Source organism: Oenanthe melanoleuca, chromosome 3 (genome assembly GCF_029582105.1).
Source record: "Oenanthe melanoleuca isolate GR-GAL-2019-014 chromosome 3, OMel1.0, whole genome shotgun sequence".
Classification (NCBI taxonomy): Eukaryota; Metazoa; Chordata; class Aves; order Passeriformes; family Muscicapidae; genus Oenanthe; species Oenanthe melanoleuca.
The window spans coordinates 27,894,656-28,035,247 of record NC_079336.1 but is presented as its reverse complement, the minus strand read 5'-3'; the positions used below and the strand labels follow the sequence as shown (position 1 = coordinate 28,035,247).

At 40.3% G+C, this 140,592-nt stretch overlaps 1 protein-coding gene and 1 long non-coding RNA gene across 6 annotated transcripts; one reads left to right on the top strand and one right to left on the bottom strand.

The window, feature by feature from the left end:
- The first annotated feature begins 19,994 nt into the window (after positions 1 to 19,994).
- On the top strand, positions 19,995 to 95,623 carry OGFRL1 (opioid growth factor receptor like 1). Of its 5 annotated transcripts, none has more exons than XM_056487038.1 (7): positions 19,995 to 20,092; positions 84,478 to 84,564; positions 85,077 to 85,158; positions 88,254 to 88,332; positions 88,417 to 88,483; positions 88,626 to 88,771; positions 90,736 to 95,623. In XM_056487038.1, exons 1-7 carry the CDS (start codon positions 20,054 to 20,056, stop codon positions 91,493 to 91,495), a joined length of 1,260 nt encoding a protein of 419 aa, XP_056343013.1. In that variant the 5' UTR covers positions 19,995 to 20,053; the 3' UTR covers positions 91,496 to 95,623. The 5 variants fall into 5 exon arrangements, with proteins under 5 accessions (XP_056343013.1, XP_056343012.1, XP_056343011.1 ...); XM_056487037.1 differs by lacking the exon at positions 19,995 to 20,092 and adding an exon at positions 82,698 to 83,025 and having other exon boundaries at positions 85,080 to 85,158; XM_056487036.1 differs by lacking the exon at positions 19,995 to 20,092 and adding an exon at positions 82,698 to 83,025.
- On the bottom strand, positions 63,886 to 82,590 carry LOC130250903 (uncharacterized). Its single transcript, XR_008840055.1, has 2 exons — positions 82,229 to 82,590; positions 63,886 to 63,986 (listed from the first exon to the last, which is right to left on the bottom strand). It is a non-coding gene; the product is annotated as an uncharacterized LOC130250903 (long non-coding RNA).
- Positions 95,624 to 140,592: the final 44,969 nt, after the last annotated feature.

Below are 140,592 nucleotides of genomic sequence, written 5' to 3'. Positions count from 1 at the left end.
TGGTTCATTTCTTTGTTTGTTTTGTTGATTTTATTTCTTTAAAGCTGAAGAAGGTTATTGTGACTTATCTTTTTTTCACCTCAGCTAACTGTTCTGAGATCCTCAGACACAAGTACAGCTCAGTTAAGCCTCAGTAAGATGATCACTTTGAAATTACTATATTGGGGAAATGAGTAGCAGGTTTTCAAGTATTTTAACCCAGGAGAAATCACAACTGTTTTCTAGTCATAATGCCTAAATAAACAGGCCATAGGTCCTTCTCTCTGTTATTTCTGCATTAAGCAAATAACTTCTGCTGAGGTGTGGTCTACTCTGGCCATGGTCAGAATGAAAATGAGGATGCTCTCTGGTAGAAAAAGTGAAAAAGGAGGGGGGAAAAGATGGTATCATGCCAGATGCGATTGCAGCCTTCTGGGCTGCCACCAGGCTGTGCTTCAAGCATCTATAGGGCAAGGGCATCTGCAAGAAAACAGTCCAAAGATATTTTATCCAAATATACTTGCTATTTTCCCAGTGACAAGCCTCCAGAAGTCCTGCATGTAATGGTAATATTTACATAACAATTCAGTTCTTCAAAGAAGTATACAGAAGCTGTGAACTGATCTGCACAGCAATTCAGTGGAGTTTATTATATTTGAACTGTTTTATCTCTGGCAAGCATGCAGGGAGATTAAGCAACTACTCTGGAGCTACCAAATGCATCTGAGGTAGGGCCAAGATTAGAATATTGATTTCTGGCTTCCTGAGTTCCAGGCTCAGTTCACTACATTATGTTGTCTTTACAGATAACATTTAGACAAATAGATCTTGACATATCAAAAGCTCAGTAGCCTCTCAGTAAATTGAGCAGGGCTTTAGCTGTTCAGTTCCTGTGATTTGTGCATGCCTCACACTTGGTTCCAGTAATGTCAGTAGCTATTGCATATTTACAGTGAAGCCCACTTGTATCCTGAGGCATACTAGACTTTTTTTTTCTCTGAGTAGAAATAAGCCTGATTACATTTTCCTCTTGTCAGATTGAGATTTGCACATAAAATCTCTAAGAAATTTTGCTTCAGCCCTCTTTACAAAATTCCCCCCGCTGGTAGAGATTTTCAGTCCTGACCAATGGTAGCTTGTCACTCTTTCTAATTTATTAAGAAGTCAGAAAAATGGGAAAAGTCCTACATATCCAAAGTTCAAATGCAAGTACTTTTGAAATCACCACATACCAAGGATACTCAGTTCCTGATACACAAATGCCAAAGAAAATGCAAGCATGTACTTGAAAGCTGAAGTAGATTTTACACAGAGAATAAAGGCACAGGTATATAGGCATTAGAAAACTTGCCTCTGGGTATCCACACAGATGTGTAAGAATATTGCCATCGCTACAACCCAGGAAACTTCCAAACTACACCTGAGCTTTTTTTTTTTAATTTCTAAACTCCAGGTATCCCATCTGCAGCTAACAAAGGACCCTGCTTGCTCACACAAAGCCTACTTGAAGTTTGACAGTCCTACAAAAGCTGTACTGGTGTTTCAAACACATCAAGTTGTCTAATAGTCTTCTCCACCCTTCTTTGTTACTTGATGCAGCAGCATGATGTCATTTGTCAGAGCACCAAAACTGGAGACATGCTGAATATGTGAATACCAAGGAAGTGGTTTCCTTAGCAATAACAGGCATGTGAAAGTCAAAACTTCCTTTCCTCCTCATGTGACCTTTTTCAAAGCAATTCAGCCTGGGGACAATAGGAGTGAATTCCAAACACCCGCAGTGTTCCTGCACGACTCGGCAAGGATCCGCTAAATGGCAAATTTATCTTACCTATTTATTATGGTAAAATTATATTCTTTTTGTATGTTCTTCTCTAGGGATTCTGGGTGTTTATATGACAGGAAAGTGCTTCTTGAAAGCAGAATTAACTAATGCCACATTAGCAAATATATAGAATATAAGTCATTTTCTTGCCATTGTGGACCAAAACTTTTGTTATGCATAAAATCCAAAGTCCTTTCAGTTGTAAGGAAATAGGAGCATAAAAATTCTTACCAGCTTGTTTTAATAGCTGGACAGCTTGCCCATTTAATTTAAGGTGAAAATCAACACTTCTAAGGTAAAAAAAAAGAGAAAGGGAAATGCTATATGAAGGTAAATAACAGGAAGATGACATTCATCTCACCCATCCTGCACACAAGAGCAGTATCAGTCCTCTGTTGCTATTCTTATCCTATTTAGTACAGCCTTTTCTCATCCCTAAGGAGACAGCAGTGATAGCCAGAAGTGCTTGCACAAAGCTGCCTGTCCAAGAATTCTGAAGTATTTTCTAAAAGTAGCTACTAAAATTAAACCTGAGCTGTCTACTGAGTTAGGGAACTACTCTCTCATTTTTCTAGCTCGGGAGGTGATACAGCAGGTAGTTGTCAAAAGGTCAGAAAAAATTCCTGTTGGAGCTGGAAATGGTCACTCAGCACACTTTCTGTATAATCTGCATAATCTGTCACAGACTTTCTTGGGTTTCAGAACGCCAAGGTAAGTTCTGGTATTACAGTTCTCCCCAGATCGGTGTTGCTGGACCACCCATCCACATCCTGTTCCTTGCTGCCCACAGATGGGGTCTGTATTCATGTCCCTGGTGATTCACAGACATGGGTTTAGGCCTCAAGGACCACTGACTATCATCTCACTTTTAGTCATGCATGTTGTGATTTTCTTGGGTTTTCCCCACCACTTTCAGCCTATGATTTTAAACTCTAGAGCATAAGTTTTCAGAAATGAACAATGAAATGTGAATAGCTGAGTTGGGAGCTGGTCCCACCAGGCAGGAGAAGAAATTTGACAGGAGACAGTTCCTCTGCAGCTTTCTGTGAATCTGAGAAAGAGATGTGCTGTGGATTTGGAGCCTTGATGTCTGGAGGAAAATAGGCAAGCCATCTGCTCCCACAGGTGCTGGCGCATCGGTGCTTTGTGCCGGTTCCTCCAAGGCAAAATGTATTGTCTAGCCAAGCATTCATGTCCAACAGAGTGTGAAAGTACCTGTGGTGAGTTGTTGTATGAAATCCCAATCCACCCTTGGCAAAATGTCATACCAAGCATGTTCATGTTTAATGCCAAGAGCTATTCAACTGCTCTGCAATATTTCTGTGGGTGGACTGTCATGAGGATGCTTGAGGAAAGATGCAAATGGACTGTTCTCTGTACATGGCAGCAGCCTCTGTCAGTGATTCAGTGCCCAAGGGGGTGACATTCAAACCAATTTTTGATAACACCCTCATAGCCAAAGTCAGACATGATCAGAAGCAGGGGCAGCTGAAGCAAAACAAACACAACTGCAGTGAGCAACTGCAATGAGCCTTTCTGGATATGGGACACCTGTTCCACACAGGGAACAAAGAGCAGGAAAACCAGGCCTTTGCTTCCCATGGGGGAGCACACGAGCAGCAGCTGGGTCGTGGCTCCGATGGCACCACGGAGGTGGTGCAACATGGAGGTGGGCTTTGTGCCATCAGCAGGATTAGCAAGTGATGCCATAAACCCAAAGTAACACATCACTCAGGCTGTGTGAAGTAGGTACTTGGAATAGCAGTGGTGGTGAAACCAAAGACAACTGGCTGCTCCCAGAAAGTGCCTTGACATAAGAAAGGAGTACTGAGAAAAAGGCCCCTGCATTTTTTTTCTGATATGGCAGAAAAGAATTAGAAAAAAAGTGTAAGAAAAGCCCAGCAAATGCTCTCTGGCAGAGGAAAGGTGGCACAGGGCTGGCCACAAGTCCCCCTCCAACAGCAACTACATAGGCTGAGTGGAAGTAGAGCTAGGCAGTACCCTGGTGCCACAGTAACACCCAGTAAACTGCACTACCAAACTGCTGATTTTGTTATATGTTACTGCCAAAATGAGTAATTCAGGACTTATTTGACTGTCTCCATGTTGCTGTTCTGTGTGCTTTCCAATCTGCTGTCACCTTGGCCAGGGGTTAAGGACTGTCCCTGTCTCTGTGACACTGGAAAGGCATGGTGAGATGCTGGGATGAAGGTGGGCACAGTGAGGCTGTGGTGGGCACAGGGTTCCTGGGAGCACTCAGGAAGGGTGCTGCCCTCCCAGCAGAGTCACAGCAGGCAGAGGTCCCTCCAGCCTCCAGCCTGCTCCACACTGGAGGATGTGTCTCTGGCCAGGCTGGGGTTTAGAGGGGTGCAGATCAGCAAGGGCAAAAGGCAGCTTTGGCCAACACTTCACCTCCCTCAGACAGCATCAGCCCACCATTATCCATGTGTCTTGCTGCCAGCACATGAAGAACTCAAATGAAATTCACAGGCTAGAAGTCTGACAGTGGGGAAGCAGCGCTGCACATTAACCACCCCAGATTACAGGAAGGAGAACAGACTGGTGCAAAAACAGAACAGCAGCAAAAAAAAAGTGAAAGACGGTAGAGGTGTGCCTGGGGCTTGGCAGAGACTGGCACCGAGCTGCCTGTGTCCGGTTACAGAGTAACCTGCTGGGGCTCCGGGAAGTTTTCCTGTCAAGGACAAATTTGAACATACAGGCTCAGTGCATTGTAATTACCCAACACACAGCAGACTGCAAGATGTTTGTCTCATGCTGTGGGACCAGGCACTATTTACAGCAATTCCATAGAAATGTCATAGGATGACACTCTCGGCTACATTAATTAATAGGGTTTCCTTTATTCCTTTGTTCATGCTAAGACATGCTCTATTTCTCTCAATGTGTCATTTAGCTCAATAAATTTAGTTGAAAAGTTACTTAATGAATGTTTAAGCAAAGATTCTTTGTTTTTGTCCCTTTTGGAGAAAATCTGGCCAAATACCTTTCTGTTCCTTTGTAGGAGAATAGCACAGTCAGGATATGCCATCTCCTCCTGTGTAATCCAGTTATTTATTTTCACTTAGTTTTTTCTTGCTTCAGTTTTATGATTGCTCCCATGGGTCATAATAAACCAAGATATAAAGAAATATATTCAGCATATTTTGAAAAATAACAAGCAATATCCTTTACAGGAAATGTGGGCTGAGACATATTATTACGAACTTTTGTCATGTCCTTTAATCTCACTTAAGAAGGGCATAGTTCAGCCATGCTGACTTCTTTAGAGCATGTGCTGATAGGATTTAATTAATAAATCAGATTTCAGATTCTGTGACTACTACAAAATGTTTAGCAGCAAAGTCATTTTGACAGAGCTGCTTTTCAACATATTACCCTTCTGCTGAAAGATCTCCCAATGAATCCAGTATTTGTCTCAAACACTGAAGACAGCAATGACCTGCTATAAAAAGCACTGTCTGGCGGTCAGAGCTTACCATCATTAAGTTACTGCTACAGCAGCTCATTTGCAACCTTGCTGAATACAAACATGTATTAAATCATTCAGCTGATGGAAAAAAATGCAGATTTTATTCAAATTATATGTACTACGATGTTACTAGACTTCAGTTTTTGAGTTGTGTGTTTTAACAAAACTGGCTTCTAGGAGAATGGGAATGCAATCTAAGGCAGTGCTATATGCCTTGATACAGAAATTTTCCAGCTATTCCGGCTCAACAGTGCTGTCAGTTTAGTGCACTTTTGAAACTTGTTATGAAACAATTATGGCAATAATGAGACTCAAGCTCATCATTCTGGAGCTGTTCCAGGTGAAATACCCAGTAAAATGGAAAGTTGAGTGGCTGAGAATGAGGGCAGGATGTAGAGGCAAGGCTGGGATGTAGGGACAAAGGTGGGATGCAGAGATGAGGGCAGGATGCAGAAGCATGGTGGAATGTGGAGGGGAGAGTAGGATATGAAGATCAGGGTGGGATGAGCAGGCCTGGACATTGACACAGCTCATGTGCAAGGGATCTTTCACTTAACACCAGGTGTATCCTTTCTCTCAGCACAGACACACAGCTGTGCCTCTTCACAGTGGATCTCTAGGCCCTTTAGAGTTTGAGAGCCATCAGGTATCAGGACTAAATTAAAAAGCGTCTCTGCACGAAATCAACAGTGTGCTCCAGAACTTTCCTGATTAGCTTGAAAACATGCAATCACCCACAAAATCTATTTGCTGTTGCAGACAGATGAAGAACACACAGAAATTTAGCATCTCTACTATTGCAACTACCAAGACCTGAAAAACAGGTTTGTTACCTGTTCTACAGGCGTAATGGGAGGATATGATCTCCTATCTGTGGTTTCACTTGCTCTTGGTGCTTGTCACTTGATCAGGCAGATTTGGCCCTATTTCTGGTTCATTCTTCCTTTGTTCCAATCTGTTTCACAGGCAGTGTTTGGGGAAAGGACCTGCCTCTCCAGCATTGTTTTGCACCAGCAGATCTCCAAGAACTTTACAAAATGAAAATAAATTGAAGGAATGAGGCAGATTTGGGGCAGTTGGCAGGGGCAGATGATTAAGGAAGCACTGTTGATCAATGGATCACCCTTGAGAGGAGCAGATGGAAGAGCTATCACATGAAAACAGTGTATCAGGTTCTGGAGTGGTAGCCAAGCTCCCTGAATCTTCTGTGGCTGCCACTACTGCTCAAACCCACTGAGCAGACCTGTTCTTGTGCTGGTCCTTCTATAAAGAATAAGCTACTGCTAAAACCAAACAAATGCTGCTTCAGGCAGGTGTGGTTTCTATGGGGAGCCTAAACATTTTAGCCCTAATGTGTCATGATGCTTTGAGGGTTTCCTCCTCCAATTTTTAAAGAAACTTAAAAGCTACATTAAAAGAAAGACACAAAATCAAGCGTTCATTTTAATGTAAGAATCACAGTTATGCTCTTTAATTCTTTGCCCCTGCATGATACAATCTTTAACTACACTCCACCAGCTACACTTTTAAGAAAAATGCTGATGTTTACTTTTCCTGGTAATTTACTATAGAAAATAATACTATAATGTAAGATGTGTTTGATGATTTAATATTACCAGGTAACAATGTGATAAAATATTGGGGCATTACTTGTTTGCTCCTTATACTGTAGTTACTGTACAAATGTTTTAGTGAACAGCACTGAAAACCTGAAGCTTGAAAGTATTTTTAGAGGAGAAACAAAAACTTCTAGCCAATGAGAAAAATTATCTCAGAAAAACAGAAAGAATACAGATTAATTGCATTTCTTTCTTGTCCCACATATTCAGTTAGAGAGAAGAAGCCTTACAAAATTCATATGATAGTAGCAGTAGTTTGCTAACCAAAATTGTTTGTTCATGCTGTTTGATGGCATCTCCCCAATGTACACAGGGCCCTGATCCTTACAAGCTCATGCACACTGCATCTGTTCATGTTACACATATTTACCACCACAGAACTGTCCAAAAATGAGTAAATCATAGTTCCTGCAATACAGTATTTCATGCTCTCTCCTCTCTTGTTTCTGCTTTCACCTCAACTCCAAATTTTAATTTGTTAGGGAATTATACATTTCATATTTTCTGGTCTATTCCTGGTGGAAGATGCGAAGAGCTACAGACATTTAATGTCTCTTACAGTATTACAAATATAAATTGCTTTAAATTTAAATAATTACATAATATCTTGTACCAGGAGAACTGCTTTTTTGTCTCCAGAGACATTTATTAGAAATACTCATAATTGCAATTGTTTTCCTCTTACTACTAGATTTTCTTTTTGCTTTTTGCTAATATCAAATGGCGCTAACCAAATAGTCCTGTTGTCTTTAGCAAGACAGCTTAAGGAGAAAATTCCTGTGATACCAGAAGGGCGAAACCAGGCCCTTCGTTCTTTAAACAACGATTCAAAGTCACGTTGCCCTTATTGTTGGCTTCAGTACTAAAGATTTTTCTCATGCCTGGCTTCACTTTGACTTCATGGCTAAGGTTTCAGCTAGTGATGCTATCAGACAACAGCAGAACACAATTCAAAACAGCCAGTGGAAAAATCCCTACCCTCTTCCAAAGCTGCTAGGTTAAGGTAAAAGAAGAGCTGTGACACCACCTACTGTGAAGCAAACACTTGGCATTGAAGCTCTATGGCACATGTCAGTACTTCAACTTGCTCGTTATTCTTTAGGGTTTTGTTGTTTCAAATGTAAGTTGCCAATGGTTTGGTAACTAAATCGAATCCTATCAATCCAGGTTAATATTTCTTTATAGCTGAGATCTAAAGTCTAAGATGTTTAAGTTGTAAAATATTATTTTCTAAGTATTTTCTAAGCTGTGTTCATTTTTAATTTAATTCAAATGCAAGACAGTATTCCATTTACTGATCATGTGTTGAAGGTTAAAGACATACTTCTTCCTAAATGTATCTCACAAGTGCATGATAGAAATACTGAATTGGACATCTGCTGCTGTCCTCTTTACCAGAGGGGCCACTTTAAAAAGCTGTCTGCTGTGCTTTCAAAGAAACTCATTGCTGTGTTCCAGCACTGAAGACAATAGTGGAGGGCAAAGATGTAACCTCTCTGGTCCAAATGTTATATATTCACATTGCATCTCCTGCAGATGAAAAACCATCCTTACAATGAAGAAGAAAATTAATTTTGGAACAGTGTATTTTTCTGAATTATTGTTTCAGTCAGAAATGAAGTGGCAGAACTGCCCTATCTATCCTATTATTCATTAGGCAGATTCATTATGGTTGTATCTATCAGCCAACCCCCATCAGATCCTCTTGTGCTAGACATTATAAAACCAAGAGCTGTTCTGAAAGTTGGACTGTGCAGAAAATCATTTTGTACTGCTGAAATGTGTTGCTTGGAGGGGTGCCTAGCTTCATCACTTTTTTGGTACAAACATTTTTAGAGTAAGAAAAATGGTGTAATATTAATTTCACCCAAAACCTCAGATTATATAGGCCATGCTACATAGAAACAGAACATCAGCCAGAATATGTTGCTTGTTTGTGACTGGGAAAAGCCAGATAAGAGGTAAAGACAAGTGGTCAGAGCTGCAAGGGAGCTGCTTCTAACTCTACCCTTAACTTGGTTTTCTGGTGGAAATAATATGTGATACCATGAGTATTGGCTCAAAAGGGATGTGAGACATATTTTTTGAGTTTGGATCAGAAGAGGCAAGAAGATATTACTGGTTTTGCCCTGAATGTTGCAGTGGGTTTGTCCTTCATTAAAAAATAAAATTAAATGACTGTGCTTTTTCTGCCTTCCAGCCTCCCATCCAGCAGCTCCACTGCAAATCAGATGCCACGTAGGGTCGGTATCTCTTCTTTCCAAATGCCTTGTTTAATCTCCTCCTTCCCTTCTGTTCAGTTTCTCTTACAGGACAATAAACCCTGGGTTTTGTCCACCAGTCTGTGTATATATATTAGGTCCACAACCTTATCTGTATCTATGATGACCTCTGGGGAGAATATATCACCACTTTTTCATCTCACTACAGCAGTGAAAGTGAGTAAAACACAGTTGTTTTTTCTTTGAGCAATGGATTTGAAGAGGTGGTTATCTTGGTAATTAAAAAACCCCAACCCCCTCCACCCCAAGAACTTTGAATGGCTTCTCCATTAATCACTACAAGAGCACTATTGACTTACTATGTTTGTAAGAGACATGTGCCTAACAAAGTAGACACATTTTTTTTCTAACTCAAAGAACATTTTATTAGGTGGTCTAATTGCTTTCACTCACAGATACTACAATAATAAACCATGAGTGAAAAAAGGCAATAAATACAGGCCTGCACATCTTAAATATATGACTGAATTTTAAGTTTACCAATCTACTTTAAGTGTAAACCAGTAATGTTCAGGTCTTCACAGGCCAGCAAGATTGGGCTGACCCAGCTTTCTGATTGATCCATCTGGGTGTTAAAGCCTGGTGAGAGTCACCTCTGATGGGGTTACCAGATGTCAGCCAAGCAGCAGTGCCCATGCCTGCCCTTAGTCCATGGCAGTAGTGAGATATATCACTTACACAACCCTCCTCCCCTGTAAAAGCAGTTCAGGAAAGGTTTTTCTCACATTTGAAACTGTTTATGAGGAAAATGGCCAATTACCCTGGGTCAGCCAGAGGTAGAACATAAAGGCAATGCAAACCACTATATATCTGCTGTGACCAGTGTCTTACTTCACCCACATTTTGTGAAGCTGGGCTTTTGCAGGAGGGATTTGTGCACTATGAGCATGAATAATTAAAAAAATTTTGTCCTGCTCCACTGCTGAGATTTGGTTTAATCCTTAGGTAACTATTCCAGTAAAAATACTAGGTGTCATTGGTCCTTCAGGATCCGTTACACCTTGTCCAACTTGAGCTTGTAGAGTTGTAGAGGGTTGTAGAGGCAGTTTTATCCTTGATGAGACATTTGTAACAGAATGGCATGGAAAGGCTCTGTCCCTGGCTGTGATGGAAATTCAAGCCTTGTAAACAAAAATAATGCCTGAACCTCTGTGCTAAAATCTGCAGACACCAGAAAAGTACAAAATCAGATCAGTAGGTCAGATCTTAATTAAGAAGCAGAAATGCAGCAAAAAAAAGCTAAGCCCAGGCTCTGTTTTGAGATGCACAGGATGAGTGCCTGCACACTGATATTCATCTTTTAACACCAATGGCTGAGAAAAAAGGACTGTCATGCCATGTGCAGGAGAAAAATCCAAGTTAGCCAAATCTATTTTTGTTAATCATAATATTGATGAGTCTTACAAGGCCACAAGACACATACAGAAGTATGTCATATAACCAGGAATTAGATTCTATTATTGTCATATATATGGTGTGGGACTCCTACCATGGCAATTGTCATCAAAGGGAAAGATGTTCTTCCCAGGAGAAGCCCACATGGGGTACCACCAGTGAGCTTTTACTGCCAGCATTCATAATCAGCACCAACAACTGCAGACTAGTTGTCTGCTGCCATTAGTCACTAAGGATTGGGAGCAAATATGTGAGAATAGAATTAAATAGGTCCAAGTGGAAAGTGGGATAAAATGCAACAGGACCTTACCAAAGGTATATTTTGTGAAGCAAACCTAGAACCTTCTGTGAGCAGAGGAAGGTTCCTGAATAAGGAGAAGGCAAGAGATTCAGCATGACTAGACCTGAGTCAGTGTTTGGTAAATGATTTCACAGAAAGCTAGTACAGGGGTTGGTGAGATGCTGCAGCATGGGTAAGAAGCTGGCTAAAAAGAGATGCCACAGAGGAAATGCTCCCTCACGGAAAGAAGCTCCAGAAGGATCACACCTATCTAAAGTGTAACAGGTCCATGCATGCACTAAATTATTGTACCAGTGACATTTCTTGATGGTGTGGCTGGGAGGAACAGCCAGGAGAAAGATCAGGATAGCCTGGAAAAGGGTTTGCCTGAACTTGAGTACTGGAATAATGACAGAAGTTCAAGCACCAAGCAAAAAGAATGTTTTTAATAATAAGAGTATTTTTAGAATAAACAATAAACATATCTAGTTTTGAGGTGCTTTACTGTGACTTACAGGGTAGGACTGAGTGGTGCATACTCATGGAGCACGAAATGAGCATAATGTAGTGAGAGAACTGGAGGAAGTGGCCTTCAGGTGAGATTCAGATTAAAGATTTTTCACTATTAGTGTGGTCAGGCACTGGAAGAGCTGCCCAGGGAGGTAGTGGAGCTGCCCAAGAGGTGTCTGGATGTGCCGCTGGGTGATGTGCTTTAGGGTTACAGTGGCAGTGCCGGGTGGACGGGCAGACTGAGTGATCTCAAACCGCGGTATTCCATGATAGCCTTGGGAAAGACAGCGAGACCCCAAGGTGGCAGTTTTCGCCTCTGAGTTATCATTACTATTCCTTCTGCTCACTTCTTGGAGAGGGACTTGGTGTTCCCTACAGTCCAAAACTGACGTAAGGACGACTCAAGGGAGGCTTTTGGTCTCCACCAGCTCCTCTCTCCGGATCCCCGTGTGACAGGGACGTCACTCAGCTTCTTCGCAAGTCCTTTTTCCCTTCCACTCCTGCCGCCTCTCCGAACGAGCCTGCGGGCGGACAGCACAGGACAGGACAGGACAGGACAGGACAGGACAAGACAGGCTGTGCCATGCCATGCCGAGCCGAGCCGAGCAGCGCCGGGCCGGGCCGGGCCAAACCGAGCCGAGCCGGCCCCTCAGGGACGCGCAGCCCTCACCGAGCCCCGCGCGCCCCGGGCGGCCCCGCGCGCTGCCCCCGCCGGCCGCCCCGTGCCGCGCGCCGCGCGGGGGAGGCGGGCCCGCCCGCCGCGCCGCCCCATTGGCTCGGCGCGGGACTCCCCGCGCTCCCCGGTGCCTCATTGGCCGGGGCGGCCCCTGCCCCGAGCCGATTGGCGGAGCGCGCCGGGATCCCCTCCGGCGGGGGGGCGGCGCTCGGGCGGGGGCGGCCGCTCGGTCACCTGCGGCCGGGGCCGCCCCGCTCCGCTCCTCTCCGCCGGCCCCGCCGGGGCGGCCGCGGCGTCACCGGGAACGGCCGGGATAAGCCGCAGAAACAAAGAACATGGCGAGGGGAGGAGGAGCGTACGCCGCCTCAACCGCTGGGAAGGGCGCTCCGGGGGCGTACAATGCCCGCCGCGGGGCGGGCTCGCTTCCCTCCGCCCCCTTTCCCCGCCCTTGTGGCCGGGCTGGCGGGGGGCTGGGGCGGAACGGGACGGGCTGGACTGGACTGGACTGGAGGTGGCTGTCGGGAGCGGGTCCGCTGTCTGCCGCAAGTTTGGCCCGGAGTGGGAAAGTTGGGCGGGAGCCGTGCAGGTAAGGAGCGGGCGGGGGTCCCGGGCACCTGCGGGCCGGGCCGCGCTCCCGCTCCGCCCGCAGCTCCCGGGCTGCGGCCGGGGCCGCAGGTGCGGCAGCCCCGGGCGGCCGTGCCCGGCGGGGCGGTGGGTCGGGCAGTCCCCGCGTCTGGAAACTTTTTAGGAACTTGGAAGGTTGTCGGCCCTGCTTGTCTCCCTGTCTGGGGAGAGCCGTGCGCTATCCCGCGGCACCTGGCCCAAAACTTGGCGGGACTGTCAGAGCCGGAGCGGGAACCTCCAAAAAGCTCTGCCTAAAATTGCGTGGAGTTCCAGTCCTACCTGTGGAGAGGTGCCGGGACCGCTGCCCTTGTGAAAGGAAAACTCTCCAGCCCGTTTTCTTCTGGCGTTTGCACAGAGTGCGGCTCTCGGCTGGTTTTTCTCAACTCTCAAATTATTCTTTAGCTCTGGTCTTGAATAAATATTGCTCATGTCAGAACGATTATGGTACTGTTGAGAGGCCTTCGTCGGGATTTTGATCCTTTTAGTTTGTACTGAGATGGAGACTTTGTTTTTTGTGGTTTTTTTTAAAACTAACTAATAATTTGAGCATCCGGTTTGAGGAGTAACTTAAATGAATCGTACTGAGCGTTCAGCTTTTCGGCGTTTGATTTAAGATGTCCTGAGCTGGTTAGCTGAAGTTTGGATTTTGAGAAATGTTTAGAAGTGGAGTGATAAATCACTGGGCTGCTTAAAGTCATGATTAATGCATTCATAATTAATTCAGTTACGGTCCCGTCCGCCCCCCCACCCCCCCGCCCAGTCCTCCCCCAGATTCACATCGAGGCAGCTCAATTGCATATCAAAAGCCTCTCCTTATTTTCATTTACTAAGTTATTAGACTTTCAAACTGTTCTTGCTCCTTTTTTTCTCACTCTGCTCACACCTTCAACAATTGAAATGAAATTTTGGGGCAAGTGTCTCAGTGTACTTGCTTAGACACAAGTAATAAAGACGGCTTAGCGATAGAAAAGCCAGGAGTGTAAATAGCCATTATTTTCTATCAAAGGTTAATTAGTTATCATCTTTATATCTGCACATGTAAGTATAAGATGGGTAAAATTTTAAGATGAAAGTGCACAGCGGCCCTGGAAGGTACTGTTACACATTGCCCCAGCTTAAGAAGAATATCTCTTTAAAATGTGTTGACATTTAATTGACCTTTGAAAGTTCATTCTGTTAATCATACTCAAAGCACTAAAGCTATGGTTGACTGATCTGGTGCTCTTACATTCAGCCGTGCTCAGCATATAAATTCTGCAGCATAATTGCTACTTATTGAGCAAGAGTTTCTTTTCTTCTCCGAAAATGAGAAAGTTTTGCTTCGCCTCCGGCTGGGTGCTACGGGTAGAGTTGTGAATCCAAATGCTTTCCTGCCATCAGTTGTTGTGGCGGGTGTGGCCTCCAGCCAGGCAAGAAATTCCTTTGCTGAAACTGTGGTTTTTTCCTTCCTGAGGCCGTGCATAGGGCAAGGTAACCTTGAAGGTTACTTCTGTATCTACGTTGAGTCAAAACACAATAGGTCACTTAACTTTTTATGTTTTAAACTCTTCTATATGCCAGCTGTTTGAATGGAGAAGGCTGAGTTTAAAAAGGTTGATTGCAGAAGATGACTCCCCTCTCCTCCTCAAAAACTTGGTTTTTAAAGTCAAACCTAGTATACCCATGTTAATTTGCATGCTACCTTTTTATGACTGTTGTACATAAACTCATACAGATACAAGGAGTGGAAGCATTACTTATGACCTCACTGTCAAAAGATCTGGATAAAGATTATTTTTTACTTGGTTCACTTTCTGGAGAGATTTCCCAATGAGGTTAATGTAGTTGGTAATAGTTTTTGTGTGTTGAGACCTCTTGTGTCATATCATGGATTGTAAGAATTTTGCCTCATGAGAAATGAGGGAAACACTAAATGTTAAATGCAGTGTCAGTGATTCCTAATACATCATTAGCTCTTTGCTGTTACCATTGAAAACTAATTAATATCTTTTATTCTTAGTCATAAATCTACTTACAAAGTAGAGATCTGGCATTGCTCTTGTAGTTTTGTAAGGTATTTTGTCATTGCTGCTTTTGTGCTGGAATCCCCTAACTGTAAAGACAGATGTGATGTTCAAGGTGCATTTGCAGCCCAGTAACTGCCCTGATACTTTGTTGGGTTAGGAGTTGTTAAAGCCTACAGAGGGAGGGATTGTCATCTGAGCAAGTATTTTCATCAGGGCTGTGTCCACCAGCACACGAGTGCTTTGAATGCTAAAAAGTGATCCTGTAGTTGAGTTTTGTTTATTTTAGTAGGAGAGATACAAGTACCACACATGATTAATTTCACTGATTCTTTAAAAAGCTGAGTGCAGATAAATGTGCCAAGAGTATGTCTGTACTTTCTGTACAGTTGACAGAAGGAGGAGGCAAAACATCTAGGGTAGGTTAAGGGCTGGAGCGTGCAGATGTCTGACCTGCAGCTGCCCTGTTGCCCATAGCCCAGAGGTGGCACCCACTTATCTGTGGGATTTGCAGGAAAAGACCATGCAGGGTGTCCTCTGTCACATCAGAGGACAGCGATCAGAGCCTTTGGGACTAGCAGGTCATATAGAGCGAGATCTGCTCTGCAGCTTAGCTTTTATAGAGGCTTAAGTCTTGGGCCTAGCTAGGTGAAAGTGTCAATCCATTTGTTATTTGCAGTTGCAAACACTACCCTGAGCATGTTCTCCTTTTCCAAAGGGGTCATCTTACTGATTTGGGGGAGTGGTGGCTCTCCTGGGTGGCAGAATGACAGAAGCTCCTGGACTGAGTGTCTCCTGTTGAAAGCAGTGATCAAAGCATGGATGGCATCACCACATATGGGCACAGGCATTCAAGTGGAGCAATGAAAGCCAAGTTTTGAGTTGTGCCTGAGACAGGCCTAGAGGGGGATTGAAACCCAAACTCTTCTTGTCCTAGTGTTTGTATTGTACAAAAAGGTTTCTGGTGCAGCTGGTGTATTCCCAAACTCCTTTTTGTTTTTTATTGTTGGGTTTAAGGACAGATTTGGAAGTTGCACATTCTTGCACTACAGCAGTTGAGGAGTGACAGAGTGAGCAGGGGATTTGAGAGCCATGTGGTGGTTTGGACGTGCAGTGTTGGCTCAGTCAGTGTTATGAAGGCTTCAGTGTTGGTACACGTACCCACTGGCAGGAAGCTGTGTGCTCAGAGGGTAGTAGCAGCCAAGAACGGATGTTTAAAGTTTTAATGATATCTAAAACTTTATCAGGCACCTCAACCCTTCAGGGTTAAAAGGGAGAGTCTTATAAAGGTGATGGTTGATGTTCTTTCTATCTGCATTCCTAGATTACTCTGAGGAGGATAACATGAAGTAATTTTCTGGAGATTATGGCATTGCGTGAAAGGAATGTAGCACTGGGCCATAAATTAACAGGAACAGGAAAAGCTCATTCTCAACTCCAGTTTATTAACTTAGCCATTTGCATATGTAATCCTTTGTACCAAAAACTTGTACTGTATAAATATACCTTTTAGAACAGCAGCCTACCACAGCAAAGAGATTTTTGTGCAGAAAAGTTTTCCCTTCTCTTTCAAGTTCAGGTGTGTAGAAAATAAGTTAAACATTATTCTGTATGACTGCTTCTGTCTATGGCACTGCATGTTGAATGAAGCATATGATAATATATTCTTGATCAGTGTTGGATCCACAGATGCTTTTCCTCTGTAACCATTTAGAGTGCATACGTAGACAGGTTTAGTTGCATTTTAACATACTCACTGGTCAAGGTGAGCCCAAGCCATCCTAATGTGACATGCCTGACATAATCCCAAGGGGATTAGTTGTTAAGACATTTGAAAAATAAAGTCAGGTCTCGCTTCAGTGTTTTCACTAAGTGACACATGTTCTAAATTAAAGCTTTTGCAGCAAGTTGATTATAAACTTTCTATGAGTCTAAGCAACTGAGAGCTGTTCTTGGAGCTGTCAAGAGATGTACTCATAGCTCTAATTTTTAGCTGACTACTAAATCTATATTTATCCACCATGGATTTTCTTCTTTATTGACCATCAGAAAAGTAGGGGGTTTTTTAATAGAAGAAGTCTTCATATGTGTCCTGTTTCTTATTCTGTTCTTTTTCTGTAATCTCTGGGCAGTTATTTCTGCTGTTAGGAATAAAATGCAGTTACATGATCGGTTTGCATCTGTGGAAGGTTGTGTGGGGGCAGCATTTAGAAAAACTCTATACTGAAAATTATAACTTTATACTGAAAACTTTGGGATGAAGGTGAGGAAGAAGGATAATTCTGAGTTCCCAATGTCTGAAGTTAATCAGTAGGGGTTTCTTCTCACTTTGTGCCCTCCTCCTGCCTGTCATTTCTTACATGCAGCTCTATTTTAGCTGTTCCAGAAGGGCTCACTCTGCCGTCTCCTCCTGCAGAACTCTGTAGTGTGGGCATTCTATGGCATGTCTGTGTTGATTGCTGTGTTTTTTGAGCACTTTGGAGCTTCCCCAGTTTCTGAGCTAGGGCATTTATGCTGGTAAGCCCTCTCTTCTCTTGCTTCACTGGTCAGTCTAATGCTTTCTCCTTGCTTTGTATGACTGAATTGTGCCTCTCTTTTAACTTGGTGGGCATTTTTTTGTCATGTGCCTGTTAGTCTCTTGTAACTTCTGCTTCTGAAAAGTTGGAAGGAAAGATCTTTTCACAGTGATGAGGATACAGGTTAACTTTAACAAGATTCAGGTTCATGGCCCTGTCAGTATGATGCCAGCATTTTATTTGATAGGTCAGAATGTTTAATTGCAAACTGTGGGAACAAGCAAGTGTTTAACTACTGATGTTCAGCTTCATTCTGTTCCCTCATTTCATAAGCCTGGTCACACCCAAGAAAAGGGGAGGCTGTTGGAAATAAATGAAGTATGGGACTTGAGTAGGTGTATTGCCCCAGTCGGTATGTGTGCAAAGAGTAGTGCATTTGCTGCACATGAACAACTGCTGTTGTTTCTCTTGTGTAGTGCTATGAACAAACAAGCATTTTCTAAATTACTTTAGAACATACTATTCTTAATGAAGTTGCTTTCTGCACACTTTTAGTGAATGTTTTGCTCCACAATAGTACCCAGTAGTTCTCTTTCATCTAGAGCTAATTTCTGGTATGTTCAAGTACCTTTGGGACAAGAGTAATCAATGCATTGCATAACCTCACGGGTAAGGATTTGTAAGCCTTGCAGACTCTTCTGCATCATCAGGGGCTTGTGCAGTTCACTGTGGAGCATGTTAAGTTGTAGTAAGTGTTGTGGTCAGAGTCTGTATTTGTTCTGATCTGCTTCAGATGAAGGACAAACATTGTGACTGTGCTAATTATTTTGTAAGTCTTTATATCCCTGTTTTGTGTTTGAACTCTAAATGAGGAAAGGAGTGATGGGAAGCAAAGAAATGGCATTTCCTGTATTTGCAGGGAATCTGGGATGGCTGCACCATGCTACCTATTGGCAGGCAGAAATTATTTCTGCATTAACAACCCTGACCCTGAAACTGGAAATATGAGGGTAAACTTGAAGCATATGAGGGGTGAGTCACTGGGCTGGATCGGAGTTAAAGTCCCTGCTATTCTCAGGAGTACAGTAGGGTATAAAATAGTTCCCCAGGGATGTGACTTCCTCACAAATTACATGTACTGAAAAAGGAAATAAGAAATGTGAGTTAGGAGACAGTTTGCAAAATACAGAATGGAAGTGTTCTAAAAGTTCTTGGAGGATGTTGGGACAGAATTTTGTGTTTGAACATGGTTCTGTTCAGCCCAACATATGTCTGCTCCTGTGTGCAGGGGTCTAAGTACGTGCCATAACAGTAATGTGTCCCCTGTGCCAGAGGCTTATCACTGCAGCTGTATTTTGCCTTTGAAATGGACAGTGCAGCTGAATGAGTTGTAAATGCTCTATGTATTTTGTACACTGTTAAAGCTAAGTAAATGTTCTTTGCTAAGCTCGGGATCTGTTATGTTATGCTCCCTTGGACAATGCTTCTCCCATAAAACTATGAGAAGTTACTACCATTGGAGCCTGTTTTCTGGTCTAATATACGATCTTTATTTTTGTGCTGACCCAGTACGTGGTCTTTATATTTATCTGTCATGAGAAGCCACAAACTTAATCCTTCTGCACTGGGAGGTGAGGGGCAATGTACAGTTCAGCACAGTTTCAGGCTGGATGCTGCATCATGGAACAGCAGCTGGCACAGCACTTGGCTCTGCCAACAAGGAGGAAGAAATGCTTCACACCACCTGGGTGTCATCCACTTCTGCCAGCTGATACCAAACAACAGGTGAACCTGTTGCATCTTCCTTTTTGGCCAGTTCTTAAGGTTTGCAGGCTTAACAGTGATTCCCTCATGACTTTGAAATGGACGGGAGTAAACAACACTGTACTGTTCACTGATGCTATAGCAGAGCATAGTGTTCATACTCCTCTTTAGCTTTCACTTGTTGCTGCAGCTGGTTGGTGGAGATGTGTTTACCAAAGGCATCTTTGTTTCATGTGGCACATCCAAAATGAGTTCAAGTACCTTCAAAAGGTGTCAGGAGTGCAAATTGATAAATATTATGTTTTGAGTGTATACATTTCAGTTAATAAGTGTTATATCCCAGACTTCTTTTTCTTTTGTTGTGTGCTCATAACTTAGATTTCAGAACTGTCATGTGTATTCCTTCCTCTACTTTAGGTTGGTTTACTGTAGTTCTCCTTACTTTGTTTTTTCTGTGCTCTTCTCAATCTCTATTTCTTTGGGTTTTGCCTAATATTGTAGTTATTGTGTATCTGTTCATGTGTATCTGTTTGCTCATCTATCTTCATGGGAGCTCTCTATGTCCTTTTTCCTCTAGAATGATCACATGAATAAATTCTTCTCAATCTTAAAGTCTCTGGGGATTTTGCTTTTCTGAAATGATATTAAATCTGAGATTGATTATGTGGTTGCTTTTGAATGTGTAATCTGTACATTTCTTAATATAATAAATGAGGAGTCATTATGCCTATCTCTGGTGGCAAATTTAAATTTTTCAGTGTTGTTTCTGAATGCTTATGCTGCCTTAGCAGCTGACCTTTATCTACACGAATTGAGAGACAGCTGAATTCAGCAGCAATGTGTCACTTTAAACACATTCTAAGTTTTAAATGACGGTACCAGAAAAGAACACAGTTGTAATCACGGTTGTTAAAAGCTATCTGACTTCTTGCAGACAGTCCTAATAATGAGAACTATGTGATCTGAACTGCTGAACTTCTGGAATTACAATAACTTCTGTTCATGTATGTGATACAGATTCCTGGAAATCTGAGGAGCAGTCTTTGGCGGAGGAAGAATGTAATTCTCCCCGGAGGTGTGGGTATCTCTTATGAAGGGGACTGAAGTAGGATCAGCTGATATCCAGGAAGTAAGTTCTTGGGCTTTTTTCACCAGGTATATTGCTAGTGAGGTGCACTATAGTATTCATTCACTTAGGTGGATTAGAAGCTGACTGAAGTCTTTAATAATTATACATTGAGAAGAGAATTTTGGGAAGAGACCCGAGAAAACTAGGCACTACATGTTGTTCATGACTTTACCAAGAGTTTTGACATCTCCTTCCCAAATATTTGGATGTTTTGTGTCTCATTTGGTGCATAATTTCAACTGCTTGTCTGCAACTGCCTGCTTAATGCAGGGGGAGCCTGTTGCTTCAGGCATTTTAGAGCTCAAATGCAGTTGGGAGAATTGGATTCATCTGTAACAGTTGGAGATACTCATGCTGTATCATAACAGCTGTGAACTTGAGTTCATATAACTAATGTGTGCTTAATCTTCACTACTGTCAGTGACAGGAAGAGGAGGAATAATACTTTCCCGTATTTAATGATGATCTTAAAGTTTTTGACAAGCAAATTTGAAAATGTAAACTATAAAGCAACTTAGGAAATAATTGCCACAAGTTAAGCTACATAGAATTTGCAAAACTTTTTAATTTGCATTTTCATATGTTGATATTCCAGTGTTAATGTGATATGATTAAAAACTAATTTACCTGTCTGAGTTACCCTATCACCTTGTCTGTATGGAAGATAACAGAAAAGGTAGAGACCCTGTTTTTGAATTCTAAGAGCACTTGGCAAGTTTTGGTTTAGTTGCTTTGTTTGTTTTTGTAGTTCTTTCTTTGTCACCAATAATCCATTAATCTGATTTAGAAACATGAAGACATTGAACAGTTAGGATGTTGTTCCTTTTGTCTTACCTGTATTTTACCTGTTCAGGTATGTTTCACCTTATAAAGATCAGTATATATCTGTTGATTGCTATTTGAGTCTTGGACACTTTCTTACAAAACACCTCTATACGAATACTTTACAAATTATATATCAGAGTGGTAAAGACAAGTCATTGCCTTCTCCTGCATAACAGTCCATACTGTGTGACAAAGTGCCTCACAGTTTTAGATTGACCTTCTTTTGACTTTCATACAAATATAATCTGTGTTTTTAAATGGAAGGGTAGCCATATATGGAGTGGAATTGCATGTGGTTGCTGATACAATGTCCTTCATCTAATTAATTCCATTTTATAGCCTTCCTACATTTTCCCCCTTTAAGGTGTAGGTATTAGGCCAGTATTTTTACAAATTAAATGATAATTTTAGTGTCATGAGTAGGTGTAATTAGGCTGAAACACTTCAATTTTGCAGTCAGTGTTTTGCGTTTGGGGTTTTTTTTGTTTCTTTATTTATTTGTTTTGTTTTGTTTTTTGTAACTATCTGTATATATTGTTTTACAATATGATTTAAGTGTATTTCTTAGCTGGCTTGTGATAAATAAAATGGAACTTGCCAAGAGAGGAATTATTTTCCTTTTTTCCTAAAGAATTGTTATAGTAAATGTATTTTCTTACCGTCCTATTCTTGAGTAGATCTCACACAGGAAGCACCATTACCTCCTCATATTGCCAACTTTGTGATAAGTAGGGGTCCTTACTGGGAGTTTCATAGCTTGTCATGATAGCTCTCCTAAGGATAGGGTGAGTGGATCCTGTGGCTTTGGTGTGGTATATAGATGCCAAGTGCTAGGAATTCCTGGAATGTAGAGTGCAGCACTGATAAAGTTTGCTTTGTTTCCTTAGTGACTTGACCCATTGAGAAAATTGATTCCCTAGGAAGGTTTAGCAGCTCAAAGTTTATATTGAATAAAGGGAAAGACCCTAGCATAATTCTGCTTGTTTTCACCTGCTGCCTGAAAGATTAATTTTCTTAACCTTAGTATAGAAAATATAACCCTGAGTTTTGAAAGTGATTTATAGAGATCCTTCACACTTATCAGTTTGAGTAAATACGCCACAGGCTTCTGCGTTCCAGCTACAGTCTTTTCATAACCTTCTCGGTTTACAGTGTGGTAATTTCATTTGGGGGTAAGAAAGTTTCAAGAAAAAACACCTTCTAATTAGAGTGATATAATCACTCTGCTTGCCTGCTGCGGTTTCATATGACTTCAGAAAAATAGTTGAGTGATTAATCTTTAATTTTCCCCGTCATTAACTTAATAAGGAAATGGGAGATAGAACAAAAAACAAACAGCAGAACTGTACAACTGAGACGTTGTTATGCCAAATCTTTTTGGCTTTTTCATTTGGTGAGAAATGCCATTCTGCCAACTCCATGTGAAGTGTAGCAGCAGCTGGTTAGCTCAGATAATTCATAGAAATCTGGAACTTTATTGAAGCCTTTGCAGAGCTTGCTATACAACTTCTTCCCTCTTCCCCACAGTCCCCTCTGGGCTGGGTGGTGGGGTTTTTTCCTAGGGTTTTATTTAGAAGCAAATATTGCATAAGCTAAACTTTTAATATCATATAATTTTCTTGCACCCATTTTTTCTGAAGGAAAGGAAGCCATCCCAGACACTAGTGCAATACCCTTAGGAAGGGTTTGGTTCTATTTCTGTGCTGGTTACTATCTTTAGTTGCTGTGATAAGTGAACTTTGTTGTAGAGTAATGCAGTTTTTGTATGAATGTGACAGGATTGGTCGAGTCTCTCGGGGAGCAAAAACAAATACAACAGTGGAAGCAAGTTTCCCTTTTTGTATGTCTTTAATTCTTACTGTGTGTAAAACAGGCAACATAACTGGAAATGCAATGTTTGAATAGAAAATATGCCTGGCTGTTTGCAAATGTTCATCTGAAAGTTGTACTTTTTTTATTAGTAAATACTATAAAAACAGTCCGATGTACATCTGCAGGCAGCAACACAGCATCAGAAGTTGAAGTGATCTTAACTAACCTGTTTGGAGGCTTCTGCATGTTAATAATATAAAATAAACAGCCAAGGAATGTATGTTGCTGTTGACAGTGAGCGACTGTAAACATCCTCGACTGGAAGCTGTGAAGCAGCAGATGGGGCTTTCAGTCGGATGTTTGCAGCTGCCAACTGCCACAGACGTCAAGAAATGTTTGACACTAAAACATAGCTGGCCGTTTAAAACTTTTATTTCATTTATCACAGGCATATGAATTAGGCCAAACTTTTCTACATACTGCTTAATCTTTCTTGTGATGTCTGTGTCTTAATATCTAGAAATTATCCCCTCTCTGTTAGGAAGACTCCAAAATGGAGTCAGGCAATATTTTTAACTGCAAACTCAGTTCTAAGTTTTCAGAGTTGCTTGTTTGTACAGGTTGCTTGGCTTTGTTTTTAGACTCCACTAGAAAGTTTTCACAAGATTATTTCGCATCTATCATCTCTCCAATGGTTCATTTAGAATTTGAAATCCTAAGCCTTGTAGGAAGTAATCACTTAAAGGACTTCTGGGAACTGGAAATTCACCAGTAAGCAAAACTTTGGCAGGGGGGAAGTATTAAAAATTTATTTTTCCTGGAAGAGGACCCCAACCCAGGGAGATTTCATGTGTCCGGGTTTACCTTAGATGTATCATAGCATCTCAGCTGCTTGAGGTTCAGTGACCTTCACCCTCCCTTGCAAAAAAAAAAAAAAAAAAAAAAAAAAAAGAGGAAGTGCTAAAAGTTGATTCATACTTTTCATACTTTTCTAGAAGTCAATTGAGGCAATTTCAATATTCCAGTCCTGCCAATGAATTATATGTGTGGGTGGACCCTGTTGCTAAAATAATGACCATAAGACCTAGAGAAGAATTTATGTGATTGGGACACTACTTAAGGGTGATTGCTGTCATACCAGAAAAAGAGCAGTGAGGTTGTAGCACATAACTGATTTAAGTTGATACTGATGGTACTGAAAGCACTAGTGAATTCCTTCTTGAGAGAACATAGAGACGATATACATCTGCTTGCGTTAAATATCTGGGCTTTTGGTAAAGTGAATTGTGTTGTTAATTGGTTTTTTTGTTGTCTTTTTTCCTCAAATATGTTTGTATGCATGTTTGTATAAAAGTATGAGAGGACATGATCTAAACATTAATCTGTCCCTTTACATTTCACATAAGATATAGATACCCTAAGACTTTCCAGGCTTTGTGACTTAAGAAGTTAATGCCCTGGTTAGAGTTCTTAAAAAAGATTATTGTCATGTAGGTAAAAAAGTATCTGCAGTGTCAAAACCACCATATTTTGTATTTGAGAAACTTCACTAATCTGTGTTTTGCAAATAGCATCCAATGAAGATTTGTATACTTGTCAGGTTCAAATTATATTGTATTTCAGTAAGGCTTGAACGTTCTGTTAGGATTAGCACTGTACATCATCTTGCACACTTCTTGTTCATAGTTAGGTATGAGGTGTCCCAAAAAGAAATGTAGGAAGGCAGAAGACATATCTTCTCAGCCAGTTATTTATTTGGCTGTAAATATCTTGGAAGATGATGGTTTAGTTGGATAGTATAGTAGACTTGAAATTAGGGCAAACAGTGAAGCTGTGATTTTAGGTTGATGATTTTTTTTTTTTCTTTGCTGATGGAGCAGGTGACATGGGCAGAGATTTCCAAAAGCCTTTTCTTGCAGATCTAGGTGACAAGCTTTTAGTGAACTCCGAGAAAGAAAACTCAACAAATACAGCATTTGACTTAAAATAATAGCAAATTTAATTCAGGGCCAAGGTAGATGTTCAGGGTATGGTTTACATGGGTTGAAAAAATAGCTTCATTTTTGGTATTTATGGAGGAAGAAAAATGGGAATTACAGGCAACAGTCAACGTTAAATTTGAAAATTATAGAGGTGGATGTACTAGTGACAAAGTAGAATAGTAATCAACAGAGTTATGGTTTAACAAATAACAAGTGCTTAGAGAAGTCTTTCTGGGCTTAAAACTGGCTTTATTGACAACCACTTTCTAAGTAAACTTGTAATGAGGTTTATGAGATTTGGATGCACTTGAGAAATGCCATCTAGGTAGAAGATTCTTGACATAATCTCCTCATCTGGAAAGCTTCGCAATAGTTTTGAAGAGGATTGAGCAATAGGAAAAGACTTGCATAGGCAGAGTATTTAATATCAAAAGCATTAAGTACCTCCTGTGAAGATTTACATATTGATAATATTTGTGCTTTGGCAGGAAATTCTTTCAATACCCATTCTATTACTCTTCTTCCTGAATTACGTACTGTCTCAAAGTTCAGCGTGTTTCCTCTTGGAAAATGTAGTAATATGTTGGGACTGTTTTCTTCAGCCTCCAATCACTCTACATGCACATGAGTTTTCTTCGTAAAAAGCAGCTTCAGATATGTAATCTGCTCTTCTGCCAACAACCTCTTAAAAACTGTTAGGGCTGAACTTCAGAAGAATTTATGGGGGAAGAAAATAAAACAAAAGGTTCATGAACTGAAATAAGGACAGAAAGAGATCACTCTCCAAATATTGTCACAGGCAAAACAGACTTGACTTGGGGATATTAATTGAATTTATTACCATTCAAAATTAGAGCAGAATAATGAGAAATAAAACAAAGCTTAAAAGCACCTTTTCCCCACTCCTCCATCCTCACGCTCAACCTCCTTCCCCACAGTGACAAAGGGAGATGGAGAATGGTGGCCATGATCAGTTCATCACAGATTGTTCCTGATGGTGCTCAGGGAGAGAAGTCTTTCTCCTGCTCAAGCGTGGGATCCCTCCCTTGAGAGACAATTCTCCAGGAACTTACGTGAATCCTTCCCATAGACTTAAGTTCCTCATTAACTGCTCCAACATGGGTCACTCTTCCACAGGATGCAGCCCTTCAGGCACAGCCTGATCCTGTGTGGATCCCCCACAGGCTTAAAAGTCCTACCAGGAAACCTGCTCCAGCATTGGCTCCTCTCTACTTGAGTCTGTGGGTCCCTGCCAGGAGCCTGCCCAGCACAGACTTCCAGCAGGGTTACAGCATCTTTTGGGCTTCCACCTTCTTAAGTGTGGGTCCCCTTCATGGGCTGCAGGTGGATCTCTGCATCCCCACGGAGTGCAGGGAAATTTCTGCTCCAGTGCCTAGAGCACCTCCTCCTCCTCCTCCACTGACCTTGGTGTTTTGAGTAGTGTTCCTCTTGCATATTCTCACTTCTCTCTTCTTAGAGCCAAATTATTTTTGCACAATGACTTCTTTTCCTTCTTAAATATGTTATCATGGGGCACTACTACCTGCTCAGACTGGCTCGATCTTGGCCAGCAGCGGTTCCATCTCAGAGATGGCTGTCCTTGACTCTGCCAGACACAGGAAAAGCCTCTGGCAGCTGCTCACAGAAGCCACCCTTGTAGTCTGCACTGCTACCAAAACCTGGCCATGCAAACCCATTACCAGAGTGTTAGAGCAGTGGCCCTTATTTTCTGTCTGAAATAGCAGCTGGCTGCTAGCTTTATCATGCCTTAAATATTGGTGTATGTTGTCTTACCTGGTACTTATTGAGGTCACCATCTCCCTGAGAAGGCAGGGTGTTGTTTTCAGGCCATGGCTTTCAGATTTGGATAGGTCAAGTCAAGCCTCTTCATGCATCTGCAGAATTTACAATGTATTCTTAAAAAGCTTCTTTACTCCCCAGCGTTGTTTGAAAGAAAAGAACAGGTCTTGTCTGAGGGGTCTTGGTTTTGACTCTGGCAAGAGGAAGGAGGGAAGTAAAGAGGAAAGTCAACCAGCACTATTTACATCTGCATGCTGTTTATGGAAATCATCTTAAACTTGACAGGGCAACTGTTGGAAACAGCCCAATCCATCCACCTACATATGCACTTGTTATGAAGAAAATGCAGGTAATGATGTGAATGGAAGGTTTTCAGTACTGAGCTGCTGTTCCTACTCAAGCTGCACTCAAAACCATATATTGTTCAGATACGTGCTTTAACTCTTTGCCAAAAGTGAGTGTTTAATCACACTGTTTCTTGGGAAGGTCTCTGTTAATTATATATGAAATAGGCATTAAAGAATGTGCTTGTGTTGTTTAGAAACAGAATTAAAGAAGACTAACTAATTCTGTATCACTAAAAAATCTGAATTAGAAAGGATGATTCTTTTGAGTTAAAGTGAATTTAGTTGAATTTGGCACGTAAGTTTTTCCCCTTTAAGCAGAAATTTATAGACCAAGATGCATGAATGCCAATTTTTTTTCTGTTGATATATGCAGGCTGTTTTGGTTTTTTCCTAAAGCTTCAAATAGTTATTATGAAACAAATAAATGAACAAAGGATATGGGAAGGAAGCCACGTGCCATGCAGTGACATAGTGTTTTTCCAGATGATAGCTTGAGGCATCTTTTTGACTGTGGATGTCAACGTAGCTGCTTTTATTTAACAATACATCTCTTAATTTAATATGGTTAGCCAGCATTTTCCTCCAATTCAGGCTTCCTGTTATTGGCACTTGTTTTTTTCTTGTGAATAAATTGAAGATAATTTCTATTACTTTGTCTTGTGTTGCTGAAGTATTTTTTCTTCCCCCTCTTCTTTGTAGATCCTTTGAATAAATACATACCTCCTTTCATAGTGCAGAGCATAGAAAATTAATTCAAGAATTTCTGCCTGTAGCAAGGCAAGACTATCAGTGGAAGAGAGGGATATTGCTCCGAGCAGTTTTTTTGCAGTCTCCTTTGGGCATCCAGGTGTATTTCAGTCAGTAGTAGGTTTTTGAGCATTGACATCTGAGCCATTCTGTGTTCTTCATTGCACTCCTTTTGTAGCCCTTCTAGTGTGAGGACAGAGGGCTTTTAGCTGTCCAGGATGCTGTGCAGAGATCTCTTGTCTCTTTGCTTTCACCACATCACTCATTTCTTTGCCTTTCCTTGACTCGCCTTTATTCATTAGATGCAACTTTAACTGCTTGCTTTTGTCTTCATCACAGCCTGTACATGAAATAAGTCCCACATCCAGTTGTTCTGTAATGCTATTAGTCTCTGTTATGGACCTGAACTTTTTCAATCCTTTTCAAACCTTTTTCCTTGGTCTCAGAAATAAAAGGTTAATCAGTCAACAACCTTTTTAAGTACTTTGCTGTAGTAAAAGCTTTGGGAAGAGTTTTTGCACTCTGCTGATTGCCATAGGCTGTTAAGAAATGTTCTTACAGTAATGTTTATAGTACTCTTTTTCCTCTTGCCCTCCTCACCTTCTGTATACTTAGAGAACAGGATTAATATTTTCATATTGCAGTGTTGACTTTGCAGAGTTGATAGCCACATTTCTGATGTGTGCTGCTATTTCTGGGAAGCTGTCTGCTTTGTTCTGTGCAGAACAGTGAAAACATTTTACTTCCTCCAGAAAGGTTTTCACCAGTCTGCATAACAACTTGTATATCCTTAATGTTCCTTTATATATATTTTTATATATATATATAAACATGAAAGTAATTGTATTAAGATGTTCCACTATACAAGGCTGATATACTCTGCCTTGTATTTTTATTAGGTTGTGTACATATGTGTATATACACACACACAACCCCCTGTATCAGGGAAGAAGGAGAAGAAAGAGGCAAAGGAAGCTGTGCAAATGGTTTGGCTTTTTTCCTACCCGTTGCCTAGATGTGCATGCTATGTGAAGTAAACCAGCCTTGTGTTCTAGAATTTCTTAATACAATTATTTGCTAGCATTTTGCCTGTAGTGGATGACATTATTCAGTGGAATACGTGCTTATCTGAAGCTCTTGCTCAGATATTAGTGGCTTAAAAATATAAAGCTGAATACTTAGTCTACCTGCATTAGGTACAAATGCTGCTGTTCCATTAGAGCAAGTATCTTATTAGTGTCTCAGCAATTTAATTTATGGAGGATAGAATGATCTGTGAAGTTCCTCTTCATTTTGATTGTTAAAAGCTATGTAACCTGAAAGCCTTTTTAGATATCTGATGTGATTCTGGGATTCATAGCAGTGGTTAATTCTCTCACTATAAGTGTTCTTCATCAACATCCCAAAATGTTTTCAAAACATACAGAATTTATTTTAAACAAACTAAACAATGATGAAATGGCAGCCTATGTGAGGCACATTTACTTCCTATCTCCTTGAAATCATTCCTGCTATGAGGGGTTTTGGACTTTTGTTTGAGTAGTGATGCCTCTTAAGAAACTCCAGTCAGTAATTGGAGCTTCTATGTAATGCAGGGAAAGCAGTGAAAGCAAGCAAACTGGCTTAGGTCCTAAATTTACAGGGCAAGGGCAAGATGCAACTAGGAGCAGAGGGAAAAGCACATAAATCAACACTCACATGGCTCTGCAGAGTTGGCACAATGTCCTGTATGCTAAACCTTCTCCAGCTCTTCTTAGAGAAACTTGCATGCACAGAAGCATCTTCAGAAATACTTAAAAGACACAGGCCAGACTTACTTGAAATGTGTGTATTTATTCTGCAGAGCTTGTTAGATGAGGCCCAGGGTTATGACTCTACAGATACACAGTTCTGAGCAAAGGTGACAGCTGTTGACAGGTCAATAATACAGGTATCTGAATCAGTGAAGTACCTCAGAAGTGCTTATTTTATGAATACATAAGCTTCTTCACAAAGAGACTAATAGGAATTATTAATGTTCTGAAAATAAATATGGTTGTGTCTTAAGGTGAAAACCCACTGGAAATGTAGTTTCTCTGTCCCACTGTGAGTTAGTGTGGTTATCATTACCTTTGAATACTCTGTGGGATTCTAATTGTTCATGAAAATTGGTAGGAAATATCTATGATAAGCATTATATTTCTGAACTTAGTACAGCTGTATTGCAGTTAAATATATTTGAGCTGCACTATTCTAGGCTTACATTAAGGAATAAGGAGAGGCCCTTTTACATGACAATTTACATGTTTTATTTTAGATATGTATTTTGGAATGGGATGACTTGTCCTCAGTTGCCCTACTTATTTCTCTCCTTTAGCTTCAAGCCAGTCTGGGATAACTACCTCTGGTATACGTATCTTTGCTCTTAGAAGTCAGTTTATAGTCAGATGAATTTAGTATTTTTTTTCTTCAAAGGAAAATTCAAAAGGTAGAAAGCTTTTTAACACAAGGGAAAAGATCAAATACGAGCTGAAAAGGTGTAGCACTTTTGAATGGCTTACAAAAATCTTACTAGTTGTGGAAAAATCCATAATCAGGTGAGATAGTAAAGATAAAATGTCTGAGAATAGAGGTGGAAACGGTGCTTTAAAATATTCTTTCCCTTCCTCCTGCCACAAGGAATCCCTAAATAGATGTCTGTCAGCTTTTATTCCATGAATATAAATTAGCAGATAATGAAGTGATGTATAAAATTAGTAAGAAAATGTCATGGATGGCGGGAGGACAGCTGGACAGTGAGAGAAAAAGAAAGACTTTTATTAGACACAAAAGGATTTTAATGTTGGTGCTCATGATCAGGTAGTAGTCAAAATTATATAGTAGTGCTTAAAGCCAATATGCTATAGACTTGTCAGGCTTGTCATTAAAAAACTGGGGCGTAGTCAGACACAAATGTTGATGGCATTCTTTCAACTTTAGCAAGCCAGGAGGATGTTTAACCACAGCTTTTAAAATAGGACATAGCTTAGAAGATGCCAATAACTTGTATCAAGGAATTGGAGAGCAGTAATATTAAAAAACTCTGTGGATTGCTAATCTAAAATTAGCATATTCCAGATTACAGATAGAAACTGAATTGTACCAGGGCTTAACTGGCTGAGTAGAGTTTACAACTGCTTATAGACTGTCAGCTTGATGTGGTTTTGGACAGAAATACTGAAATAGGACTTGGACCAAAGTAGGTAAATTGAGTAGATCCTACCAGGAAATGGAACTCACTTATTACATTGTCTATTTATTTTATTTCCTGTTAAGTCAGGCAGATTGATAGCCTCATACAAACACTAGCCTTTATGATATATTCCGTGATACTCGGTTTGGCAGCCCAAACATCCTGGTAGAAAAAGTTGAAATTGTAAAAAGTCTAGATATGATGTATCTGATGAACAGATTTAAAACTATTGATGAAGAGCAGTCACTGAGTCCCTGGGGTAGAGAGTGGCAGGCTTCGATTCTTTATTTTCTCTTGTTTTTTTTCTCTAGAAAAATCCTCAGGTATTCCTGTTAGCTTGCAAGTGAATTAAATATTGAAAAGGTACAATGAAGATGAAAATGGATCATATGGTAGGTTGCTTGTAACTCTTAGTAAGCAAGGTGGTACTGTTCACCTTGAATGCAACCAAAACACATACATGTACACATTTAGAAACCAGAAGTGTAGGATATGTTTACACATCTTCCAGTCTGAATTCTAAGTGAGGACTTAGAAGAGTAACACTATATAAGCCTAAGTGGTATTTTGTACTTTTTTCAAGACAGTATGTGCTTTGAGAGTAGCTGGACCATGGCTATGTCTTAGTACATAGCTTCTGTGTTGGAAAAGGAAAGGCAAGGTTGCTGTCTATTGCAAGGCAGTGGGCTGTGCCAGGAGTTGGGGAAATAGAGGGAGGCATGAAGAATGAATGTCTGGCTTAGCAAAGAAAAAAAAAAAAAAGAGAGAAAAAGCAAACTTGTAAAGCTGAAAATGTGGAATGGCCAAGCATGGGAGAAACAGTACCAAAAGCTTGAAAACAAGTGCTGCAGATTTGAATTTTTGAAATACTTAAATATTTTCAGTCTGTTTTTTGTATTGAGCAGTAGAGCATGACTCTGTCAGGCAGAATATGTCAGCAGTGTACCTCTGATGCATCTGATCAAAAGCATTCCTGCGTGCCTCAGTGACAGGGTGGAAGCAGAGAACTGACGGGCTCTGTGGGGAGTGAGGGTGTGCACAACAGCACAACAGTGAGAGGGATCAGCCTTTAACTTACAGTGTCCTAAAGAGATGTACTTTTGTGTTTGAGAGAGAGACTGGATGCTTGATGCCTTCTGAAAATCAAGCCTTCAGAGGATTCATGTAGTCAGCAAAGAATGCTGATGGTTTTTGTTTGTGTTGTTGGTTTTTTTTTCATGAAGCATGGTTGTGCTGTTTTGACCCCTAAAGAGGATCGTCAGCGTCATCTTACAGCTTGTGTTGGGTGGTATTTTTGAGAGGGATAAAACTTGGCTATATAAAAACAGCATGTTGAAAGTGTCATTTAAGTGTTCAGAGAGTTGGCTGGTCTCAGACCTGAAGTAGCTGCACTGTGGATTACTTCTAACACTGAGCAAGCTCTATTGCTGTGAGCTGAGGTTAACAGATCAAATTCCTAAGTTAGTCGGTCTCTGATTCATCTTTTAAATGTTGTTCCAGATCTTCAAAGTAAGCCAAAGTCTCTACAGCAACAAATAGTTCCACTTCTCTGAGCATTTTGAACAAGTAAATAAGTCCAGCAAAATCTAAATGCAGTTTGGCAAGACAGGATAATGCTGGAAACACTTGCCAGAATGGACTTGGCAAAAGCTCTTCTGTTTTCAGTAGATTTGGAATAAAATCTGACAAGATCTCAGCTCTCTCTCCATGGGAACTATGTGACTCTCTTAAATATCCTTACTATTGGGTGGGTTGTGTATAAAGGGTATAGCTGTAGAAGCACTGTATGTCTTTCTTGCACGGTGTCCTTTATCTCTAAGATGTGAAAAATGGGTTATAGCTACATTAGCAGAATCGTTCTGATGCTTGTTAAATAAAGGGGAAAGTATGCCTGTAAATATGAAGGGACAATGCTTTCTCAGGTGTTTAAAACCTATAGTTGTTTTGTCCCAGTCTAGCCTTAGTGAAGGTCTGATTTCTGTCAGCAGAACACAGTCAGGAGGGCTTCTGGGTTGACAGCCAGCAGATTAATATCCCATGGAAACAAATCCCAGAAGATGGTAGAACCAAAAAATAATGGAAATAAGTCTAGATCAGTACCCTCCAGGTATTATTTTTTTCTTCTTCAAATTTCTAGTGGTGCTTGTGGTAGCACAAATACAGATTAGATGCTACTGTTTCAGTTAAGGCTGTTTTCGACAGTGGGGAGTATGGTTTGGGGCATTAGTTTAAATTTCCAGGCATGTGACAATATGGAAAATAATATTTTTATACTTTGTGCAAACAGTAAGCAGGTGAAGAAAGAGAAACAGATTAAGGCAAACTGAAGTTCTGGGAGCAGGGGATAAATAAATGGCAGTCTAAAGAGAGCAAGAAAACTGCCATAGAATTTGAAAGTTGTTTCATTTTCTTTTTTTAGTTTTGAATTCCTGACCTGACTGAGCTGAATATTCAGTCTGTAGCAAGATGCTGGTGGCGTCACTGATGGTGCCTAAGATGGATGTTCAAAGCAATTTAAATGCTAAAAATTAGACAGGATCTCCCTCTGGAGGTCTTTAAAGGCATCTCTGTCCATGCAGGGAATTTTATGCGTTTTTTTAGAAAGACTTCATCATTTAGTTCCTAAACTTTGGAATTATCTTGGATCAGATGGTTACTTCTATCTCATCCTGGATGTTCAGTGGAAGCACAATATATGACAGAACCAGACTGGTCACTGACTGAATGGGAGAACTAACCTGTCCTGTATAAGTGAGTTTTTTACACTATGCTGAAAATAAGTTGGTTAAGGCAGTTCATGCAGATAGATTAAATAGAAGGTTTTGGCAAAAAGATCTGGTCTAATCTTCTGGCAAGTGACTAAAGGATCTAGGGAAGAAATTACATTTGGCAGCTTCTTTAAAACATGGGACCCCAAAGAAGTAACTGCAAAGGCCAATTCTCTTGCATAGCCCCCCAACAACAATAAATAGGAGGCTTGAGTATTCAGCAAGTGATAACTATATTCTTATCAGTTGTCAGAAGAATAAAAGATGCATTCTGTTCATGGTTGATGAAGAACATTTAAGTTTTATACTTTTGCACCAAGTTTCTGTGCTATCTATCTTTGTAGCTGGAAAAAAATACCCTTGGTAGAGTAGTGGGGCTGGATAGTAGCCCTCTGGTCGCCTGCCTGAACCAGGTGCCAGCTTGGAGCTCTAAAGCATTGGTAAAAATTGCATAATGCTGATGGATACAGGGTTTACAGGAGCAACTTCCACTGAGGTGAAACTGCCAGGACATTTAAACTGACAGTACTTGCCTGAATTAGACCCCAGATGTCTGCTGTAGAGTAACCTGAATCTCTCTGTAGGCTTTTTGACTATAGAGGACTGCATGGTGTAGGTGTCTTAGTGCAAGTTTAATCCTACCCTAAGTGTCTTTGTCTTACTCTTCTTTAATCTGTAAATAGACAGGCATACCTGTTGGGATAAAACCTGTGTAAGAAGTTCTCAGAAGAATCAGGATTTTGCCTGAGAATGTCAAAATGGTGTATTTTTTAATAGATCCATGCTATGTTATATTGTGGTGAAGCGTTGACAATGTTCAGAGGTAATCTGGCATTTCATTCCCCGAGTAAGTCTCTTTTCCCTTGAATAAGTCCTTCAGGATTTAGTAAGGCTTTTATTCTCTTTGAAACTATATTGTCCCTCCTGTCTGTTGCCTAATCCATGTGGATGTTTTTCTGTAGCTCTGTGCAGAACATGTGGGGGCTTTGTAAAGTTGCTAACACTGTGTTTGTTCTCTACCATCTGACAGCCTTAAGACAGGAAGCTAAAGGGTTTCAATTTCAAGATGGATCAAGTGGAGCATATTGGAAACCTGTAAACAAGAAGTCTGATCTCCCCTCTTTTTCCCCTTAAGTCTGCACCATAGCAACTATCTACACAGAAGGATTTCATGACTTGTATGAGGAAATCTGTAAAGGAGCCTTGTTGTTCTTTTGTTCATTTCTATCACAAAGATGTTTTATACAAATATATCTGGTGCTGTCCTGGAAAGTTGGGTGTTTCATTCCTGGGAGGAACTGACTGCAGATAGCAGCTTTGTTAAAAGATCTTTTTTTTTATGTTACATTTCCTTCCATGTCTGTGTGCTGAGCTGAAAATCCGATTGTAAAAGAGATGCAAACACATACTGAAAAGAGCTTGCAAGTTTCCTAATCTGAGCATTCTCCTTCTCATGATGAGGATCTCCAGGTTTTTCACATTAGTAAAATGGAATCAAAGTGGTAGCTTTAGGAAAAGGAGAACGTGAGTGTTTCAGTATAGGGTTTGAATAATTAAAATTTGGAACTTGACACATTTTTACCTCAGGCATTTTGTAGTTGCTGCGTATGAGAACAGTGTTATTTTGGAATGTTTCAAATCTTATGTCATTACTGATGTAATACTAGTTTAACCCTTATACTGCCAAGTGGACATACATTGAGGGGAAGAAAGTGTAAGTGCGTCTCTTAAGACACAAGCAAAAAGCTACAAGCATGAAATAAAGGTATGAAAATCATCTTCCTTGTACTAGTGTTGGCTGGACCCAGGTCTAAGCCTGTCTACCACTTTTCTGTGGTTATAGATGTCAGTTTTCTCCACCACCAACTGAATGTTTGTGAAGTGCTTGCACATTGGGGCTGTGTACTCTCCTTGAGATGCCCACAGTTTGCCTTGTGTTCACAAGTTCTTATTGTCTACAGCTCCTCTTGGCTATGTAAGAATACTCATCTACTCATAGCTAAAACAGATTTAAAGTACATCTAGAAAGGGTAATGGTGCTTTGAGTCCTTCAGACTTCTGGAGCTTACTCTCTGAAGTCATGGGACATGGGTGATTAGACTTGGTCATATCATTGTCAGTGCTTCTCTTGCAGAGTTTTCTGAACTGATGGCAGACTATACTTGCTGGGTGTATTGACTTAAAGATAGTGTCATATGCATTCTCCTCCATGAAAGCTGTACAACAAGAAAATGCTCTTAATTGCATCTGTAGAATGCTCTCTGTTTTGGATACTGGTGAGATATTTTGTCCCTAGATATTCAGCAACTCCTAGTGGAATGTGTACAGATAAAGCACTTTTGCTTAGAAGTAAGTAATTTTTAACTTTTCAAAGATGTTTCTGTGCTTGCAGCAAATCTGTTATGTTATGTGAGTATATGAGTAGAAACAGGATGTGCTAAAATTGCATCATGAACTAGAATCAGAGTTGAGACATCCATCATATATTGAGAAATAGTTTGCACTGAATTTCTTCAGCTCTATTACGGAATATCTTGCAGAATATCAGTTTTTTACTGAAAATAAATCTGAAGATATATATCCTCTAGTTCTCATTATAAGCAATAAAGCATCACTTTTATTTGATTGCATTTTGGCTTATGTTGCTAATACTCTTGAATTTGCTGGAATGGATTTGTGGAACCAGTTTTTTCCTCTTAGGAGGGAAATATCAGCTGGTGGGACAAACATTTATTTGAGCTGACCAAAAATGTAACTAATGTATCTTGAATGCAGTTATGCTTAGTGGCAAGTATATATTACAGGTTTTAACTGTGATTTATATCAACTCTTATTTTAAGCCTCTAGACACTTTAAACAAGGAGCAAAATATTTGCATTTTAGAAAATGAGGTGTGTGCTTTCAGATCTTCTCACAGAAATTACTGTTGCAATGAATTCTAATGCAGAAGATTTGTGCCAACTTTCTACCTCTCCAAAGAATTCAAAGGCACGTGACGTAGAATTGAACATTTTTTAATCCTCACTTCCACATTTATCACTTCAGAATGAAGGACTTTTTTAAAAAACTAAAATCTGAACCCAGCTTAACTTTCAATTTCCTCTTTGGTTCCCATTTTAGCATGTCTTGGCACTGCTCTTGTGTTGGCAGAAGGTGTTACTTTGCTGAGCTCTAGGGAACAAAGTTTCCTTGCACTGGCATGAGCAGCAATAAGGACAGATTTTTTGTTATGAAGAGGGTGCATCTATTACTGTGCTTCTAAAATTTAGGTTTTGACCTTTTCTGAAGTGTCTAATGGTGATGACAGAATCATTTCTGCTACCATCCTGTGGTAACCTCAGTGCAGTTTGTGCAGCCCATTGAGGCTGTGAGCAGGCAAAGGTGAGTTGCTGCAGCCTCGAAGAGAAGGTAGAGTGTGTCTAGCTGGAAACATAAGTCGGGCTAGGAGGGAAGGCAGTCATCATGGCTGTTTAATCACCATCACGAGGTGCTCTCACTATTTTACATAGCCTCCTAACGACCAGCCCGTGTGCCACTTGCCTTCAGCCCTCTCTGGGTTTGTGTTCAGCACAGAAGGTAAAATCAGAATGTTGCTGAACTCTACCTAACACATCAGTTCCCTCAGTAAGACCCAGAGAATTGCAGTGCTGGTAAAAAATATCTCTAGAAAGGAAGTACCCGAGCTGCTTACATCCCTTTCTTCTCCCTTTAATTCTTGGCAGGCTTTCACTTAGCTTGGTCAGGAGGTTGATATGGAGTCTGTCTGAAATAACTAGCTGCCTGCCCTCGTCTTTAGCCAGAAAGGGCACAGGCAGAACTGTATGCAGTTGCTTTATTTATTTAAATTGTATTTTACCTTATTATTTTCCTATGCAGCAATTTAGATTTTCTGATGGTTTAAGATTTGTGAAAGAAAATAAAGCCTCTGTTTGGCTGGGTCTAGGAGACTCTTCTCGCAAATTAGGTTTTCTGAGAAGTAGCCTGCTCAGTAGTTTTGTGCAGAGAGAAGCTCTGGACGTGAGTAGCACCATTCCATGTTAGCACAATTCACAGCCCTGAAGAGAGGAACATGATCAAATTTTGGAACTTCAATGTGGGAGGCACTGGGCACAGAAACTTTTTAAGATATTATTTCTGTTGCCAAGCCATTTGCTTAAAAAATTCATGTGCTGGCGCCTGTCTCTGCCCTTACTTCTGCAGCTGACCCTTGAGTTCTTCCTTCCTGCTTCTTGGATGGAGCCTGTATTTTCACATTTTCTCTGACACTTCTTTGCCTCTTGCTTTGTATCAGCTGTGTCTCTCATAGTCACCAGGCAGGTTGTAGGACTGGAAGTGAGGTAAAACAAGAAAAAAATGTGGTGCCTTTTTCTCTTGTGCCTGTTTGCCTTGTGTTATACATTGACCATATGATATTATGTTTGATACATTGGCAGAATGTGTGCTGAGAGCAGCTTTTTGTTCCATTCCTGTGTTAGTAACTGTGAGAATGAAACCACTTCAATTACCAGATGGACTGGGTTTTCCAAAGGTTATAATTCTCATGAGCTCTGTGAAAATTAGAGTTTATATTTATATATCCTACCCTTGGATTATAGTTTTCTGTATTTATTTGTTTAAGTACAGGGTACAGCATGTACTATTTTGATGTACTATTTTTGATGATCACTGTATTGTTCCACTTCCTTAAAATAAATAAAATAAAAATAGACAAATACTTAGCAGCATGCTAAGGGGTGAAAAGTTTTTACTAATTAAATAATTAGTAATTAAATAAGGCTGTCAGAGTCCATGCATGAAGAATTACAGTTAGTCCAGAACCTTTGTAAATAGTTTAGGTACTCTGCCTTCATATTTTGACAAAGTTTGGGTAGTCTAAAGTTTTTCAGTGCATTTAAAAAAAATTGAAACAAATCCTACAAGAAAAAAAAGTGTTCCTTTATTGTGTACTGGCATGACTTAGGCCCCTCACATGCACATGTGGAAGTTAGGCAGTGAGAGGACAGGTGGGGATGGAAATACAGAACTGCTGCTAAATTGAAAGGAACCTCTCAGTTCATTTGTTCAGCATAAGATTTACTTCAACCACAGTTAAATAGAAGTGTTTTTTCAAGAAACCTCCATATGAAATAGCTAAAAAAATGTATCAGCATTTGACTAACACTTAATTTACTACTTTTTCATGGAAAAAAAATACTGCTGCTTCTCTTTTCTTTCAAACTATTTGTGTTCCAAAGTATCCGAATCTGTGCTATTGGTGACGTTGCTGTTTCTGTAAACACTGTCCATGGGCTGGCTCCAGGACTCTGTTTGTTCAGAGCGTGAGCTGGGAGACTCCCTTCCAACAGAGGAAATGGGACGATGTGTTAAGCTTTCGCTGGAGATTGTTCACTTCCACAGAAGCTATATCCTCTGCAGGAAAACAGAGCTTGGATCCCTGCCACAGCATGTCCGTGATGTTAGCGAGTAGGGGAAGCTGTGCCTGCTTCAGCAGCAGTCTGCTGCTTCAGAGAAGGGCTTAGAGAACAAAGTGGAGTTTGATGAAATTTAAATGCGACACTTAATCCTGTTAGAACACAGAGGGAAAAGTTTTTTGTTCCATGGAGGGGAAGGAGAGGAGCTATTGAATTTACCTGAAATCTATGCATCAGGAAGAACCATATCAAATGGAATCTGGGTCCATGCCTTGTTTCAAATACATCATCTTTGCCAAACAGAAACCTCAGCTGAGTTCCTGTACGGCTGAAGCCCTGCTTGTTTTCAACCTGCAGCAACTGTTGTTTAATACAGATGAGCAACTTGATCTTCTTTGGGTTGCTCACATACCGTAGTGATAAGCCTTACTGAAATACTACAAAAGAAGTTTTAAGTTTACTGCCTGTTTAGGAGAAAAGAAAGTATGTTCAGGTGAGGTTTTGGTTTTTTTTACTGTGTTCATGGTGAAGTGGTGATTTTATTGCTAAAAAAAAAATATTTTTTCAGTTCCAGCATTGCTGCTTCAATAATGCCTTTTCTTTTTTTCTCAAATTTTTCTTTGACATTGCTAATTAGTCAGCCTTAGCCAAAAATAGGTTAAATTACTTCATAAATTGTCAGTCAGATGTTCAGTGTGATTGCAGCATGTGGTGGTGCTGAGCACCGTGACTTCTGTGAAGTCCTTGGCACAGTTCTGGATTGCAGTGGGTACATGAACATACCCATGAATGGGTGGAGCATGGGGCAAGGCAGCACTGGTGTGACTGGTATGTGTGGACAGTGTGAAGAGGAGGACTCTGAGGGAGGCTGTGAGGGTGGAAATTGCATTTCTGTTAAGACACGATGAAGAAGAAAGCCTGAACGAGCTGTAATATAAACTGCAGTGTGGGGTGCCAAGTCTGTCCTTGTGTGATACTGGAGCTAGAGAAGAAGGCTTACTAAGGGCAAGGAAGGTTGCAGATTTTGATAGGCCTAGACTGTGACAATAGCTGCTGCTTGATTCACCTGAGGAGAGACAGGTGGCCCTAAGAGGATATAAAGATTTCTTGGAGTATTCTTTCTGGCAGGAGTTTCCTGAATCTATTCTGGTCACAACAAGATTTTTACCTTTCCTTCTTTGGAGAATGTGGTGTAAAAGTGAACCTGGAAGATGAGGAGTTGCTGCATGGGATCAAAATGTAAGGATCGGTTGAAAGAACTTCAGTTTAGATTTTATGCATAAACAATCTGCAAACCTGGATGTTTGGCTAGGTCTGTGGAGTTGCAAGTATTAATTATGTGTTAGAGTTAGCAGGCATTTTTTTTTTTTTTGAGGTGTTGGAGAGATGAAGAAAGATTTCATGTGTGACATTGGACATAGAGTAGAGGCAGTTTTCTGGACTACGTTCACAAAGTGGATGGGGTTTTTTAAATTGCAGATTGAATGTGCAGAAGAGCTTTTAAGGATCTCCACTCTAAAAACAAATGGAATATCTTCTGATAAGGAGGGAAGGAGGGGGTAGCAGAATAGAAGACCTGGTTCTGGATTGTCACAGAAAAGATTGGCAACTCAAAATACACAGGGATGGAATACAGCAAATATCTTTGAACTTTGGCAAGAGCACTGTTTGCCAAGTTAACCTGAAGAAGATCTGAGATGGAAATAGGAAAGTGAAGGTTAAGGCAACTACTGTGCTTAAAGAAGAAATGGAAATCTGGATATTTAAAGAATAATTGAGTCATCTAAGAGGCAAAATAATTAAAGGATGAAAATTCCCTAATAAGGCATTCTTTGCCACTAAACTTATTTTTAAGTCCTTGAAAAGGGGATTTCTTTAAAAACAAATGAACATAACTATTTTAACGTGGTTATAGTAACCATAAGACACTAGGAATAGAAGATGCTTCCTGCGTTCCTTAATTCTTACTTTTGACTATAACAGAACTTTTAAGCCAGCATTGGAAAGAAAAATTAAATGTACAAGTATTTCAAGCATAGTGCCAAATATTATTCCTACTTGTCCATGTAGAAATGACAGCATTTCAGGCTGGCAATTTCCCTTTTTTAAAAGCATCTTTAACTAGAACTTTTTTCATTGAGGCAAAAATGTGTCCACCATTCTCCATCTGCATGGGCATAACTATTGAAATGCCAGCCTCTTTCAAAGTCTCACAGCTTGAATGCCATTTGCCATAGTGCATTCAGCAGCAGAGCTAACTGCTTGGTGGGTGTAGAGGAAACACTAGAAGATAGCTGCACATAATTTAGGTAGAGAAGAATCCAGAAACCCCTTTGACACTCAAGGGTGAACTTTAAAAGACTTTAGGAAATTAAGTTGTGTTAAATAGTAACTGATTATAAGCTTCTTTCCTCCCCAGTTTTGCTGCTGATGTGAACTTTCAGTAACTTTGAAGTGCATCTTTGCAGTTTTGCTTCTACAGAATCTGAAATTGTTTGTGTTCTTAAAACTTTGATTTGAATGAGTTACATTTCTTGGGTGAAAGGAGCCCATTGTTCTATTATTCTGACATAGTGTGCAGGCTGGCTATTGAGTCATGTACTCTCAGTGCTGGTAACATTCTTGAGATTTGCTGAATAGACAGTAACTGGAATAGTACTTATCGTCTGGACATAGTGAACTTGATCTGAGCAAGTGGCACGTGAAGAACGGAGACACTTGGGTTTGGTTTTTGCATGTTTTGAATGTGCAAAAAGTGGGGGGAAAATGACTTGCAGAAGAGCCGTTGTAGAAACAAGTGTTTACGTGTAGGGAATTTAAGGGAGGGAAGTTAACAGAGAAACTATGAGCCTCAAGGGTCCTTGTTACAATTAGAGCCAAGACTCAGGAATTAAAAATTCCAATTTAGAGCGTGCACATAAATTACCTCTTGTTTTAACCTGACAAAGACGTGCAGTTGTATGGAACAAAATAGGAATTGTGAAAGGTTTCCTAATGAAATTCAAAAGCAAGGTGAAACATGCTTATAGTTTTTCTGTTTAATTAAGCACTTACTCAGGTTTGCAACAAACCTTGCCTTTCCTCTTGAGTCGGTGATTAGGCTCCTCCAGGAGAAACTTCTGAGACTACAAAGCTCACCTGAATTGAAGGGAAGTTCCAAGGCTTAGTTTAGGTATGAAATTAAGAGGTGCTCTGCTTTAAGTGGTTTGAGTGTTTCCTGTGAAGTGATTTACTTAACATTCTTTTTTTTTTTTTTTTGCATTTGCTGCTGCTCAGTTTAGAGTTACAGGCAGTTCGTACTCCATCTCCAAAATTATATGACTTTCAGGATGCTGTCTCTCTGCATTCTTTTTTCTCTTTTTCCTATTAATATCCCAAGTTATCGAGCTCTGTTAAGAAAACATAAATGCTCAGAAAAAAAAAAAATCTCTGTGTATTTGCATTTCTATTGCTCTCTGTTTTATTCAGCCTGAGATGTGAAACTGTGGAAAGGAAATCCAAAAGTGTGCTAGGGTTAAAACTGAAGCTGAAACCTCAGAGCTGTGCTGGAATGGCCCTATAAGGCAAGACAGATATTTCAGTAAGATTTTTTCCAAACCATTGGCCTAAAAAGTTGATTTTTTTGTTCATGGTTTTTTACTCACCAAGTTTCTTTTAATTATATAACTTCTAAAGTTTTTTGCATTAGACTTAAGATGATACATGCACTGAGTTGATTGCATTTAGTAAGAAAATAAGAGATTTTGTAAGACCGTGCAATAAGCCAGTATTAAAATTATATGCATTTGTTACATTACTCTTATGTAAGCAAGTTTTCCTGATGTAAGTTTCCACAGGTTAATGTATGTTGCTTTGCTTAGCTGAATATTTCTCCCAAAATAGAAATCATGATTTCACTAACATTCAGAAGTTTTGCCAAGCAAAAATTTTAAGTTAGGTTTCTTAATCACTTAACAATTCTCTTCTTGGTTTCTACAGTTTCTGCTTCATTTTTTTTTGCTTCAAAGTAAGCCTTGTTGATTGTGGTAGGACAAGAAGTTCAATCTATAAACAAAAAAGCTGAAAATTCTTGCTGAGACTAAATAATAAAGATTATGTTTTGCATGGGAGAGTGGTTTCTTTCCTTTTTTTGATTGTTTTTTAACCTGTGCAGTAATGCTTTTAAGTAGCCTGTGAAACCTCTCTAGTTAATAGCTTTAGTAACCAAGTTTGTAAATGAATTTGGACATGGAGCAGAAAAACTGTTTATATGCAAGTCTTGCTGAAATTAATTTCTACCATCAGGAAATCATAGATTTATATATTTATTTGCATGAAGAAGTTAGATAAGGTCTGCTGTTAGAAGTTTCAAAGCAAAATCTCCTAAGCTGGGGCTGCTCTGGAAACACTTTCCTTCGCAGTTCTTATAAAAAATCAGAGGGGGGGAGAGTGTGGGGAGAGCCTGTGCTGTAGCACAAGGACAGACATGATAATGCTTGTTTTGCAGAAAAGCTTTATTTAGCTTAGCAACCTCATTGCTAAATATTCCCTGTCACTTTGCAGCATAATCTAAGGAGACTAAAGCTATTTAGGAACAGTGGGAATGTGAATGTGTGGGGCCAAGACTGATTTCTGGAGAATCTGATGAGCATGAGAGAGGAGGGCATTGAACCTTAATATTAGATTATTTAGTATCAATCTGGTTCTTGTTGTCTTGAGGCAGTAGAAGTTCAGGCCTCTTCTTACAGCTTTGCTGGGTTTTGTTCATGTTGATAATGTGCAAATGAGATCTGTTGTATGTGATTTTTTTTTTTCCATTCAGGATTTGAGGAAGAGCTGGATTTATGTACCTGGACAGTTGGGAGGAATGTTAAATAAATATTCTTATTAGCCTGGAGTAGGGGGTTGTACTAGTAATTCTCTAGGCTGTACTGACATCTGGTGGCAGTTTATATATTTATATAGTGTTTGAAATATTTTTCATTCAAATAATTCCCTGCCTAGAATATGCCTTCTTATGTATTTTGGGCTGTTCCACCTTATTTTGTGGCTTGTGTGTGTGGTGGCTGTTCTTTTCCCACTGTTTTGCTCTGTCTCTCTGAAGCAAAAAGTTTAAAATTGTTGATACAAATCTTTCTTTTACCTAGTTTAAAAATATATTGACTTTGTTTTTAGATTTCTTTGTGTGTCGTATAGCAGTTATATGGGAAAGGAAGCCTCTTCTTTTTTTCCTTTCCCTTTAAATAGTTGCAAGGCTCATGAAGAAAATGAATGGGATACATGAAGAAAATGAATGGGATATGTGAAGAAAATGAATGGGGTAATTTTCTTTCTTTGAAGCTGAAAGGAGAGGTCAAGGAGAGCCCTGAGATCCACCTCCATTTTTAGGTCTTCCGCATCAGACAGAGACTCCAGGGATTGTCTTTACATACCCATATATATAAATATATGTCTCTAAAGTGGAACACAGTGTTTCAGATGGGAAAAAAACCAGAATTCATTGTCATGGGCTTGAAGTAATCTTAGAAGCATGCCAGGCTTTTTTTTTTTTTTTTTGAGAAAGTTTATAGTAAAGCATTGTTACCAGGATAACAAGGTGTTCACTGAAACTGTGTGGCCTTGCAGAAACAGGCAGGTGAGAAAGAAAGCTTAGCAATTTGGAGAGAAATTTTCCTTCTTGTTGGAGAACAGCAGTAGTGAGAGGTTTGTTATTTTTGTGGTTACCACACAGAGATGGAGACATAGGAAGGGGGATCCACCAGACTAGCTAAGTTCTAAGGATGCCTGACACTGTGATTGCTCCTTCCCAAGTCTGAATGTCAATTCTTATTTCAAACTGACATGGCTGTTACCCTCTATACTACGCTTCTTGAAGGGTGGCTGATCAGTGAAGGAGGTAAACTGGGAATATCTCCAGATGTAAAGACCGCACAGTCTCCAGGATTCCACCAGGCAAAGAAGGAAGAGTTTTAAATAGCTAGCTTCCCTGGGCCTGCTCCTTTTTAAGCTATCTGTACTCAGAAGGGGGATTCAACACAAGTATTTTGCCTTTTAAGTGGATGACTGGAGGTGGGTCAAGTAAGCCTCTGTGTAGGCAAGTTAACCTTCACTGTGTGCATTAAGTATTTTGAGGAAGGTTTTGGGATAGTTTTGTTTTGTAAAAGGCAATGTAAGAGGCCTTCCTATGTATATAGTTCTTCATTAGTTTTGCTAGTGGCATATTTACAGTGTTCAGTGATATTTGCCCCCATTTTAATGGTGTGCTTGATGCAGAGCAGAAAGATTAGCTTTTTTAGGTGGCCATGAGTACCCAGAAGGTAGCATAAAGTCAGCTCGTCTTACAATCCTGTGAGGTAGTTAGACCTTACACTATATTTAATGTTCTCCCTGTTTGCAGACAGGGTAATTTCTCTTTATTTTGTAGTCCTGTGCTTTTGGGTGATGTAATTGAGTGGTTCTGGCTATAAGAAGTGTTCTCTAAAGTAAGCAGTGAGTAATTTGTGCATGTTGACACCCAGCTTGTTGTCATTACCACAAATTAAATATCTAACTTGCTACAGAATAAGTTTTCTTTTCAATCCTTCCCTTTTGTGCTTAGTTGTAAAATGAAAGCACATTAGTGACTGCGGTTTCTTTATAGTATGGGATTTACTAGGCAACTCACAGTCTCTTCTTTCCAGGTGATGGCAGGGCAGCTTTAGTTTTGTGCTGTTAGTTTGTTGTTGCACTGCATTCTTTTAGCAGCTCCTTCTTACTTAACTCTTTGTACTACATTTTACAGTCATATTCCTCAAGTGTAGGAGACTGAAGCCAAGGGAGGGTGAGCAGGTTTTAGGATCAGGTAAATAACTATGTCACTAACACCTTGCCTCTTGGAGATCTGAGGGTTAAAGCTTTTTTTGCAGTACTTAATCCTTTTGTGCTATCTTTGCTGAGACCATGCTCACTTGTGTGTCTATCAGTGCAGGTAGGGCCTTCCCCTAGATCCTTCAGGGGAAGGATTTTAGCCTAGCTTTGTGCAAGGCTTGCTGGCAAATTGCCAGCTGTATTTCTTAGACCCCTACAGAAGTGCTTTGCAATGGAAGCTGAGCAGGCAGGTTGCTGTATCTGGGTACCTAGGCATAGATGAGGAACTGTGCCTGGCACATGGCAGGCATCTCTCTTTGCAAGGGGGTATCATATATGTAGCTTCTTATTCTCCCCAGGTATATCACCTTAGATGCATCTTTGACGCTTAAATATTAGCAGAAAAGGGAATAGCCACCTGAAACAATTCAGAAGTTAAAGCAGAGAAGCAGTACAAATACAGTAGACCTGTGCTTAAAGTCATAATTTAATTGCTGTCATGTTCTTCTGTCATTCCTTTTGACTGTAGTTCCTTTAGAATAGGAATTACTGTGTCGAGTATGAATGAAGTTCTTGCCAGAAGATTTTCTTAAATTATTTGAAGTAATCTGGTAGACCTTTCAGAAGCACATCTGAAATATATATGTAAAACTGACTTTTAAACTCATAAGTCACTTGGGTCATTCATTTAAATGCTGAAGCTGAAGATTATATAAGAAGTCTCAAAAGTCTTTGGGATTTTGTGAGACCATAATATGTTACTTAGTTTTTATTCTGATTTTTCTTGTTCAGAAACTACAGATTCTTTTTGCTTCATATGTTTTGAGTATTTCCTTGTCACTGCATCATTTGCCTTGACAAGTTTTCTTCTCTGTGTGCTGACAGTATGTTCCCTGTTACAGCACTGGCTTTCACAATTTTCTTAGATAGGAGGCCCACAGCTCCAGTAGTTTATAGGCTTATTTTGAAAGCAGAATTTTTTCCTGCTATAGACAGTTTGGGGTTTTTTTTCCTTCTGCTTACTTTTTAGCAAATACAATATCAATGCTTTCTGAATTTACATAGTAGTGTGGGGTTTTTTTATTGGGGACATACTAGTTTGTTGGGAGAAGGGTCATTTTTTTGTTCCATGTATTAAACTTGGAAGAACTGTTCTAATGTTAGACTATAAAGTAAGTTAATATTTTCTAAGTCAGCTGTCTGATTTTAAGCCCTGAAGTTGAAAAAGTAATTGTAAATAGCAATTCTAACCAATGGTAATAAAAGATGCACATCAAGATTATATCATGATTGATGTTTTAAATATAGAAAAGAATCATCATAGCTCTTACAGGATGAAAGTAGGATCTGTTAGCAATGGAAATATCAGACACCTGTCAGCTAAAGATTGAGTCTACTGCGGTAAATTCTATCAGAGACTACCACAATATTATTTTTCAGCTTTCTCTTGTAAAGGGCTGAAGTGCCTTCTGCAAATCATACTTAATCTGCAAAACCTTGAATGAGAAATGTAAGGTCTCTTGCAGCAGTTCATGTGGGATTTCAAAACTGTCTCTGCCTTCAGGAGGACCTGGGTCTAGATTAACTACTGAGATGGTTCCACCTGGATTATTCTAAGATTTACTCCTTTTCCTTTCTCTGAGAGAGCAGCTCCATTACTTTGTTCCTTTTTTTCTTATTGTTTATTTATGCTTTTGATTCTACTGCTGGATTCATTGTTGAGCCAATGCCAGGCTGTTTCTTGTAGGGCTACCTGGCAATCTGATTGGTGTGGCTGCTTAATTGAAGACAGGGACTTTCCTTTTCTATTATATGCCCTAGAAACAGATCCAACCAACAGACCCCACTAACATGTAAAGTTGTTTCAGGAGAAATGCATCTTCTTAGTGGAGAACTGGTATTGGTTGCTTAACTGCTGACCAAAAAAAAATTATTTACTGGGGACAGACAGCTCAAGAAAGAAAAATTTTAATTCTTAAAATTTGTGCCACCTTTGCCTTCGTAGTCCATATTCTTCTATAGCAGACTAGAAGGTAAAAATGGTAAAGGTGCCTTCAGATCTATTTTAGCTTTTGAGCCTCCTGCAAATCTCTAGGCATCCTTATGGATGGTCAAGCAATGGACAATTACATAGTCCCCTTCTTTCCCCTCCTGCTGCTGCTCATGTTTCCTGACCAAAGGGATTCTCTCCAGGCACTGGCTTTTAGATATCTATCCTGAATTTCAGAAGTACTGGACTGATAGGTAGGTAATGGTAGAGGAGAAAACTATATAGTTACTTTGGTCCAAATGCGACATACTTGATGCCCACAGAGCAGCTGTTTCCTCAGAAAGCTGGCCAATATACTGTGCTATAAATGGTGTTCATATGATGATGAGTACTGTACTAGTGTTGTGGCAACCCTTCCATGGGTTATGCTCTCAGGAAAAGCTCCTCTACCTTTTTGATAGCAGATTAATTTTTTTAAAGTACATTGCAGTGATTCTGTAACACAATTCATGTCCTTGGTCACTTGAACATGGTTGTGGTTTTTTACTCTTCTCAGGACTTTGACTTTTGTTCTACATGAGATTTTTTTTTTTTCCTGATTAGATTCTCTTTTTTTAAAAAAAAATTGTGTTGTTTCTTTTTTTTTCCCTTTTAGAGGTGATGCCTTCAAGGAAACTGAATACTTAAAATGTTTGAGAGGAAAGTACAATCTCAAATGTACCTAGACTGCTGTTAACAGCCACAAGTTAGTTAACCAAACTCTTCAATTTACCAAGCTATATCTTTAAAAGTGTTCTTTTCTTCACAGTATTCAAAAGTGTCCCCAAACCATCATTCCACTGTTAATTAAAAATAAGCTAGATGGTGTAGGCATTCTGTGAGCCAGAACTCTAAATATCACCTTTAAATCATGTTAAAAGCTTCCAATCCTTTGGAAATTACATGACAGCTCTTAAATGTAGAATGCAAAGAACATTTTTCTGCTGTGTGCATTCATTAAAATGGTGAATTCTCTGTTTTCTGCAGGCACAACTTCAGGACATACAGGAGTACTTTGGAGTGAGCTGGCAATAAGCCTTGCAGTACCATGGTGGCAATAACACTGGCTGTCCTCTGAAGATGCTGAAGCTCAGCCTTACTTTGGACTTCTTTCTTAGACCCTCCATCTTGTTCACAAAGAACTTAACACTGATTTGGATTCATATGGTCATGGGTATGGATTTTTTCCTCCCATTACTTGACATCTGCATGTTTCCAGCAGTCAGTGATGAAATCAGTGCTAGATCTGCTGACATTTGGTCTGTTCTTGGGAGCTCTGAGTGACAGGTATTGTAAACATCCTACACTCTCAGCTGTGGAAACTAAGAAAGCTGGGAGAAGGCTGTTTACTCTCCCTGCCTTGGAAATCGTCTGGAGGGCAAGGATGGAGTATTATTGATTGTATATCTGAAAGCCTGTATTTCATGCTTTATGGTGTCAGTAAACAAATTGTCATTACATCATACCATTGACTTGTATTCAGACCAAGGTCAGAAAGGCCTTATGATATGCTTTACTATACTGCTGGCTTGAGGAAAATTTAAATAGTAGCAATGATACACTGCAATACTTCCATCCTTAAGCAGTTATTGAAAAAGACCTGTCACACAGTTTGTTTATAGGTAGTGTGGACATTCTCAAGTTGACACATCAGTATTGTATTTAATCAAAATCACCCTTAAATGGTTGGTACTTGTTTTCTAAGATCTACTCAATTCTTATTTTCTACCCAAAAGAGCTGGAAATAGAGATTAGAAGGTAGAAGTGTTCTAGAGGAAATCAAATTTGTTTATTTTTAAAGAAAATCAGAGATATCAACATCAACTCCAAATTAAATTAGGTCTTATACCTTATGTTTTCCATTCGGTGTTCCCTACTACTTGCTCCCCAGTCTGTACTATACTTTGTGCTTTGTCCTGGCAATCTTTCTCTTCCTCCTTGTCTTTCTTTCATTCTTCGTGCTGTAAGCCAAGTAGAACTTCTCAGTTTAAATGTAGAATAAGCTGAAAAAATATTTTTTCTTTTAAATCTAATATCCTGCTGGCATGGTCCTAAATACTCTTAAAGTGAATTTTGCAGCTTTTCTTAAGCAGGGACTCTGGCAGAAAGAATATTGTTTCCCTCTTTTCTCTTTTTCCTTCTTTATGGGGAAGGGACATACCTTTTGTGTGCTCTTTAAGAAATTTTTCATAATATAGTTGAATTCAAAGATCACTGTCTAGTTTCTTTTGCAAGAGCACTCTCATGTCTTCAGATCCTGCCACTTCAGCTTTTTAGAAAAGGCATTTAAATATAAAATCTTTAAGGGCTTTTAGAAGAGTTTAGTTTTCAGGGTTTGGAAAGGGGTAAAAGAATATGTAAGGATTTGAAGTAGTACTTACTCAAAATGGACAAAAAGGAATTCCAACTTTTATGCAGAACTTTTTTAAAGTCAGCTATTTGAAGTAATAATTCTTTTTCAGGCTCTGGCCTGCTTTCCTATTGGAAGAAGCAGTAAGAGGGAAAGTCAGGGTCACAGTGCTGTAGTGAAGGACTAAGTTGATGAGTTAAAAGAAAGCTTAACCCCTGAAAATGATAGTTTTAAGGAGATGTTAGCTGTTCAGACTAGTCAGACGATAGGGGGTAGCATTTCCTAATACACATGGTTCCCTTGGCAAAGAGAGATTTCTGGGGATGATGGAGCACAGTTACTTCCTCCACTGCATAACAATAGTGATTGTAGACTATGCTGTTCAGGAAGGATAACTTCCTGAATTCCTGAAATGTGAGTTTGTGTATTATTTTTATTTAGATATGCTTTGGGTTTGGAATAATTATTTTGTGTCAAATAAATATACTTCTCTGTATTTAATATTACTTATCACATTAAAAAGTGAAATTCTATCTTCAGTTTCATCAGTATAAGACTCCAGTTGTCTCAACTTTGTTGTACATTTTTCTGGCTTTGTACTGACATGATTTGTTTAAACTGCAAACTAATTCAGTGGCTTGACCCCACTGAAAACTAAATAAGCAAAACAGCTTTTATGTGGATCGGCTGCTTATTCCACCACTGTCCTGTGGCCTGAAATTCGACTGAAAGTCCTAATTCCTTCAAATATGGCCATTTTCTTGAAGAAGAAAAAATACTGTTTATTTTGAAGGGATTATGTACTCCTAAAGCAATAAAATAGTAAAATGAGAGGATTCTGAATATTTTATTTGATATTAAATTATTCTATTTTTGTTGTCTGAACACAATTGCAAGCATAGTGCTAAAATAAATTCAGATTAAATTATTTTAATTAAAATGTTTCATTTTTTGAACACCATTTATGCTTCTCTTTAAAATATTTATTGGTAAAGTCTCAGTAAATTGTGTTGCTAAAAGGGAGCAACTGGTAATTTCACTATCTCCAGACCTTTAATTGTAAAGGTATCTTCTGAGGTACCTGCACCATACTGAGCACTGTATAAATTGCATCATTTCTAGATCACAGAGGTTTTTCCCCCCAAGGTATTGCTTGCCAAGCCAAAGGCAAACATTATGTCCTTTTCTCTTGTTAATCCCAGACTTCAAAGAGTTGAAGACTCTTTCCAGTCTATCAATTAAATATAGAATTTTTCCATTGTGGAAAAAGAATGTAACAGGGCTGTTTCAAAAGCCTGTTGCCAGTAATGAGCTTTGGATTGGGTCCATGGAGAGGTAATCTGGATAACTACCACTGCAAGTCATCTCTGGGTAATTGCTGGTTGTAGGCATGGCCTTTTTTCTTGAAGGGTGGTTCTGCCAAGATGCAAAAATTACTTGTTCCAAGTGATTCTTGGCATTACCCTGGGCAATATTATTCCTGCCTGTTATGGTCAACATGCTACACTGATTGTTTCTGTCTTTTTTGTTTGTTTGTTTTGAGGAAAAGGACAGTTCTTGTTAGCAAGTTTCTTAATTTCTAAACTTTGTTTGGTCTTGGTTTGTTTGGGCTTTTTAAGCTACATTTTTCATTATGTAGTTCTTCAAGGTAATTGTCAAACATCCATTATGTTTGGTAATATAGGGAGTGACCGTGGGAAGGAGGAGAGAATGTGTGGGAGTACTCAGGCAGAGCTGTTGCTTGTACTGAGATTGCAAACTGAGCTCGAGGTTTACAAGTGAAATATTAGCAAAATATTGTATTAAAAGTTTTGAAGAGCTGCTGGTAAGAAAATGAGAGGTGAAAGGGGACAAGAGATCATTGACTTGTCATCCAAAGGGTATAAAAAGTAATACAATGTTGATTGTAAGTGTAAACACTTCCTTGGTGATGCAGTGAAAGAAAGCAGTAGTTTCCCTTAATCCTTATACAAAAGTCAAATTCTGTTTTATGCAGTAAATCTCGCTGTCACTTTAATTCAGTACAGGAGAATTTAAAAGTCTATGACAAACTATTCTATTTAGGAGACTTATACTGAAATTGAAAAAGAAAAGTGAGTTTGCTTGAATGAAGAAAAAAACCACATTATGTGGGCTTCAGTCATAATTGTCTTGAAATGAGAGATGGAGTTCTAGATCTGAGTTTACTCTGTGCTGTGATTGAGATAAAAACGTGTGAAAGCAACTGTCCTGCAAAATGCAAACAGGTATGGAACATCTGCAGTACAAATATTCATTCATATGCAAACAAATGTTTTTATAGCTTAAAAGTACATAAACTTAAAATCTGATCAAACACTTTATTTGATTCAAGTTTTATTCAAAATTAGATTCTGTTTTTAAAAATTCTTTTTATATAAACTGATTCTCAAAAATCATATTTAATTAAATAGAATGCAAAAGTTGAATTTCTGTTACTCTTGTGAAGATTTTGGTTCTAGTCAGCTTTGGGTTCCATCCAAGACCTTCTTAACTACAATTAAGCTGTTGTTTCCTTGTTTTTGACCTTTGGTTTTAAGGCTGGTAGCATGAATTAGATGGAAATACGCTTTTCTAGCAAATACTTAATAGACTAAGGGATCTTCAGCTGAGCAGTACAGTCTATAACTACAAAGCTGAGGACTTGCTTATTTTAAATAGTGTAATATGATAGTTAATTATACCTTATTTAACTCTTCCAAAAGGAGAAAAGAGTTAGCCTGTGTTGCATAAGCCTTATGTTTGCAATGCTGACTCTACTTTACAAGAAGATTCAGTTTTGTTCCTGCTTAAGTTAATAGGGGATTTTTGTTTGCTGCCTTGGGGCTGTTATTAAACTGTTAAAATAATACTGCAGAGAGCTGGGCTCTAATCCTGGTTTTGGACAGACTCTCTGCTTTCTCCATTGTGAAAAAGATGACACTTTCTCTGTGAAGGCAGAACCCCATGTTGTTCATGAGTCTCAATTGCAATAAAGCATGCTTTCTAAAATCATGCCATCAGAAACTGGTTTGTCTCATTGCCTTCCAGCCTTTCCTGTGATTTAAATTGCATTGCCTGCTTGTATTGCTGGGGGAACAGAAAGGATGTTACAGACCTAATGCAGGGTTATTGTAAAGGCTGCTGAGAGCTCCTCCTTGTGCTTCTGTTGTGATGCTGTCCTCCTGTGGATGAGAAGAGGGCATACAGAACTTCTAGTGGTTTTAATGTGTGCTTGTAGGGCAGCCACAGTTTGTACAGGTGTATCTACCAGCTGAGGGAGTGAGATCTGCCCAGTTATGGCACCATGGAAATTGGCTCCAAGCCATCCTCACCCTGCTTTGAGACCCTGGGTATATTTTTAGCTATGGGAGTGCCCAGATGACTTTGTTTTGTTATTCAGTTTATGAGAAGTACATTGGGTATTGTCACCAACCAAGGATTTCTGGGATTTCCATCATTTGAAGGCTGTATTTCTCCAGTTGTTCCTGTGTAGCCTAGAGCATCTGCTGGCTCAGGTGTTCTAAAAAAGTGCTTCTAAAATAACTCAGCTCTGATGGGCAAAGAATCAGTTGATGTTGACAAATGAAATAATTTCAGGGTCTGTGAAATTTGTTCTGTAGCTTGGCTAGAAATAGCTGGCTCTGTACATCTATGAGTTTTGTAAAGAGTTGAACTTTGTGCAACTTGCCTAACTTGCAAAGTTGTTGAAGGACAATGCCACCAGATTTTAGGCTTAGTTCACAACGTACAGATGAAATCTTCACAGTGGTAATTTTTTTTCTTGTATGTGATCATACTCACAGCACAGATATTAATGGAGCTGTTAATTAAGGTCTTGCTGCTTGACTGTGCTCAGTTTAATTTGAAGTATTTAAAAGATGTGTAGATGTGGCACTTGGAGACATGGTTTAGTAGTGGAATTGGCAGTGTTAGGTTTATGGTTGGACTCAATGATATTAAAGGCCTTTCTAACCTAAATAATTCAATGATCCTAGGACTCTAATTGATGAAAAGCTACAATATTCTTTGTGCCTACATGAAAGAGCAGATCAAATATAAGTTGAAATAGATCATGTTTTACTGCCTTGGGGTAATTGTGTGTAGCATAAAGCTTTTAAATTAGAGGAGACAAACCCAGTAGTCTCCATTGCCGCTCAGAGCAGGTGTGTGTCAGGGTATAGATTTGCAAAAGCAGGAGTGACCAAACTTGTCTGTTCTTTGCTGAAGTCCTGATATTCATGAGAAGTCCCACAGCTACTCGTGTCCATGGCTTGAAGCCTGTGATGTTGTCTCCTGGGAACTTCAGATCCCAGGAAAAGGCTCTCCAGAGGGTATTTATTACCTGCTTTCCCTGTTGAAAGTGAGAACTATCAGTTGTGTTTTGTGATTAGCCTTGCTGAAGTTTGCATGCTCCAAATAGACTTAACAGGTAGCCAGAGGGGAGCTTGGTGACTCTATACCTTGAGAGACAAGCTCTACTGCCAAGACAGATCTATTTTTTGGTACTTCCCGAGGCAAATCTTACTCCTACAGTTCCTTTTCACCTATACTTAAGGGTTTTATCCTCTCCTGCAGAGGTGGGGGAGTGTGTTAGCCCAAATGCTCTTTAGTGAGGCTGTGCTGTCCTTTGAAGATTTGGTTAGAGCTATGTGAACTTGCCATGTCACATGGCTTAAAATAGGAGAGGAGCAGGACTGAAACTCAGAGAACTAAAGTAGTTGGACTGAAAATACCTGGTAATATTTTTCTATGAATTGCTGAGCTTTTCCAAGTGGGGGAGAAAAAAAAAGATCAAAAATTAGGAGTATTAAAGATAAATCTATGTCTGAACTGTCAGTTCAGGAAACTCCAGAGATAAACTGAATGGAAAGTTTTCCCCTAAGATCCCCATGGAATTTCTAAAGACAAATCTAAATGGAGAACAGCATGGATTTACATCCTTTTCTATAGGAACAGAAAAATTATTTGCAGCCAGAAAAGAAACTCCAGGTTCTTGGCAGAAAAAGAAAGAGGTCTGGCTCAGAGACTTGAACTGAGTTGATTTAAAGTCTTTCAGGGGCAAGTAAGGTTTTTATACATACAATAAAATGAATTTGTGAAAATGCAGAGATGGGAGATGAAAAATGTTGCTTCTTACTTGAAGATACATATACATGGATTTGGTTTGAGTATTTCTGCATGCTCAAATGTAGTATGCCAAATGCACTGTTTACAGTAAGCAAGGTAATTACCTTTTAAGGAATATAATATATTCCCACTTCTGATTGCAGTCTACAACTTAGAAACAATACTTATTTTGAATATTTTAACAAAAATGCCATTTCTATTGGACACTTTAATCTGAAATTACAGGAAAGGTAGATGATGCTATCATCATCTCCCAGTTTGAGCAGACCGAAAAATATATGTGGATTTTGGGTGCAGAAAAATTCACAATGATTTCTTGATTGCTGTGGGATGTAGTTCTGGGTTTTGGTTTAATGGGTAGTTTTTTATGCTTTAGTTTTATGTTTGGGCATGTGGATGTTTTATGTTTTATCCTTTCTTAGTAGATCATGCTGTTCTTTTGATATTTGATCTTGCTGGAATCATTAAAGCAGCATTATGCTGGTCTTACTCCCTTCCCTTCTCTCTCTCTCTCTAGTTTGTATTTGTGCCTAGGGAAGCAGGAGAAGTAAGGATTTTGCTTTTGTCCATTTGAGTGAAGATTACTGTGCTTAGCAGGTTTTTGGTGAGGCCTTTGCAGGCTTTTGTGGGTGGGTACTAAACCAGCAATTGGTTCTGCAGACGTGAGAGAATGAGTCACAGACTGTGTGCTCTGAGGCTTGTACAGAGCAAGAATCCAGCAAGGCAGCAGCAGTAGACTGGGCTCTGCTTCCTCAAAGCCTTCCCCTCTGATACCCCTGCTAAACTTTAAAGAAACTTCACAGGACTGTCCAGATCCATTTCTCTTCAGATTAACCAGAAAGATGGAAAAATGCATATGGCTGTCACCAGTAGGGATAGTTCACGTGGCGTAGCAATCTAAGGTTTTTTTAGTTGTCTGCTTTTCTAAAGAGAATTTGAACTGAGACTTTAAAAGGTGAGCAGGGGAGAAAGCTTTACTTTTACAAGCAAGAACATTGGCTTTTTTGTGGCCTTGTTCTCAGGACTTGCCTATACCTGGGCTTATTCTGAATAGCTCTCCACGATGTCTTTGTGAGTAGAACAGGGGCTTTGAAATACAGTTTCATATTTGTATCATCCATTGTATTTGAAATGCACTGTGCTTTAATACTAACAGACTTTAGGCAGAGACAAGTTCTTGACAATTTGTTGAAAACAAAGTCTTTTTGAGGAAATATTTTCTATTTTGAAAGAATTTTTGAGAAATGTGTTTGGATGCAGACTGGTTTGTGTGTGAACAGAGAGGGCAGACCTGCAGCACAGGCACTGGGACTTGAGTGGGATGTGGGAGACTGAAATGCACGTCTCTCACTTGATTCAAAATGAAAGTAAGTCTTGAAATCAAATATAGCTCTTGTACACTGTGAAGTCCTTGACAGTAAATTTTTCAAATTAAGTCATCCTTATTTCTCATTTCTTTAAATGTAGAAGCATCCAGTTACATTTGGGATATAATTTCTGTGGGAAAGGAAGCCTGAGGACTCAGGCAAGGACTGGTCATGCAGAAAGTAGAGAGGCATTTTTCAAAAGGCCAAAGGGTACAACTTGATCCTTGCTGATGCTGACAGACCTGTGGAGATCAACATTCAGCAGATGGGGCTATACCCTTCTGATATTGTGCCTTTAAACTCTGTCCTCCTCTGGAGTAGTATTTTGGAGGTAGATCTGTGAGGTTCATCCAGTGCTGTGGTACAGGACAGGAGCTGTCTGTGTCCCTGCTGGTCCCTGGGATGGCTGATGCAAAGGGACCTGAGGCAGGGCTGTGAGAACAGAGCAGAAAATAAGTTTAATAACATGGATCTCTGGGGATGTTTTTAATGTCACTGGAGGCTGCAGGACTGACAGAGGCAGGGCCTGCCCCTGCTGCCTCTGCAATGTTAAAAAATACTAATAATAAACCTGTCTTCAGTGCTGTACTGGTTTGGTAGGACACTTTGCTACTCTCCTCAGCACTGTTCTCCATTCAGCTGAAGATCATCTTTTTCCTTGGAATTGAAAGGAATAAAATTGTTTGCTCAGTCATCTCTATGGGACCTATTGTCTCAAGGCACAGTCAGGTACAGCCAGCCAGCCTCCTCTGCCATTGCCCAGCTACCACACAGCCTGCCAAGGTTCATCCTTTGGCTCAAATACATGAGGGAACTGCCTTACACTGCCTTGAGGAGAAACCAGCAATAATGGGAAGTAATGATGTAGTAATAAAGGTCAAATTTTAATGAGCAGGAGCATGGCCTAGCTTAATAACTCCTGTTTTCTGTTTCAGGACAAGAAAAGTTATTTGCTTCAAGGTGAATGCTGTACTCTGCTTTGTCTCCTTGCTCGTTTAGGATTTAGGCAATAGATAGTTAAGGCAGTCTGACTTTTTTTTTTTTTTTTTTTTTTTAGCTAGCTAGTCTGTGAATTATAGCAAATTTGGCCTATTTTTGGAGAGTTTTGAGGCAGAGATGCTTACAACAGCTTGCAGAAAGGACAAGACTTGCTTTTGTAAAATTCTCTTTAATGCGCCAGCATCAGTGGTGCTGTTATTTGGTCCATAGGTTTCAGGAATTCTTTTTTGCCAGTAGTCTCCCTGTTTCTGGAGGTAGGGAGGGGTAAGACCTTCCAGCCTGGTGAAAGCACAAAACTTGATGGTTTTCAGATGAAGCTCCAGCTGCACAGCTAGTAATGGTCACACCATACTTCTTCCTAGCTTTTTTCATTTTATTTTTGTCATCCCACAAGTACAATCTTCTCTGTCCCACTGCATTCTGGAAGAATCCTTTGAGGAAAGACAACAAAGTACAAGATGATAGCATTATACCATCTGAGATTACTTTCAAAGAATGGTATGAGACTCCAAATAATTCCTTTGGTGCAGGAGAGAGAGATGTTTTATTTGAAGAAAAGTAGAGGACAACTCTTAAGCCTGGAGCTTTCAGTGACAGTTTCTTTCCTATTTTCACTTTGCTGAAGTCCAAGATAAATTTTTCTATCAAGATTTCTATATATAAGTGGGCAACAGAGTGCTGGGAGTCTGTGGATGGCTTCACTTTTTATCCTTCTTAAAAGAAAAGGTCAGGATTTTTAAATTATGTTAGAAGAAGGTGCAATGTGCTGCCATGTCTGCCAGTGCAGTCAGTACTTCATCCATCTGCTTAGGCTTTCTGTCAGCAGCAGAGTTGAGCAGTGTGGTTTTGTTGATTTCTGCCTGCAACACAGAGGGTTTCACTGGACAGAGACTATGCTGTTTAAAGTCTAATCATCTTTATCATTTGAATGAGGGCAGAGGGGAGGAAAGCAGAAATGCAATTCTCTGTGTGTGCCTCATGTCTGCTGGCACACAGCTTCTGTGGCAGCCATTGGGACAGCACATTTGGCTCAGACTTAGCACCCTGGTCTTAGTGTGTCTTACAACACAAGTACTAATTTTTTTAAAAAATTGTAACTCATAATTGCAGTGTTTTGTTTTGGTTTTTTTTTCTGTTTAGTTGGGTTTTTGGAGTTAGTTTTTTTTTTTTAAATTTCTCTAAAAGGAAGCTTCAAGGTTTTGCTCAGGATCAAACTTTTCTGGTGAATGCTGCACTTTAGGCCTTCACACCTGAGTATGGACTTACTGAGGGAATGACCAGCTCTGCTTGAGCTGTGAGCTTGAAACATGTAAGTAAGAGGGTGGTTAGAAATCAGAAGATTGCCCTTGTGCTATGTTAAGGCAACTGTAGGACCAATAAAATGAGCATTCACAAGTCAAGAAAATCTGGAATTGCAAAATGCTTGCTGTATCAACCCAGACACAGCTTGGCAGTAATTGCTGTAGGGTATCTAAATTAAGCAATGAGACTTCTGTGGTGGCAACTGCTGTGAAAGACTTTGCAATGTACATCAGCTCCTCCAAGACCCAAATGCACTTTTATATTCAAGGGGGTGTTGTCAGCAAACAAGCTACTGAGGCCCTAAATCAGCAAAATACTTTTAAGAATATCCTTAAGCACTTTGTTGTTGATGAGAGGAGACGTAAGCTCTTAATTATTTGTGCTGAACCAGGGAGATGGGAGGCTTCTCAAGTATCTTTTAAAACACTTAAATGCTAGCTGTGCCCTGAAATGCAGAGCCTGAGATGCTGCTGCCTTACCCTCTCTCCAGCTGCACTTGTCCTGTGTGAATATGCTCACTAACCTTCAAGTAACTTGCCTTTCATCTAATTCTTTGTGGGAATTTTGCCTATCCCAAGTGCTTATCAGTTTAGAGGATTAGGCATAATGCTGTATTCAGCTTTAACTGGAGCACTTTTGATAACTGTCCATCTTATTCAAATACTACTGAGCATGGGATAATTAAATAATCTGAAAGACAAATGGAGGATGAAACCAGGAGAGGAACTGGCTGTGTTTTATGTGTTTGCATCTATATCATAACAGCTATTGGTAGATACTTCATCCCTATCAGCACAGCTAGCATTTTGGAGTTCACCACAGGAGGCAGAAAAAGGGGGAAAAGAACTCCCCATCCTCTCCCCAAAGCAGCAGGCAGCTGCAGCTGTTCTGAAGGAGAAGGTTTGTGTCAGCAGATCTGATACAGCTATGCTCAAAACGCTTGTGTCAGCAACCATGAAAGCTGGCCCATCAGCATTTCTGTTTTATTCCATACACAAAATGCATATTGCTGAACAATTATGCCAAAGGCAGGGAATATTTCTTGATAGCACAACTTGGAAGTAGCATCTCTCTGTGGGAGCAATCATGTCCTGTGCCACAGAAATCTCTGTGGGTTTTGATGTAAATCGTTGTTGAGGGTCCTTGCTGGAAGATTGTGTTGAGAGCCAAGTCATTTGGTGTTACATCTTGGCCAAGGTAGTCTTGGCCTGATCCAAAGTTCAGGGAAAGTAGTGAATTGCATGTAATTCTAAAAAAGCTTGTTCAAGCGTGCTCCCCAAAAGCATATTCATTATAAAGGAACCTTAGTGATGTTTAGATTTTTGGCCTCCAAAGTCTTCAGGGAATACATAAAACACACAATGATTTTGGTGTGCAGTTCCATCTAGCTGGTGTAGAGTAGAAAGGAGGACTAGGGTGAATTTTGAATAAAAACTGATTTACTGCTTTAATATGTGTTTACTGCTCTAGCTCAACCACCATTTAACTGTGTTTTGGTTGTCTCCATTAAGATGTTTTCATTCCTCTTTGTCAAAAGTCACAGTTCAAGACACTTATTTAATAACTTTGGTGGAGGAACAGAATTGGATTTTAATTTCACTTTTTATTGAATGAGCCCTACTTTTCTCTCCAGTGAATAGGCAACAACTTGCTGCACAGTTCTCATCTCTGCTTATGGTAAGCACAAGTTCTATAAGAAACACACCAAAGATACCCAAACAAAATATCATGCCTAAAGTAGTTAAGGAAGTAGGAGAAGAGAAGCATAAAAGTCCACCAACACTCATTGGGGATTTGATACCTATCCATATACAGGAGCTTGACTAATTAATTGTATGAGTCTCCATGTCCAGTTTCTGATAATACAAACCACTTTGGACATGGGGACTCTTAATGCAAGTCAGGGTGGAAATTGCTGTGATGCTGAGATCTGCCTTGCCTAGCTGTTGGTTGTTACCCCAGTCTGCTGCTGGAGGTAACTGCTGCCAGCCCCTCAGCCAGCACAGCACATTTTACAAGACACCCATTTCTTTTAAGCAGCCTTTGAGAGTATTTGTCATAGATCTGGACACCTGTGTGAGGTGAGGCAAGGAAGGGAATGCAAGGATTAGGTGTGCTCAGAAATTTACAACCAGGCCACTGGTGCCAGGTGGTAATATCTAGCTGGGAGGGACTGTGTGTCACTCTAACAACTTTAAAAATAACAAACAAAATTACAAACCCCAAAATGAACAAAACAAAGCCCACCAAAAAAACTCCAGGAACAAAAAAGTCTGCTGCAAAGTCATCTGACCACAGCTGAAGCCAGCTTAAAAGAAGTAAGAGCTAGCGTAAATTTTAACAAAATAATAACAAAGGATACAAGGTAGAAGAAACATTTTCATGGAGTTGCAGTTTCTTTCTTCCTTTCCCTTTCTCCTTTCCTTTCTTTTTTCTCCTGAAATCAGGAGACTCTCACAAAAGAGAGAAAAAAATCAAGTCATTAAGTATGCAGTATTTTCTGTTTTCTCCATGGACCTTCTAGTAATATGGTATTCAATCAAAACAAATAAATTAATACAATAGATTTTATTGTGTTGTTTTTCTGAGAGAATGACCCAATTATTAATTTGTAGCCATATATGCAGGCACAATCTCAGAAAATGAAAACAAATGCCCTGAGGACTAAGTGTTGATGCTTCTATATAAACTGAAGAATAATTCCAATATTGTGCCATCATGAGTATCTCCCCACCACTTAGGGACTGAGTTGATAGTCATGTCCAGTGATGATTTGTTTTCTCAGAACCTCCTCTACAGTAGTACCTTAATGGCTCTGAGGTGCAGGATACCTCCTGCCTTCTGTCATGTAGGTTCAGAGTTGGCACTGGCCAAGAACTTTTGTAGGTACCACACAGTGTTTCCAGTACATTCCTGATCTGACTGCACGCCTTCCTGCAGGTTATCTAGAGGCTAGGATGTCCTCTCTCCGTTGGTTAATGCTGTCCATGAAGTGGGTGGAACTAGAGGAGAAAATATCTTGAGAATTTTTATTCTTACAATGTTTTGACAATTTGAATAATTTCAGTGACTCATTAAACGGTAAGGGGCACCAACTGTTTTCTTTGAGAAACCTCTCTAGCTGCCTAGGAGAGAGGAAAGGAAGGGGATCAAGTTGACTCACTTGAAAAGCAGTCAGTTTCCTCTCTGTCCAGCCAACTTTAATGTTTTCAAAAATACTTTTTTCTAGTACAGAGCTTAAATTATTCTTTTTTGTTTCAGCTTCAGCCCTTGACACTAGTGCAACTAATCCCAGTGAAAATATTTCTCTTCATTTCAATCATTTTTTTTCTGTGAATATTTAAATAATTATTTAGCTCTTTTCTTTAATTATTTTCCTCTTAGGCCTAATAAATTTAGTTCTTGTTATCTTACTTTCAAATTGTACTTTTAAATAACAAAGCAGTGTTAAATATAGTTTAAATCAGACAACATAATGCATCTGAGATTTCACAATAATTTCAAAATTAGGCTTTAGAAGACAATAGTGTCCATTTTACTAAGACCAGCAGTACAATGTTATTAATTAGTCCCTTGTCAGAAATTTTTGAGCATTTGAAATAATAACTGCCTTTTAAAACTAATTTACTGTGTGTTACTGGCATATAAAATCCTATTGTCAGACTTTACGTGAATTCTCCATCCTATTTTAATACTAATTGCAATGACTACTTGAGTGTTTAATTTTTAAACACTGAATTAATTTTTCTTTTGCTTGTTAAAACACTGTGAAATAGCTTGGAAAATTTTGTGACATTTGACATTGGATTTCATAATGCCTGATGGAAGGTATTGCATGTTTCCTCACATCCTGCTCTGGCAATGTTAATGCTATTCATTCTTTAGCAAGAATGGGGCTGGGAAGAAGTCCAGGCTTATCCATCTATTCCTGAGGGAACTGTAGGATCCAGGGGATTATGGGATTCAGAGATTCTTTACTTCTGAAGCATTTGTTTGAATTGCTAGTAACTGAAAAGTTTATATACTAAATATATTTGCAAAGCCTCTTATGTACAATTTGTATACCAAATGGATGCAGGACTTGAAGGAATACTAAGTAAATTTGCTGACAGTACAAAATTAGGAGGAGCTGTTGACTTGGAGGCAGAGAGGCCCTGCAGGGAGACCTTGACAGATTAGAGAAATGGGCAGTCAACCACTGTGTAAAGTTTCAACATTGGCTCTTGGGCTGGGGTAATCCTGGATTACTGGGGAACAAGCTGCTGGAGAGCAGTGGAAGGGACCTGGGAGTCCTGCTTGATGGCAAGTTGAACATGGATCAGCAGTGCCCTGGCAGCCAGGAGAGCCAACCCTGTCCTGGGGGCACCAGCACAGCATCACCAGCAGGGCAAGGGAGGGATTGTCCTGCTCTGCTCTGAGCTGGGGCAGCCTCACCTCCAGTGCTGGGGCAGCTCTGGGTGCCCCAATGTAATACAGACATGAAACCATTAGAGAGTGTCCAAAGGAGGGCACAAGGATGGGGAAGGGCCTTGAGGGGAAGGTGTGAGGAGCAGCTGAGGGCACTGGGTCTGTTCAGCCTGGAGGAGACTGAGGGGAGACCTCACTGCAGTTACAGCTTCACTGAGAGGGGAAGAGCAGGGGCAGGCACTGATCTCTGCTCTGGGGGGACACTGACAGGACCCAGGGAATGGCCTGAAGCTGTGTCAGGGGAGGTTTAGGTTGGATATTAGGAAAAGGTTCTTCACCCAGAGGGTGTTTGGGCACTGAACAGGCTCCCCAGGGAAGTGATCACAGCACCAGCCTGACTGAGTTCAAGAAGCATTTGGACACTGCCCTCAGTGCATGGTGTGGTTCTTGGGGCTGTCCTGTGCAGGACCACAAGTTGGACTTACATGATCCTTGTGAGTCTCTTCCAACTCAGGGTATTCTATGAAGTAGACTCAGGTAACTCTATGAAATGGTATTCTGCAATTTTTCTGTGGATATTCTCTCCTGGAAAAGGTATATAGAAGTTAACAAATATGTAACAACTGGAATCTGACACAAAATTATCTCTTAGCTCAATAATACATTGCTGCCTAATAATTTGTTCACTATAATTTTTACATACAATATTGCTAAGTCATTACCTGGTAGTGTGTATAGATCTTCAGTTCAGCTCAGATTTGTAGAAACTCTCTTGAAATTTAAAGTGAAAGTGATGAAGATTAAAGATTTATCACTGCTTCCTCACTAAGATCTTGACTATATCTGGTTAAAACTTCTAAGTGCATTTTGAGGCAGAGTTACTGAGACACCTGCAACCTGACTAAACAATATTCTGAAGATGGATCTTTTAAATGTTTTGACCAATAATTTGAGCTTTGCAAACTCATGCCTCATCCAAGCACTGGATATTTTAAAGCAGGCTTATAATGAGTGATGGTAGTTTACCTTTTTCAGGTGACAGTCTAAACACATTGCCAATATACCTAGTTTAAATTTACTGAGCAAGTAAGCAATAAAATAAAGTCTACAGAGGTAAATAAAACTTGGGTTACTTGGATGTACTGAAAATAGATGCATGATGAGTATTATTAAGAGGCAATTTATGCTGACTTTCTAATAACTCTCTGCTAAAATATGTATTTCAGGCAGTTCTGTCAGCTTTATTCTTTTTAATTTTGGTCTAAAGATTTTTATCTGATGCAATTGTTTCCTTTGGGAATTATAAAATGCATAAATTTCTCAGGATGAGAGAGTTTCTGTGATTCATTTTTCTTGGGCACTGTTGGTTGAGACTCCTTATCAGTGTCTGTAGTGTTGTTTCTTACTTTGAATTCTTCTCTTAAATCTTCAGTTTGATTTAAAACTACTTATAGCATAGAGTGCAGTGTAGGACTGCAGAAGGTCTCTGTACTGGTATGGATATAGGAAGCCATATTCTTTTCATAGGTGGAAAGAAACAGGGTTTGAATTCCCATAATTTTGTTTGTACTACAACTAAATTCAACCTATGATCATGTTGAAAGAAGCTAGAAACTAATTCCTCTGGGAAAACTTCCTGCCCTAAAACTAAGTGTATATTGTTTTACTACATTTTCAAATGCAAGTGACTTAAGCCTCATGTCTTTAAGTATTAAAACTGTGTTCATCCTACCCATGACAAAAATATGTCTTGCTTGTTCAGCATAAGCAAATACAGCCCCTGTTCTGTCTGGCTTTTGGCTTCTGATTCAAAAGGGCACTGGTATCTCATGACTCCTGTGTCACACTGAACACCCCATGTAGATGTAACTACACTTAAGATTGCCCCTAATGTCTAGGAAGACCTTATAGAAGAAACAAATTAGAAGACTAAATTTTACTCTTTCTTGGAAATGAGTGGATGAAAGTTGATACAGGTTCTGGTTTAATTTCTTCTAATTACTGTGACTTACTGAACTAGACTTACTGTGAATTACTGTACTAGCCTACAGAAGCAACAAGAATCTCTGGCTGAGTTCAGTTCACATCCTCACACATGGTTTTTTACTACAAATCCTGCCTCCAGCTGCTGCTCCAGAAAATTCTGTTGGATCGTCTTCTGTGAGTGTTCAGGTTACAATGGTGTCTGTTGTGGATCAAGCTGAATCACGCCAGGGTCTTTGACTGTGTCTGCCTTGACTCCACAGGTAGTTCACAGCCCCAGCTCTCAGGCAGACATGATTAGCTGTCCAGTGCTAGCCAAGATTCCCTTGTGCTGTCCTCCTGGTTCCTAGTCATTGTTCCAAACAGACACTGGTCTTGCAGAAGTCTCATGTCATCTGCAAGCCCTGTCTAGACTCCAGAGTGTCTCAGAAGTATTAGGCACTGCTTCATCTAAAAGTTGATGTCAAAGCAGAGGGCTCTGCTCTATCTGTTACCAAACCACAGCTGTCCTGTTGTCCTTTTGAAGAGGCTCATAGAGATGAACTAGTAACAGCCTGTTCCACCTTCAGGAAATTGCATGTAGTAAGGGATGGGATTAATTTCACCTGACTTTAGAGATCAAATACTTAGCTAGTCTACAGAAGGAGTCTAGACAACTAGCTTGGTAATATGAAAAGGGGTTTGTGATGAGGAGATGCCTGAGCCAAGTGAGATGATGGTGCCTACTTCTTCCTCATAGTTGAAGAAATGGCTAATTTGAACTGCAGCCACAGAGTGTTCACCTACACGGTCTGCTAATGAAACCATGATTAGACTGCAGGTGTGCAGTAAGGCACAGCCAGGCACCAGAAGAGCCCAGAAACTCAGGTGTCCAGGGAGCTTGGTCTGTTACTGTGTTGGGGACTGCCCCACAGCAAGTGTCCAGGCACTGCCTGTGGCACAGCAAGGGGGAAGGAGGTGAAGCATGCCCTGCTCCTGGCCACTTAGGAGGAGACTCCTAGCAGGTAGATAGGTAAGGCTTTGAGACATTTTCTTTGAAGATATGAAGCCAGGTCTGAAAACATGTCTGGGGAATCCACTTTATGAACAGAGCTACAGGCCACTAAACTATCCCCACCCTCTCTCAAACACCCATTTATGAGCTTGATGACTACATGAAGCCATTGTCAGTGAAATTCAATGTGAACTACTTGCTTAAGTGTTTACCCAGTTTCTTAGGGCAGGCCATGGCATATGCTAAATTCCACAATGCTGCTTCTACACTATTTATGCAGTAGTATTTATGCACATTACCCTAAATAAGGTCACTTTCTAGAATGATTGCATTAAGTCTACAATGATGTTCCTTTCCAGGGAAATTCATGTAGGTCTTGAGCAAGCCTTGCAATCCTCAGAGGCAAATGAAGACACTTGAAGACATTTCCTCCCTGTGGCAGGGAAGGAAGTTTGCCAGGGAAAGTCCTGTGGTGCTGGCCCTAGGCTGACTAACCAAGTGTGCACGATTGTTGTCTTTGAGTACGTTGCTAGCTTCACAGTTGTATCATGATTTGTATCATGATCTAAAAGCTGACTCCTTTTTTGTTCTCTTTGGCATCTTGTCATCCTACTATAGATCTATATATATACCCACACATGCATAGGCACACAGTTATATATGCAGACACACTGCAATGGGGAACGTGGGTGGCTGTTCTCATAGTTCTATTTGGAAAGCTAAAACTAGGCTTTTGATGTTAAAAATGGTGTACAGTGCCCAGAGCAGTGGTTCAGCTTTGCCTCCTCTCCCTGTTTGCTGGGTAACCATAGCTACTGCACTTTCCTTAGCAAGAGCAGATTTGTGAGAGATTTCTTCTTGCAGAATTACTGATGTAATTACAAATACCAGCAGAAAGCTTCTGCAATGGAAGTCCAGTTTCTTCTACTGCTTCAGCCTGTTTTCTGGCATACCTGCTCAAGCCATGAGCAAAGCCTGCCCCTGGTTTGCTCAACTGCATATCTGTCACACCTTTGTTTTTAGTTGACAGGAGGAGCTGACACCACCAGTCCCTGCTCTAAAGAAAATAACCAGTAGTTCTGCTTCTGCTGAGTATGTTGATGTTTAGCCATAAATCCTAATAGATTGATTATCCTGAATTGTTTTCACCAGCTATTGGAGATGTAAGTGTTAAAAAAGTACAAACCCCTTCATAAAAGGCATGCAAGGAATTTCAGGTCTCCTGCAGACAAGGCAAGCCAGGGGGGAGAATAAATCATCACAGGCACTGTGGTACTGATGATTTGTATTCTGGTAGTACCTATTCCTTAGTCCTGACCAGACACAAAATAAAATGTATTCCCCTGCCCCAAATGATGGATAATCTTGGCACAACAGAAGGAAAATAGCAGATGGATATAGATGCATCAGGGAATACAGTGAGTCTGGGTCAGGATAATGCCAACCTTCGCTTAGCAACTGTCTAACTTCAGTTGAATTTTTGAGGCTTTGTGACTTTGGAACATTTCAATACAGAGATACAATGCAAACACAGTCATTGTGCTGTCATTAAAAAAAAAGTGCTGTTTTGTAACATTTCTAATATGTAAAGAAAGGTTAGATTTCCTTTATTCTTTTAGTGATACCTCTTTGCAGTGTGGTTCTTGTGTGAATGTCACCAGACACCTGAGCTCAGGCAACTGAATCACAGCCCTCTTCCCTGCTAACACTGAAGATGTCTGATCAGAGCATGCAAACATGGTGTATAATCTTCATTTGGGTAACCTCAAGTGTTGGCATAGGAGTAGCAGCTGAAAAAATGGCTTAGTGTTGAAGGGATGCTCAGCCTAGACACATGCCGAGCTAACATTGCTCTGGGGAAAAGAACTTGATATAGGAGTGGAAGAAAGCTGATTTTCACTAGCTGGGCTGAGTAGGCAGAGATCCTACACAGCACGTTCTCAGTTAAGTTCTTTAGGTTGCCATTTACCTGAACAACCTGTCAATGCAGTATTCTTGTTTTGAATGCCTCGTCAGGAGTGTCACATCAAACTGAGCACTGTCTTTGCACTTTGTAGCCAGCAACTCAGCTTTGCAGGGAATGGGCACAGAGGGAGCTACCCCTCAGGGGCAGTGCTGTGGGCATTTCTGTAGCTGTGCTGGTGCCAGCCTGGGTGCAAACCTTCTGCCTCGGCAGCAGGCAATCCCAGCTGCATCTGGAGAAGCTGGGGTCAGCTCTACTGCCAGACTCTGTGCCCTCAGGGCAGGGCTCTGCTACTGGTGTGCACTTCATGTGCTGCAGGGGAATAGCCTTGCACAGGATGGGTGATGGTATTTCACAGACCTCTGCCTGATGGGAGCCCGAGGTAAACCTCGGGGCCAGGAAACCAAGTGATTCATCCCTGAGTCCTGAACCATCTGCTTGCAGCCCACCAAAGTAAAGGCACGTTGCTTTCTCAGTATTACCAATCTCATCCACCCTCCCATGCTCTTTATGTTCAGTTTTCACAGCACTTGGTGGCATTTTGTCTTAGTTTTGAGCAGTTCTGCAGGTGAACAGTTGTACTGCCATATGCTGTGTGACTTGCAGCAATGCCTACATGAGCTGAGATCCCAAGTGTATCACTCAAGGTAAGGGAAGTAGCCTGCCATGGCTTTGTACAGGGACATGGAACAATAAGTCCTTGATTGAGACCTCTGGATGCTAGTTTAATGCAAGCAATGACTGGTTCATTTGCAAGGAGAATGGAAGTGATGGCTGCTGTTATGAAAAGTAGACATGAGGAAGGATTTAACTTTTGTTCACAGCAGAACCTGTATGATTTTTTTATTATTTTATCAGTTTTTTCATCTGTCTCCACTCTTGGGTAAAATAAATGCTTTCAGTAAAAAAATTCTTGGTTATTTTAATGTATACTCCCTTTGCAAATGAATAGGAAGAGTCAGAGAATGAAGAAGCAGTACTGCTTTAGTGCATGAAGCTGTGTTTATAAGCAGATACCCATGGAGGACCAGAACTTCTCTATTACCATGTAGAAAAAACACATGAGTATTAATATCTGATTGTATTTGAGGAAAGTAGGAATAACTTGGAACTAAAATCATAAAGACTGATTTTAAATTTTAGGTTTTAAAGAATATTACTTATTAAGATATGTATTGCATTGTATCCCTTTAGTCTTGTACAGACTATGCAAAAATTAAATTGTTGTGGGTCTATGTAGAATGTTACATTTAGCCTTTCTGGTGTTTTTATGCTATGTGACAAAATCAGTGCAACAAAGTTTCAATTTTATAGTTATAAAGTCATAGTTGTTCTACAACTTTTTCCTTGATACACCTGCTTTACAGAGAAAACCACTAATGAGATAGCTTTGTTCAAATATACTTCGGAAAGGTTATGTTGTTGTTTGAGTTTTTGGTTGTTTGTTGCTTTTTTGTTGAGTTTGCATGTTTTTTTGGGGTTTTGAGTTTTTTTAATTAAAATATATTTTGATCCTTTAATAGCAACTTTGCTAGAATTTAACTCAGGTAGTCTACTCAGGAAAATTCAGTTTTAACACATACTTCAATTAAACTATGAAGGATTGAAAGAGTTTACTTATCTTAAAAAAAAAAAAAAAAACAACACACCAATGTAACTATGGAAACATGCCAAATCAATTTCTAGAAAATCAGAATTATTAGAATCATTTCAGTTGGAAAAGGCCTCTAAGATTATTGAATCCAGCCATTAACCCAGCCCTGCCAAGTCCACCACATAACTGTCTCTCAATGCCACATCTGCATGTCTTTTAAACACCTCCAGGGATGGTGACAGCCACTTCCTTGGCCAGCCTGTTTCAGTGCCTGAACAAAGATGCTAAAAGAACTAGGTATGCTAAATATGAATTTTTTCCTCCTGAGAATAAAAGCGTGTATTTGTTAACAGGAAGGATAAAGGGTTTTGTAACTTCCCCAAAAGCATGCAAATAGATTGCATGAGAAAGACCTTAAAGGTGGTGAGGCAATGAAGATACTCATAGATGTCATGTAAAGCAATTCCTATGATGATCACTTGGAGCAGTAGATGGGATGGAGTTAACTTAATTCTTAGCACTTCACATGGCACCATGTTTCAGATTTGTGGCTAAGGCTGTGTTGGTGACACTTCAGTGGGTCAGCAATTAGCAGTGCATGCCCAGCCTGAAGGTTTTCTTCTTCCCATCTGTCCACCAGTGAGGAGGTGGGGACACAGCCAGGACAGCTGACACAAATTGGCCAAAGGGATGTTCCACATCACACAGCATCTTGCTGAGTAATAAGAAGTGGGGTAGAGGGAGAAGAAAGGACAAGGTGTGGCTTCCTAAGTGGCCAATGTTCAGAGACTGGCTGGGCATCAGTCTCCCTATGGCAGCTTGTGACAAGCTAACTTCCTTTGGTTGATGTGGGGTATTTTTATTTTCTTCTTTACCTTTTAAATGATCTTTATCTCAGCCCGTGAGTTGTCTCAGTTTTGTTCTTCCTGTTTTCTCCCTCTGCCTTTCTGCTGTGGCAGAGTGAGCAAGCAGCTATGTGGGTGCTTGGCTGCTGGCCAGGGTCAGCCCACCACAGTCTTTTTTGGCACCTGATGTGGAGATTGAGGGGTTTAAGATGACAGATTTGATCAGAGTGTGCTAGACTGAGTTTACAGCTGTTATTTGGCAGGCTAGTCTTGCTCTTCCTAGCTCTGATGATGGGATATTTGCTGCCTTACCTGCTCCATTACTTTCTTGCTTTCTTGCTGTACACTGAATTCCAGGGCAAGTCAATGGCTCCTTTCTGCTTTTGCTGCTTTCTGTGTTGTTTGTCACTTTGTTTTGCCTTGCCTGGGAAACCTATGATGAAAGCACTGTCCTGAGGCCAAGCCTGGTATTTGGCTTTGCATCACTGCCTCCCAGTCTCTGGAGAACCCTATTATGAGCCATGGGTAAGGCTATGTTGGGGAAGGTTTCTTCTGAAGGACTGTGACCATGGGTAGGTCTATGCCACAATAGGTATAACCCTGAAGAGACTGTAGCTTATAGATAAGGCTCCATTTTGGAGCAGGTACAACCTGCAGTCCGTGGATAAGGCAGCTGGGTCAACAGGGCTGGAAATGGCCTTGGTGCTTTATTTTGTGGTTTGCCCTGTTCTTTTGCAGTCATTAAAAGTTAACTGATAGGTCATAAAGTGATGGTTAGTTTACTGTAGTTTATACTTGGATGAAGCCCTGAAGCTACTGCTCTAAACAAAGCCCATTTTGTATTTTGGATTTACTGATCATATCTGGTAGATAGAGGTAATCAACAGGTATTTTACATCCTCAGTTAATTCACTACCTTAAGCCTTGTGCCGTACTTGTTTCTGCCTTTGTTTGATGCATGTTTCCTTTGTTAAAATTCTGAATTTTGGAAAACTAGTCCATTGTCCATTTGGTGGTTATTTGTTCCATTCACTTCAGAGTACACTAACTCAGCTATCTCATCTTTCTAAACTCCTCCAGTGGTTAATGAAGCAATGGATTCTTCCAGGATCCTGTTTGCTTTGGGATACATTAGCAAGTAGTGCAAGCCAGTGGTAAACCTGAAGAACAAATTAATCAGTGCTGAGAATCTGACACCCACACTACTAAACTTAGTGATATTTTTTTTCTTCATAATAGTCCTAATCTGGTCCCATGGGCTGAATGCCCATTGCATTTGGAGTGTATTTGGTACACTCGATTTGGTTTTTTTTTTGATTGTTTATTTGATCTAAACCAAATAAAGTTTATGTTCCCTGAGACTTTGTGAATGAGTAATATGAACCAAATCCAGAAGGGGGAATAATTGGGAACTTATCTTTAAAAGCTGTGCTCTCTTCTGATCCAGGCTAAAACACTAATATAGATCAGCCTCAAAGCACTGATGTCAGATTACAGTCCTGAATTTCTCGCTGTAGCAGTCTCCTCCTTTCTTCATTTCCCATAGAGCAAATCAGGGGAGACTCATCAGCTACTTCATTGCAGAAAAGTTGGGTGCTGAGATTTATGCTGTGACTTCCACGTGACACCACAGCAGTGTGAACCTTCCCTCCTGGCAAGACCAAGTTTTTCAAGAGTCTTTTAAAGCAGCCAATTTGTCAGTTATTCATTGGATGGCCAAGCTGAATAAGCTCATGTAAATTAAAATGTTTCTAGGTGCTGAAGATGAATCACTTCTTGGGTGACTTTAGATATCTTCAGTGTTTCTGTTTGTATGAAGGTAAGTGAGTTGTGCTCCCTTCATAAAGTAGACAGAGTTACTTCATCAGACCTAGTTTAAATACCTAAATGTTTCACTTTTTCACCCTGATTGTAAGGGTACTCTGAGCAACCATTTAGACATACCCAAAGCTGCATGAGAAACCCACTTCTCCTTCCATATTGGAGCCAGACTTCAAAGATATACTTGAGGATTGGTTTGTGTTTGGTTCTTTTTGTCATTGTTTTTGGTGGGTTTTGTTGTGTTGTTTTAAGGCTTTTTTTTTTTGTCAGATTGAATCACTTTTCTAATTTTCTGCGATTTTCATACACCTGAGCTAGTGATGACTACTTTCACAATTTTTATTCAGTTTCTGGTGTATTTTCCCTTACCCACAATGTCTCACAAACATACAACTGTCACTAGTTCTCACCCCATGGTCAGATCTCCAATCCCATTTATTCTCAGGACTGCATACAGAAATACTGGTGCTGGAACAAAGTTTAATTTATCTCTTGATGGATGGTTGACAGCATTGACAGCCTACAGCATATTACCATACTGAATTATCAAGCCCCTTAAAGGAATAATGAATGCTGCATACACTGACTTTCTGCCAAAAACATCCCTTTGTAATGTAAATGAAAGAACACAGCAAAGCAGTTAGATACACATCCAACCACTGTGTCTGCTCAAACACACGGCGCTGAAAAAGGCTGTTCCTATTCTATCTTTTTAGCCCTAACACGATGTTTACATTACCATAGGTGCTTTATTTTTTCACTCTGGCACACCCTCAGACCTGTCAAGTATTTCCCTGCTTAAGGATGGCTATGAGTGGTGATAGAGGGTGACAAATTTCATAGAAATGTAATACAGAAATGAATCATTGTTTTCATCTGAAGCAGAACCAGGAGATGATCATTGCATTCTAGAAAGAGCAAGCACCTGCATGAGAGTGAAATGCTTGTGTCAGAGTTTGAACCAAAAAACCCATCCACAGCATTCAATATTGTTACTCATGCAAGGCTGGCAATCTTTATTTTTTATCTCATTTCCTTTGAAGAATTCATTTAATGAACACAAACGTGCATCATGCATTTTTTTCTCCTGTGTTCCATACAATGTTAACAGTATTTCCTGCTCTTAACTTGTAGCCTCCTGCCCTATGTGGAAATACCACCACAAACATCACAAGCCAGCAAATACCATTGCTTTAATGGTGCTAAGAAAAAACAGTGGGGCTTTGTCCTTTACAGCATCAATATCAAGAAGAAAAGTTGCCCCTTTTCTTTTTATGCATACATTTGTTGTAGTGTGGGGATTTTGTTTTTTTCTTTTTCTTTTGTTATTACAACAGTGACAAAAAGTATATATTGTTTAGTTGTTCTTAGCCTCTTGGAAAGGATTCTCCTGTTCCCTGACCAAGCTGCATTTACCCTGGAAGGAAACTCCTTCTTGCTTCCAGTCCCTAGCCTGGATCAGTCCTTTTCTTTTTTGGTTTGTCCTCAGCTCTGCCTGCTGAGTCTGAATTTGGCTGTGCTCTTTTACCCATGTCCTGCTTTGTGTTTTGCTTTGTAATGACCTCTAATGTAACAAATGTAATGTTTGATAAAGTATCTTAACAGCTTTATCCACTGTTGTAATTAAATCTGTAATTATGGTGACAATATGATCTTTTTTAGTTTTGCTTTTAGTATTTTTTAACAATGTTATTGATCAACATGTAATTTGTACTCCTTTGTCCCTCCCCAAATCTTGGAATACCCAGCTCACCTAGGTGGGTTATTTCTTTTGAAAAATTGGCTCCTCCCAAACACAGCTGCAAGCAACCCCCTAATTATGACGTAAGGAAGCATACAGAGTTCATACAGAGCAGTAAATCTAAAAGTACAAAGCATTCCCTGTATTTTAGCACATTACCAGCAATATTTTGCTGACCCACTTTGCCACATGCAAAAGGACGTTGATGTGCTTATTTACTCATCTCTTCATTCAGGAGAGCAATGAGCCTATTTGGATGGTTCATTCAGCCTGGTCAAACAACAGTGTGAAAACATGGCAATGCCTTTCCTGAGCCCGTCAAAGGCTGCTTGTATTCCTGCTGCCAGGCAGCTTCACACTGTAACAGGGCATGTTACAAAATGAAACAGTCCAGTTCTGCAATAGTGCATGTGCTCACTGTACTCTGATAATTTTGTTCACTGCATCAGATTCCTAAAGTGGACGTTTGTCATGTTATTTGTTAACACATAACTCAGATTTGTCATATCATCCCCATCCCTTCTTAGCTCTCCTGTGTCACTAGAAGCAGAAGTTAATCCCTTACCATCTTGCATGCTCTGTTGGGATGGCAAGTACACTTAATGTACTGATGGCACCACAGAGATAAACAGGGAAAGGCTTTCACAGGCTCTACTAACATGTTTTCTTCAGAATAGAAGAACACAATAGCATTTTGATGAGGCTGATCTGAGGAAATCTGAGATAGGGAATATTAAGGAGGCAATAAGATAGGTAGGGGGAAAAAATCACTCCTTTCATTCCAGAATATGTGTGCACCAACTGCTGACAGGGTTTCCTATGAGTATCACATTGTGTAAAGTATAAAATGCTTCAGTCCCTTTTCAATCACAGACTGTGGGCCATGTCTTGCTCCTCATCACTCCAAAGCAGTTGAATTCCTCAACTCTGCTGTCATCTCCCTCCAGCCTGGCCACTCTGAAGGCATACAGAGATTGGCAGGCATAGGGATGGGTTGCTTTGAGGTGTCATCAAAGATGATCAGGCAGGATGGGGACCTGTGTTTTAAAGCTGTGCAGAATAGTTTAACTAAGTGAACTAACCCAAAAGGTTATAAAAATCACTGGGCTTGTGATAAGTACATGAAAGCCAGCATTGTTAGAGGTTTCAGTTTCTGGTTGTGTTTGCTTGCTTTTGTATCTCAGTCCATGCGTCTTTGCCTTAATCCCAAGCTAAAAAGACAGCATCAATGACCTAATTAAAAATTACTTCCCTGATTAACTTCTTCCTTGGTTTATGGATTTATATAGGTTTTCTACAGATGATGTAAAAAGCATGATATGAGAAAGGATGAAAAGCAGGTGGTGGCAGAGTCAGAGCCTGCAGTTGTCCCACTTGTGTAATTTAGTCTTGTGCCAGCCTCTGGCAGGAACTAACTGCTGAGGAGTTTGTTGAAGATCAACGACTTTAGACACTTCCAAATTATCCTTGATGAAGTATATGAAATCCACAATCACCTGCCAAGGAGCAAACTACAGAACTGCACAAATGCATATCATTTAATCTGGACTTTTTTTCACTGGTAGGGATCCTATGACTCCCAGGAATCACATCAATCGTGACGTCAATTACATCTTTGAAATAGCTATGCTGCACCATCACGACTACATAAATTCACACAGTCATATAAAAAGTCAGCTAAGAAAGAATGAGCAGAGTCTGTGGTCTTGAAATAGTGGTTTATTGGCAATATCTTTTCCAGGGACAGCAGGAGCTCCCAGTCTAGTCAAACTGAAGTGTTACTGCTTGTGCATGCTCCACTTTCAGCTGACAGAGGTGGGTCAAACTTGTGATGGCTCTGTGTTGGTATTGCTTGGCTGCACTCCCTGCTCTGACTTGATGTCACCTTAAAGTGAGGCCCTTTAACCCAAGCAAAGCAGAATGGGATTCATTATTTACTGTTCATTATGGATGGAGAAGGGGCTCTGCGCAACTTCTGCTGTGTTTAGGTAAGGAAATAAATCACAGCAAATGACATCCCAGGATAGTGTGATGCTCTGACCTCCTTATAGCCTTTCATACTTCTCTGCTTATCAGAGAGCCAAAGGCTGGCTATTCATTCAGAGACCAAGGAGGAGGCAGTTTTCTTGTTCATTTCCTTATCGCTTTGATCTTACGCATAAAAAATTCATTAGGATGTGACAGGAAGGTTAAAGCTCTGTCTCTTCCTAGAGAGATTTGTACTTGAGTTCTGCATACCTAGCAACAGACACTCTGAAACAAGAGTCCTCTCAGTCTCTCACTGGAAGTGCATTACATGATATGACCTGATTACAGATATTCTTCATGCCAGGGAAAGGGATGCTCACCACCAGCTCAGTTGGATGCTCTCTGTTCCTATGGGAGCTGAGTACTCAAAATTCAGTATTTTCAGGAAACCTCAAGAGTTTTTACATTACATGACTGAGTCATGTAATGTAATATTTACAGCTTGAAAATCTGATGTCTAAACCTGAGTTTGACTAGATCTTGACTTCCTTAATAATCAGTAGAAACAAACAATATTGTGATTTAGCTTACATATTTAAAATGCCAGTTTTAGGATGATAGAGATTATCCTCTGGAGGTTCCTATTTTTCCCTATTGGAGTACACAAGGCATACTCTGTGATTAGCTCAAGCTTAGCATTTACAGGTTAGACACCTCAGGACATAAATTCCCAAATGAGAAACCTTCTCAGGTTTCAGAAGGATGTCAGTCTCTGTTTAATGACCCAGAGGAGAAAATCACACAGCTTCAGGGGGATTGTGCTTACTCTGAGTACACTGAGTACACTAAGTCATGTCCATCCTACACCTGCCACGGGTGCCTCGTTTAGCAATTCTAGAAGTTCAAGATGATACTGTGTGCTGTTAGGTCAGAAATGTCCACTTAACATTAACTGTCAGAGGCAGTCTGTAGCACACCTTCCCAACAGAAATATGGATGCTCAGGGACATTAGGGGCAGGATCAAGTTTGTAAAGAAATACTTAAATTTAGTTGTTTACACAGGGATGTATGCCAAAAGATAACAAGGGCATAATAGTGCATTAGATAAATGGAGCTCTGCTCAATACAGACCAGCAGCTTTCAAAGTGATTCGGCCAACCAACCAGTCACATACAGACATAGCTGTATGCCTATATAAGAGATAAGAATACACATAGTACATGCATAATTTCCTTGGAGATGGCCTAGAGTAGCCAAAATGTCTTCATGGGTCTGTCAGCTACACCACAGGACCTCCTAAGCCTTTGGAGCAGCAGTGCCCTTCTGCAGCAGAAGATGGAGACACTAAGGGATCTCCAAAGGCACTTGGACACCTGCTTTTGGGCTTCTGCATCACACTCTCAGTTTGTCTTTCAGGGAGAAGAATTTCTTACTGGGTTCCACTGCCAAAATTACTAGCTTGCATGGTGCAGTCCAGGAGCCCTTCAACAAAACTTATTGGCATCACCTAATCCTGTGTTAACTGCTGGCAAGTGAATGTCATTTCTTATCAGTCATGTCAGGCAGCTGACCTGCTGATGCACTGTACAGAAGCCCACTACAGAAGAGCTGGTAGTGCCAACCAGGGTGGCTGGTTCCATTCCATCACAAGGGTGATATAGGACTCCAGCTATTAATCAAAGGTTTCTGCACAGCAATTCATTTGGACCATGTTGCATCCTAGAACTAGATCAGTTTCCTATCAAGAAACTGACTGCAGTCTTACACTCTATTTAAAAGACAACAAGCAGAATCTTAAAGGCTTAAGGACAACACTGAGAGTGCCTCATAGACAGATCATCTTAAAGTAAAACACTCCTCTGTTAATTTGTTCTGAAGTGACCTTTTGCAGCCTTTTAGTGCAAGACACTCCAATAAACAGGGCTTTAGTTAAGGTCTTCAGGTTTGTAGTCATAACCCAGCAAAAATGAGAGAACTTCCACTGGCTTTACTGAGCTTAATACACTGATCTGTCATGTCTAGCATGATTTATGTGAAGTCTTTTCTTCTCTGTAAATTAATTTCAGATCTCAGTAGAAACAAATTTAGGCAAATATGCAACCTGACTTCTGAGTTTACAGTTAGTTAATCATTTCCAGTGACACTCACTAGAGAGAAATTATGGAGAACTTTATAAATTAGATTCACCTTACATAGCTACTGCATCAAGCTTGGCATTTATCAATCTGGGGCATTACTGGACTAAAGAAGAGAATTAAAATTCACCATAGTCAAAAAATAAGCAAATGAGGCAATAAACCCCATTAAAATACCAGTCAGCTACAGCTACTGCATACAGAACACTGTCATACCTGCATGACTTTGAACACTTTTCCAAATATATGTTGGTGTCCAAATATATTTGGACCCTTGTCTGAATGTATGTAAATAATACTGTAGGTCCCAGACATTTCTTTCATATCAATGCCTTTCTGCATTTCCTACATCTACCTTTGTATGTTTAAATATCCACTATGAATCATTTTACATTAGCTCAACTAAATTTCATTTTACCAGTGTTATTTATTTTACTCTCCTCTGTCATTTATCAAAGTGGTTTTGTAGTCTACTTATATCCTCTACAGGTGCATAATCCCTCCCAGCTTTATATCACCTTAATATTAGGCTGGTAAGTCTCTCCACAGCTGTTAACTGACCTCTCTGGTATCCTATTCAAAGAATCCTCCCAAGATAATAATAAAATATTACAATAATCTCATTTTTAATGATTTTTAACAGCATTAGCTTTAAGAAAGCAACATGGTTTCCACTTTGAAGTCCTCATAAAACCATGTCCTCATCAAAGAAAAAATGCAGCTGTGACTAACCTATACTGTTTAAAATGTATACAATCAGAAGTGAAGTGCTTATTTGTTAGAAGTGTTACAGAAGTCTGTATTTGATGTACAGTGGTTTGCAGTCCCCTGGGTCTTCTGTTGTTTTTCATCTGTATTATGTGACAGTCAAACTACTTGATTGAAACAGGTCCTGGCTTTAGCACCTAGTCATCTTCCATTGGATTAAAGGAATACTAGTTAACTCAAGTGCCATAAATTCACTACCTTTGCAAAAATTATTACCAGTTATGACTGTGAAGTAATGGAATTTATTTTTTTCTAATTAAGATATGTCTGTGGGAATCTGTTCAAACTCACAAATACCACCCTACACAGCTACTTAAGGTGCTAGAGCCTCTTCATGAAACCTGACGGTTCACAACCAGAACCAGCAATAAGCTGCAACTCTGAAAGAAGACATTGTTTACAGGAAAAATACAGACACCTGGCAAAGGGAGGTCCACCACCACCACCAGAACAAAAAAGCCCAAAATGCCAGGGAAAGAAAAAAAAAACCACCATGGCTGGCAACCTGGTGGGGAGAAAAAAAATGGTGCCAGCTCCCATCTCAAGGAGAAAAACAGCCAAAACAAAATGTCCACACAGCAGCTCCAGCAAAACAGATGCTGTTGGTCCCCTCTTCACAGCAGGTGGATTTGGTGTCCTTTCTCTCACTGGCCCGGCTTTTCCAAGGTCTGGGGCCGAGATGGAGCAGCCCCCAGGCAATTCTTCTCATGCTGGTTCTCTCGGACCTCAGACCAAAACCAAACTGTACAGTTCACTTTGGAAAAAAAGCCACCCAATGATTGCTGCAGCAGCCTCTCCAAGGCTGAGGAAAGTAAAAAAAAAAAAAAAAATTAAAAAAAAAAAAAAAATCTTCCTGCCTAAGCTAACAAAAACCAAGCTAGCTAAGCAAAAAAAAAAAAAAAAAAAAAAAAAAAAGGATACAATCCACATTGGCACCAGGGATGCTTGGGGAGTGAGCCTTTGAAATCTCCCCTCCCCTTGATCTGCCTTAAATCTACAGCAACCATTTCTGGGCATACAGCAGATGATAAGGGAATAGACTATTCATTATAAAATCACCCCAAGACACCCATCTTGTCGGTGGACATAATATTTACTAATCTCCAGTCAACTGGGACCTCCCTAGTTAACCAGGACTGATGGTAAATGATGGAAAGTGGCTTGGTGAGCTCTCCCACCGGTTCATTTGACTCCCAGTTCTTATCAGAGCTCTGAGATCCAGATCTTTTAAAAATCCACCTAAAATTCTATTATGAAATTTGGTTGACAGCTTTAAGACTTGGCTGACAGCCTTTCTCTTCAGGTAAAACTGAGCTTTCTATAATAAGGTGCAGTTATTTGCACAAGAAATTGAGCTTTCTTGCAGGAAGATCTTCAGTTCGTGAGATTAATTACCGTGCAAACTGAATGTCATCAAAACCTTCCCCTGATTTTTGATGCATGTGCAAGGCATACTTTTGAGGCCCCACTGTCCATAGTACAAACTCAATCCCAGTGAGGGAACATTGACAAATGCTGTAGCAGGGGAGAGGAAGCAGAACTGGTCTCTGCTGGGCCAGTAGATGTTGGCCAATGGACGTAGCTTGCCAGCACATAGTCAAGAAAAATATATTCCAGACACCAGAATCTCTTAAGTCAGTTCTTTCAAACTATGCTATGAGAGGAGATACTGTGGAAGCAGGAAAGAAATCCTTTCTCCCAAATGAGGTCAAAGAATAGGGAACTCTCCAAAATTATACATAAGCTTGAGTGTTTTAAAAGACTGTTCCCCCAGCTGTAGCCCTAGCATCTAGTCTGGTTGCCCTGTTATAACTTTCTTGTGCTTGCTTGATGGGGATTTTTTTATTCTTTATTAAAATTTTGTCCACTGGCAAAAATGAGATAACTTTCCTGTATGCTATATGCATTGCTTAATATCACATATCAAAAAAGTTCCAGTAGACCTTGAAAACCTACAGGGCTGGGGGTGGAGGGGATGGATGTCTTGGCTTGGGCCACTGGCTTTGATCTTGGACTGAGTGGGAGTAGCTGGATCCTGAAGAGGGAAGCAGCTGGCATGATGGTGACTAAAGGATATTGGAAAGGCTGAGTGGGCTTCACTGATCTCCATGAAGAGCACAGGAGGAGAAATGTCTTGGCCAAGGCAGGTGATGGTGGGAGGCAGCAGGGTAGACTGGGCTGTATGACAGGCTCACGCTCAGCCATGCAGCTGTGACTGTATCTAGGTGAGCTGCTACTGCAAATACACTTGCCTGAAACAAGGTCTGCCAAACCAGGGCATCCTCAGTAATTTTTTGTGTTTGGTGTCAGTGCGTGCAGCTAACATGCTTCAAATGAACCTGAAGGAGGGTTATGTTCATGAATGACATGAGTGCATCTAAGCATGACACTGTAGCAACCTGACTTAAAATGATCTTTCAGTTTATACAGAGTGGATAGGGAAACAAGAATATATAGATTAAATCACCTCTGATGACCCCGACATCCAGTTAAATTGTTGGTAGCTGCCCTTGAAACAGATCCTAAAACATTCAGCACAGGAGACAGAAAAGGTACAACTTGAAGCGAGGGAATGTTAAAGAGAATTTATGGTGAGAGGCTGAAGAAGCTCAGCCCGTTTAGTTCACCAAGAAGAGAACTTAGATGGCTTGATGATAATACACATCTTTAGGAGCAGTCAGCAGACACCACAGAACTGCCTTTAAGGAGAAGGCAGAAATCCCTGAGTGTGACCTGAAGCCTACCAACCCTGGTTAGAAATGATGACACATTTTTAGGCATGAGGGTGAGAGTAGGCACTGGAACAATGTGCTAAGCTGTCAACTCATCAGGTCTTCACTCCTGGCAGTGTTTCTGTCCGAAAGGCATGTACTAGCCAAATACAAAATACGCGGTCACTGCCCTTTTAAATTGGTCCTTGAACTCAGTTTCATCCCCAAACTCACAGGAAGTTTACAAGCAGCCAGTTTTGGCAGTACCACAGTATTGCCCCCTCCATTGCGCATTCCTAGTACCTGTGTATTCCTTGGGTCTACCTCACCCCAACCGCTGCCGTGCCCAGGGGACAGCGGAGCTTGACACTGCAGGCGGCACGACACTTCTGTCACTCAAACATGTCCCCAGACCACTGCTCTGGGGCAGCCGCCAAACCCCCTCTTCTCGATGAACACCCGCACCACTCGCTTTTCTCACAAGCCTTCAGGGGGCAGGGAAGTGAAGCCTTCAGGTCGCCTCCGGGTAGTGAAACGCCCGCAGCTCCTCAGAGGGGAGGCTCGCACTGTCCCTCGAGCACGGCCTGCCCGGTGCCGGGGCGGGCCCCGAGCCCCCGCCCGACCCCGCGGTGCCAGGGCCGGCTGTGCCCGCTGCTGTGCCCGCCGCCAGGGCCGGGCGCGTGTTTCTTGTGGAAGTCCCGGCGGCTCCAGCTCCGCCCCGCGCGTGTCCGTGGGCTGGGGCCGGGCGGGGAGCAGCCCCGGCCCCGCCGCCCCGCCCCGCCATGCCGCAGCCGTAGGCAGCCCGCGGCCGCTCCCAGCCCTCGGCCTCCGCGGCCTCCGGGCCCATGGGCAGCCTGCTGAGCGGGGTCAGCTTCAAGGAGCCCACCACGGTGGAGGACTGCGACTCCACCTGGGAGACCGACTCGGAGCCCGAGGCGGCGGAGCCGCGGCGGCAGGAGGGGGTGTGCTCCGCCGCGGGAGGCGGGGAAGAGCCGCCCGAGCCGCCCGCCGCCGACTGCCGGCCCCGGGAGCCGCCGCCGGCCCCGCCGGCGCAGGAGGACGCGGAGCGGGCGGAGGCGGACGCCGCCAGCCCCGAGCAGGTACCGGCAGCGCCGGACGGGCCCCGCCTCGCCCTGCCCTGCGCTGCCCGCGGGCCGAGCGGGGCCGGGGCACCCGAGCCCAGCCGAGCGGAGCCGGGTCCGGGCAGCCCCGCTCCGCTGCTCTGCGGCACTGGCGGGCCGGGCTCTGCCGGCGGCACCTGCCCGCGCCCGGAGCTGGGGATCACCCAGCGCTGCGTCTCCACTAAGGACGGGCCGCTTTTATCTCTCCCCACCCCTCCCCTGGCATTACTGGGAGAAAAACGAGGCCTTGGTGCCTATCTAACGCTGCTGCTGTTTCCAGGGAAGGCTGTGTTTTAAATTAAATGGAGCATTTATCCTGGCCTCTTCATTAAACGGGATAAAAATCTGAATATTTGAGCCTATGTGGCACCACTCCTCGGTGGGTGTGACGAATTTTCAGAGCGAGTTTGTCTTCTTTAGGAAGCTTTGTAAATGCCGAGCTTAAAGAAATAAAGTGTTCTTTTGGCAATAATTTTATTTGAGTTAGAATACCATGTAGGGAGGAGCAGCTGGGTCTTTTTTTTAGGTTGCTAGATACATCGTGTTTTGGTTCAGAGACCATACAAAATTAAGTAAGCCTAAGCGTCTTTCCCCTTTCTGCTTGTTCTATGGTGATAGTAGTGCCAGATAACCAAGTGTCAAGGAGTGTTTCTTGTCCAAGCAAGTGTGTTTTGTCTGCAGGTATGGTCAGAGCTGGTCCTGTGAAAGGAGGAATGGACATATTTGCTTGTTTGTCATTAAAGTGCAGTTGATAAGCCATGGGATGGGCAATAAGAACGGCAAATGCCCAGTGCAGTCCCAGAGAACTTCTTGTTTGAAGCTTGACTTTAAACTATTACACGTGTGTTGCAAAGAGTAGAATGAAATTTTTTTAGTAACTGTTCATTTTCTCCCACAGGGTGCAGTAATAGCAATTCAGTCTATGTACACATGACTTCTTTTTTCTTTTTAATATTTTCTTTTTTCTTTTTTTTTTTTTTTTTTTTTTTGTTTTTGTTTTTGTTTTTGGAAATAGTATGATTTTCTCCTCAAAATTTGTGGTGTCTCTGCATTTTCAAGTTCAGTTACTTATTTTATCTTGTATTAGCACTTGCCAGATTACTTTGAAGTCTTGCATTTGGAAATGACAATCAGACTGCTGATTTATTTCAAATTCAGCCTAATTGGAAGGAAAATTCCTAGTCTTGCTCTTCTGTTTTAATTTTTTACTTAGTTTTAAAATATGTAAAGTATTGAGCAGGGAAATTTTCAGTGTTTGACCAAACAGTAGTCAAATACATATTTGTTTGTTTACATGTTTGTTTGTTTATTGGCACTTATGTTTGTTTACATTGTTGAAATCTGTAATGAAAAGTAATTATTTTAATATTATACAAATATGCTATTTAGAAGATCTTTGTAAGATGAATATCTGCTTTCTAACTGTTTCAGAGTAGTGATGGAACTGAGCTGACAGCCAAGCCAAAGAGAAGCTTCTATGCAGCAAGAGATTTATACAAGTACCGACACCAGTATCCAGTAAGAATATTTTATGGTTTAAAATTGCCTTTTCAGTAAAAAACAATCTTAAACCTTTGTGTTGTCCAATAAGTACAAGAAATGGGAACCAAAAAACTGATACAATATATGTGAGTGGGGGAGAAGCAGTGTCTTTTTATCCTGGGCAAACATGCAAACACATAACATGTGTAAACCTGGGAACTGTAGTAGGAGCCCAGGAAAATGCTTGTACCTTGAATATCAAAGATGGTAGGTTATAGAGTTTGCCTGACTGATTGTTTGTCTCTCAAGTTCCTTGAGACTGAAGGGAGGGTGCTGCTATGCTTGCTGCTGCCTCAGTAGGAGAAGGCACCAGCCAGAAAAAACTTTCAGATCCTTAAACTGAGTCTTTAGGTGCATGAGTGGAACTCTGTGCTTGCTAAAACTCTGAAATTTTTTGACCTTAAATTATTCAAAGAGCCCAATGTTACTTTCTGGATAGTCTTGGTTGATGTTTATAGGCTGATAATGTCCTATTTCCTTTCTTTTAGCAGAACTTTAAAGATCTTCGGTATCAAAATGACTTGTGCAATCTCCGGTTTTACAAAAATAAAATCCCATTTAAACCTGATGGTGAGTAATCTGCAACAATAACGGTGATAACAAAAGAATTCTCACTAATGATAGTAACAAATTGAAACAGTGGTGATAACTGAGGCAAATTAATTGTTTATAATAATATATTGTAGAACATGAACCTCCCATGTTGGAGTAGCACATTGATAACATGAGAGCAGTTTGTGCTTAAAACAGAACTAGCTTTCACTCTAGGAATGTGGTGCTTTTCTTAGAGATTATCAGCATGAAGTACTGCAAGGCGTTGTTAATACCACTGTTTTTTACCTTTTATTAAACAAAGATAAAGTTCTTCCACTGTATTGCACAAACTTGCTGTTTGAGTAGGAGTGGCAGCAATCTATGGGTGTTATCCCTAGAACAGTGTAAGGGGAAAAAAATGTGCTCTAATCTTGTGTGAGACTATTGTAATAACAATAATAAAGCCATTTCTCAGTGTCCCTAGTGGTTCTGGTAGTGGAACAGGAACCTTGTATGCAGCATTCTGCACAAACACTGGAGAAGCTGAAAGATGACAATCCCTACTCTAGAGAGTTTGCAGTCTACATATGAGAGATAATAGGAGAGCAGACAGATTGGGAAGCAGGAGGAAGCAGTAAAGTAATCTTGGTAAGGGTGAGAGAGGAGTCTCAGCGCAAGAGAGCTTGGCCATTAGCAAAAAAAAAAAAACAAAAAACAAAAAACAAAAACAAACAAAAACCCACAACCAAAAAATACCAAACTGAAGACCAGAAGTAAGTTTTTCGGAGTTTTAAAAGAATAATGACAAGGTTACTTTGAAGATATTTGCAGAAAGATCGTCTCAGTGTGAGAGCAGCTTGGTAGGAAATAGTGAAGTGCACGCTGGAGTGCAGAAGGAGTGAGATGTGTAGGCTTTCTCTGATGCAGGATCCTGTTGGAAGCAGGATCAGTCTCATAGCAACAAATGGGTTCTGATAAGGAAGTAAGGGACAGGTCACAAAGGCTTTGGCAGTAAAGATGTATAGTTTTTGTTTGATGTTACAGAGCAGGGTTTCACAATGGAAGAATGCAAAGAAAAAAAAAAAAAGGGGTCAGTATAAAAAAGTAACAGTCTAGAAAGATGATCTTTCCAGCATTCAGGGTAACTGCATTCAGCAACATTCAGAGTAGGTGTAAGCATGACAAGAAAGCACTTTTCAAGGTCAGGAAAAAAAAAAGTTGAAATGCAATTGTGAGAGTTCAGATAGGAAGCTTGTTGGAAAGGAATGTTACACAGAAGGTTGTAAAAATGTACATATAGGAAAGTTGAAGATGAGAACCGTTATAGACAAGATAGTGGTAATACCCTTAGCAAGTGAGAAAATAACTCAGGTTGTGAAAGAAAGATAAGACTTTTGCTGTAACTGACTTGAGCTTTATCAAGATACCCATAGGCAGATGCTTTTAGTCAGTTTTAGCTTCACTGCAAGAAGAGGTGAGTCTGCCAATAAAGAAGCAGCAGATTTGGGAGATGTTACACAGAGAACAGATATAGAAGGAAAGTGAAGGGCATTGAGGTCTGTGTGAACCTGGGGACCATATGGTGGCTCTAAAACGAAGAGACAGAAAAGGTTGTGGGGAAGAACTCCTTTAAAGTCCAAAATGAAGAAGCAGTTCAAGGATTAGCTACAAGAAGAGATAGTTGTGAAAGCTATAGGAGGGCTTCCCTCCCAAAATTTGTAAGGAACAACATTTCTATTCGTATTCTAGGAGAAAACCACAATTAATAATGTCAAAGGTAGATGATAAGCCATGGAGGCTGATGTGTTGTTGGCTGTGAGCTCTGGTTATGCAGAAGTTTGTATTGAGAATGGAAAAGAGTAACCACCACTTTGACCCCAGTCTGTGGATCTGTGAGAGTGTTCAGAGGGAGTCATAGGTAGCAGATTAAGGACTGAAATTCTGGAGAATGAAATTCTGGAGATGAAAATCCCAAAACATTTCTAGTGCAATACTAGATATGAAGTTCCATGACCTACAGATTTAGCTTGTGATTCTGGATCAGAGCTGGCCTGTTTGTCTCTCTGCCCTGGGACTGAGCAGCAAGCTTTCCAATACTTGAAATATAGGTTGGATACAATGCAGTGATGGTGAAGGTCTTCTTTCCAAGGTCCTTTTCCGGCTTTGCCTACACTAGAAATCCTAGGTACTTACCAGCCCCTTAGACTGCTTTCTTCACTTCTTGAATAGAAGTATCAAATGTGTCCTCCTTTGCCTTTGAGACCCAAATGGAAATTTTCACTTTTGAAAGGTGAAGAGGTATCTTAAATGTATGGTAGGTTACTATGTACGTGGGGCTTTGGGTTTTTTAGGCTGCTGCTATGCTGTTCGACTTTGGGAGATGCTGTGCAGCTGTTGTTGGTTTCAGAATAGAAAACTGTTGTTGGCTTCAGAATAGAAACAGATGAACACAGTGCTTATTCATGGAAAGATATTGTACAGCTTTGGGAACAAAGATCATCCTTTTTATGTACTTTGTATATCTGTGTAGTACCTGGAAAAGTGCCCTAGCCTGTGACTGAATTTCATGAACACAGTCTCAGTGTGATGCTTAGCCACAATTAAGAAATATTTCCCAATCATAATGGTATTTGCAGCTGGAGAGATTCCTGGTATGGGAGAGTTTAGGCTTTGTTCTGTGAAGATTGGATGGATATACAGATGGATGGATGGATGGATAGCTGCAGAGTTTTGTCTTGTAAAAGCAATGACAGGTGATTCACAATGCAGTATTTTATGGAAGAAGTTTTTTGATTCCCAGTCAGTGTGATAAAGAGATCAATGACATGAGAACTCTTGGATATACTTTACATAGGTTGCTGTCACATACCTTCACTTGTTAGGAACCGAGTATAAATCAGTTACTTTTGTTTATATTGACATTTTATAAGTACCTTATTTTTAAACTAAGTTTAAGTAACTAAATTAGTTTAAAATTAATTTATTTATCATCACAATAGGCCTTATTTCACATAGTATGTGAAAGACAATTAAAGTAGGTGTTCTATCATTATTGTAACATGCATATACTTTATGTAACTGAATGCTGGTTTTGATGGCTACCTAATAGTTTTTCAAATTATTTTTTGCAGGGGTTTATATTGAAGAAGTCCTAAATAAATGGAAAGGAGACTATGAAAAACTGGAGCATAACCACACTTACATACAGTGGTTGGTCAATTATAACCTATTTTAAATCATTATTTTGATTAAGTGTTCTTATACTAAGCCATAATGCACTTCTTCTTTTAACAGGCTTTTTCCACTGAGGGAACAAGGTCTGAACTTCTATGCTAAAGAATTAACTACATATGAAATTGAGGTAATACAAATTGAGCTCCATACAAACCATCACAGTAATTTTAATGCATAACTGCTTTGTGTTATGTAGAATTGTCTTATACAATGCAGAAGTACTTGCTTTAGTGCCACTTAGAATTTTGGACATATTCTTTGTCCATTAGGAATTCAAGAAAACAAAGGAAGCAATTAGAAGATTCCTTTTGGCTTACAAAATGATGTTGGAGTTTTTTGGAATAAAACTAATTGATAAAACTGGAAACGTAGCACGAGCTGCTAACTGGCAAGAAAGATTTCAGCATTTGAATGAGTAAGTAATGACATGCACTTCACTTGCTAGAATTGCTATAGAATCTCTTTATCCTTTTGTTTTGCAAAGATTTTTTTTTCCAAAGACTGCCATGAAAAAAAAGGGAAAAATAAATAGTTGTTGCCTGGTTTGTGCCTCTCTCTGTACGTTCCTCCTTCCCTTCCCCTTTTTTTGATTGTCCTTCTCACCCATTACCAGTTGGACTGACATCATTGAATTCCTTGAAAATACAGCTTTAGATGGTGCTGAAGAAGATCCCAGCTCCAAACTAATTTGTCATGATACTGAATTTGTTTTCACCCAATCCCAAAGTGCTGCTTCTCACTTGATAAAAAACAAGTGGCTTATCTTTGTATTTACATTTCTTTTTGAGAAAGATCAAATTCTCCACACCTTTATGAAAGTTAAGCAACAAGATTTCCCTCCCTCCTCAAAACATGAAATATTTAGTATTTAAATATTTTAATTGAAATGCTGATCTGGAAAGGCTTAAATATATTATGTCAAACCTTGGCCCAATGTTCAGCAATGTTCAGTTGCTTTTAATTGGTATTGTGTGGATCCTAAGTTTGCACTGAATTTTGTCTCAAACAGATTAATTGTACCAAAAGCTTTTTTCAAATCTTGTGCTCACTTCCCTAATATCTCTGATCTTAGAGCTGCAGATTTGTTTTCTTGCAGTATTTTTTTCTCCTGTCACGACAAAAGCTTGTAGGTACAATGCTAATGGATTCCAGGTGAATAGTGGTAATAATTTGATAATAATTTTACTTAAATATTATATGAGCCAATATGGGTGTGGGCTCAGACTCAGGCCACAGATAAAACAGGTTTTCAGGAAGCCTAAATGTTACTGTGTGTTTTCTCTCCTGTTCTTTCCAGTGAGTAGCTGCAGTTTTAAGTCAGGATTTGAGACTCTCTTTACATAATTTTATTAATCTAAAAATCATACTTAAAAGCTTTACTGCATACTAAGGTGTGCTTAACAGGGGAAAGACCTTTTCACAAACACTTTCAGAAGACAATTATTTAATTTTCTCTTAAATATTTCCTACAACAGTGGGACTTACTCTTCAGAGGTGCCTTCAGATGTTTTTCCCCCAGCACTGACTGTATCAGTAGTGCAGGTGCTAGTCTAGCCTGGAGACCCAGCTTTTAAATACCTTGAGTGAAGTGCAACGTACCCTGTCCTGTAGCTGCATTATAAATACAATACAAACCCTTTCATTTACAAAGAGACTGGGTTTTCTCCCCAGAAACAGACCAGCATAGAATCATTAAGGTTGGGAAAAAGGTTTGAGATAATTGAGTCCAATCTTTGACCTAATGCCACTGTATCAACTAAACCATAGTACTAAGTGCCAGATCTGCTCATCGTTTGGGAACTTCCTGGGATGATGTTTCCGCCACTTTTCTGGGAAGCCTGTTCAATGCTTAACCACTCTTTCGGGGATGAAATTTTTCCTAATATTCAACCTGAACCTTGACTTGCTGCAGCCTGAGGCCATTTCCCCTTGTCCTGTCACTTCTTACCTTGGACAAGAAACTGAGCCCCTCCCCTTGCCACAGCCTCCTTTCAGGCACTTGTAGAGAGTAATAAGGTCTCCCCTGAGCCTTTGTTCCAGAATAAACAATCTCATTACCTTTAGCTACTCCTCATAGGACTTATAGGTTCCAGACCCTTCAGCGCTTTGTTGCCCTTCTCATACAGCAGAAGGAAAAATCGGTACATGTTTGATTTTATTTTCTCTTAGCCTGTCCCCCAGTGCTTTTTACAAACACTAATTTTCACTCACATCACCCTAGCAAAGAAGGTGCTAGTAAGCTTCAGCAGCTTTGAGAAATTAAAAGACAGGAATCTGAAGTACATACCTGAAGTGATAAAAAGGACTCAGTTCTGTATTTGTAAAGTGGTTGTTTTTTTTCCTGATTCAATGGAGTTTTTTTACCTATTTCTTTCAAAGGTCTCAACATAACTACTTGAGAATCACTCGAATTCTGAAAAGTCTTGGTGAACTTGGATATGAGAGTTTCAAATCTCCCCTGGTAAAATTTATTCTGCATGAAGCTCTTGTTGAAGATACCATTCCCAACATTAAGCAAAGTGCTCTGGAATATTTTGTGTATACTATTAGAGACCGAAGAGAAAGGAGGAAACTGCTGAGATTTGCCCAGCAACATTATATGCCCTCAGAGCATTTTATCTGGGGACCCCCAAGAAAACAGAAGTCAGAGGGAAGCAAAGCAAATAAAAAGCCAGCATCACCAGTTTCTATTCCCAATAGTCATATTTCTAAGCATAAGAAACTGAAAGAGCCTAAGAATGCATCGGCAAGTGGAAGCTCAGCTGTTAAAATAACTGAAGAAAGAAAGGTAGAATTGACAAAAAATGGGGAAGAAAATGATCAGGATGAACAAGAAGTGAACTGTGATGCTGTTAGGCGGAACAGCAGTGAGAAGAACAGTGACACTGATACCAGTCAGCTTTCAAAATCAGAAGAAATTAATGATAATTCAGACAGAAAGGAGGATGCTTCTCATTCCAAAAATGATGATGAAAATCTGAACAATGATTGTGGAAATCACCCAGGCATTATAGAGGAAGATTTATGTAACACTGAGAATTCTTCAAATGACACATCAGCAGATCTAGAGGATAACCTTGATAAGGATACATTTTCAGGGGGGACCCCCACAAAAGCTAAGGATGAGCTGAAATCATGAGTCTGAGATTTTAAAAATTGTTTCATTTTGAATGAAGCAGCAACTATTCATTGCTTCTTCATTTTGGTTGAAATTTCCATCTCGTGTAAGTTCACGAGGCGATGCTTGTTGTAAATGCATCAGATTAGGCTTCTGTTAGGTTAATGAATTTTGTTTTTTTCAACCTCAGTTTATCAGCAGTCAGCCAGGTGTGTCTCTTTAAAACAATTGTGCATATTGAAAGCTAAGACATTCATTATCTTTTTCAGACAGATTGCACAGAAAAGCTTATCTACTTTATAAAATTCATCCAGTATTAAAAAAAAATATATATGTAAAGTGTAACAACTAAAAGGCTTTGGAACATCAGAATTTTTAAGTTTCCTTTAAGTTTTAAGTTTTGTTTTCCATTTAGGAAATTACTAGAAATTATTTAAAGAACACAGTTTTTTACCCTAGTGGTTATTGTTTTAGAAACTATGTTCGTGATTAATAGCGGTATTTGCACAGTATCTTTACCTTAGATTGGCATCTTTGTTGGAAGCACTTAACAATGGATAGCATATATCATGTCCTGTACAGCTGGGAATCACTGTACATTGAATAAAAGTTTTAACTTACAAAGAAACTGTATCCACAGCTTTTGGATACAAGGGAAGTTGCACTTTACACTCCTTTTAGTCCCTGTTAAATTTTCCCTTCTCTTGACTCATTTGTTACAACTAAGCTGGGGGGAAGGATCTCTTTGATCTCTCAGATTTGGTCTGTTTGAAAGCTCTCTGTGATCAGCTGTAATAAGACAACTCCCCCAGCTGGGTTCAGCACCTGGAAAGCCTCTGGACAGCTGAAAAGCAGAGTGTTTACCACAAAGCACTGCCTTACCAGCAAAGCCATCAGGGAAAAGGTCACCAGGCATGTCAAGTTGGGTCTTATTTGAACTTCGATGTTTCTTGGCCAGTTGTGGGTAGGATCTGTACAATGCAGTCACCCTTTGCTGGCCTCAAAGACAAAGGCAATCTTGATGCTTCTTTCCAGCTGTCTGTTTCCTCTCTTTGCTTTCTATCATAAGTCTCTCACAGTTTTATGTTACTTTGATAATCAGTGGTAACTTAAGGCAGGCCACTCTATTGGCTGGGCTGGAGCCCAACAAGTAGGAATTTCACTATTAAGGTCTTTACCAGCTTCTGCTGAAGAACTGTCTGCTCTCCCTGAGTAGCTTCTTCTGATTTTCTGCTGTTCAAGTCAAACGGTAGGACCTGGCAAGTTAGTTGTAGAGTATGAATTAAAAAATAATGCAGGTAAAATTCACACTTCCTACAGTCCTAAAATACTCTAAAACTTCTGTATGTATTTTCTGTTTTAAAGTGTACATATTATCCACTGCCTTTAATGTATTTCCAATTAAATGTTATGAGACAAGAGGCTGACTACAGTTTGAGTGTCAAAATGCTACAGGACTTAAAGTCTTATAACTCTAAATGGTGAAGGTTTCAGAGCATAGACAAAATGTCTTGCATTCTGTTTTGCTAATGCCCATCATGGCAATGCATCTTCAGGTAGCGCTGGTTCTTGGGATCAAATAGAGTGGCAGTTAGGGATCTTGGGATCTTGGACCTAAGGAAGAAGATTAGACTGTTTCCATCCTAATGAAGCAGAGAAGAAAGAAGATCTGTTTCTCCTTCTGTGCTGACTTGTGAGAAAAGGAACTTATATACATGGATTTATTTTTTTAGGGCAACCCGGATCATTAAAGAGGGCTGAGCAGGAATGCCCCAAAGAATTCCAGCCACCACCGTTTTAAGGCCAGAAAGAACCTGAGGAGCCTATCACAATTCCCTGGACATGAACTGGGATCCCCTTGTTCGTGTTTGGCTCTGACCTTCAGAACAGAAGGGGAAGGAAGTGCTGTGATAAAACTTGTCTTAACTTGTGTAGTTAAGGACTCTGTCCCTCCATGTATGCAAAGGGAGGACACTTCATTTTCTGCCTATGACTTCTTCAGTCTTGAGTGCCTAACTGTGCAAACTTCATAGAGTTGTTCTTACATAGTTATTTTTTGAGTACCATAGGGGAAATTGATACCCTGTGTATAAGGAACATAATTATTGCATAAGACGCTATACAGAGCCTTCAATTTATGAACTTTAGTATTAATGTTAAACACTTTACTGAAAATGAAGAGTATGGAGGTGAAATAAGGGATACCGAAGGTGTTGTTATATTTATTTGATTCTACATCAATGACCTCAGGAGATCTTTTGTCTACTGAACAAAAAAAAATGATAAATCTTGCTCTGATTCTCAACAAAGTTCTTGGGATGTGCATCCAGAAGATTACTCTGCAGTATTCCATTATCATGACACATCTCTCACTTAAACATGCTTATGGGGTTGATGTTCATTATTAAGTGCTTAAAATACTTTTAATCTGGCAGAGCTGTCTGCATTAAGGGGCCAAGGAACATGAAAATATTGTCGAGAACTTTGGTACTTAGGTTTATATTAACTCTGCAATTTATTTTTTTCTTTTTAATCTGCAACTCAATATATTTCTCTCAGTTTTCATAGAAGAGCAGTGGCACATCAGTTGCCTACAAAGAATGGGGACTATGTAAATGAGGGGTTTTGTGTCAGGTGGGCTCCTGCTCTCTTCAATTCTTGTTTTACAGCTTTATCAACAGAATTACTCCCATGGGACGCTTCAGCTTTAACTGACACATTCTGCTCTATGTAAAATATGACAGTGTATCATTCTTTTCTTAGAGGAACTGTTTCTTCTGATTTTGCAAGTACTTAAAAGAAGGATTTATTGCAGGGCAATCATACAGCCTAGTGTCTGCTGAGATTTGTGAGGATCAAGTGGGTGTACTGTATGCATTTTTGTTACAGATTCATGGCCTTAGCAACCAGAAGCACCCTGTGCTTGAAGCTTCTAAGGATTAGTTTACAGTATATATACAGTATATATATGTGTGTGCTGAAATGATTGTATTCTCATAGATGCCAGTAGTTGTTTAACCATTACTTCAGGAACTGAGGGTATGCAGACAAGGTCAAGTCATTTGCTTACTGTTGAATTTCTTTTGTCTTGCTATATGCTTAAGTATTCAGGGATTTCTGTGTACGTATTACAATAGTGTATTTTGGCCCAGTGTAAGACTAGAATCTCAGCTAATGTCAATTGAACAGAACCTTCCATATGAGGTTCTTTCCAAGTAAGTACATCTGAGTAGCCTCTGGTACTGTTAAGTGGGAGTAGTGTGTATGTGCACATACCTGTGAATTTGATTTTAGGGATCTTATGGTGAGGGGATATGAATGTGCAACTCAGAACAATGTTACTGAGTATGCAGATGAGTACACACAAGGTGATCATACAAATCATGCAAAAATGCAGCACTTTAAGGTTAGTTACAACTCTGTGCCCTACTATGCCAGACACAAGTGTGCCTCACTACCTGATACTGTGTTGGTGCAGAGACTGGAGGCTCGGGTACATGAGGTGTGCAGCACAGACCATTCAAAGCAGAAGAGGAGTTACATGTGTCCACGTATCCAGGAGCAGGTCTGAGATCTTTGTGTCCATGTTGCTTGAATAAAATCATAAAGGATGCTAAAAACAAGTGCAATAATCCTTTGTGAACTGGCTTGGGTCAGCTCCTCAGTTTCCTGCTCTAAGATTGCAGCCCTCTAATGTATTAGGTATTTGTATAATCATTGTTACTATTTCATGTAACTAGTGTAAGCCTCCCTGAACTGTTCCAGGATAATTCTGATAATCTGCAGTTGCATCTATCTGTAATATAAACAGAAGGTTTATAGACCTTAGAAGCTTTGTACAATGTTGATGGATGATCCAATGAGGTAAGACAAGTGACATTTACTGGATTTAAATGGCAAACAGCTCTTGTTTGTTTTTAAATAAAACTTATGTCTATCTGTTTAATTGAGAGGTTATTTTACACCTTTCTTCTTCTGACTGTTGTGATGGTACTGATCACAATTTATAGTTATATACGTTTAATTTTTTTACACCACACTTTTGCAGGAAACATATAATATTGAATTTCCTTGACAAAAGCTGTATTTATGAATAAGATGCAAGTATGTGAAGCAAGTTTTGCCATTAATAAAAGTGTGACAATATTATGCTGGTGATGTATGTTGTCCTCAGGATTGCCAGTGGGGATCAGAACCAAAGGTGTTTCTAGTCTTGCCTAGTCCTGCCTCCAGCAGTGGCCACCAAAAGATGCTGTGAAACAAAGAAATTATACAGGGACCCCATTTTTCTTCAGAAATTTTTTGGTTTTGAACATAGGGTTTCTTTCAGCCTTTGCAATCCCTTGTGGCTCTGAGTTCCATGTTTTAATAATGTTTTGTGTGGAGAAAGTGATCCCTTATTTGTCTCAGATCTGTTTATTCAAGAATTGCTACTGCATTTGAACACATACTAAAAATACTGTAAGATGAATCCACATAAATCAGTGTTTAAATGCCATGTGAGATTCTAATGACAAAATACTTGCTTAGACAGAAAATGTCCCATGTTTCTTCTGTTTTTAGGCAGATGTCTGCTCAGGCAGAAACTTGTCCTAAGCTGATTACAATGCTACCTTTCTCCTTCTAAACACATTTTTGCACATAAGTCCTTTTGTAGAGTAGTGTTGAAAGTAAGATTCCAACTGCAGAACAGGGTTGATTTATTTTTTTCTTACCCATGTAAAAGCAAAATTAGTGAAATGGAAAACCTATTCCTAGCTCACATATGAGTGAGGTGCCTCTGGATTTGGAGCAATCAGCATCAATGAATCTAACATTATGATCATGTAGAAGATGGAAATACTATCTGAGGTTTGTTGAGAACCATACTCATCATTCTACATTTTGGTAAATTTTTTTGATATGTGTTCCAGTTGTGATTGTAGTAACTGGTCAAAAGGTGTTTTATGACTCTCAGAGTCTGAACATGAGGCATGGGTCAAAAAAGGCCTAAGCATATACAGCCCTGCTCAATTCACATCATGGTCAACACTGTAGGCTCACTGCTTAGAGATATTTAGATGCATTTTTCCAAGGGGAGTGCACATTGTGTCTCTGTAATATCTTTGTGCTCAGTATTGGCTGTTTCTTTTCCTGAAAGCTGTGTTCCCTTTTCAGCCCTTGTTCTTAAGTACACTTAGTTAAGACCTTTGGTGAAAGCAAGAATTTACTTTAAAGAATAGGTGTATTACATGCTGGACGTAATGGACTCCTAAAATGCAGTTCAAAAGCTATAGAGATCAATTCAACAGAGACCTCATCTGACTTGTAATCGCTTCTACATTTATTTTCAGAAGCATTATGCTGTCTGCTATAAGATAAAAAATATGTGAGAATTGGCAAATCGTTCTGAAAGAAGTCTCTTCTTAGAAATATGGCTCTTCAATTCTACCATGCTTACAAGTTCAGTGGTGTAGTCATCAACTAAAGTTTATTGTGAAATATACTGAATGTACTTACTACTGTGGCTAGCCATGTGAAAATTATTGTTTTGCAGTAAAAAAGGTTATGGCACTTACATTTTTGGGATCTGCTGAAGCATGTTTGCTAATCATTAGTTGCTCGTTTTCTTCTGTGTTTTAACATATTCCACGGTTGTTTGCCCTTTATGCAGTTTGATTTCAGCAACAGATGATTAAGTGTAGTTTTGCACTGATAAAATTTGAAAATATCATAGACTTCATTGTTCAAATATATTCTAAGAAAAAACCCCAAAGCCCAACAATTTTTACTTGCAAAATGGAACAGCTCTATGTCAGTTTTTATGAATGGTCCTGCTCTCTTCTCTGTATTCCATTGCAGTGTTTAATTACAGAATGCTCTGCATGTTTGGTAGTACCAATACCATATGTATGTGGTAGGAGTGGTAACCAGTTTCTGGATTTGTAATGCACTATAAAGAGATATTTTATAATTCTGTATCTGTATGGCACTGTTTTGCCAAAAAAAAAAAATTGTATAAACATAAAAAGCAATAGTTTATGTTGCTCACGGCTATATTTTAAATTGTTTGTAAAATGAAATACTTGGATTTCCTTTCAGGTAAATATATTTTTAATAACAGCAGCCAAAAATTCTGAACTAATGAAGCTTCTTCATTTAGCAGCATTGTTTTAGCAACATGTACAAATATTGTGTAGCTCTAATTAATGTGCAATTGCTGTTTGGTGCTTGTTTGTATAGTAGTCTGTAAATATATTAACACTTAAAAGTAGGGAATTAAAGGTTCTGGTCCTCCTTTTTTTTGTTGTCAGTGGCAAAATGACCATGGATAGCAGAGAAATGAGGGAAGGCCTGGAGTCAGCTTTTAGAAAAGCCCTTAGTTTCTTAATTTAAGAAAAATGTATACTATGAAAACACTGTTAACATTAAAGAGTAAAATATCTACTATGATCATGCATGCATAAACCTTCTGGAGCAGTGTCAAAACCAGGCTACTGCTGCTTAAGTGCAGCAGGGAAACATTTAACCTGCTGGTTTTATTTATCCTGTGCTGAAGCTGTAGGGTTGGATGGCTTCAGCTCTGGTTTTGTAGTGAGCTGTTATTCACATGATATGTTGTGTCTGTAGATGTGTAAAGCTCTATAAAGGGCCCAGCAGATTTGGAAAGAGTTTCCTAATCTCACGTTTCTTAAAGAGGAGAAACCGGTTCTCCTCACACTGAAGGAGGACTTCCCATGTGGTCTGTGTCTCAAATCAAACTTGGTGTTAAGATGGCTCTGTCAACCTACTTCCATGTTGCTAGGGAATGGGATTGTCACCCAGGGATGGCACTGAGCTCGTAGCTAATACCGGGATGTGTCACTGTGTTGGTGTCCCCAGAAAGCTCAGTCACAGCTGCTGAGGCAGCTGCTGTGGCTCATCTGCCCCTTGGCAAAGACTGGCTGTCAGACAGTCACCCTGCTCTGCCCTGGGAGCATAAACTGCACCAGAAAGGGCCAGGGCCTCTGTGGAAACACTTACTGATATTGCTGGCTGAAACATCTGCAACCCCAGACTTCGAACATGTCTGCAGTAAAATACTGCTCCTGTGTAAGCACAGACCCTCATGGGTGCCAGAGCCACTTGGGAAGTTTCATTGGTGCTCATTCCAAGAGTAAGAGCCTAAAGTGATATCCCAGTATAGCTGGGATTTAGCCTTGGTTAAATTAAGACTGCCCAGCTTCTGGAGGAGGTGTAGCAAGGGGCTGATGAGCACAGTGCCCTGTGCTTTGCCCACTGTCTCCCTTGGCCCAAGGGCAGGCACAGCCTGCCAGGCTCCAGCTCTGGAGGGGAGCTGCTCTGTCCTTCCCACCTGGATCTCTCAAGGCATACATTCACCTATTTTGTTTTATTTTGGGGGGTAAAATCTGAGAAATTTCCAGCTGCTGGGGTGATGGCGACACACAGAGCTCACTTCTGCACTGGAGGGGAGAGCACACAGGGAAGGACCAAAGTGTTTGTGCAAGGTGAGCTGGGCAGCATGTCCATTATGCACAGAGCCAAAGTGGAGACAGCCAAAATAAATGGCAACTGCCTCTGTGCTTTAGGGAGTTAAACCACAACGTTTTGTTTTGTAATTCTTCCACTGAAATATTTTTCTAGCAGTGCCATTAAACTGGGATGAGACTGTTTTATTTTGATCCATGCAGATGATCTTGAGAAAGGTCTAAATCATCTATAAAGGCCACATTAATTGCAAAGATGTGATTTAGCTAACCAAACCTGGGAATACTCTTCTTAAAATTACATTTTAATTGGTTTATTTTGCTTTGTTTGCCAGGGATGGGTAATAACTGGAAGAAAAAATATTAAATATCTTCATTCCCTGGGGTTAAGCAGGTCAAGTATTATCCCTGCAAAGTTAAATCAGTAAATATGACTGAAGAGTTTCTACAGTACAAAAATAATCCTCCAAAGAAGCAGTAAAAGTATTGCAGTATTTTCAGTTGCAAAGTATTTTGCAACTAAATAAAGACATGTGCTTTTTGGATGTTAGAATCACATATCTTCAGAGCTGCATTACATTGCAGGCAAAACTTTAGTATGACTTCATTGACTCGTTTGTACCTATAATGGAACTGGAGCTTCAGCTCCATGAAACCTGTTTTTTAAAACCTGTCTCTCTTCAGTCAGGCAGGTGGATTGGGTGTTTAGAAACACTGCTGTGCCCTGCTTTGTCTGCACCTTGGGAGGCTGTCACTCCTGGAAGTCACTCCAGCAGAATCTGGGGCCAGGGTCACAACATGGCCCTGCTCCCACCTCTCCACAGATGATGTAATCCAACTTCATTGCCCCAAAAGGAGAGGAGCTGAAGATGTGACCTTCTCAGAGTTGGCTTGGGATCTGGTCAGGATCCAGGGCTGGGGTAGGGATTGTCCTGCCTCACCCCTGTGATCTGATTCCTGAAGGCTCCATGAGTTTATTGACCTGTCCAAGAGCAATAACTTACAGCAATTAATGGCAGCTCAGATCTTTCCTTATGTTTAATCTTGGACTGCACTTTATGGGGTGAGGTTAAAAATAAAACCATTTTTCACTATGAAAAGCCAATTTAAGAAGGTTTAATTTGACCCAAGTATTTACCTTTTCTGATAAACTCGCAGAATGCTTTAAAAATATTTTTTATGTTGTATATGCAATGCATTAAACATTTTTGCAGGAAATATTCTGTAGACATTGTAATTCTAGTCTTTTGGAATGTGGGGGTATGTTTAAAATTCAACTGGCTCTTTCTATTTTTATTTAATGTATAAATCAGGCATAATTCATGCATAGTTCCTTCTAGGTTTAGACATTTATTGAGCACTATGTATGGTTATAAACATTTTGTGACAGCTGTTTCAAATTTCAGAATAGAGAAGAAAAGAAAAGAAGCCTCACATTTTCAATTCTCCAAGTTCCTCTAAGGGCTTACACAAGGAAGCCTTGAATTCTCAGCATCCAAACTGGCAGCTGAAATTAGAGCCTTGAATTTCTTCTAAGAACTAGGATTGGGATCTTTAGTCCTACATGGGGCCCTTGGTCTGTTGTAGGCAGATCTGTAGTACTTAGTTAACTGAAAATGCAGCAATTTAGTAGAATTGTTGAAAACTATAAAGCACCTAATGCTGATACTTCATTAACAGGTGCTCTCAGGAAGTCTGTGACAGATTTCTCTACATCAGGGGCAGTTTAGTTATTCAGTCAGATTTGAAGAGCTTATTATGGAACCCCATATTTTAACTCTTAAAATAATAAAAAAAAAAAGTTTCTTTCTATTTTTCTCCTTTTTTTATGGTAAGGACATGGTGATAATGGCACCTTTTTTTTTACAGTTTAAAATGTAGAAAAAACCCCCTTTGTTTTCAGCACCATGGAGGTGACCTGTGGAGCTGGCACTGCTGGCCATGGTCCTCCTCCCCAGGTTTGACCCTTTTATAGGGTTGAATTTGGAGGCAATTCCCAGCACTTGGCCTCCTCCCAAGGCTACACACTGCCTGCTTCTAGAGGGGACCCTGCATTCCAGGCTGCTGCAGGTACTTGTTGCTTTCTGTTCTTTCCTTGCTCAGCTGCTGCTCCTTTTCCAAAGCAGAAGAAGCCTCTCCCAGCTTTCCACATTGCCCTGTTTAAACAACAGGTAGTAAGCCCATCTGTGCATTGTTACATGTTTGGGGACCTCTTTACTCAACCATTGTCCATATTTTCAAGGTCTTTGCTGTTATCCCACCTTTGGACTGTGCAGACACCTGGTGCCAAGCTCCACTCACGCAGAGAGATGGTGACAAACCCGTGACTCCTGTGCCAAGGCAGCTCAGCCCAGCCAGCACTGGGGAGCAGCAAGAGAAGGACACAATCCCTTGGGAAACAGAGAGCCCAGCCTACAAGGGGAGTACCATTGCTTTTGAGGACAGAGGCGTAGGAGGTTGCAAAAATGAGCCTTCCTGTGGCTTTTGATGAAGTTTCCCAGAAGGCCACATTCAGGTATTAGAGTTTGTTTATGGTAATGGGGGCCCAGTGCCATAAAGCTGGCAAGAATATGTCCCAAAAGTGCTTTTTAGAAGCTTTTCTCCACTTTGGATAAAATGCTGCTGACAACATTTCAATCTTGAAGTCTCCTGCAACCATCAGATAATTAAGAAATGTTGCTGAGTCACTCTGGCTTAGCATAAGAGTCTCCCTGGGGCAGGGCTGGGAATGCTGCTGCCTGTTTCAGATGTGTCCCCAAACACAGCAGATGTGAGTGATTGAGTAACATACCCAGTGGCACATTCTCTGCTGACTCACTTGCTGCACTGCTACTGAGATAATAGGGCTCCTACCAGGTAAATTCAAGGCAAAGTTTGGACAGAACTTTTCAAAGATCTTTTAATATAAACTCAGAAGAATGATACATTTATATAATAAAAGTCATGCTGTAGTTCAAGGATCTTTGCTGGAGACAATCTGCCTTCTCTGGGACATATTTGTTGAAATTAGATGTAGGAAGAAAGCTGTGTCAGAGATGACTCCCATTGGCATCTGAGTAAATCCCAGTGAGCATCATACACTTTTTTTCAGAAATAATTTGGGAAGTTATACAAATCCCAGTGTTTTGGTAGAAGCACACTAAGAGCAAAGGTTAAAATAGGATTTTGCTGGCCAAATTCTTTGGTATAAAATAAAAATATAGAATTTTAAAACTATCATATCAAATATGAATTTTGTGATCAGATTACTCCAGTTTGGTGATTGCCTAACCCTAAATTGTGTAATCTATTAATTGAAATGTTTCCAGCATCCCTGATATCCCACTTGTGGGCAGTCTCTGATGGTAAAATTCCAGCATCAGGAGGCAGCTGGGAATGAATGAAACATTACAAGGTTCTGCACAGAGGGTTGCTGAAAGAGCAGAAACAGAAAGGAGTGTATTGAATTGCAGGGTTTCTGACACAAGGATATTTTTAAAGTAATGTCTTGAGAATGAGAAGAGGATCTTTCATGCCATTGTGAGATGGAGTGTGTATGGACTAGAGGAGAGCACTCCCCTTCTCTCCTACTTTCTTTCTGAACTGACTGGATGTCACTGACAAGGAGATAAGTAGAAATGATGAGTGTTTCAAAAGAGGCTTATGTTGCATTCAATAGCTGATGTATTTATGGATCTACAAATATAATTTTGCCTTCCTGTAACATAAACTAAAAGCTTTATTCAAAATTCCTGAGCCTACCTTGAGTAGGATTTCTGCAAGGGTGGAAACTTGTACACCCTAGTGGAACAATTATCCTTATGGTTCTTCATTTTTGGTCCTGGATGCACCAACAGTCTGCAACCCCTCTGCACGATGGGTTTGGTTGTCTGTGCTCAAGTGCAGCCCTGACCCATTGCAGTGCTGCACTGTGATCACACCACTGCAAAAAGAGCTGTGGGAGAAAACCATGAGACCCCTCACTGGGCACCTCCACTGGAGCTGGGATTAAGCTCAGGCACAGATTCTGGGCTTTGCCTGTGCCCAACCATGCTCCTCACTGAACCTAACTGGATGGCTTGGCTCATGGCTTGTCTGGACCTGCCTCTTCATTATTATTATTTCTTGGCGGGTTTGGTTTTTTGGTGTTTTTTTTTTTTTTTTTTTTTTGTTTTGTTTTGTTTTGTTTTGTTGTTGTTGTTGTTTTGGTTGGTTGGTTGGTTGGTTTTTTGGGTTTTTGTTTTGTTTGACTGGCTTTTTGTTTGGAGACTAGACAAGAAAAGGAGGAAATTAAACAAAGAAATTAAATAGTGTTTGCTGCAAATGTAATGAGATAGACTGCTGGTAAAGCACTCTGATGCCTCAGACACCAGCCTGAAGAGCCCCTGAGAATATTTTTTTCTCCTCAAACATCCTTGTCCCATCACCACAGCCCCAGACCATGGCACCAGCCAGAGCAGCAGCTGGGAGCATCTGCATCACTGCTGTTGCCTGCTCCCTTCTGGCACCACAGTCCAAGGGCCTGCTGACTTACACCATGGCCCATGCCTAGTGGATTTACTGACACTTCTGGCCTCAGGCTTTCTCTTTCCCCATTCTTACTGGGAAACTTTGGGTTTTCCTTGTTCTTGCTGCTTTGAGCAGCTGCTTTCTTGACTGTGGACTTGTCCTACCTCCCTTGCTTTCCACTCACTCTTGTTTGTATTCCTTTTCAATAGAAAGTCTCAGAAGACAGCCCAGTCCAAGGATAAAACTAGTGGCGCTCACATATGTTCACATCTATGTTAGTGGCTTTAACCACAGCTGTGTTCCAGCCTTTCTCCCAACCCTGGGAATCATTTGGATGGTGGCTCCACTCACCTGCAGACTGCACTGGGCCTGCAGACACCACACCAGGCTCAAAGAGTCAAAACTCATGGGAAAACTCAGAGCAGAAAAACAAGGTAATTGTCACAATATTTAGGATTTACACAGGGCTGTTCACACAGGTCATGTCAGCACTTCTGTGTTCATTTGGCACTGCTTTCCTCCTGACTTTGCAAGGATAACTATGGGTAAGATAAGAGAACCTTTGCTTTTCTATTAGATATAAGTCTCTTGGGAGAGAGAATTAGTGAAAATCAGCTGAACCCTTGAAGTGGTCTCTTTTTATGGATGAAAACTGGGAAGCTGTTGAGACGTTAAAGTCATTATTTGAAAAATAATCCTCAATTTCTGAGGATTTGATTTTCTGTCTCAAATTTGCTTTGCCTCTCTCTCCTTTATATATATCTACAGTGAAAGTTGACAATATCTCAGGATGGGGATGGCTTGTGGAGAAATGCAATGAGACCATAGGAAACTGATGAGATGCTTTCTCTGGAAGCCAAGCTGCAGGATGAGAGAAGCAATTCACAAGTGGTAGAACAGCTGGCAACTCCAACCCACACCATCTGGATTTATGTGATTTTATAATATTTATTGTCACTATTCTGAGAGGAATATGAATAGAGCTGGCTGCAAGTGGAAACGAGCTGGCTGCAAGTGGAAACGAGCTGGCTTTTCAATAGAGAGAATTGTGTGTGGAGCCTTGGCAGGAACACATGGCAGGGGGAGCATCTGATACCAGCCATGCTTTACCACTTCATTGGTCAGGCTGGCTATGTGAAACAACAACAGAAACATTTTCAGTCAGGCAAGGGAAGCCCTGCTGGAAAACTGGCATTTCAAATCTATCATTTGGAAAGGGGAGATATAAGGTTGCCAGCTCTCCATCTTTAGTCTTGTGTGAAGCTTGTACAAGGTGCATCATTATTTCCTGAAACCCTTAATATCAGTAGATGTCAGATTATTCCAGAATCTTACAGTTGAAAAAATTCTTTCTGAGTCTTTTGGTTAAGAAAATCTGCGACCCACCTCTACCTAACAGATGCAGAAAATGGAAGAACCCCTGAGTACATTTTCTTAAGTCTTCTGATATGAGACAGTCTGTGGTTTTGGGATTATGTGTGATTGTGAAAACAGTGAGTTGTCAGTGTTGAGCATATTTGTGTAAGTAGCATGATTGCTGCCTTAGGAAACTGTTCTCTGAGGCGCCTGTTTTGCTCCATGAATGCCAAAGGGAACACTGCTGCTCCTAGCACAGCTGTCCCAGTTGGAAGCTCAAATTGGGACAAGAAGTGTTTAGGCTTTTATGTTTCTGCTTTTCATCTGTGAAATGGGATAACATGGGGTTTTTTTTTCCTTTCTTCAGATCAGCCAAAGGATAAATTCTTCTTCTTCTGATACCACAATCTGTAATTAAATAAAAGTTCAACCGGTCTTACTTTTACTTTCAAATGATTTTACTTCTAGAGAGGCATTAGAAATGATTAAAACTTCCTTCCTTCCTTCCTTCCTTCCTTCCTTCCTTCCTTCCTTCCTTCCTTCCTTCCTTCCTTCCTTCCTTCCTTCCTTCCTTCCTTCCTTCCTTCCTTCCTTCCTTCCTTCCTTCCTTCCTTCCTTCCTTCCTCCCTCCCTCCCTCCCTCCCTCCCTCCCCTCCCTTTTCTCCCTCCCCTCCCTTTCCTCCCTTTCCTTCCCTCCCTCCCCTCCTTCCCCTCCTTCCCACCTGCCTTCCTCCGTCCCTCCCTCCTCTATTTTCTGGGATTCACTAGTATTTGTAGTACATCAATTTACAAAACCTGTTAGGCTGAGGAATAGTGTAGTGAGACATGAATGCCAGAGAAGATGGAGTGCCTAGCAAAGCAGCAGACAAAAATTCATCTTATGTCCTGCTTGGGCTGACTGCAATGCCTCAAAAGCAAAAGGACAGAGAGTGGTGCTGGCTTTGCTGTCCTTAGGAGAAATGGGTAATAAATGCAGAGAGGAATGAAAAGATCTGGCACTGGCCAGATTATATTAACAAGATACCCCTCAAGAAAAGCCTGCAATGGGAACAGAAATATCTTCAACATTGAGACTGCTCAGCAACTAGTATGTTTAGAGGACACTGAAGAGAAGACCAAGTTTGTATATCTAACTCAGGCACCATGGTGAAGTTAAAGCAAGAAGCAAAGATGGAAACTCAACTGTTTCTGTCAGCTCTCTCAGCATGGTGTGAGCTGTCTGTGCATCCATTAAAAAGGGAGAGTTCAGCTAGAGGAACAGCTAGAGGGTCAGAAGGCACAGCCTATGTGAAACATTCACTGTTCTCCAAATAGGCCCAGAGCAAAACCAAGCTGTGCCTGGGATGGTCCCGCTCTGGAGTGCCCTGTTCTGCTCTCCAGGAAAAAAAGCACCTGTCTCTGAAAAGCATCTGTGCAGCTGGGAAGGCAAGTGGAGAAGAGAGGATCCTGAGCAAGGTTCAGACAGGTTCAGCCACTCAAAGCAGCTGCCTGCACAATAGAAGATTTGAAAACCATTGTGAGAGAGAAATGCTGTGCAGAAATGAGTGCTTCATGTAGGCACATATTCAGCATCCCTTTCTCAAGGTGTTAGAAGAGCCCTGTCAGAGCAGGAGTGCTGGGAAGGAAACCTCATAGAGGCAAAGTGTTTTCAAATCCCTCTTCCTTTATTGAGTGATATCACTCTTCTACTTCAAGAGGAAGGACTGGAAATTTTTCAGCCTGACATTGACTTCATCCATTTTACCAGTTTTTATGTCGCTCTGGTGAAATCTCAGAAAAAATAGCAAATCTTGAGGCACACATTAAAGAAGGGAAACCCAGCTGTTCTTCCTGGGCACAGGACACCTCCCACACTGAATGCATGTGTGTACACCAGGTTCTGTCCCTCCCTGAGGCTTTTCCTGAATGAGGCTGTATCATACTAAAGAAGTTCTTTTATGATTAATTTCCCAAGAGCATTTTGAACAACGCTCTATCACAAAACTGTAAGTTTATTCACTTTGTATTGCATTTTGTGGCAGGAGGGGGAAAAAGGTCATGTTTCAGAAATGCTGGCATGTGCAGACAGAGGGAAAGATAAAGCAGACAACAGCCTCCTCTCTTTTTCCTGATCAGACAAGCTCACCCAGAGCCCCATCTTCCAGCACCAGCTCAGACATTCCCAGGCACAAGTCCTGACTGGTGACAGGTTTCAGAGGATGAAGAGGGCAGGCTATTGCTAGTCCAGCCAGCTGTGTTGGGCATCCCAAAGGTCTCCCACTCTTTGGCCTTAGTAGTCTGGGCTTGATGCCATGGGAGACTCAGTATTTGAGTGAGTGGGTCTTTATGTGTCCTCAGCCATTAAACAGAGGGTCAATGTGGTCTTGAGACAAAATTATTCTGTTGAAAATTATTGCTAGCAATCATTCACTTAGATCCATAACACTGAAATTCCTAGAAATGCAAATATTCCACAACCAGATAGTATGTCCACTATTGCTGAAAGAATAGAAGAGTTGTATTTTTTTAAGTGCTGCTGTTGAGCAGACAATTGGAAACATGACCATTATATAGAACAAGATATATAGTTAAGAGAACAAATCCTTCAGATCCTTGGTAACAAGATTGTATTTAAACATACTCAGCATATTGTCCACGCATGTCCAAAAAAAATCAGTCTTATGATCAACATGCCATAAAAATCTCATTTTTTAATTTATCTCTCTAAGGAATTCTTTTTTGATCTTTCTGATCAGACAAGAATAATTACAGTGCCTCTAAGCTCTTCCCTGCCTCTAGTCTCCAATTTGTCACATCTGATATAATTTTTTCAATGTAAAAATAAGGTCATCTCTTCAACTGTTTGTGTCTGAATTAGGCAATACTTTCATAACTAACTCACAGACCACTGGCCAGCCCAGGGCTTTCTGCATCCAGGTTTTCAGAATTATCGCCTTTTAAAAACTTCTGTCTGGTCTATAGGAAAGCCACTGATTGAATTTTTGTTTGCTTGAGATATCTCCTGGTGTTTTGAGAAGTACAGAGGCTAAGCCAAGCACTTGGCTGGCTGTGTTTCATTTTGCTAAACAGGCCTTCTGAGATCAGTGGTGTACCAACACATTCCAAATAGAGCCTATACTTAAATGCAGTAAATCCAGAATTATCTCCTCCACACTTTTCCAGTTCGTTTATCTCTTTTCAAAATTGAACTATATTATGAATTTGTTTTTCATCTGTTCTTTCAACTCTGTTGTGGAAAGAGGTTACATTCTTTATAGTTTTTCATTTTTCCTTTCTGATATCAGTCAGGCCTCAAAGGCAGGAGCTTCTCACCTACATTTGTACAAGATAAAAAAGCCTGTTGGGCATATGAGCTTATTGTTGAAGCACTTCCTCTCCCCATCAGGGTATCCTTTCCCTTAGACAAGTACCAAAAAAAGGTTGCCAACCATTCGAAACAAAATGGTATTGGGAAGAAAAACCATAACTTTTTATTCGAAAAAGGCCATGAAAAATGAAAGAAAAGGCTCACAAAAAAATAAAAAATAACCCAACTCTTCTCCTTTCATATGGGGTCTGGCTTTCCCTCTGGTCTGGGGCAAAGATGGGGTCCCATACCAGAGGAGATACCCAATGGCACAGGTAACACAGGCAGCCAACAGCAGGTGCTGCCTTCAGCTTCAAGATCTGTGAAATCCTGGGATCTTAGGGAGACTCCTGGGAGCTCCCTGGAAATAAAGTAAAAGTTAATTAGAGGAGGTTTGCTGGGGGATTTTTGATCTGGGATGTCATGGAGAGGCTCCCAAGTCGTGTCAGCTTTGGGACTTTTACCTGCTGCTGCTGTTCCCTGGGGGCAGCAGTGAGGTCAGGGGAGACATGGATCGTGTCAAACATGACTACATGGATCCAAGGATCCATGGATCCCATGGAGCCAAGGGCACAGAGGCCAAAGCAGTCTATGCTTGGTACCATCAGTGAGGGGAAGGTCTTGAGGCAGAGTGGAGGAATCCTATACAGCCACAAGGGATTGCACAGCTGGTGGCAACAGCAAAGATTTATCTTCAAGACCTTGGAAGCCTTTCTGATGATCAGATCTTCTGGGAAGAGATTTGATTCCTCTGGCCAAACAGGGAAAGACTGTGTCTGCCAATGTGCTGGCCAACCTGAGAAGTGGTGGAGGTGAGAGGTGATGATGACCTACAATCAAGTGAGGAAGTGATTGGCAAGGGATGTAGGGTGATACACACAAGAAACCTTATATCCAACATAAGGCAGAAAGGAAATGGGGCCATCCTAATGGTAAGCACACAAATAAGGTCAGACTGCATGACAGTGTGGTGGGGCAAGACCTCATACATTTTCTGGGAAATCAGAACAACTGAGAGTTTCCTTTGTAGGAAAGAGCAAGGAGGGTGCAGCTGTCTTTGCCTTGAGGAATGAGGGGCAATGAGCCAGCTGAGAGCTTATGGGTCAGGCTTAGAAGGTAGATCATCATGGATGACATTGTGATGGATGACTGTACAGACCACCTGAGCAGGAAATAGTAGAAAAAGCCTTCTTCAGACAACTGAGGAACCTAAACATGAATGGTCTGTATATATAGCAAAAACCAAAGAAGTTTTTTATATATAATCCTGAGACACTGGTGAGGCACCTTGGGACATGATCTCCTACCTGGGAGGAATCCTGGCCCTCAGCATACTGGAGACCTCATTCCAGGTAGAGTTGTGTGCAAGGATGCCACAGAACCAAGGATGCCAAGTCTCAGGCATGGCTACAGGCAGTGCCTGGTTGCTGCCCTGGGGCTCAGGTAGGGGACAGTGGCAGTGTCCTTGTGGCAGAACATGCAGCAGGAGCTTTGGCAAGCAAAGGAGCTGCAGAGGAGGCGAGCAGCTGCACACTGTCAGGACGAGTGAGCAAGAGATGGACAGGCTCTTTGCAGAGGCTGAACAGCCCCAAGGTCCCTTCTAAATGGAATTATTCCATGAATCTGAGGACAAACAAAAATAAACAGATTTACCTTCATAGAAGCATGAAGGAAACTGTGAGCATAGGTAATTTAGTGATAGGTTGTATGAGCAGATTTGTAGAGCTACAGTAATTGAAGCTTAATAACACTGAATAATGCTGAAAGGACAGCCTAAAGGTCTCAAGCCAAGGTTTTGTACCCAGCTTTGAGGATGATGTGGAGCAACAAGAGTGCTGAGATGGCTAAAAATGTAACTTGTAAAGAAATATTAAACAGACTCACACTGTTAACCGTATGAAGACAAATGGAATGAAAATACATTGTAGGAGTCTGCAAACTATACTTGGACAGTTCTAAAGAGGAAAGAAATCACCTAGTCTATGCTTGTGCTAGGTGTTGCAAAAATGCAGCATTCTAAATCTTCACAGACTCCTAAAGCACTGGCCTTTTATCTATAGCTATGTGGGCAGCCTGTCACATGGAAAGCCCCTAGCAGCAAGGAAGGAGTTTTTGTTAAGTGTTTTCACCCACTGAACAAAATGCCATAACCTGCTGCATTTACCTGGGTTCCATCCTTGGATAATTGCCATTTTCTTGTGGAAATGAGTTGTCCCCTTGGTTTGCCTGTTTCCACAGATGGCTGGGAAGCTTTGGTGTACCTTCAGGTTCCACATTGCTTTGCAGCAGTTCTCTAGCTGAGGCAGAGGGTGGCATCTCAAAGCATTACCAGGCTGTGTGTCTTCATCAACAGAACCCTAAGCACAAGAAAGAAATTAATATCCATAGAACCACTGCCTCCATAAACATAAACATGTAAGGGAAGTGAGGCAAGGGATTAAGAGAGTTAAGAAGAGGTGGAGCTGTAAGGGGATGTTTTATCCCCTGTGATAAATATCCAGCTGAGTGAAGATCCTGTATTTTCTCCATACCCCTACCTGATGGGTTGACCATGGCCAGCTGCTAGATACTGAACCACTCTCTCACTACCCATGCTCAACAAGATAGGAGGGAAAATAATGCTCATGGGTTGAAATTGTTCACCAATTACCACTATGAGCAAAACATATTGAACATTAAGTTATTGCCAGCCACAATAGAGTTGGATGATGTTAAACAAAGACAAAACCTAGACCATCCAAAATCCCCACATTCTTCTCAGCTTCAATTTCTCTCCTCCATTCCCAACTTGTTCAAAGTTGCCATAAAGAATGTTCACATTCCTATGCAGGAACTTGAAGAAGCTGTTGTGGATAGATGCAGCTGACCATCATATGTACAATATATAGAACAGAAAATGAAATAATGGAATGTATACATTCCTGTTTCCCTTTTTTTTTTTTCACTAGTAAAGAAGTGTGTTTCTGTAGAGGTTAGGAAACTGGCTTATTTTTCTAACTTATATTTGTCTTTCTCATTTGTCTTCTGAAATTTTTCTTTAACATACTGGACAGTATCATTCATCATTTTATGAAAGCAGCCAGTGCCCAGCAAAGAGCCAGCTAAGTAAAAAATTGGATAGGCACCTCTCCAATCCTTCCCAAATTGCTCATAGGTGTCCTTACACATACATTGCTCAGCTCTTTGGTGCTTGAAAGGTGAGGGGACAGATAATATAGCTCATTTTTTGGACAGATGGTCAGTGCTCCCTCAGTAAGCCCAGCACATGGAGGAGCCCTCAGACTTACTCTGCAAATGCTTGTCACTTGAGCAGTAGATGTGGGGCAGCCTGGGTACGCCCTGGCCATTGCAGACTCTGTTCATAAACTTCTGGCCAGGAACTCTGGGACAGAAATATGTGTGGTCTATGATATAGGTATACTCAATAAAAGTCATATTTTAAAAAGCAAATAAATAACAGCACAAGGTCCATAGTCAAGAGTCATACATTCAAGAGTTTGTTTCATCAGAATAAGATTTAGGGTATATTTTCCCAAAGTGCTTACATTGTTTGTGTTTTAAACTTTACATTGTTTATGGCTATGGGCTCCCTGAGGTTTGCCACTATTTTTATAGAGAAATATTATTTAATATCTTCTCAAAATATGTACAAGGTCATATCAAGCTATCCTTTTTTTAATCAGGAGCCCTACAGGACACAGCTGAACAATAATCATACTAATGGTCTGAATGTGCTTGTATCAATATGCTATTTCACTGCATAAAAAAATCAATGTTATTTTAAAAAATCATAGCAATTACAAGGACAGCCAATTTGACAGTGCTATTTACTGAATAGCTAGTGACCAATTTTCCAGCCCTCCTGTTTAAATCAATGAATATTTAAAGAGGAGACTAATTCAATTTCCTTATAAACTGCCCAGTTTCATTAACACAGCAGGGAGAACACAAAATACATATTTGAATACTTAATTCTTCAGGAGAAGCAATTCTACCTCAGATGTGTGGAAGATTAAAAGAAATCAGAGATTAAAATTGTATTAACACAGTTTGTAGCACCCCTGTTATTTTTTAGTCTTAAACTCTGGCAAATGAATGATGGTTAAAGTCCTATTTTTAATGAGACTTTTCATACAATTATATGCATGCTTTGTGAGAAGGCTGAAAAAATGGCTTTTTTTTTTTTTTTTTTTTTTTTTTTTTTTTTTTTTTAAATCACTAAGCAGCAACAACCATTTGGAGAGGAGGGTGACTCCAACATGGCAAAGCCTGCTTCAGGCTAGGATGTCTCCCAAGTACAGTGGTACTGTATTAAAGCAATTCAGAATGCCAGCATGCTTCATTGTGCATGAACACTGTAAATGATTCCAAAGCCAGTACCTTATCTGGGCAGAACAAAGACTGTCGAAAAAAAGTTCTTTTCTTTTACTTTTCTTTTTTTTTCCCTCCTTTTTTTTTTTTTTTTTTTTTTTTTTCCCTGGATGAATTTCATTTACCTTTTCAACAGATTTTAAATCTTTTGTAAAATACTCCAAGAGTGCATAGCACAGTGTGAGACTTGTAATCAGCCTGAAAAGAGTGACAGAAAGCTGGCTCATTTGGTGGCTCCCAATGCTTTCCTTTATTCTAACCTGTCTGTTTACAGCTTAAATCAAAGGAAATCTGAGTTTTTAACTCTTACAGCAGGTAGCAGAAAAAAGCACAAACGAACCTGAGCAAAATATTTGAAGTAAAATCTACATTCAGAACAAAATCAAGGGCATGACTCACCTGCAAAAACCAATTATTGTACATGCATCATGTTCTTTTGTTGTTGACCTACCTGACAAGCAAATGCATAGATTTAACATGAAAAAAATACCATGCTTAGCTTTTAATAATGAAAGTGACTAACTGAGTAAAGACAATTTGGGGGCAGGAAGGGCATGTATTAGGTGTTGAACAGCATGAAAAACAAGGTCTTGTGGAGCTCTGGCAAGAAGAGCTGAAGTGTCTATGGATGATATTTATCAGCCTGTTTGTAGAAGCATGTAATACAGGTCAGAGGTGTGCCTCAGCCAGCTTTGGGTCCCTAAGGAAGTGTTTGCAAGGAAAAGTAGGCATTTGTGATTTGCCTCTTTACATCCTGCCTAAATAAATAGATGCATATATTTTAGATCTATCTTCAGCCTCTTGGGATAAACACCGTCTTTCTGTTTTGTGTTGGCACAATAGCTGCTCTGCTGCATGCCTGGGCTTTCTAGGAGAAACAAATTGTGTGGAGGAACAAAGTGAAGTCTGGAAATAGCTGCCAAGATGAGAATATATCACCATATCAGGTCCCTTTGTGTGAGACTGGGACAGCTGCATTTTGCCTTTCTCAGTTCCATCTGGAATTTCATGCATATGCTTCCCTAGGGATATTTTCTTTGTCACTGTGTTGTGGTTTAACTCCAGCTGGCAACAAAGCCCCACATCCGCTCACTCACTTTTCCCCAGTGGGATGGGGAAGAGAATCAGAAGGCTAAAAGTGAGAAAACTTGTAGGTTGAGATAGAGACAGGTTAACAGGAAGAAAAAGCCTCACATGCTAGCAAAGCAAACCAAAGAATTCACTCATCAATTCCTGTGGGCAGGCAGGTGTTCAGCCATCCCCAGGAGAGCAGGGCTCATCATAGGTAATGGTGACTTGGGAAGACAAATGCCATCACTCCAAAGGTCCCTTCCCTTCCTGCTTCTTTCCCCTGCTTTATATGCTGAGCATGATACCATATGGTATGGGATGTCTCTGTGGTAGCTGGTGCCACCTGTCCTGGCTGTGCCCCCTCCTGAGTCCTTGTGCACCCCCAGCCTCCTCGCTGGGGGGATGGTGTGAGGAGCAGAAAAGGCCTTGACTCTGTTTAAGCCCTGCTCAGCAATAACTAAAACATCCCTGCTATTAACAGTTTCCAGCACAAATCCAAAACACAGTCCCATACCAGCTACTCTGAAGAAAATTCACTCTACCGTAGCCAAAACCAGGACAGACTTCTATTTCTTTGTTGTCTCTTAAATATAAAAGTAATTTAATTTTTAAGAAACATATGCCACTAGAACTTTTTAATACCATGTTATCAGTATTAAATACAACTCTTTTGCTCCACAGCTAGAGCATAGAACAGGAAGGATAGGATATTGTCTGATCATGTTATTCAGCATCTCCACAGGTACACACCTATATAATCTGAATGTCTCTGTACTTAATATAATGGTTCTATATAAAAGTTGATGCTCCACTGTATGTCTCTGTTATTTGTGAACCCACTAAGACAGTACTTTCAAACAGCTAAGAACTTCAAAATCAAAATTAATAAATGGCTTAATGCAAAACATGTTCTCTGTAAGTCTGAGCAGATTCTAATGGAAGTAAAATTAGAACCCGAATTTTCTAAGGGAGCAGGTGTTAAGCCCTGCTACAGGTTATGTACTTGTTCTTTCATCCAGCTTTGCTCAGCAGGGAGAAATTTTGCTTTTCAGGTGCTCCAGGCTACAGACACAGCCGGACACAAGGGAATTGAAGATCCCCTGGAGCACCATCTCTGTTGTTTAGTTATTAAGGATGCTTCATGGAACAGCTTCAGCTCATGCAAACCATGAATTCCCAGGCAAGGCTCCCAGTGGGCACTCTGGGGGTATCTGGTTTGCATGGTAAGGTTTTGGTAGTGGGACTGATGCAGGAGTGGCTGCTGTGAGGAGATGCCAGAAACCTTCCCCCCGACCAACAGAGCCAAAGACAGCCAGCTCTGAGATGGACCCACTGCTGGCCAAGCCCAAGCCCATCGTGACAGTGGTAGAACCTCTGGAATAAGGCATTTGATAAGGGGCAAAAAACTTCTGCAGAATTGCAGCCAGAGATAGGAGTGAGAACATGTGAAGGCAATAACCCCAAGGTGAATGAAAGAGGAGGAGGAGGTGTTGCTGATGCCAGAGCTGAGATTCTGCAGCCTGTGGTGGAGCCCATGGTGAGGCAGCTGAGACTCTCCTGCAGCCCATGGGGTGCAGAGATCCACCTGCAGCCCGTGGAGGGGACCCACACTGGAGCAGGTGGATGCACAAGAGAGGCTGTGATCCTTGGGAAGCCCTAGCAGGAACAGGCTCCTGGCAGGATCTGTGGCCCCACGGAGAGAGGAGCACATGCTGGAGCAGGTTTGCTGGCAGGACTTGTGACCCCGTGGAGGACCCCCACTGAAGCAATTCATGAAGGATTCCTTCCTTCCTGTAGGAAGCACTCACTTTGAAAAAGTTCATGGAGGACTGTCTCCCAAAGGAGAAACCCCGTGCTGGGACAGGGGAAGAAATGTGAGGAGTCTTCCCCCTGAGGAGCAATAAACTGAACAGAGCCCCAATTCCCTGTCCCCCTCCACCACTGGGAAAGAGGAGGTAGAGAAATCAGGAACAAAGCTGAGCCTGGGAAGAAGAGGGGAGGACAGGGAATGGAAAGTACTTTTTAAGGTTTGGTTTTCTTTCCCATTACCCTACTCTGATTTGACTTACAATAAATTAAATTAAATTATCCAAGCCAAGTCTGTGTTGCCTGTGACAGGAACTGGTGAGTGTTCTCTTCCTGCCTGTGCCATGACCCATGAATTTTTTGTTATATTTTCTCCAGTCCACCTCAGGAGAGAAGTCATGGAGCACCTGGTGAGCATCTGGTGCCCATCCAACATACTGGGTAAAGTCATCCTGCTTTGGGACAAAAGAGCATTTTTCAAAGAGCCCTTTGCCCATATTATTTTTTAGCTCTGACATGGTGATGAAGACCAACTTCTAAGTAGAGCAACTACTGCCATGCACAAACAGGGATGCAAAATCACAGTGTAGATTAAATGGTAGCCAGTAGGGTTGTTTCCACTTATGGCACTCAAAGACTTGGAAGTTAGTGGTAAATCTACTTACATACCACAACAAAAGCTGTGATGAATTCATTTGTCCATTAGATTTTTCCCAGGACACACAGAGCCACCTAGTATCTGTAAGAAATTCTCTAAGTTCTACAGAAAAAGACTGCTCTTTTTCAGCCAAATCCACTTTAAAACAAAATCCACCAGTTTATTTCAAACCAGATTGATCTGCTGCTTAATGAAAAATGCAGAATTTGCACGGGAATGGGTGAGGACTGCAAACGTTATTTCAACTGTCTCTGGCATAGGAGTTGCTGTGGGGAGCAGGGAGTTGTACTAGGGCCTGAGATAATTTTGCATATTTCCAGAGTCATTTTGTGCCTGCCACATTAGATATTTTCATGAAATGCCATGTCTGTTCTACTCCTGAACACAATAGTAAAACTGAACCCAATATTAAACTGTGGGTTAAACCTTGTAGCTCAGACATCTAAGTATTCATGTTTTCAATTTGGCGATTTAAGTAAACAACAGTATTTCTGGCCCCATTAAAAAAAGATACAGGAATTGAATTTTTTTCACTTGAATTCAGTTTCAGATCTATTCTCCAGAAACAGCTTTCTAATCAACAGGAAAACACTCTCCCAGTGGCAAAATTGATTTTGAAAGACAAGCTGTTTTCTTAAAAGTGATTCTGTAGCATGTGAAAAAGAGCTGCTATCAATAAGTTGTATTATGAAACTATCCTCTGTTTAGTAAATAAAAATAAAATAATTCTTATAATCTTTCTCTTGTTCCAGCAGAGATGGTTCATCTAAATAATTTTAATCCTTTCAGTGAGGAGGAGACTGCTTTTAAAAATCATGGAAAGTGCCTCAGTAGTGTTCTTTTGAGTTTTGACAATGTCACCATTGAGAGTGGTGATGTTCAACACAGATATCTGAGGATGCTGATTTAGGAAGTGGCCTTTCTGCACACTTCTTAAATATTTCTTCCATGTCAAAATGAGCTTCGGTTTGGTGTGGTAATGTAGGAGCTTTTCCAGGCTTATCTCTGAGGAGCTGCAGCCAGATTAATATTAGTCCTCTTTAATATTTAAAAGAAACCACAGTTCTGCAAGCCACTTTATTTGTATAGAGCATATTTTTAACAGCAGCAGCTTCTGGTATTTTCTGCCTAAAGTGCTGGGATTATGTGAAAGAAGCTGGAGTTATCTGAGCAGATGCTTTGCTGGGCAAGACCATAACAAATGTGATCTTGCTGTACGAAACTTCAGATTAAGAAAAGCCATCCTACCATAGTCATCATTCCAACTGATCTGTGACTACTGCATGCTCTTCTCATTTAAATCCTCCCTTACAGATTTGGGATAATGACCCCTTTCAAAGACCTGAATGTGTGAAACACAAGCCTGAAACTCACTGGTGAGATTGTTTCTTTTCTTCTGGTGAGATTGTTTCTTTTCTTCTTTCTAAACTTCTCAGAACTGAAGCAGTATGGGATATTACACCATTTGCAATGAATAATGAACAGATTAACAGTTTTATTTAGTAATCTTTCCAAAGCAGGGACATCACTGTGAATGTGACTGGCAGTACCCTGCATCCTTGTGTATATTGCATTTTTAGGCCCAGACCAGCATGAATGTATGACAATAAGAAGGACACAGTGGCAAAGGAGTCTTGATGGAGCTGTCTGAGAAATCTTCTTTACACAGCATGAATTTTTGTAAAAACTGAATTAAAAACCAGCCACCCACAGCCAGAAGCTGGGAGGACGTAGGCATATTTACAGAATGTGTGAATGTATCTGTAAACGTGACTCTAAAAATGAGTTTTGTGCTTGTAACAAAGGACAAATTGAATATAAATTCCAAGTGGAAAAATCTACTTCTGTTGATGGGTGTATCTGTAGTAGAATGAGTGGGTGGTGATATCTTCTCTGCTTGATTTGAGAATTTGTACAGTTGTTGCTACACATCTCAACTAGCACTCATGATTTAACAGAAAGGAATACAGTCTAAACTATCTGTTCAGACATCCTGTGCACTCAATTAGACACCTTCATAGGGCACCCAGCCTTCCTAATGCCTGAGAGAGGTGGGAATAATTGTCTCCTGGCACTCTCTGTTTCACTTTGTTGACTGGATAGAGAGTCAGAACTATTATGTTGGACAAGACACTTGTGTTTTAGACAACTAAATTTAGATTATTTGAATGTTATTTTTATTTTTATTTTTATTTTGAATTTTATTTCCACATTTCTTAAAGGACGTTGATGTGTTGGAGATCATAAGAAAATAACTTTTTGACTACTGGAAAAGGCTTTCCTGATATTCACACAGAGCTTGATGAATTTAGTTTATCCAAGAGACACTCAAAATAAGAGGATTATAGTGCAATTATATAAGGGAATAGATTAAATATTGAAAGATCTTTTACTGAGGAGAAAGAGACAGCATAAGGAACAGGTAGCTGGAACTTTGAGTCATCCTCAGTTTTGTAAGCAGTCCGAATTAATAATTTGGGAACAACTTTCAGGGAAAGGGCATCTTCTCCTTTTCTTGGCACATTCAGGGTGTAATTAATGACATGATGAAGTACATGCTTGGTGGGCTTGGCTTGGATAGAGTTCTTTTCTTGGGCTGGTATGGGGCTGTGTTTTGGATTTGTGCTGGAAACAGTGTTAATAGCAGGGATGTTTTAGCTGCTGTTGGGCAATGCTAAAACACAGCCAAGGCCTTTTCTGCTCCTCACACCACCCCCAGCAAGGAGGGGGTGCACAGGGAGCTGTGAGGGGACACAGCCAGAGGAGCTGCCCACAGCTGACCAGGAGGTTATCCCACACTATCTGATGTTGTCCCACACTATCTGATGTTATCCCACACAATCTGATGCCATGCTCAGCACACAGACCTGGGAGAACAGGAAGGAAAGGGTGGACCTTTGGAGTGGTGGTGTTGTTTGCCCACGTCACATTACATGTGATGGTGCCCTGCTTTCCTGGAAATGTCTGAACACCTGCCTGCCCATCAGGGTAGGTGAATGAATTCCTTGATTTGTTTTGCCTGCTTTATTTGGCTTTATTGCAGCTTTATTGCATGCAGTTCTATTGAACTGCCTTTATCTCAACCCATGAGTTTTCTCACTTCCACCCTTCCCATTTTCTCCCCATTCCACCAAGGGAGAATGAGCAAGCAGCTATTGCTGGCTGGGATTAAACCACAACAACCTACTACAGTGAAATCCAAACTACTGTGCTCAAAACAAGGTTAAGTGGATAGGAGTCAGCCTGCTAGCTTGAGAACAAAGCCAGCAGCATAAAGGCATGAAAGGATCACAGGGAATGGTCTGTTTCACGGGATAAGATGACGGTATTCTCCTGGAATTTAAAAGGAAGATTAATCTAGTCAGTCTTCTTTTCAGCACTTGCTTATCTGTTCTACTGCCTGATTAAATGTTTACAAGGTGTGAGAATCTTACCACCTTTTTTTACACTAGAAGCAAAACACCCCTCATGACAGTATGATCAAATGATGCCTAGCAACAAGAAATTCAGTGCAATGTGGGTGCTTTGGTTTCAGATTTCACTGATTAGTTTTTATTTTAACATGTAAGATATAAAGAAATAGAATTAATGACTGTACCGTCTCTCTGCTTTATGCTGTGGGGTTTCATTCTATGGAGCAATGTATTTTTGCTGTTCACTCACTCCTTAAAAATGTAGACATTATTTCTGCTACTTCATAGAAATAACTGTTTTTCCATGTGGTATATGGAGGCACTTTATATACACATGCTTTATACATTAATCACATCAGTTTCATCTCTGGTGTCACCTATCTTCTCACCACACCACATCCCCAGTTTGCACATATCACAGAATCACAGGACCATTTAGGTCAAAAAAGACTCAAACATCCTTGAGTCCAACCTGTGACCGAACAACACCGTGTCAAATAGATCATGGCACTGAGTGTGACTTCTGGTTATTTCTTGGACAACTCCAGGGGTGGTGACTCCACTACTTCCCTCGGAAGTCCATTGCAATGCTCAATAACCATTTCCATTAATAAATTCGTTCTGGTTTCCAAACTACACCTTCCCTGGTGCAGCTTGAGGCCATGTCCTCTTGTCCTGTCACAGGTTGCCTGAGAGAAAAGACTGACCCCCACCTGGCTTCAACCAGGCTGTTGCAGAGAGTGATAAGGTCTCCCTGAAGCCTCCTTTTCTCCAGCATAAACACCCCCAGCTGCTCCTCACAGGACATGTGCTCCAAACTCTTCACCAGCTCCATTGCCCTTCTCTGGGCTTGCTCCAGCACCTCAAAGTTCTTCCTGCAGTGAGGGGCCCAGAACTGGACACAGGACAGAGCTGTGGCCTCACCAGTGCCCAGCACAGAGGGACAATCACTGCCCTGGCCACACTATTGCTGATACAGCCCAGGATGCCATGGCCTTCTTGGCCACCTGGGCACACCCTGGCTCATGTTCAGCTGCTGTCACCAGCACATGGTCAGTTCATACACAGCTATTGCCCTCTTTGCTGCTTCCTGCAGCTGCCTGGCTAATAAAGCTGCAGAAAAATACTCTGGCTTTTCACACAGGCTGTTGTGCATCCTTTGATCGAAGCTGTATCTGTAATCCTGTGCTGTAACCCCTCACTGAAGGTCGTATGTGTGATTCCTTCAAAATGGTCTGGGGTCATTTCCAAGGGTATCAGTATAGAAGGGTCACAAATGCTGATGATCTTAAAGACTTGAGGAGAGGATTTTAATGCTGTGTGAGGGGAGTCATCAACAAATCATCCCAGAAGACACCATAATTAACTGTGAAAGGGTTAGATGGTCCTGCTTAATTCAGCATGTGTTCTGTCTGGCACCTAATCAATCATTTCTCCCAGAACATCCTGAAACCACAGTTGTAAGCTTGAGGTGAAATGGATCTGTAATTTTAAATTATATGAGGAAAACATTGTCCAAAAAATCTTGGAAGCAATAACAGAAACTTGGTTTGGGTTCATGAACTGAACATGTCTCCTTGTTTCAGACAATAAGGATTCCTTTAGAGCAGTTGAATAACCGGTTTCACAGCACCCCTCAGGATATTATCAGAAATTCAATAGTTGAGTTAGAAAATTACTGTGGGGATAAAAGGAAAAACAATCTTGCATTAGACATGCCAGTTTTTACTGCTCTTTGTTAGCATTCTCATCTAAATCCCTTTTATCAAGATTTTTCAACTGCCATTTCCAATTACATTGGACTGAAATTTGTCCATCAGGATGGGAATGATTGACTGAAATTCTATTTAAGTTGCTTTAACCTCTTTCAGTAAGAAGAGTGAACTGTTTACTTTAATATGCTTTCAGAGTTTTACTTGTTCCACTGTTGTGAGCTCTTCAGGAAGTAATTTGGTACAGTGACTTGAGGTGAGACTGGTGAACTTCTGAAACTGATGGTCCCATTTCTGGCATTCTTCCTTCCTGGACAAGGTCTTTGGCTTTCCTTCCTATCACTGTCTTCACACAAAGTAGCTGAAGGAGCCAAAGCAGAAGTAAAACGGTGTAGCCACCCCAAAGTGCTTCTCTCCTGTTGTTACACTGTTGTGACCTATTTCTTCCATGTCCCACTTTATACTTCATTTGTTGTCAACACTTTCTATGTTTAGTCTCTTTTATATTTTAAGCTCTGAAGTCAAGGCCTGTCACCTTTATCTATGAAGTTGCATGAATATTACTGTGCTCTGCAGGTAAAATTAGAATAATAAGTAATATTAATACCAGTTTAAGATTCTGAAAATTGGGCACTCTATCTGCAAAATATATTCCTTTTTGCTTTTCATTATTATTATTATTATCCATTCTCAAGTGGCAGCTTAGTACTTCAAGTGGACTAACAGCATTTCTCAAAAGCAGTTTAATTGCAGCATACTATTTTTTTCTTCCTTTGTAATCATAACTTTTTATTTTATGTAGACCAACAAAACTAAAAGAAAAGATTCTGTCTATCTAAATGTCATTTGGAATGGGATTTATCAGTCCAAATTCAGGTTCTTGCAATGTAGGTATCTGCATGTAAACCAGGTATATTAGATCCAATTTACCTGACACAGATCCTTCTAGAGAGTTCTGCTTAGTCCCTATACTATGCAGGGCTCCTGAACAAGTAGCTCATGTCTATGGTGAAGATAGGTGAAATAAATATTTAAATACTATACAGGTGCTCTCTTTAGCATTTTTGTTCTCCAACTCCAGTCTCAAGGTAACTTGTTGTTTACTTAAGGTGCCAATTAACACCTTTTAAAAAACAATTATAAATTCAATGAGTGTTGCAATGAGTGACCTTTTCTCTGGTGAGGCAGCTCCTTCCTGGTAAGCACTTGTTTGGATAGTGTGGCAAGAAGGATGGCTGGGATCCTGCAATTTGCAATATTCTTGTCATGTGGGTAAGAGCTGCAGTCTATAAAGCTGTCAGTCTGGTGGATTTCTACCAACAGACATCTCATTTTAAAGTGGGACTGGAAGAAAGGGCATCACTAGTAAATAGTGTCCATCTGTGTTAGGAGCCTATGCTTATCTGGGGAGTGGTTTTGGTCCCAGGGTACTTCAAACAGTGTATCTGGAATGTCAAGTGACTACAATACTGCAAGGAACAGACCATTACTTTATGTCAGCAAGGACTGAAGGTTGAAGAAACTTGTAAGTTGACTCCTCTCACTGAGAATGTCAACATCAGCCAAGCCTCAGACTAATTCAATTATTTTCCCTTTACAGTATGATGTCTAAAGGAAGAGTTCACAGTGCTTCAATGTCTTCAGCTTCCCTGCACATTTTGGTCTGTCTGAGGGAATGTTGCCTCCAGATCTGACCCCCTGTCTGCTCTGCTGAGTGCAGAGAGCAGCAGAGCTGCTGCAGGAACCGATGAGTGTCATGATTTCCCTTGGTCTTCCCACTGCTCTGCTTCGGAATGAGCTTTCAATTTGTCAGTGTCTATGTATTGAGAACTCCAACTTGTAGGGACTAGTAAGAAGCAAAATTCCCTATATTAATATTATTAAATTAATCTGCTCCATTGAAGGATGAAGCAGATTGGATAAAGGAGTGGTTATTGCACAGACCCTGGGGCTTAGGGCATCAGTAGAGGAAATGGAATTATTTATTGCAGAGTATTTGAGAGTACTTTCAAAGTTTGAATCATCCCTGTAATTTGAAAGCAGTTTGGATTTATCAGAGCTTATCCAAAAATTGGCAGAAATTAAAACTCAGTACTTTTTAAAATCTGAAAGTGAGCAAGATTAGCAGAGATTAGTGAACATCTCTGCACTTGACACACAGGTGTTACAGAGAAACAGGGTGAAAATTAGATTTTGGACCAAAATGTTGATGCTGTAATTGATCTTTCATTCTTGCAGCTTCTTTGAACATACCACTGAGGGTTTTGGCCTTTTATCCAAAATATGGAATTGAAATACCAAATCATTCTCTGGTATGGCAAGAAATGCAACAGAAGCTAGAGAGCTTTTCCCTTTTTAATATCAAATTCACCATTGCCTCAAGAGAATAGGTTTGGGTTTGTTAATTAAACTCTTCACCTCTTTGCTGCCAAGGTTTAAAACTTTTTTAGCTATGGATACATCCCCTGTTGCCATCCAGCATGCCTTTTCTTTGCTCCTGTGTTCAGCAAGGGTCCATCTTCATATTCATGGTAAAAACAAGACTTCTTTCACAAGGTCAGTGTTTTGGTCTATTTCTGCCAGAGTAGATCCTATTCCAGATTTGCTAAAGCTTTATGATTATACCTGGGGGTGACTTCCAGCAGTGAGACCCATTGCTGGAGGCACCCTGCCTTACTGGGTCACTGCCTGGAGGAAATCCATGCCCTTGGCTGTCCAAAAAGCAGTTTTCAGGAGTTTCTTCTTTTGAAATGAATTCCCTAAAATGGAAGAGACTGCCTCCAGAGACATAGCTCTCCTGTCCTTCTTGCAGGTTTCCTGTGGGCCACCCCCTCAGCTCTGGCCCAGACACAAAGTGAGATCCCTGTGAGATCTGTGTGAGATTTATGGTTGAGTGGCCTGTAAAATCCACAGAGCTTTGGAGAAATTTCCAAACCTCTGTTCTCTAAAAATCATGCCTTAGTAGATTAATATGGTTCACCTGCTTTATTTTTCAAGCTGTCAAGTACATACTACACTCCTCAAACAAACATGTAAGGACAGACATCCTGCCAAGAGCTCAAATCCATATTTGTCACAATCCAGTGAGTAAAGTTGATTATGACATAAGAGTGGAGAAGACACGAGGGAGGAGAGCAGTTGCTAAGGCAGGTGTTTGGCAAAATTGGGAAAGGGATTTTCCAAAGAAATTTGGAAACCCAAGAGCCCTGACAAAACAGTTTTGGGCAGAAGGAAAGATGGTCCTAGATGGGTGGGAGGAGAGGACAATAGGAGGCAGCAAGGCTTCTTATGGTAGTAGAAAGATGAAAACAGCAGAAGAAACAGAGAGTTAAACTTAAATTGTTTAGAAGACCATGACTGAGGGTCCAGTCTGTGAATTGAGCCCTGCAACCATGACCAATTTAAAGCAGTAGCAAAAACCACTTCACTTCAAAGTGCTCCCCTGTGCTCCTATTTCTAACACTTGTGTAGATTATTGTCTTCTCTGTTTCTCTTTTTACTAAACCTATTTCAAAACTTTGAATAGGTAGTGAAACAAAACCACTAGAATTCATAAAAATTTACTGCTTTATTATAAATTACAATTCCTAGACTAAAATGAAATACATAGAAAGAATTATGGACAGTGATTTGCTTTACTTTTAGTATTTACTGTCTGCTGTTTTTTCTCCTATTATATGTAAAACTCCCCACTATTTCTGTCTTTATGATATGTATTAAAAATATTATATGTCCAGTGACAGCTAAAAGGAGAGAGAGACCTATAAAGAGAGGCACTGCACAGAGGCAGGGTCAGAAGCATTGCCAGACCCAAAGAAGTAATAAAGAATGGGTTGGGAGGCACATGGCTAAGTGCTTTACCCACTGTCATGGCTGGGATGTAGGAGGAATAGAACAACATGCCTGCTGCCTCCACCCAACACAGATTTGGGCAGGGTGCATGCAGCAGCTCTGCAGCTCAGCAGCCCCACGTTGCCTTGGCCACTGCACAATTTAGCAACCTTGGCAGCTTCCACAGGCTTGTTCCTTCCCCTTTTTCTTCCCATTATACATGAGTCACACAAAGAGATGCAAACCCACACATCTCTTCATTAGCTTCTGCTGCTTGCTCTAAGGGGAGTGTGTGGGGCGAGCAAAACATCTCAACCAAGCCAGACACCCTGTTTATGGATCTCAGAGTGATCTCATGCACTTTGCAGAGTTAATCTGCACAATTCAGCTACAAAATCCAAAAACCAACCAACTAACCAAACAGCAGAACTAAATACTGGACGGGGTATTTTGGTATCGTCCACCAGAAACAGAAAAGAGAAAGCATCATCTTTCTTCCAGGTTCTGCTGGGCTCTCACTAAGGCAACAGCAGCAGGATTAGTCAACATGCAGCTAAATCATCTATGCTGGAACAAGGGTATCTCTGGAGAGAAGTCTTCCTATCTGAATTATATCTACACATGCACAGTAGTAAAACATGGGATTTTTTTCTGTACAACTCCTGGGAAACATGCAGGAGGCCTGTGAGCATCTCCTGCACTCCTCTCAAGGTTGGTCACTAGTCCTGCTGTGCAGCAAGGACAGGGAGCTCTTCAAGTAATTTGAAGAATTTCTTGAATTAATTGAATTGTGGGAGAGTTTTTTAATCAGCCCAGCCTGTAATCCTTCCACAGTTGCAATGAAATAGCCTCTGACACAAGGAGCAAAGGGATTTCTTTGGGGAGATGTAAATGTGTCCTATATTGTTACTTAGGCTGTGAGATTCTCAGTCCAGAGCAGGCAATCACATTTACTGTTTTTGCACAATAGAAACAGGTTTTAGCTGGGACCTCTTCCTGTATATACCATATCTCAACCAGGAATAAGTAGCCTGATCTTACCTGGGTTGAGAGCTGTAAGAACTTTCTGGGAAGAAAGGGCACATGGATAGCCCTCAGCAGAGGAGGATGAGAATTGCTGGGCAGGACCTGTGTGTGGAAATAAGTGCCTTTGCCCACATTGGTACAGTGGGAGGAGGTGGCCCAGGTGGAGCTCTGAGTCAGAGTCTGATTCACCCACTGAGCTCTGAGCTTCTCCTCATTCACTGCATCCAAAGGGTTGCAAATACTTCATTCCAGCTGACCCACCAGAATTGCCATCACTTAGAAATTAATTCTACTCCATATGTCTGTATAAAAGGGGATACTGGCATCACTACAACTTTTTCTGATGATGCCAAAGAAAGATACTTCTTAACATGGACACCAGCAATTCAGTATCTTCTTTAAATTTTGCTTTTATTACAAATATATACAATACATTTATGGGACATAATAGAATGTCAGCAAATATTGAGTAAGGGGTTTTTAAAGGTAACATTATGAAATAGTTGCTTCTTTTCTCTCATTATTATTGAGCAATAAATTTCCACCCAGTATGAACAGTCTTGTAAAAAGGTTACTGTCCCTAGGCCAATAATTTTGCCTATAATAACAAGTGATAGGACATGACTGAACAAATTATATGTTTCAGAACAAAGCTCAGCAAGACAATTTTTTAAAAATAAAGAATACTTACTCTGGACTGCCTTCAAGATATAATTTTAGTTGTCCTAAATAATTGCATTTTATAGATATTTGGTTAGTTAGGATGTTATTTTCAGATGTATGTCGTATCATTAAAGTAAATGACCATAGGATTTTAGAATTACATTGGTCACCACTTTTATTTGCAAGAAAAGGTCAAATCTTAGCAAGCTGAGCAACCACCATCAGAAATTATCACTGGGCTGTAGTTAAAGCAGAAAGCTCAAAAAGCAGCATCTGCACTCTAGAGAGACTGGGGAGGTTTAGGAGCTCATTGTGTGGGTGGCAAGAACAAACAGAAGCTCCTTTTCATAACACCTCCAGAGTTTTCTTACCTCACTAAACCCTCTCCAAAGCTGTTTACTAGGCTAGCTCTCCTTTCAGGGCTCACTGAGTCCTCCAACCCTTCATCACCTGAAAGAGAACTTACTGGCAAGCTTGTCCAATTCATTTTTCTCAACTATATCAATTTGAAAGAGACATTTCCCTATAAACTGTGCTTTGCTTAGTCACGGGGAGTGGAAACCCCTATTTTCTTTACCCTTTACATGCAAACTCACTGGAAGAAAAAGCACAAGGATTTACCTTAATACTGCAGTCTGCTCTGCACTGGGGAGGGCTCACCTCAAGTCCTGTGTGCAGTTTTGGGCATCACAATATGGAAGACATTGAGCTGTTAGAGACAGCCCAAAGGAGGGCACAAAGATGGGGAAGGGCCCTGAGAGGAAGCCACAGGAGGAATAACTGAGAGCACTTGGCTTGTTTGACCTGGAGGAGATTGAGGGGAGACCTCACTGCAGCTACAACTTAATTGAGAGGAGAAGAGGAGGGGCAGGCACTGATCTCTGCTCTGGGGTGACAGTGACAGGACCCGAGGGAATGGCCCAAAGCTGTGTCAGGGGAGGTTTATGTTTGGTTCTTCTCCCACAGGGTGTTGGGCACTGAAACAGCTCCCCATGGAAGTGGTCACAGCACCAAGGCTCACAGAGCTCAATAGAGTTTGGAGAATGTGCTCAGGTGTGGCTCTTAGAGCTGCCCTGTGCAGGGCCAGGAGTTGAGTCCTGATGGGTCCCTTTCAACTTAGCATATTCTATATTCCAATAAGGAATAACATGTCTGGGAAAATGCTCACAACTGTTCATCCAATGACAACAGTTCTGTAAAAAGGCAAAACTAAATTCTGATGTTGGTGCCACTCAAAAGCAGTTCCCCTTGCCAAAAGTCCACTGAAACATTTTGTTTCCTTTTATAATATCTTGAAAAGCAGCATTAAATACCATTTTCAGGTGTAAATCTAATACTTCAACTTAAGGACAGACAAACTCTCGGTTCAGGAGACTGCCTGTGAAAATGCATGTGACTTCTGCCTCAGCTTCTAGCAGCAAGCAGAGCCTTCAGAACCTAAAACCATCAGACATCACTACCTCTCCTGAAAGAAAAGCAGCCTTGTATCTCACATGCAGCAACACATCTGTTTATCTGCTGCCCCGTTAAAGTAGATTTGCCTGTTGTGCCAGCATGGGCTTTCCTGTATCCCATCTGGTTATGGCAGCAAGGCTGTAGGCTACCCTTCCAACCTGCTACAGCTGAGCTATAGCCTAGGCCAAAATTACAGTTTTAGATCCCAATTGTGCTATTTTTAGTGCAGTTTTAGTCCCCTAAATATCCAGCAGAGAAAGCTGCAAGAGATGCTCTTTGCTTGAGTGTGTCTCTCAGTGCTACAGAACATCCCACTGGTTCACCACATGTCTACTCCCATGAACAAATCTACACAAAACCTAGTCAAAGCAGTTTTGTTTTTAAAAGCACATAAAAATGCTATACCTTTAAGCACAGAATAGCATAGCTTCAGTATTATTTGTTTTCCCAAAGTTCAGCCTCCTAACATTATCTGAAGTATTTTGATCAGTATGAAAAGATGATCATAACTGGAACAACTCACTTGGGAATTCACTACTAAAATATGCCTAGACTTATGACCACTCTACAGTCATATGTCTGTCTCTCTGTTCTTGGTACTTGACCACTGCTAAGAAAGCAGCTGTGAGATATCACTTATCCTGGAATATTTTACTAACTATGAATAAGAAAACTAGGACCTGACTTTATTTCTGTTTATACAGAAACACACTTCAGACTTCAGTCCCGTTTGCTACTTCTCCTTTGGTTTATTTTCTTACTCTGGAACATAATCACTGTTACTGTTGTTTCTTAATATAATCTGATGTCAAAAGTTTTACTGCAACTGGGAACAAGGTCCCCCAGAATTGAAAATACTATGGATACATGTCAAGACATGGTCTGTGTCCCAAAATTTTAAAATGGAATTCAAAACAAGTTGTAAGGATGAAGAGCCAGATGAAAGATAAGCACAGTGGTGAGCTGAATAACCACAATGCTGTGGTTACATAAAGCACGTAAGCTTTGTGTATGTGTGCTTCCAGGGTGGCTAAGTCTGACTCTGTAAGTATAATATAAGAAAACCCCAAGAATATCAGCTTCAGTGTGTATTGGCTATCAGTGGGTGACAAATTTCTTGAAGAGTACACATGTAGGCTGCAGAAGGCAGTGATGTCTTGAGAAGAGTTTTAAGCAGGATCATGGCCTTGTACATGTACAAGGAGAGATGTGCAAAGATTACAGCCTTTTGTAAGTGAGACACTGTAGGCTTTGTTGTTGTGGGAGGTCTGAATAGCAATGTGCAAAGCACCAACAGTGAATGCTTTAGAAAGAGTTTCTGCTGGATTTCAATGTGGTCTGCATGTTTGGAGAAATGGGAAAATGAAGCATCCAGTGTCCAAAACAATACAAGAACAGTGGCAGTGGCAGCAGTTGTAGATAATGACAGTCTGAGAATTTGACAGGGAGGAGGAGTTTTGATTTTTCTCGGCTAAGTCCATTATTAGATATCTCTAAGGGGAGATGTTGAATATAGACCAAATATCAGAGCCTGGTGAAAGTGGGTAATGGAAGAGGTATTTTTAAATTGCAGTGAGCTGCAAAAAAAAAGGCTAAAGTGAATTTGTCTGGAAAGTTACCATTCTAGCTGATTATGAAAAGCTTAAAGGAGGACAATTTTTTTAAAAATTATTAATTTGCATAGAAAGCACCTAATATAACAGTGATCAGAGTGGAGGTTGAAGATAGCTATTTTTCTGGGGATACCAGCTTTCTGGTTGACTGTTTCAATAGGTCCTACTAATGCTTAATTACATATAGGTCTTTGTTTAGGAGCTCAAGGAGAGTACTTTGTGATTCTTTACAATAGAACAATATAATTATTGTGAATCAACTCAGCATCTTCATCTTTCCCTCATGCTACAATGGGATGTGAAAGCTACATAGTTAAAAGCATAAGCTATTGTTCCAGAAACCAAAGCTAGATAAAATGCAGAACAAGTTTAGCATAAAGCTACAATTAAATTAATAAAAACCTTGTGATATAAAAAGCTTTGGCAATGAGAATGAAGAATTAAGAGGTTTGCAAGATTTTAACATGTAATTATTGCTAATAACCCAGTTTTAATGTAGAACTCTTAAAAAACTCTTTAAAAGCTCCCTAAATATCTTACATACTACCTTGTAAATTTATTCTTTTAAGGGTTTCATTTTGAGCTTTTTACAGTTGGACAAGGTAGCAACAGTACTTGCAAAATCGCCACAGTGAGCAGAAAGGAAATCAATGGCCAATCAAAAAACATGGTGTAATTTTGCCTAGCCTTAAGTGCAAGCCCTCCATCTCACATCTTCAAATTACTTCAGCTTCACTGTTTTTTCTTACCCTTTTCCCATTCCCGAGTTCCCACTGATTTTCCTTTCCTTCACTCCCATTCTTTCCTTATTTCTCATGCCATTTTTTCATGATCCCTTCCTGTCAAAAGCCAGGCCTAGTATGGATCTAATATGACATTTCCTTCCTCACAGAGTGAGTTTCTGTATTTATTCCTGCATTCAGTGCCAGCTTTGCTCAGTGAGTGTGTAAATGCAGGGGGACAGGGCACACTGCTGCTCTGTGCTGAGCAAAACCCCAGGATGATGCAAACACATCACTGATCAGCCCTGGACACCCACCAGCCTGGCTGCCAGAGGAGTAAAAACTCAGTGGTAAATGGGAAATGCATTAAATTAAAGGATGTCTTTATACAAGGGACTTGTTCTTGGAAAGTAATCTTATTCTCGGGGAGCACAATCCAGCTCCACACCAACAATTTTTTAAGGCAGCTTGTTATTTTAGAACAGGAAGTGAAAAAGAGCAAATTCATTTCCTGAAGGTTCTTCTAAATATAGAGAAATTACCCAAGATGGAATCTGTCCTGGTTTTCTGGCTAATAACTTCCCCTCTGACTTGCCAAGTCCTGTATGCAGCTGGCCAGGACTCACATATGTCATCTGAAATACAACATTTGTAAAAGCACCACATCACAATCACAGAGAAGTGGGCTTATGGGAAAAGATCAGGAAAATTCTCTTTTCCTGGTGTTTCTTTGCAAGTAATTTGCTCTCCTGGTGACAAGCACTGCTCAGTGATCATTTTTTATCTTCAATACACTAGAAGTGTTTAAGATACAGTTGCATTTCTATTACTGAGGCTAATGGAAATGTATTTATGCAATTGTTAATTTTTCCTTTCCTGGTATGCTACAGACCAGACATAGTCAGGTGGATTTTTTCAAAATAGCATTAATTTTCAGTGGTCTGATGGATCTAAGGTGTAACCACTAAATTTCTTTTCACCAAAATGGAAATTGATGTGCCAAGGAAAATCAGCTCAGCATGATATTGCCTTCTGAGAGGGGTTCTGGGAAGGAAAATGGTTTGGTCTTGGGTAATGCAATTTTTGATCCTGATAAAGAACTATATGTATTTTTAAAATCTGGTTATTAATTCCAAGACTGTAACTTCAATTACTAAGTCTGTTAAATATCTTCTGCAGTTCTTATTTCTGCACCATTTTAGTAAGATATGATTCAGACAAGAAAGCAAGCATGACACAAATGAAACAAAGTACATTGTGTATTAACAAAACTATAGTAAAATCTCCTTCTTATAGTCTTTTTGCATACATCTATTTGCATCAGAAAGTAGAAGATTTTATATATTTACATTTCTCTATTATCTAGCAAACTGAAGTAGGTCCTTAGTGCTGCATCAAATACAAATTCTGAGCTAAGTGGTCATTCATTTCTGCCCCATTATTTTGACATTTTGTATAATGGACTAAGGAATGTAGTGTGGAAATACAGAACCCAGTCTTGTAAAAACCTGAGAATCCCTAATTTCAATGGAAATTGAGGGCATTTGGACTCAATGGGAACCTTCAATTCTTGTTATCATATTTATATTTATACTTGCCCAGAAAACCTGTGTCATCTCAGACCAGAGTAAAACTCCCAGAGTCAAAACCAAACACACAAAGAGGATGACAAAAATGCAACAGGATACACTGGTGCTGGAGTTCATTTAAATTTCAAAACAAAACTTCTCTTGAAGTGGAGAGAAATTAGTGGGAAATTAGGAGTAGAAAAAAGTGTGTGGTTGACTGTGTGTCTGTCATGCCTGATATTTTGGGGAGTCATGAGTTCCTGAATGAACCTGACGTGGATATGCTGTGTGACCATGAGTAAGACTGTGATTTTCCTCCATGTAAAAATTGGCAAAATGTCGGGTGGATGGGGGAGTTGAGCAATGCTATCAGTGCATTCCCACTTGCTTCTCTAAATGGAAGAAAGTGCAGAAATTGTATATGAAATATGGAAACAGTTGTTTGAGGAAACTGTTCCACAATTTCACTTTTGAACCTAGGCAACCTATGAAGTCCTACTGTAGAATAAATGGACTGAGAACATTAATACCTTGGTGGCAGAGTTCCTACAGAGCAGACAACATTCCCTCTAACCAGTCAGAGATTGCCAGAGGTCCAGACAGAAGAGAAAGGACATGGTAGGGGTTATAAAGTCTCTATTAGCACTTTCTAGTTTGCTGTAAAATATTCTGTGTCATTTGATGCACTTGCTTTTGCACTCCTCCCGTTGATGTGGGTGCTGCTTCTGTCTCTTCTTTTGATGCAAACAAATGAAGACAAAGCAGGGCCCTGGGGGTGGTATGAATGGCTGTGTCTGGGGATGTGTGGAAGAATGAGTGTTTGCATAGCTGGAAGAGAATGTACTGCTTCATATCATTTATCAAAAAAGGCTGAGATCAAAGTCATGGGGAGAAAAAATAAACATGAAGCTCTTGTGCTGGTTATGATCTCAACAATATCATTTCAATTATAAAAGCCACATAAACAGCAGGAGAATCACAAGGGCAGCACTAAGCAAAAATGTGTTCACATGAGTCCTGATTTAGCAGTTCTGGCATTTTTATAGAGGATGCTTCATCTTTGTCATTGCTACGGGAATAAAGAGAAGAGGAAATAAAAAGAGCCTCCTGAATTTCCTCTGATTAATCCCCCATATCTTTTCTTGTCTATTAGCAAGAGTTCAAAAATAACTGCTAGACATAACAGTCTGACAACACAAGGGAATTTTATATCCTCATTAGCCCATCACGGAAAACACAATTTCTCTGATACTGCATCCAGATCACTCCTTTTTCAAACAGCTAAAATCAGTGGCAATACTGCCCCGAATTTGAGGCCAGAGTGAGCATTACAGTGGCCTCCTGTGTGACCAAGCTGAAGGTTTTCTCCCCATTGCATTTTACAGTAAGCCAAATAACCCATTTTTAATATCATGATTTTCCTAAATGCCTCTAAGACCTGATGTGAATACGAGAGAGGAAAAACCACCACTGAGAATTTTTAGCAATGGCCAAGCAGACTCATCATTAAGAATCTGTCTTGCTCCCCATTTAAATCTGTCTGCCTTGGTTCCTGGCATGACTTTCCCAGAATGGCTGAAGATGTAGTCCTCAGTATTTTTTCCCAATAAGGGATGCACATTTTGCAGTTAATTTGCTTCTCAAGCTCCCTTTTGGTACATAACACAGAGAGACCTTTTGAAGAATCAGGTCAAGCTACAGGAACTGTGACACAAAGCTCAGCGCAGTAACTAGACTGTAAAATACTGAAAATCTCTTTTCTAAGAAGCATTTGCTCCCACTCTAAGTCATTACTGGGAAACTTTTATGAGCATTCTCTAGTATTTCAAGATTGTACCTAAACATCTTGCTATATATGTGTAGCAGCCCCTTACCAGGCTCACTTGTCCCTGGTGTAAAAGTATCTCTTTGCCAGTGTCCTCTCTTAACACTAAGATGGGCATTTTTCTTCACAGTGTCCTCCTTTCATCTTTTCTCTCTTCCTAATCCCTAAGGAGTCCATTATTTGCCCAATAAATACCCATTTTCTTGGTATGGGCTAAAATTTCTGTTCCTGTATATCAGGATGTATTAGGTGTATGAAAATATTTGCTTTATGAAGGGGCTTACATACTGAGTTATTCAGAGTCATTCTCAAAAGACTGTGTAGCCTTCCTCAATATTTGCCACTTTAGTGGGATCATCTAAAGTTTCTGTCAGGAATGATCTCTGGATTGTCTTCTGATCTTTGCAAAACTTTTGTTGGTATTTAGCATACAGGCAAAGCTTGCTGAATATTTGCCAGTGATTCTCCACTGAAAATTGTTTAAAATTGGATTGCTAGACAACTTAGAATCCATTCTAAGATGTATTTTGCAGTATACTGCACTCCATATATTTTACCCTAATGGTGTCTTTTACTAAAGAGTCTGGATGGATTACAGGTAGGTGGTATCTTAAATCACTAAATTTGCAAACATATCGAAGCAGAAATTGAGTGCTTGACTGAGCCTATTTCCCATGCTTTACCAGTATTAATTATACTGTCAACTTTTAATCCTTTAACTAATAAGTCCCATACAGCTGTCAGATTGATGTCAAGCACAGCCCACACATAATTACCTGGGTCATTCTGCTCACAGTATGAATATCAGTGCTCCTGCAGTCTGGAGGAATTTTCAAGGCATATCAAGGCAAACAGGCAGCAGTGAGGTGCAAGCCTCCACAGCTCAGCTCATCAGCAGCCCCACAGCTGATTCCAAGTTTGCAGGAGTTTTTATGGATGTCATTGCACTCTCTGAGTCACTGAAAATAGATATTACTAAACTGTTATGAAATTTTTTTCTTTCTAGGCAAGGTGCACTGCTTTTCTGTGTATTAAAGAGTACAAATATCCTATGGCTGAGCTGTCATTCTAAAACCAGATTACTTTTCTGCAGTGTAACATGGAGAACTACAAAGTCTTGCACTGCTATCTGCATTTTCCCTCCTCCATGCAATGGCTAATTCCTGGAACTAATTTTGTGGTTTCATTAAATCCCTTAATGCTTTCATCAGAGTTCCAGGTCAAGGCTCATCAGCTGAGCAATTGCTAGACATACTGGATAATGATTTACATTCAATATGAAAGAAAAAAAGAGAAAACTCCACAGATAAAATATGTTTTAATTAGAGACTTTTTTATTTCTTACACAATGATTTGTGGTGTCAGTATTAATTCAACTCTCTTCTCCCTGAAATAATTTATTGAATATTAAAATAAGAAGGGAGGGAGAAATGGTAAAAATAAGGAAGTAATCATCGAGATTCTAGGGTTTAATGAAAACATAAGTGAATGATAAATTTGGGGTATTCATCTGGAAATATTGCACAAAAAATATTGCACTATTTTTGACCATTTTTAAAGGTTGTTATCAGATTCTAAAACTATAGCCTTTTCATAAAAAATGTGTAAAATATATATATCTATATTTCAGTAATTCACAACTCTTCTAATGATTTTCAAAAGCCATCAAAAATTATTTTGACCCTCTAATCAGGCTTGCTACAATATAAATAAAGAGGCCTTCCAAGAATACGCTATTATTTCTTGCTTCTCTCCATCTGGCATCAGTTGGTAAAGATCAAACTTTTCAAAAAGACATACCTAGAGCTGCTCTAGCACCTCTGTGTGTTATACCAGATCTAATTATCCTGCCTGCCAAATTTTCCTACTTATTTCTCTTGTGAATTTCTTTTATCTCAAATTTCAGCCACATTTTCTTATACTGACTCTGAAGATCCTCCATTAGCAACATTTTCTTCCTTTTGTAGGTACTTCTGAGCTGAAAACAGACATTTCCTTAACCTACCCTTTGATAATCCAAATATATTGACATTTTGAGTGGCTTGCTACAAGGCATATCTTTCAATCCTTTAATCATTCTCAGAGCTTTCTTCTCTGAGTTATGTCCAATTTCTCAGTGTTTCTATTGACATAAAGGTGCCTAGAAGAAATTGAATTACTGTCAGACATATTTTTTTCAAATTCTGCTTGGTATGCCTTCCTTTCAACATCCAAAGTGTGTATTAGTACCACACCTAAAGATGTGTCCTGCACTCAGCTTGCTGATAATCACAACATATTTTCAGAACCTGTGACTTCCCCATACAAATCTCGCACTCCTACATTATTTTTATGATGAAACATTACTTCTACTTGTCCATAGAAAATTACAGAGAGGGTATTTTTGTACTCCTTTGTAAGCAATCCAGATCTCTAATTACTGTCCTTTTGTTGTTTTTTTTTTTTTTTTTTTGGGGTCATGTATCAAGATTATATGTTTCTATCACCTGAATATTTTTTAGCAATAAGGACATATCTGTTTCTAGATCACTGATGAGACAGTTAAATCAAACAGGGCCCGAGTTCTACTACACCCTTGCTAAAGGGAAACTTATTCCATACTAATTTAGTAATGAACAAGGATCACTGTTTCTTTCACTCTTACTATGTTTAGAAAATTACTCTCTTATGTCCTTACCTTACCTGGCCCCTGATTTATCAATGTTTGGTTTTCTTTTTTTTACTAGCTTTTCAGAATTCTGATTTTTCATTTATACCACTTTTCATCCAGTTGCCCTCTTCTCTGAATATGTTCATGTGTGCCTGCACAGTAATTGTTTGCAACTAGGTTAATTTTCTAATACTTTACCCTCCTGAGTCTGAGTGTAGCTTTTTCTGGAGCTAGTGAGATATCAGAAGGAACTCCCCACTCCCCTGTTCATTCAGATTGCAGTCTTTCTTTTGGATAATGTGTCTCATAATTCAATTAAATCTCTGAATAGCATAAAAATACCATGGATATCCATTCACACTCCAACAGTTTTAGGCCAGCTTATATCAGCCTGAAGGACCATAGAAAATCATTGGTGCAAAAATTTGAGCTGATTTTTTTATCAGTATGAAGCTAAGCCCACAGCAGGAGCATTTTGCTGGCATGTGTGGCAGCATACCTGGAGCAGAAAGGTGCTTTGAGCTCTGGAATTGTTGAAATGTCAGATGGTAAATGCCTTTTCCCTGACATACAGGTGTAGGTCAGATGCCTGGTGGATCAGGGTTTAGATGCCCTGCTTGAGCCTGTGCTGGCTGTAAAACCTGAGATGGACACTGCAATCAGAACACACATATATTAATAAATGTCAGTAAATGCTTGAAACAAATTATGAAGAGGTGTAATAAGGATAATAATGAGTGTTGCAAATAGCCAGGAGCTGTGACATGGCTGCACTTTATTATACTGAAAGAGCTTTGTAATAAGGATAAAGTGGGCATCGTTTAAACAGCTCAATTTTTCTTACCAAGCAGATTATCCCACTGGGATAAACCTGCCTGCATGGTTTAATAAAGCACATTACAGACAAGAATTATATCCAATGATAATTCAACTTGTAAATTCAAATGAAAAATGCGGTTAAAGTTTGGAGAGAAGAGTCAGTGAAACTTCATCATTTACTTCAACTACCATTAAAACCTTAGATTTACTGTTTTTAATTAAGCATCCTAGCTGTTCCCTAGTCTGACCAGCCATCCTTTGTCTATTTTAATGTCATGACAACAAGATCAGCAGTCTACAAAGAGATATCATCAGCAGACAGGCAAAGATATTAAAATGATGCATTATTGTGTCTCTTGATCCCTGTTTTGGAGGGAGGTTCAGGAAACATTTTCATGGGGGACCAAATCTGGGGAAATCTCCCATAGCTTTGGCTGAAAGAACAAGCAGGGAAAGACCATCCCTCTGAAAAGATAAAATAGGAGTAAGAGGAACAAATCTGGATGTGTGAAATTGCGGTGGCAGATAGAAAGTGAAGAAGAAGCAGTTGCTTCTTCCAGTAAAAGGAGCCTACAGGTAGAGCTAACAGGAACTTGGTGCAAAGAAAACTAAGAAAAGTTGTGATGGTAGGCTTGGGACACCTCCGTAAGTGCAAAATATTTGTACAGGTTTAGGGACAGGCTGAACAAACGCTTGTGGAGGAGAGATCCACTTTGGATCACTTAATACAGGAAACACATCCAGCTCAGAAAATAGTTGTGGAACAGGAGATTACTCAAGGTATCAAATTCTCCTCTCCTGTCCCCAGATTCTCTGGCATTCACTTGTAACTGAGACAGGATACTGGGCAAGTTGAGCCCTTGATCTCCACCAGGAACAGCCATTCTGATTTTTATTAAAGTGGATTAACCCACTGATTTCAAATTGGAAGAAAACTCCTGAAAAAATCCCCTATCCAGTCGTTCATTTTCACTCATTAACTACATTATTTGGGACCCTGGTACTTGTTTTCCTCTTCTGAGACAGGCAGTCCTTCTTTGATCATCTCTATCATAATGAACCATTGCACCTGGAGTTAAAAATCCCCCTCTCCACTGAAAGGGAAAAATATTTTAAAAATCTTTTAACGAAGATTTAGCACAATTGAATCCTGATCTTTGACTGGGCAATGATTTTACACAGACCATCATAATTGGTAGGAAGAAAATAAAGACAGGAAACCTCATTTCCTAGTCTATTGTGGCTTGTTGAATTTCAGAGAAAAGTAAAGAATACCAGCACAATTTTCCAGCCTTACTTCATGAATATCCTTCAGTGCACCAACCAAAGTAAGATATGGGGGAAAGTAGGAGTTCCTAAGAGGTTATTCAAGAGAAACCAGTGCTTCTTCACTCTCTCATGTAATCTTCAACAATACTGCACATTTTTCCAATCTCCTCTAATTGCCCTTGAGTTGTGTAACTTGGGATTTTAGAAACACTCTTTGGTGCTCTCTGCCAAGCACCAGCTGGATGCTGCTGGAAGGTGACTGTCTCCTGGAATTTCATTCTGTGCATAACAGAAGTAACAGACAGGTGATTATTCCTGCTTTGATTAGGAAAACCCAGATTCTGATTACTGCATCAACTTGGAATTAGACATATAAAAATGCCTACTTTAAAAATACTTTCTACCCATAGCTGCAAGCAGGAGCAAGGTGCAGGGCAGGAACCCCTGGGAGCTCAGGGCACTTTCCTTCAGCCTCCCTCTCACACTGCTCCCTGAGCTGTCCCCAGCCCTGCAGGCACCAGGGGCAGCTGCAGGACAGCAGAAGACTCCCAGATGTACAGCTGGGGGAAGGAAAGATGCTGTCCTGTTCTTTCCTGTAGCAAAACAGCCCCTAAAAACTGACAGCTCATCTGAAATCCACCTGAAGCAGTTCCTGACCATGGAAAACCTTTGCTTAAACCTCTTACAATGCTTATGCATGGCCTCTGTCAAAAAGTACACAGTGCAGTGAAATTGGGACAGGAAAATGTGAAAGGAAATTACTACCAAAAGTCTGCTTGAGCTCCTTCATGGCAGAAGGAAAGGACAGGAATTCTGCCACTCTTTCTGATGGACAGGGAAGGTGTCCTGGCATTTCTGGGAAGCTGAGGGGAGTGGGGAGGGAGCACAGCCAAAGCCACATGCACACATATGCACCCATGTGCACGTTGAACATGGCTCTGGCCACCTTCCCACAGAAGAGGATTTACATTCTGTTGCTGTAAATGATTATAAATAAAATGCAGTAGCCTTGATAAAAACTGCAGTTCCACTTTGTTGGGGAGTATGCAGAGCTTTGCTTTAAGTGGGTGAGGAGAGGTGGCTCATCCTTGCAGGACATTGCTAAAATGAAGATGCCAGGAACTGGAAGAGCATTTAGTGAAGAACAGGCACAAGTTGCCATTTCAAGGCTCCACTGTGTACTTGGGAGGACAAACACAGAAACTGAGCCCAAGGTATTACCTTGAACAGTGGGAGGTCTAGGGGAGGAGTACCCTGCTGTATCCCAGGTATAACGAGGAAAAATAAAACTAAAAGAGGATACCAAAACTCACAGCAAAATAGCACCCTCCACTTCCAGCATCTGCACAAGACAACATGTTATCAGTAAGGATGATGAGTGTAAGCAAATGGATAATGATATGGAAGGACTGTTTCAAATCTTACAAAAAATGAACAGAAAAAGAAGAGAAGCCTGGTCAGTATTAAAGAATACATTCAAATCTCCCAAGATATCAGTCTCCCAGTCAATATCAATCTATTGAATTGTCCATAGAAGCGAGATTAGTTGACAGAAGCCCTGTCACAATCTCCTCACTTTCTAAGGAAAATGTGCAGTAAAACATGTAGTAAAACTGATTTAGTGCTCTAAGGAAGTCTGTGATAAAGCTGCTAGAACTTGGCTCTCCAGTATGTATTAGCCTGCTGTAATTATACTTGCTGCAGCAATATTTCCTTAGGGCAAATCCTTCTGCAAAGGCCTTGGGGGGGTTCTGTGTCTATGGCAGAAATTATGTTATTTTGACTTCACTGTGGGATTTTATAAATGTTTCCACCTGTTAAATAGAAATTAATTCTCCTAGGGAGAAAAGTAAGGCTTGTATAGATCAAGAGAATTTTTCTGAATATCTTTCCTATAGCTGTTGAAGAAGAAAGGTATAGACACAAGTCACAACCTATAAATTTTGACAATTTAGTGATGAAAACTTTTCTATCTTCATGATAAACAAAC

What these genes read in the sequence shown, in the direction of transcription:
- OGFRL1 (XM_056487036.1), top strand. Translation starts at nt 82,771, where the DNA reads ATGGGCAGCCTGCTGAGCGGGGTCAGCTTCAAGGAGCCCACCACGGTG. An exon ending in AATCCCATTTAAACCTGATG is followed by an intron (nt 85,159 to 88,253) that starts GTGAGTAATCTG and finishes TATTTTTTGCAG; the next exon opens with GGGTTTATATTGAAGAAGTC. An exon ending in AACCACACTTACATACAGTG is followed by an intron (nt 88,333 to 88,416) that starts GTTGGTCAATTA and finishes TTCTTTTAACAG; the next exon opens with GCTTTTTCCACTGAGGGAAC.